General features: G+C 44.6%; 4 protein-coding genes and 2 pseudogenes across 5 annotated transcripts in view; 1 reads left to right on the forward strand and 5 right to left on the reverse strand.

The window, feature by feature from the left end:
• LOC146619612 (transmembrane 4 L6 family member 1) overlaps positions 1 to 11,339 on the reverse strand; it is a 13,345-nt gene extending 2,006 nt beyond the window's left edge. Inside the window, exon 1 of the mRNA XM_085371447.1 lies at positions 11,163 to 11,339. Within this exon, the coding sequence (XP_085227573.1) occupies positions 11,163 to 11,339 (177 nt within the window). The remainder of the gene's footprint in view (positions 1 to 11,162) is intronic.
• Positions 1,990 to 2,598, reverse strand: LOC146619613 (uncharacterized; annotated as a pseudogene).
• A 4,767-nt stretch (positions 11,340 to 16,106) lies between the features above and the next one.
• Positions 16,107 to 23,615, reverse strand: rnf168 (ring finger protein 168). Its single transcript, XM_085371440.1, has 8 exons — positions 23,351 to 23,615; positions 22,906 to 23,094; positions 22,215 to 22,413; positions 21,874 to 21,944; positions 20,460 to 20,615; positions 20,202 to 20,287; positions 17,541 to 17,610; positions 16,107 to 17,469 (listed from the first exon to the last, which is right to left on the reverse strand). The coding sequence occupies exons 2-8, from the start codon at positions 23,050 to 23,052 to the stop codon at positions 16,900 to 16,902; spliced, it is 1,299 nt and encodes a 432-aa protein (XP_085227566.1). The 5' UTR covers positions 23,053 to 23,094; positions 23,351 to 23,615; the 3' UTR covers positions 16,107 to 16,899.
• A 3,822-nt stretch (positions 23,616 to 27,437) lies between these two features.
• LOC146619615 (uncharacterized) lies at positions 27,438 to 32,406 on the reverse strand. Of its 2 annotated transcripts, none has more exons than XM_085371423.1 (6): positions 32,219 to 32,406; positions 30,972 to 31,158; positions 30,599 to 30,882; positions 30,442 to 30,511; positions 29,428 to 30,193; positions 27,438 to 28,769 (listed from the first exon to the last, which is right to left on the reverse strand). In XM_085371423.1, the coding sequence occupies exons 1-6, from the start codon at positions 32,264 to 32,266 to the stop codon at positions 27,974 to 27,976; spliced, it is 2,151 nt and encodes a 716-aa protein (XP_085227549.1). In that variant the 5' UTR covers positions 32,267 to 32,406; the 3' UTR covers positions 27,438 to 27,973. The 2 variants fall into 2 exon arrangements, with proteins under 2 accessions (XP_085227549.1, XP_085227548.1); XM_085371422.1 differs by having other exon boundaries at positions 32,156 to 32,406.
• Positions 32,407 to 38,298: 5,892 nt separating this feature from the next.
• nyap2a (neuronal tyrosine-phosphorylated phosphoinositide-3-kinase adaptor 2a) lies at positions 38,299 to 120,684 on the reverse strand. Its single transcript, XM_085371436.1, has 6 exons — positions 120,482 to 120,684; positions 119,779 to 120,089; positions 116,252 to 117,286; positions 68,862 to 68,975; positions 47,696 to 47,808; positions 38,299 to 38,520 (listed from the first exon to the last, which is right to left on the reverse strand). The coding sequence occupies exons 1-6, from the start codon at positions 120,682 to 120,684 to the stop codon at positions 38,299 to 38,301; spliced, it is 1,998 nt and encodes a 665-aa protein (XP_085227562.1).
• Positions 89,289 to 90,534, forward strand: LOC146619617 (histone H1-like; annotated as a pseudogene).
• Positions 120,685 to 122,266: the final 1,582 nt, after the last annotated feature.

A 122,266-nucleotide genomic window follows, 5' to 3' on the forward strand; every position in this document is an offset into this window, starting at 1 on the left:
TTGCCTTGATGTCAGTGGCTTCTATCTCCTCCTTTGGCCAGCTTATTATCCCAGCAGGGTACCTGATCACAGGTAGGGCGTAGGTGTTGATAGTCCTCAGGACTTGCCTGACGCTCTGCAGGTACTTGGTGGTTGCAGCTTTCCTAGCGGCCTCTTCATGGTTCCCATTTGCCTGTGGGATCCCCAGGTACTTGTAGCTGTCCTCGATGTCTGCAATGTTGCCTTCTGGTAGTTCGATCCCCTAAGTTTGACTACCTTCGTCTAAAACTGCTCCGTGTCCACACTATCATTTTCAAAGAGTTGTTCGTCCACATTGAAACAGCCAAAAACGCTTACGTTCCAGTACTGTACATGCACGTAAAGTAACACAATTCAACCTCCCTCATTTCTTTCTGCTGTTTTTTTACTTTGCGGCTCTTTGAAACATCGCGGCAAAATGTGAAGGAAAAGCACCAAATCTTTTAAATGGACTGACAATGAGGTGGAGTTGTTGCAGCGAGTAATATGAGAGTGCAAAGTTGCAAAAACGAGTGAGAATTAAAGAATTGGAAGAAAAGCTATCTGGAGCATGTACAGACTGATATTAACCTTTAATAGGTCTGTCAAAACTGACAGCAAACAAAATGCTGTCCACCACCTTAGTTGAATTGGTCACATGACTGCATCACATGACTAAAATGCATCATGGTTTTACAAAGCCTCCATTTTCACAGTCCACACCACAACGCAAAAGCTGCGTTTTTCAAACGTATCTGCTTTGGAGAGCATTTTCAAAAAGCTCAGTTTTCCTTGACCGAAAACGCCGTCTCAGTGTGGACGGGAGGCCAAAACAGAGAGAAAAAGATCAAAACGTATTAGTGTAGACATGGCCTTTTTGTCTGTGTGCGTGCGTGTGAGGATGTGTGGCTTGCGTTCAGCCTGAGGAAATGTCCTTTCACCCAATTAAGCGAAGATCAACAGTCTGCAGCCTACGCAGGTGGCCTGGAGGGAACTGGTGAGAGAGTTAGGGAGTCTCGTTGTTGCTATCAGGGGAGAATTTGTTGTTGTTCTCGTCGGCATTGGTCTTCAAGCGTCCAGCTGCCGCTGATAAGCTAGGGCCAAACCAGCTCAGATCAGCAAGAACCCCGTTGTCATGGTTCTGAATAGGTAGATGTCTTCAATGTCCTCGATAGACAGACCCGCCAGCCACACGACGCGCCACTTCTGCTACCCATCCATCGTGTATCCAGCAGGGAATGTCCCTCCACTGGGGCTCTCTCGAACCCAGGCTCCTCGTAGAGAAGAGAGTGTCAACTGCACTCAGGGACCAGTTGATCAAATCAACAGTTATAATTCTTCTTAACTTTTTAGAGAACAAGAACGAGACTGAAAGGATCTCTGAGGGTTAGAGTTAGACGAGACTAGACAAGGACATAGGAGCTAAGCAGGAAAGACAAGGGAGAGAGAGGCGTCCGCCTCCCCCAAGAGCTGAAGTATCAGTATCAGTATCATCAAGCTTTATTTGTCGCCACATGCAGGGCACATAAATGTCCACAGCACAACATTGTGAAAGACATGACAAGCCACAGGATTGGGTGGGGGGTGAGGAGTAATCCGAAGCGAACACAGCAGCCGCCCTGCACAGCGCTACCATTCCAGCGCGGCACACAGACCTGCCGTGTTCCCCCGCAGGAAACAAGCATTGAAGGCGTTTGGAAAGGGAGGGGGATGAGTGCGTGCTTATCAGTGTAAGTGTGTATGTGTGTGCGTGTCCATAGTTCAGCTGAGACAGTGTCCTTCGCCCTATCAGGCTAAGTAAACAGTTCTCCAGCCAATCCAGGTGGCCTTGCATGGGATGGGAAGAATAGCCGTAACACAGTCGTTATCAGGGAGTGATAGTTCAGCTCCAGCCTTGGGCCTGCAGCTGGTGCCGTGATGGGGGTTCGCAATTTCGATATTGATTTTGTAAATTTCCATGCGAGCAGCCCAGGAGAATTTTCAGGCTGCTCTTTAACACTCTGATGCTGGCCTCTCAATCTCCCGTTGGAGAGCCGCGAGCCTCCCCATGATGGTATCAAACTTCTGTTCCATGGTGTTGTCGTTCTTTTGATTCTGAGACTTCACAACTGCAGTGATCCGTTCCGCGATGTGTTCCAACTGTCGCTCAAGGGTGTCATTGTGAGCAGGCCTCTCTCTGATGTTTCCCCTCATACGCTCAATGGTGTTATTTTGAGCCTTCACAGCAGCTGCAAGCGTCTCCAAGGTGTTGACCATATTACGTTCGTTGTGAGAGGTCGCGCCTCATCCCATCGCTTCGATTCCAGCGGGCAGCCTTGGGGGGGTTTGAACAGCCGGTTCCGCTCTCTTATTTCTCCGATAAACCAGGGCTAAGCCAACTCCGATCAGCATGAACCCTGTTATCACGGTTCCGAATAGATAGATATCTTCAGCGTCCTCGATCGACAGTCCCGCCAGGCACACGACCCTCCAGTTCTGCCACCCGTCCATCGTGTATCCAGCAGGGAAAGTCCCTCCAGGGCACTCAGGCTCTCCCGAGCCCAGACTTCTCGTTGAGAAAAGGGTGTCAATAGCATTCAGAGACCAGTTGATCAAATCCATAATTCTCTTTAGGTTTTAGAGAACGACAGTGAGAGAGTGTTCCAGGGAAAGTAATGCACACAAGACAAGACAAGGACATAGAGGCTAAGCAGGGAAGATAAGGGTAAGGAGGAGAGGAGTGGAAAAACACATGGCCTCTATTGCTGTTCGCCACGTCCCCACTGAGTTCCTGATGAGGGCTCTTAGGATCCTGTTGATCTGTTGTAGACAGGTCTAGGCATTCCAGGATCCAGGTGTGGGGCATTGAGTCAGGTTTTCTTGTAATCCATCCAGGCAGTGCACAGGTTGGTCAGTCTGGTCTTGCAGTCTCGGCTGACTGTTCAGTCTACCAGTAGCTGGTGTTTTGCTCCTCTGGTATTCCTGCCAGTTCCTTTTTGTGTCCCGCTCATGTTGTGACCCATGTGCCTGTTCATCTTAGCCGCTATGATGCCTGACAGGAGCTGCCACGTGGTGCTGAGGCAGGTTATTGGCCGGTAGTTGGAGGGGATTGGTCCCTTCTGGGGGTCCTTGGGGATCAGGACTGTTCTGCCTTCAGTTAGCCATTCTGGGTGACTAGCTGCTGGTTCCCCAGCCCCAGGATGCAACAAAGACACCGGTAAGTTAATGGGCAGCGGGCTGTGTGCTTATGTACTCCAGGACCGGTGCCATAACAGCAGATTATGGAGCACCTTATGGCGCGTGTGCAATTTTCACTGTATATGTACAATGACAATAAAGGGCTATTCTATTCTACATGGAGGAAGAGAATATCTCCTGCTCAGAAAACAAACAGAAGCTGAACATCCTAAAACCAAAGAACTCATCATGGACTTCAGTAGGCACAGACAGGTCCACTCTCATTGTAAATGGAGAACAGGTGGAATTTGTCTCCACCTTCAGGTTTCTGGGCACTCACATCTCGGCTGATCTCACTCAGACCCACAACAGCATCGCCCAGAAGGCCCAGCAGTGGCTGCGCTTGTTCCGTGTCCTGAGGAAGAATAACCTGGACCAGGAGCTGCTAATGCTCTTCAGTGGAGAGCGTGCTCTCCTCCTGCCTGGTGTTTGGTACTCAGGGGCCACGACTGAGAGCAGGAAGGCTGCACAGAGGGTCATTAAAACACCAAAAACATCCCTGGCTGCCCTCTGACACCCCTGGAGGTCATCGCCTGATCCTCCTGTCTCAGGAAAACCAGGGCTATCACAGGTGACCCCCGGCACCCCGGCCACCACCTGTTTGACCCATTGCCCTCCGGTCGGCGCTTTTGGTCAGTCAGGTCCCACACACTCACTAACAGCTTCTTCCCCGGGGCCATTCGGACTGTTAACAAACACCATCTCAGCCATGGTCTGAGTGGCCCTGATCACTCAGCCACTCACACACAGACTCTACCCAGACCATGTCCTCTGCACTACTTCCAAGCGCTTGGAACTTGTTCTTCTAATGCAGCGGTTCCCAAACTTTATTTGCTGGGCCCCCCTTTGTTTTACAAGAAAAATGTCCCCCCCCCGCGCGGGCACAAGCACATCCTCCAACCACACACGCCCATATTTTGCTCCATTGCGGTTTATTTCACACCTCAAACATTTTGTAAACAATTAAGCAAATACAAGTAAACAGCAATAAATTACAGGCAGTAATAAAATAAACGACTAACTCTTTTAAGCTGTCCGCACCTACACGGGTGTTCTTGAACCCGCAGCTGTTTCGTTCACGTAAACAGCGTTTCAAATCACCGAAAACTGAGATTTTTTAAAACTCCTTTTTGCGTTTACGTCACGCAACGTCAAAGCTATGTGCCTTTATTCACGTCACGCTGTGCGCCACGTTATTGTTTACATGAGATGAATCACAGAATGGCAGATAGAGACGAAATACTGTTAATCTGACTGTCTGCAGGTTTTACACGCAGTTACTGTCCCTCAATTTACAAAGGCAGAGGCGTCACAGTGTGATTATTTTACGTGTAGTTGTTTTTTCCTGTGTAATAATGTTCAACATTGCTATCAATACATTTTTCAAAAATGCCTCTCTGCGCAAAATTGGTTTAAAAACATAAACAGCTGTGGGATCCTGTTAGTAGTGATGGGACGTTCTGTATCGAGGCTTCGAAGCGTGTGTCGAGTAATGGAGGGGGCGTTTCCGCGAAGCGCGTATCGAGGCTTGCTTCATTTATGGGAGGAGCTGAAAATGATGACGTCCGAAGCCTCGCTGCCCGGCTGTACCACGTGACTGGTTCAGAAAGCGGTTCGAACTTTGCCGCGAGCTATGACAGCGATATAAACCCCTCAGACCCCATTCAAAATGTGGGTGTTTGATGGAGAGTTGCGGTTAGTGAGAGTTAGAGACAGTTTAGAAAAAAAAGAAATCGCCTACGACCTGCCACAGTGGAGAAACTGTTGTTTTTAAATAAAAACCAATGATGTGTCCCCTAAACACTAATCACTGTCCTTGCCTCAATATTACAAAAGCACAACCACTGTCCACACCTCACCTCACAGTATATGATCATTTCCATTTTAGGTGTTTCCAAATAGTCATTTTCCATACTGCCAGTATAAATATACACAGTATACTGCCATCACTACAATATAGATGTTTTACACACTCCTGTTGTTGTTGACATTTACAGGCTGTGTGCAAAATGCCACACTCTTCAAATTCATGCCAACTAATATTTTTACGTCCAGTAGGTGTCCTGCTAGAGCAAATGAAGCTTCAAGAAGCTTCGCGTTGGGGTGAACCAATTGGATGAAAAGCTTCAGTGCTTCATGAGGCTTCATCTGCCCATCACTACCTGTTAGTCTGTGATTTGAACAGCCCAGCGCTGCTCCCGACAGGGAAAACCAACCCTGCAGGGAGACCTACCTCAGCACTTGTGCAGGTGAAGCCAAAGGGAAGATTTGCTTCACCATATTTTCTAGTCTTTGGCTTAGAATGAAGTTGGTTTGGAAACATATTCAGCGATGCTTCAGCTCCTGCTTTGCGTTTCTGTGGCCGCCCCGTGCTAGCAGTATCCAAGCGTTGTTTGTTTGTTTTCCCTTTTCATACCGCCCCCCTGCAATGGCTCTGCACCCCCCCCCCCCACACACACACACTTTGGGAAGGTCTGTTCTAATGTGTGCCTTTCTCTTGTTCTCTACATGTCTCTCATGTCTGATATTTGTCTCTGCTGTCTTACTATTTATATTTCATATCTGGACAGTTGATAGGGAGCACCCACAGTTTCATTGTATATGTACAATGTCAATGTGTTTATTCTATTCCTATAAGCGAATAGATTAGCTCTGCAGTTTTGGTTGGTTTATTCTAAATTCAAGCTCCATTGGATGGAGCAAAGCTGCTCTCTCCAAATGTTAATAAGTAAGTAAGTAAAATTTATTTATATAGCACATTTCACAGATAAAAATCACAAAGTGCTTTACAGTAAGATCAGACATACAAGTTAAAATTAATTCAATTAATTAAAAGCCCGTTTGTATAAAAATGTCTTCAGCTGCTTTTTAAAGGAGTCAGTAGAGTCTAGACAGCGTAAAGACAACGGCAGAGAGTTCCACAGCCTCGGTGCCTGAAAAGCCCGAACCCCACGTGTTTTAAATCTAGTACGTGGGACCACCAGTAGCCTCTGACCTGAAGACCTAAGTGCTCGGGATGAAACATGAGGTTTCAGTAGGTCAGAGATATACTGGGGAGCTTCACCGTGCAGAGCTCTAAAAGTTACAACTAAAATTTTAAAATGAACCCTAAAATTTACAGGCAACCAATGAAGAGAAGCCAAAACTGGAGTAATGTGTGACCTCTTGTTTGTACCAGTTAAAAGTCTTGCCGCTGCATTCTGTACAGACTGAAGGCGATCCAGAGCTGATTTGTTGAGACACCTAAAAAGATCGTTACAATAATCCAAACGAGAAGAGATAAAAGCATGAGTAATCATCTCAAGTTCTGCCTTTGACACCAGGGCCCTATTTCAGGAAGCCGGTTTAGAAAACTCAGAGTGAAAAACGATACTCAGGGTTGAGTAACCCCGAACTGTCCAACTCGTAATATTCGGTTTCAGAAAGGCTGATAACAAGTAGTTCAGTCAACGCGGAGTTGCTTTAACCCCAAATTAAGCGCGCACACGAGGATACATAAAGCCCTGATTAGTGGAGCACAGATTAAGCGAGTCACCATGGAGACGGAGGGAAAGAAGGCGCGGTCAATGTATCTTACAGCGCTTGAGGCTGAAATTCTGATGGCAGCATATGCCGATAACATGCAAATTTTGCGGAAAAAAAGTAACACAGCCTCAGCTGCAAAAGAAAGGGAGCATGCATGGCAAAACATAGCCGACAGAGTCAATGCGTGAGTGTTAATTTAAACATTGATCGAGGGATTTCCACCCATTTAACACGTTATTTTATTATATTATTTTATTTTTTATTTCATACATTTTATTTTGTGATGTGATGTGAGCGCAGGTGCAACCCAACAGGCCCCAAACGTTCCTGGCAGCAAGTAAAAATGAAATAGAAAAATATAGTCCAAACAGGTAAGGTGTAATTGTATTATGAGCCATAGTGCTTGGTCTGTTTGTCCCATGTAAATCAATTGCAGTTAGAGGCTACATTAATTTCCCCTCTGTAAGCACTTATTGAAATTATCTGAGCACATTACAAGTACATATTTGCTTACTCTGTATGCTCAAATGTGACCCGTTATAGCCAACAGAAAAAAAGCGGAGGCCCGAAAAACAGGTGGGGGTCCTCCACCACCACCACTCACAGAGGCTGAGCAGTTGGCTTCCACATTTGTGATAATGTTGGCAGCATCACATATGATCTTCACAGTGCAGAGAACACAAATTAGCATCCATTACTATAATGAAATAATTTGTTAGTTTGAAATGCTACAGGGAGCTATGTACCTGTACATTAATGCTGTGGAAAGACTTCCTGTTCACATAGTCTCCTTCATTTACTGAAGGAGCAATGATTGGAATGTGAGTGCCATCTATACAGCCAATCACGCCTGGGAACCGTGAGAATAAATGTAAAATTTAAGTAGTAGTTCAAGTATCACCACATCATGAATTAAGTTTCGTTCATCCTGATACCTGCAATTTTGTGGCATCCCTCTTTGATAAATCTTGTGGGTCTATGACCGGGGAACACCACACAGGAACATTACACCGTCATAGTAACTCGCTCAGAATTAATCTAAACTCGCTTTGTGAAACCGAAAACCCAGAGTTTCCGTTAACTCAGGGTATACTTACTCAGAGTTTGCTCTAAACCGGCTTCCTGAAATAGGGCCCAGTAGCCTGAGTTTAGAAATGTTTCTTAGATGATAAAAACAGTTCCGGACAAGTTGTTTAGAGTGTTTCTCAAGAGACATCGAACTGTCAAATATAACACCTAAGTTTCTGAGACTCGACTGAAATGAAGGGTCTAAAAAACTGATATGCTGCCTAATTTCTGAGAGCATGTGATCAGGTGCAATAATCAAAGTTTCTGTTTTATCTGCATTTATCTGAAGGAAACTGTCATTTAACCATTGTTTGATTTCTGACAGACAATTATTTAAATAAGACAATTTATACAACTCAGAAGCTTTGAAAGAACAGTACAACTGAATGTCATCAGCATAGAGATGATAAGAAATATTATTGTAACGTCTGATAATGTGGCCTAGAGGGAGGATATACAGCAAAAAGAGAATAGGACCTAAAACAGATCCTTGAGGTACCCCAGAAGACAGAACTGATGTTTCCGACAGCACATGATTTATACAGACAGTAAAGGATCTCTCAGATAGATACGACATAAACCATTTTAAAACAACGCCAGTAATCCCAAACAAGTCCTTCAGCCTATTTATCATGATGCTGTGATCAACAGTATCAAAAGCAGAGCTGAGATCCAACATAACCAGAACAGTGTACTCTCCAGAGTCTGCTGCCATCAGAATGTCACTAGACACTTTAAGCAAAGCGGTTTCAGTGGAGTGCAATTTGCGGAAACCAGACTGGAAAATGTCCAGAACATTGTTCTTTTCCAAAAAGTTGTTAAGTTGTTCTGCAACTGTTTTTTCCAAGATCTTTGACACCAATGGTAGTTTTGATATTGGCCTGTAACTGCTTGGAAGAGATGGATCCAAATTTGGTTTCTTTAACATTGGTTCAACAATAGCTTGTTTAAAATAGCTAGGAACTGAGCCAGTATAAAGAGAAGTATTAATTATTTCCAGAATACAGGGGCCAGTAGAATCAAACACACTAATGAAATGATGTTCCTTTACTTGTTTAACAGCAACATTTTCAAACACCTTTGAAACCACAGGTAATACAGGTAACAGGTCTGTACCCAAAGTTAATTCTGTTCATCTGGACTTTTCAGTGGGAGAAACGTTTCATCATCATCAGGTGACTTCTTCAGTCTCAGCTGACTGCAGGTTTCAACCTTATAAACAGGACATTTGTACAATGACTGAAGCCAGCCCACTGAGGAACAATGGGCTGGGAGGTCAGTTAATGATCATTAATATGCAAGTTTTCAATTCAATTAAATTCTATTTATACAGCACCAAATCACAACAACAGTCGCCTCAAGGTACTTTATACTGTAAGGTATAAAATACTATAAACAGAAAAACAACAAAAATCATAATGAGCAAGCGCTTTGGAAACACTGGGAAGGAAAACCTGCAGGGGGGGCTATCTGCCCCGAGCTGTGAATGAATCACTCAATGAAATATGGGAACGTATGGAACGCTGCACTGAGGTCTAGCAGGACAAGCACAGAGATGAGTCCACTGTCAGAGGCCATAAGAAGATCATTTGTAACCTTCACTAAAGCTGTTTCTGTGCTGTGATGAGCTCTGAAACCTGACTGAAACTCTTCAAATAAACCTCTGCAGATGATCTGTTAGCTGTTTGACAACTACTCTTTCAAGGATGTTTGATATGAAAGGAAGGTTGGAGATTGGCCTATAATTATTGAGCAGTCTTGTATAGGGATGGGTATCGAAACCCGGTTCTTGTTGAGAACCGGTTCCCACTGTTTCAGTTCCTTGGAATTGTTTGCCATTTTTGCAAACGATTCCCTTATCGAGTCCAGTCGCCCCGAATGACGTCACCACGTTGCGGAGCGTCATTTACCTGGCAGGAAACACGGCGCCTAAACGGCTCAAACGCTCAAAAGTTTGGTTATACTTTACGAGAACGGATGACAACAGGGCAACTTGCAATACTTGCAAAGTAGATGTTTAAGGGAGGAAACACTACGAATATGCAAAAGCATTTGCTCACAAACACGCGATGACCTTAAATGAATGTCGTGTTTTTAATTCCACTCCGGACTCGTGAATCTCAACCCAGCAGCAGCGGTAACGTTTGCACGTCCTCTCCCGTTAATGCGGCAGGTAAATAATCAACAACAGTGCATATTATGTTAGCGCGATCTGCCTTATTACAGACCTGCCATTACTGTGCATTTAGGTGACCATGATGAGAGACAGAGTCTGGCTCAGATGCTGGCAGTTCTCGCTGCAGTCTGCCGGTAGCGTCTCCTTTCAGGCCAGGATAGACGAACGTCACCGAGCAGAGACTCAGTTTGTGGTCAAAGGTTTGCACCCGTTTGCCACAGCAGATGATTTTCAGTAAGTGAATGTGTGTAATTGTAGGCAGGAACATTACTGTTGCGTAATTGCTACAGAATAATTTATGTTAAACTTTGTTATTGCTACAGAAGAATATTTATTTTATTATTTTACATTTACATTTTGTTTTCCTGGGGACCCTGTGACACCCCATTGAAGAGCCGCAGGCTGGATCTCTTAAGATCTCACTGTTGGGTTTGTAAGGCCATGTTACTCCTAAATTTCTATCTTGTTCAAAGAGAAGATATAAAACAAAGTTCTAAGCTAATCAACCTTAGTGTTCTCCTTTTTAAAAATAATCAATAAAGAATCGAATTGTTAAACAGAATCGAAACTGGAATTGGAATCGTGAAAATCAATACCCATCCCTAGTCTCGTAGGATTGAGGTGTAGTAGACACACTGATGTTTTGGAGAAAGTCATTACTTAAGTTAACTCAGGAAGAAAGATTGGAGAAAGAGTCTAAAGAAGAATAAGCAGTCTACAGACTTCTGTTACGGCAGCTCTGCGCAGTAGTTACTTTTGAGGGAATAATATTATATTCTGTATATTCCTCATGTTGTTTACTTTGTTCTTTTTAATCGTACTATGTGATTGTGACTATCACATCATATTTTGCATCTAAATATCATGTCACACTTGACCTCTGATCTCACTTTTACATTTCACATCTGCCTTTGTTTCAGGTTGACCCCAATCGTTTCCTAGATGTGAAGGCACCAGAGTTTGAAGCTTAGTTTCAAAGACAACAGACATTTTATAAAAGCTGACCTTATTTAACTTTGAGGAAGAGATGAAAGGTCCAAAGTAAGGCGATATGTAGAATCCCTACTTTGGCCTACTGATCTGAAGGTCACATACACAAACACACATGGATGGCATGTTAAAGTAGTACATGTATATATATTAAGTATAAGAACCAGTCCATGTATGCACACACACTCACCAGGAAGCCAGAGCCCCACAGTCCTGTGGCCCAGGTAGCCTCTCTAGTCACATGACCGTCCAACAGGAACTGGATCTTCAGCTCAGGAACCAGTAGCAGGATGTTGCACAGTATGCAGACAATCGCCATGGGAACTAGAGACACGCCCACACATCGCAGACACCTTGATACGCACATCTAGATTTTTATAGAAACTGCACATGAAAACAGTCATGAGATTAACCGGCGAGTCTCTGAAGGTAAAAACACATCCTTCATAGTATTATCATTTCTTCTAAACTAAATATCTAACATCCGACTCCTGTAATTTTAATCGCATTATCTGACTCTTCTAATATGACTCTGTAATCTTGGTAGTGTGGTTACTCTAATCCAGACCTTCCCAAAGTATGGGGCTGCCCCCTAGGGGGGGTGCAGAGCCATTGCAGGGGGGGCGCGGTATGAAAAGGGGTGGGAAAAAAAACAACGCTTGGACACTGCTAGCACGGGGCGGCCACAGAAACGCAAAGCAGGAGCTGAAGCATCGCTGAATATGTTTCCAAACCAACTTCATTCTAAGCCAAAGACTAGAAAATATGGTGAAGCAAATCTTCCCTTTGGCTTCACCTGCACAAGTGCTGAGGTAGGTCTCCCTGCAGGGTTGGTTTTCCCTGGGTTCTCCAAATCACGGACAAACAGGATCCCACATTCTTGATTTTTAGTTCACAAACACTTGTTGTAATGACTAACTACTCCTGACATGTTGGAGATGTTTGCTCTTTATACAGTAAAGTTACAGCAGGATGCAAATAACATCAGGCTGATCCTGCCACGATTTGTTCCCTCTGTCACAGACTAACAGGATCCCACAGCTGTTTATGTTTTTAAACCCATTTTGCACAGAGAGGCATTTTTGAAAAATGTATTGATGCAATGTTGAACATTATTACACAGGAAAAAACCAACTGCACGTAAAATAATCACACTGTGACGCCTCTGCCTTTGTAGATGGAGGGACAGTAACTGCGTGTAAAACCTGCAGACAGTCAGATTAACAGTATTTCGTCTCTATCTGCCATTCTGTGATTAATCTCCTGTAAACAATAACGTGGCCACAGCGTGACGTGAAAAAGGCACATAGCTTTGACGCTGCCTGACGAACTCTGTATTCTTCGTCCACACGTAAACGTAAAAACTGAGTTTTAAAAAATCTCAGTTTTCGGTGATTCGAAATGCCGTTTAGGTGGACGAAACAGCTGCGTGTTCAAAACCACCCGTGTAGGTGCGGACGCAGCGTAAAAGAGTTTATTTTATTACTGCCTGTAATTTATTGCTGTTTACTTGTATTTGCTTAATTGTTTACAAAATGTTTGAGGTGTGAAATAAACCGCAATGGAGCAAAATGTGTGCGTGTGTGGTTGGAGGATGTGTGTGTGTGCTTGTGCGCACGCGGGAGGGGGGGGGAGCGCGAACATTTTCCTTGTAAAACAAAGGGGGGCCCAGCAAACAAAGTTTGGGAACCGCTGCTCTAATCTGACTCCTGTAATCTGTTTTTTGTAATCTTGCTCCTATACTCTGACTCTAGTCTGACCCTGTATTCCAGCGCCTGTAATTTGCCGTAATATGCCTCCTGTGATTTGACCCATATAATCTGGTTCTATAATGTCTTTCAATATGACTCCTGTAATTTGACTTTGTGATCGGGTTCCTGTAAAATGAGTCCTCGTTTCAGATTCCTGTTATTGGATTCCTCTAATTATGCTGTGATGTGACTCGTTTAATCTGGTTCTTTAAAAACTTATTTATAAACTTACAAAATCATCCTTGAAATGTCATTGAAATAATCACATTCATATTTCTGTCAATATCAGTAAAGTCATAGTCTGAGTCGAGTCTGAATTCATTGAATAATCATTATTAATAATACAAACCTGTTTAAATAAAAACATTGATTCAATCATACAGATTAATAATCACTCATTCTTCAATCCTCGAGTGTTTAAATCACTAAATAATAATATAATTACAAAACTGTGTGATCATGTATCATTCAGGTCAAATCTCATCAAAGTAAAAGCATGAATAAAGGCTCCTTCTATTTGCACTTATATGTTGAAATTATTAAACTCATTTACAAATATAATTTCTCAGTTTTTAGTTTATTTAGTAAGATGATTTTTTAAATCTGTGACAGTACACAGACTTTGAGCAACAGTAATATGTTTCTATTAATAATAGCAGAAGTCGACTCACCAGGAAGGCTGACTGACGATCCACTTCAGACTCTGAGGAACAACCACAAATATCTATCAGCACATGCACCAGGACACGCCTCCCGCTATTACGCATGCAGGAAGTACAAAAGATGGAAACTTACCCTCAACAGGACCGGCTTGGTATCAAACTGGAAAAACAGAAATAAACAGGATGAAATCAGACCTACAAACACACACATGATGCGACGCAGCAGCTGGTGATTCTGCTTCTGTAGCTCAACACGAGGAGGGAGGTTTTTCAGGGTGGATTCCTATTAGTCGATTCTGTCACCACTGATCGTGACTGGTCAGCCGGACGGCATAAAGGTAGAACATGACTGGTCCCGATTACATCGAGGCCTTGAAAGACATGATATATTAGAAGGTAATTATTTGGAGGTTTTGGTGCATTTGTAGACAGAACTAAGTTCACAGCTCCAGAGGCTGGACTGAGAAAGACCTCCTAACAGTCAGGAGGTCAGAGGTCACAGGCCACTCAAAGATCAAATCAGTGTCTGTTCAGCTCAGATGTTTCTGCTGCTTTTCTCTGTAATCAAATCAAAGAGTTTTATTGTCACAGCACATGTGAGTGAAATTCTTGTGTGCCAGCTTCACAAGCAACAGAGCTGCAAAATGCAAGAAACAACCAAATATAAGAGCAGGAATGTGAGAATGATGAGACGTATGCAGGTTACTAGATACGTATACTCATTCATCCCATGTGTGTGGGTACAGACAGCAGCTGATCGGTTCTCAGCCCACAGTGGACAGGCGAGCTCACACTACATACTTCAGAGCGAGCGCCCGAGCTTATGTGAGTGAAAAAGAAAAATCTCAGTGAGACATCAGTTTCTGTGCCGCCTGTACGTCAAAGAGGCCACGCCCCTAATGCTACAAACTTTAAAGCTTAAACAGGTAAGATAGAAAAACATCCTCTTCTGATGAACTGGAGTAAACTTTGGTCCACAGCAGCGTCTCCTCTGGAGTTTTTGAGTCACAGTCCGAGGAACCTAAATGGCGAGCCGAGGCGCCCGCGTTGAAGCATCCTCATCAATCAGGCCTGATGTGGTCGACTTCCTCACATTTTCTCGTGGAGCTCATTAGGTCACACAGCGGAAACCATGACTCCTTGGGGATGTTGACATCAGTTACCAAGGTCACATGACCGCAGGGAACGCAGAAAGCCGTGTGGCGATGTAACTTCCTGTTAGACCATACGCAGTGACCTGGTTTCTGACCCCGAGTCTCTGACCTGCTGATGCTTTCTGTTCCTCAGTCTGAGGTCATGTCAAGTCAAAGTTTATTTATATAGCACATTTAAAAGACCAGTGTACATCAAAGTGCTTCACGATAAAACTGCAATGCGGGCAGAACAAATAGTACAATTATACTTAAAATTGCATTTACATGGTGTAGTGCAGGCCGAATGAAAGTCACACTAATTGTTTTCAAAAGCTAAGTTGAACAAGTGTGTTTTCAAATGGGATTTGAACGACTGAATTGATTCCGATGTACAGATTTCCACTGGGAGATTATTCCAGAGTCCAGGGGCAGCGATGGCAAAAGCACGGTCACCTCTGGTTTTTAAACGAGACCTTGATTGCATTAGGAGCAGTTGGCTGGAGGATCTTAGTGCTCTCTTTGGGTTGTACAGATCAAGCAGATCAGTTAGGTAGCTAGGGGCCAGGTTATTTAGAATTTTAAAAGTGAGCAGCAGTTTGAAATCAATGCGATATTTGATGGGAAGCCAGTGTAGTTTAGCGAGGACAGGGGTGATCTGCTCATGCATTCTGGTGCTGGTTAAATGGTAAATGGCCTGTATTTGTATAGCGCTTTGCTAGTCCCTAAGGACCCCAAAGCGCTTTACACATCCAGTCATCCACACATTGGCGATGGCAGCTACATTGTAGCCACAGCCACCCTGGGGCGCACTGACAGAGGCGAGGCTGCCGGACACTGGCGCCACCAGCCCCTCTGACCACCACCAGTAGGCAACGGGTGAAGTGTCTTGCCCAAGGACACGACAGACTGTCGGAGCCAGGGCTCGAACCGGCCTAATTGATAAAAGCTTTTTTTTTTGCACAGTGGATGCTTGCTTCTTTAATTTAAAAGAACTATCCATGAGCACGCCGAGGTTACTGGCAGAATGAGAAAGAACCCATTGTATCAGTTAGCTGGCCCAGGGAAACGCAGCTATCAAAACAATAATTTCTGTTTTGCTTTCATTTAAGATAAGAGAATTCTGGGATAGCCAGTCTTTTAACCGCCTGCAGACATTCAAACAAAGGCAAGAATGTGGACGGGGCATCCAAATTTAGAGGAAGGTACATTTGGATATCATCTGCATAGCAAAACCATCTAAAGGGTTCAAAAGTTTTAAAAAGCTGAAGTGTGATCTGTGTTTCTCTGCTTTTCCAGCCAATCAGGACACAGTACCTGAGTCACTTTGTAATGTCTAACGTTTACCCGGATTCTTTATTCTTCTACCTGTCTCTCACCTGTGGGAGCAGCCAGCAGACCCACAGTCCTCGCTCTGACTGCTGGATCGTTTCACACGGTTTTCGTTTATTCATGTATTTAATGTCAGTGTTTAATATGTCTCACACACACACGTACACACAAACACAGCTGTATGTGCAGATCTACATAGAATTAACTCTACTGTGAGACACACGTGATGTCATAGAGAGGCTCCACTGATGCTCCTTTGGGCAAAATAGTGAATGGGGAGTTGCTCGTTCGTTAGTGTCAGAAAACAGGAAACGATGATGGTGATGGTTTATTTCTCAGAAAAACAAATGACAAACAGGTTGACACGGCAGCCTCTTTAACCCCTCCCACTGTATGGCGCGGCCATGTGCCGCTTAAACAGGTGAGTGCTGCATTCAGGTGACCCTGGGACAAATAGAAACTCCCACTTTCAACATTCAAACCATAAAAATAAATCAGATGTAGCGTCACATGACCCACTGCAGTCAGCATGCAGCGTATCCCACAATTCCTCACATTCTATCATGTGACACCAGTGACATCAGCAACAACACTAAGGAGACACATTCACACACCACCTGACCAATCATCAACACGTTAACCAGACGTGGACGGGCTCTGGGCGGAGTCACAGAAGCTGGGGCTGGAAATATAATGGTGAGTCGGTGTCATCTGGCAAATGGGTAAAAATAACCTGACGGCACTGAGTCCTCGCCAGCGCTTCCACCAGTGAGAAAGAAGCATTCCAGCTAAATGACGTGCAGAGGCATGAAGTCATCCTCCAGCAGAACTTTTCAAAGTAAAACACATGAACTCTGTTCACGATTCCCCAGTGGACGGTCGCCGTGTGCTCACCATGACGACTCACAGGTAAGAGGCAGCGGCATGTCCACAAACTTCTGGTCTTCTGTGTTTTAAAGTAACAACAGCGCTCAGGTTGACAGCTCAATTTATTCATGCTCCTGCAGGAAGGGGAGGAGGAGCAGGCGGAGGAGGAGCAGGCAGAGGACACCTCAGCTGCTGAAGAACATCTCAGTCAAAAGACTCTGTTTGCTCCCCTTCCCTGAGCAGGAGGAGGAGGCAGAGGGCTTGGCGGTACAGTTCTTTGGCGTTCTCCTGCAGGGTCTTCCTGGCATGATGGAAGCGCAGCCCTCCTCTTCCTCGGCTCGTCGGTGTGGGCGGAGCTGGTAGGCGTCTGTGGAACCTTTGCTTCTGTCAGTGGCACGCCGTTTCTCCTCCTGGTCGAGCTGCTTCTGTAGGATGAAAGCGAGCCGTCTGTCCTCCTCCTCCTGCCTCCTCCTCTCCTGTAGCTCCTGTTCAGCCGCCTCCAGCAAGGAGAAGGAAGAGGAGCCAAGGAAATGGGCAGAGACTCGCTTGGTGTCTGCTGTCACCTCCTCTGTGGCCTCCAGCTCCGAGCTCTTCCTCTTCACTGATGAACATCCTCCGTCTCTGATTGACTGACTCCCTGGTTGATGCTTGGCCACCTCCTCGGGTGGGCGGAGCTCAGTCTCAGGCCCATAATAATCCAGCTGAGGTGGTCTTTGTTCTGCCGGTAGCGCTGCCTCTGAAACAAGGATGTTCTCCTGAAACAGAAAGGCTGTTGTAATTTGGTGTTATATAAATAACACTGAATTGAACAGAAGTTCAAACTCACCTTGTTGGACACAAGGCTGGAAGCAGAGCTACAGGTGGAGCTGGGCGGAGCCACTCGGGGGCACAGGAACCTGAAACAACAAATAGAGATGTGTGAGGTCATACAGATGGCGTTCCCGACACAGTGAGTCGTTTGTCCACGTTTGAGGAGGCACTTCCTGCTCAGCGATTTTAATTTCAGTTTGACGTCACATACTTTCAAGATGGCGCTGAAGCGACGGCGGCCTTTTGTCTATTCCAAGTCAAAGCCGCTGGCACTAAATACAAAGGCACAGACCGGCATGTGGCACAGCATACCGGCCAAGCTACAGAGGCCACAAGACGGGAGCGAAGCTGAAAGTGAGGAAAGCAGATCACCGGAGGCGATTCGAACCATCAATCCCGACAGAGACAGTGGGCGACTTGAACTCGCTACAGAACAAGATTGACAAACTCTCTGCTCAGAACAACCATCCGATCTACCGTGACTGCAGCTGCCTATGAGGAAATACACACAGCAAGACTGCAGACACAACACCCCGAAGCCTTCATTATTATATGTGGAGACCCTAACCATGTCACACTGGACTGTTTGTGGTCCCACACGGAGAAACAGGACAACTGGCCTACTGTATGCTAATGTGAGACATGCATACAAAGCCACCCTCTCCCCCCACTAGGGAAGCCAGACCAGTGAGAACAAGCTGTCGCTGAATGTGGACAAAACCAAGGAGACTTCAGGAAGACTCGCTCCACCCACACACCACTCAGCATCCACGGTTCCACAGTAGAGACTGTTAACAGCACCAAGTTCCTGGGAGTACACATCCCAGATGACCTCACCTGCACCCCTAACACCAAGTTAAAGTTCAAGGTTCTTTATTTGTCACATGCATAGTTATACAAGTATAACACACAGTGAAATGTAGCCTGACACGCTCCTCGACATGTGCAAAGAAATTGGGGGGGGGGGGGGTGTAGAGGAAGAACATATATATATATATATATATATACATATATATATATATATATATATATACATATATATACATACATATACATATATATATATACATATACATATATATATATACACACACACACACATATATATACACACACACACACACACATATATATACACACACACACACACACATATATATACACACACACACACATATATATATATACACACACACACACATATATATATATACACACACACACACACATATATATACACACACACACACACACATATATATACACACACACACACACACATATATATACACACACACACACACACATATATATACACACACACACACACACATATATATATATATATATATATATATATATACACACACACACACACACACACACACACACATATATATATATATATATATATACACACACACATATATATATACACACACACATATACACACACATATATATACACACACATATACACACACATATATATAAACACACATATATAGGGACCGGTCCCCTCCAACTACCGACCAATAACCTGCCTCAGTACTACATGGAAGCTCCTGTCAGGCATCATATCGGCTAAGATGAACAGGCACATGGGTCAATACATGAGCGGGACACAGAAAGGAATTGGCAAGAATACCAGAGGCGCAAAACACCAGCTACTGGTAGACAGAACAATCAGCCGAGACTGCAAGACCAGACTGACCAACCTGTGCACTGCCTGGATTGATTACAAGAAGGCCTATGACTCAATGCCCCACAGCTGGATACTGGAATGCCTAGAATTGTACAAGATCAAAGATGCCCCAGAGACAATCCAGCACATAACAGCAGGGTGCAAGATGCTAGCAGGCAAGGCATACATGGAACGCCATAACCAAGTGGCCGGCATAGTGTACAGGAACATCTGTGCCGAGTATAACCTGGAAGTCCCGAGGTCAAAATGGGAGATGCCCCCAAGGGTGGTGAAGAATGACCGAGCTAAGATCCTGTGGGACTTCCAGATACAGACGGACAAAATGGTGGTGGCTAACCAACCGGACATAGTGGTGGTAGACAAACAGAAGAAGACGGCCGTAGTGATCGATGTAGCGGTTCCGAATGACAGCAATATCAGGAAGAAGGAACACGAGAAGCTGGAGAAATACCAAGGGCTCAGAGAAGAGCTCGAGAGGATGTGGAGGGTGAAGGTAACGGTGGTCCCCGTGGTAATCGGAGCACTAGGTGCGGTGACTCCCAAGCTAGGCGAGTGGCTCCAGCAGATCCTGGGAACAACATCGGAGATCTCTGTCCAGAAGAGCGCAGTCCTGGGAACAGCTAAGATACTGCGCAGGACCCTCAAGCTCCCAGGCCTCTGGTAGAGGACCCGAGCTTGAAGGATAAACCGCCCGCAGGGGCGTGCTGGGTGTTTTTTTATTTTTTTATTTATATTTATTTATTTTTATATATATATATATATATATATATATATATATATATATATATATATATATATATATACACACACATATGGGGGGGGGGGGGAATAGGATCTCTGCTATATACTGTATCTCTGCTATATACTGTACTGTATATAGCAGAGATGACAAAGTTTACTTTGACACACTCCAGGTCATGTGACTCTAACCAGTCTTTCTCAATGACCTTGATCTTTAAAACGGTCGCTTACTTCTCGATGTGTCCCACAGAGGCCGCCGCCTTCTTCTTCAGTGGTGTCACAGCAACATGACCCCTGTCCTCGAGAGGAGGAGGGTTCTGCCGAGGAGGGAAAGAGAGGGTGATAAATTTCCTCAGAGAAAGAATCTACCAACTGATCACTGGTTAACAAGCCGAGACGCTTCAGTTTCTGATTTTTAATCAAATATTGGGGATTTTCTGTGAGGCATCTGTATCTATAAGCCTCTCCCAGTGTGGACCAACCACTGACCAGCTGATCACTGAGCAGTCTGGCCAGCCGCTCGTCTTCGTCCCTCCTCTTCCTCTCATCCCGCAGCAGCTGCTCTTCCTCAGCCAGCAGCCTCTGGATGTACTCCTCACTGGCCTTCCTCTCCTCCTCCTGCAGCTCCCGCTTCTCCTCGGTCAGCTGGGAGAGGACAGACACACCTGAGATTTACCTGAATGACCAAAGTCTGTTCATCAGGAGGTCCGATGCGGACTGACCCTTACACCCATCAGTATCTAATCGGCATCCTCTTTGGGTCAGATGACACACAAACCACAGGCCATCATCACAACAGATGTCGTGCACATTATAAGGAAATTCCAGGACCTTTTCAGACCTTTAGGCCGAGACATCAGAGTGAGAGCACAGACATGTGAAAGTCAGTGACGCACACACAGGAGAATGTGGATTCTTATTACACAAATGTGTTTAACCCACTGGAGGGTGCTACTGCAGGCTGAGAGCTTCAGTCACAGGTGAGAATAACTACAAATGTGTTATGGCCACGCCCACCAATGGCTGAGCGGTCAGCTTTCACTCAACAACAGCATTTATGGTGAACGATCGTTTCTTAAGTTGCTAAATTTAATTTTGTTTTTCCTCATTTGAACCAAGATTTGAAGTATTTAAGTTTTATTAGTTTTATCAGTGATTTAGATCATTTATTAGAGATTGTAAAGTAAAAGTACACATTAGCATAAACTCATAAACAAAGGTACACAATGACACATCTTAATAACTTATATTATTACCAAGGATGAACATTATGAGCAGCCTGTGAATAAGACGTCTGACCACATAAGCTGACACCGCAAAAACACAACAGCAGCAGCGATGATGCTGGCAGGGTTTAACGTGGAGGCGGAGTCTGTTTATACCACCAAGCGTAAAGAGGCAGAGCCTTACTGAGACTGAAGGCAGATATCCTATCACATGTGGAAGCAAACAGGGGTGAATCTAAAGGGGGGCATGGGGTGTATTGCAGCTGCAGCCCTACTCACAGCTGCTACGAAACACATTTAAAAAAAATAATTGTAAAAGTAGAACAGTCACAGGGTTTTATCTCCTCGCCATCAAACCTGTAGCCCCTCATCAGCGTCCCCTGCTGCCCTGCACAGCAGCAACGCGCCCACTTCGCCAGCTCTGACCCGGCTCATCAGCAGTAATTATTCGTCTCTTCACTTCCTACAGTTCCCTAAATATTTACTGATCAGCTTTGGCCCACATTAGAGCAGCCTTGACGTCACAATGCCTGTAAACAGCCAGGTGTGCCGTATTAGTGGTTTTACATTCATTTCTATGGGGTCCAAATTAAGTCCCTGGGGTTCTTGTGTAACACTGAGGCTTCTGCACATCCTCACACATCCAGAGCAAAAGACTGTGTGTGTCTTGAACTCACTTTGGTGATCTGGTCCTCATACTCTTGCCTCAGCTCTCCAGGTTCACTAACTCTGCGGAAACACACCAATGCTGCCCATGCGCGCGCGCGCACACACACACACACACACACACACACACACACACACACACACACACACACACACACACACACAGTGGGTTCAACATCACATTGACCTATAAGAAAGCAGCTCTGCATAGTTCACATTTCAGAGTAATCCTTTTTCTGAGCTTCCGTCAAACATGCTGTTTGCCCCTCACCCTTTACAAAAGCAGTACCTTTTCTGATTGGCTGCCCCTCACAAACTGCAGTTTTGAGCCAAAGATTTGTGTCCGCGTTACCTGAGTGGGGGTCCTCGGCCTCACCCTGCCCGCTGAGGTGATGCTCGCACTGTCGGGGGAAGCAGGTTTGGATCCGCCTCCACAGTGTCTCGTTCACTAGCGTGTTGTTCCTGCTGTGTAACCTAGCCCAGGTGGAAACCCTCTTCCTGCACATGGGACAGCACAGCGTGGCTTTATCCACCGACTCCAGGAAGCACACCTGCACAGGTACACACACAGTCAGGCCCAGTTCTGCCGGAGCGCCCTGAGGAGAAGTCATATGACTGTAATGTGTGAGGTCAGGCTGAAGGTGCTGGCATCCAGCAGACCTTTGACCTCTGACATGAAGATCAGCTCAGGAGGCTAAACGCCATCAGTCCAGTCACTGATTGGCCATTTAATTGGCTGCTGTTGGCCTGTTCAGGTTAGAATGCAGGTGTGTGACTGGTGGAACTGAAGCAGAAGGAGCTGAAGCTCTCATCGGGTCAGTTATAATTCACTTTATTTAAAACCACGTCTTCAGTCACAGGAAATGAATAAGCCTGATGATGTCATTCAAGGACAAAACGGAAACACACACACAAAAAAGGTCCTGACTACTGCGACACACGCACGCACGCACACCCCCTAACCTGTCTGTGCACACACCTGCTGGTCGTGCAGGTAACTTAACACACCTGAGCTACACGCACTCATTGTGTGTGCGTGTTACCTTGCAGAAGGTGTGTGTGCAGGGCAGTGTGACGGGCTCCATGAAGACCTCGAGGCAGACGGGACACAGACAGTCTTCTTTGGACAGCGTAGTCTCCTGGCCCCGCCCCCCTACGTCCGAGCCCTCAACCTCTGACGCCGGAGACATCTTCCTCCTCCTCTTAGACGTTACAGCTCAGCAAGGAAGGACCTAAACAAAGAGGAACTCAGTGAGACAGGTAGTGCTGTACTTCCTCTCTCCAGGATTGAGCTGTCAAAGGAAACGTACTCTATTACTGCTCAATACTCCCCCCCTGTGGCAGCTAGAGCCCGCTGCTGACCTCTGACCCCAAGGTCCGCGAGCCAGTAAACAATCCATTCCTACAACAGCACCTAACGGGGTCAAAGTTAAGCTAGCTCAGGTGTCTGTGTTTCGGAAGTATGCCGTCACGATTACTTGGACTCACCTGAGCAGCCGGGCCGTTTAAAGCTTCCGTTGACGCTGACGTTAGCTTCGTGTTATGTCCGAACTAGCAGCGGTTCGTTGGCGGATTAAACCGCGGAAAAAACAGTGCCAAACTTATTTTTTCACCCCGGAAACAAACGGGGCTCATGGGAAACTGCCACGCTTTACCTGAAACCAACGGCTGCACGAAGACTGTCTGAGTTTGCCGGAGTTTAACCGACTTTACTGCAGCTAACCAGCTAGCACTGAACACCCGCGTGAACAGGCTGTTGGCACAATGCGCATGCGCTTTGGACCAAACAATTTTCCCTCCCTCTCTCGTCGCTTTAGTCTTCTTCTTCTTCGTGGATTAACCCAATTCTCACGGAGCGCCCCCTGCTGTTCACAGCTCTACAAGCTCAGCGGTTTACTGTAAATAACGTACACAAACCAGAGATACCGCAGCGAATCCATAATAGAATAGCCTTTTTTGTCATTGTACATGTATTTCAAGTGTGGGTGCTCCACACCGACTGTGCATGGAATAAAAATATAATAAGTAAGACATCAGTAATTAATTACAGACAAGAGGAGTGTTTGTTTACAGTTTGAATGGCCCAGGTGAATAAGCTGTTTGTGAGTCTGCAGGTGTGGGACCAGACTGACCTGAGTGCCGTCAGGTGGTGAGCAGGGTGCGAGGGGTCAGCTGTGATGGACCTGGCGATGGTCCCAAGGGGTATCAGAGGGCAGCCATTAATTGTTTTGGGCAGTCTTTAGTACTAAAACCACACAAGTATTGCAGTTAATGTATGATACTTAAGATGTTAAGTAGTAAATCTACTCCCACCACTGCTGTAAAGACGAGTTGCTGAAATGCAGGAGCCAGTCAGGCTTTCTGTCTGGGTCTATGGCTGGTTAATGAGCTCGGAGTGGAAGATTGCTGCCGCTCCTCCTCAGCCTGTGTTTCGAGGATTCTGACAGTTAGAATGACTCAGTGGTGTTGATTAAATGACACAAACATGACCATCCTGCCCTCTGTAAGGTAGAATATTCTTTAATAATAATAATAATAATGGATTGGATTTATATAGCGCTTTTCAAGGCACCCAAAGCGCTTTACACTATTCATTCACTCTCACATTCATACACTGGTGGAGGCAGCTACAGTTGTAGCCACAGCTGCCCTGGGGCAGACTGACAGAAGCGAGGCTGCCATATCGCGCCATCGGCCCCTCTGGCCAACACCTTTTTACTCCATCATCATTGAATCTGTCCTTACTTTCTCTGTTACCACCTGGTAGTGATGGCTCGCTTGAAGCTGACGCTCCGGTGCGTGTGTCACTGTGTCGAAGCTTGATTCGTTTGCCCAGAGTCACGTGATCGGTGACGTCCGAAGCTTCATTTAGAGCGTGACTGCTTCGGTGTCTGATTCAATGGTTCATAAGGAAGCGAATCATTCGCGGGATTTGTGGAGTGTTTGATGGTGACAGATAGCGAACCACTGATATTTCTACTGAGAGATTTGGAGCCAGCGAGGAATAGAGGAGGTTCTGTTGTGTGGGAGTATTTTGAGTTGATTTTGGTCGATCGGGTGGGTTTTCCAGCTTTGTGTTCTGGCTGTTTGCTTTTGTTTTGTGCGTGTTTATTATATCTGACAACGGGAAAAACTCAAAATGTCAAAAATCCGTTTTTCATAATATAAATATCATCAAATAACTTTAGAAAAACTTCCATTTGACTCGTTACATTTAATATTAAAAAATATATATTTTTTATTGTTTAATTAATCTTAAAATGTTAGTCTGCCAAATGTGCAGCAATTTAATTTATTTATTCTCTTTAGCTGATAGTTTGTGTGGTAGACTGTATAACTGCATCTCTACCAGTTTCTCTGTACTCCAGCCTCCTCTGTGCCATGTGAAGGGATTTTCCTTAATGCAGAAGAAATTATCTCCACGAAAAGGAGATCGGCCATCGCACAGTGGAACTAATTTTCTTCTTAAATAAAAATGAAAAAGGGCTACCTTTTAAATGCATCATGTTTTTAATTCGCAAGTTCATAAGCATTTTCCATTTCACAATCAGTTCTACCCCCAGGTCAGAAATATGTCTGGGAAAATTTCCCTAATATAATATTATTGATAAATACACCCATCTTGCGATTAATTTCATAAGTGCATGGAGGCAGGACCTCACAGCAGAAGCATACTCCATAATGTGTTGTACATTATTACATGTATATTATATGTAACGTGGTATTTTTCAATTATCGTATTTACCAACATCAAGAAGTGAAAAGCAAAGAAAGACCACGCCATGGTGCATGTTCAAGGTTCAAGGTTCTTTATTTGTCACATGCATAGTTATACAAGTATAACACACAGTGAAATGTAGCCTGACACGCTCCTCGACATGTGCAAAGAAATTGGGGGGGGGGTGTAGAGGAAAAACATTATATATATATACACACATATAGTATATACATTGGGTGAATGTGCAGTAGTAGCAGCAAGCAGGTGAATTCTGTACATTAATATGAATAGACATCTGACTATTTTACAGGATAGACAATATAAACTTAAAATTAAAGGAATTGAAATGTACATTGTTCCTTGGTTTAGTGTCTGGAAGAGTCCTGACTCAGTCAATTATAGATGATGTGAGAGGGCGGGTGTGTGTGTTTAAACAAGGAGAGTTTACTGGTCATAATTATTTATTAAACAAATAAACCACATTTTTTAACCCCCCAAAATAGACGTTCAAAGCAACACAGCGGCGGCCCAATATCAGACAGAACTCCACTCTGTCGAGTGAGCAATCATAATGAAGCAGTTGGTTTTATTTTGTGGATTCAAGCTGCTCTTCATATTTTTGGCCACCAGATGTCACCAGAGAGGACTGTGTTGAAAAGCTTCGAGTAATGAACCGTTTTTCAATACAAGCTTCAGAAAGCTTCATTTGGCTATCACTACCACCTGGTAAGCTGCTGTCTCTGCCAAGGACCAAAGCAGAGTGAAGCCGCTCCTCCGAGAAGACGATTGGCTGCAATCCCTACAACACCTGAACAGGAAACTGAGGCTACAGTTCCCAGACTCACCAAAATTGGACCACAAAATGAAAAAATGTTTTCCGATCTGATCATGATTTCTGCAGCAAAATTTAAATGTTTGGTGTAAAGATGAAAGCATGGATCCACCCTGCCTGCGCCAGTGCTCAGACTGCTGCTGATGTGATGGTATAGGGCAGATTTCCAGTACCAGCTGAACATCATTGAACTCCACAGCCTACCTGAGTGTTATTGCTGACCACGTCTGTGGGTTTATGACCACAGTATATCATTTTCTGATGCTGCTTTCAGCACGATCACACAGCTCATCTCAAACTGGTTTTTTGAATATGACAGTGAGGTCAGTGCACTCAGCCTCCACAGCCACAGTCCTGTGATTGTTCAGCACTCTAACAGGTTCTAAATGCAGTCTCCATAGCACGTTCTTCTATTTCATCTTCAGATATGTTGAAATGTAGGTACTAACTGCTGCAGACATGTCCACACTGTCTCCCCTTTATTTATTTTCAGCGTCTGCATCCTGTCAGCTGATCATTACCTATAAACATTAAATCAAAAGGTCAAATCTGAGCTTCATCATTTGTCTCACACTACTGAGCTTCATCTGAAAATGAAAGCTAGATAAATGTCTGATTAAAGCTGGTCTCTCTTCTGATGTTTGTAGATCAACATCACGTTCATGGATTTAAATGGGAGCTCCGCTCTTTACTTACCTGTTGCTATAGAGAATCGTTGCATAAGAGCTGCACTGATATTAATCACGTATGTGCTTAATATCAGTGCAGCTGTCTGATTTGAACCTACTTCCTGGATGAAGACTCTGCTCGTACACTCAATGTGACTTCAACTAATCACATGTAATTTTTAGCTTTAGCTACATAAGTCTGCACGTTGAATTTAATGGACAAAATGTATTTGATTGGTAGACATTACCTTTGACACATTGCAGCTGCCTTTTAATCTGAATTATTACTTCACGTTCATCGAGGGCAGAAAAATCATTTTGAAGCTGGAGCAGCACATCCAATAAAAGCTCGTCAGTCAAAGGAGTTTTATTCTACACACTGAAACACAGCAAAGTCATTTTTTCACAGATGAAACAGAAACTAAATGTTTATTAGAGCTGCTTTCATCTGATTCCTCTTCTGTCACTGACTGAGGTCAAGGTCTGTTTGATTTTGGCAGCTGAACTTAAATCACCACGACCAGGTGAGACGCCAGGTGAGAGTCAAAGTCCATTTAGAAGAGTTGTCATTTTACCTCCTAAGGCTGGAGATGCTGTCAGGGCCCAGCTACTCTTTACCTTTGTTTTAGATTTCAACCCGAGACATGCGGGGGCATCAGGGGAGTGTGCGAGGTGGTTTTGCAGCAGAGATCAAACATTTTCTGTGTCGCTGACTTTAACAGGGGATAAAAAAAACAGAAACGCCAAAGGAACAAACCAGCCAATCAATGCCGGCTTCAAGAGGTGGATGGACACACTCCCTAAACACAATTTGATGTTGATGTGCCGGACACAGTCGCGGGGGGTGGACTCAGCGGGAATTGTCTGGGTTTTCCCGCTGGCCTGTTTCTGTGTCACTGTGCCGTGAATTCGTGCGTCCATGGGAACGCGTCCGTCTGCTTCCTGTGCTTGCTGGCAGAATCGCGCGAGTCGTGCTCGCTGTCTCCACAGCGGTGTTTCTTGAGCTGGCGTGAGTCGGAGAAGCCCCGCCCACAGCGTTCGCACGAGTACAGCTTGACACCGGTGTGGATCTGCATGTGAGACTTCAGCTGGTTGGACTGGCGGAACTTCCGGCCACACACAGCGCACTCGTACGGCTTCTCGCCGGTGTGCACCAGCAGGTGGCGGTGGTAGTTCTGAGGCGTCCTGAACTCTTTGCCGCAGTGCTCGCAGTGGTGAGGTTTGACACCTGTGTGCAGAAGCTCGTGCTGCTTCAGCTGCGATGCCAGCAGGAAGCCTTTGTGACAGACAGCGCAGACGTGTGGCCGGTCGCCGCTGTGCTGCCTCAGGTGGTACAGGTACAGGTGACGCAGGTGGAAGGCTTTCCCACATGTGTCGCAGGTGAACTCTTTGTTTTGGGCGTGGCTCTTCTCGTGCGTGCGCAGCGAGCTGCTGCTGCTGAAGCTCTTTGGACAGACTTTACAGCTGAACGGTTTGACTCCGGTGGACCGCCGCCTGCCCGCCTCCCCGCCGGACTTTCCCCGATCGCCACCGCTGCCGTGAACCAGCTGCTGGTGCTTCTGCAGCTGGCAGTTGTAGAAGAACGTCTTTCCGCACAGGTCGCACATGAACGGCTTTGCCACGCCGTGAACAAGCATGTGAGTCTTCAGAGCCCAGGTCCCCGTGAAGCCTTCGCCACACTGATCACACCTGAGGAAGGAAGGACAGGTGAGGAAGGGTCAGAGGTTAAAGAAGACGCAACTCACAGAAATCAACACGATCTTGATGTTTTGAGTGATCAGCACACAACACAAAGCAGTGTTCACCGAGTGCTCAGGGCCGTCTGTAGTGCTGTAGGGCTTTTACTGTGCAGTGTTAATCACTGCGAAGTTGGCCCATATAAATAAACCTGAACTGAACCGAATGAACAGGAAAGCTGACGCTGGTATTTCTCGTGTCTGCCTGCAGCGCCGTGCCGCGCTCTGTTGGCGGTTCACTGGTGGATGTCAGCAAACAACCCCCCTCTGCTTCATGTTTGACGTTACATTGAAGCACTCATAAAATCCACGATCACCTTATTTAATCAGTTCACCTGCAGTCGCATAAGTCTAGTCTTCCTGCTAAGGACCGCGCTGATGCTGTTCACCTGTACACCTCACTCAGGTGCGTTAAGAGACACAGGCGAGCGTTTCGCCCGAGGGTCAGAGTGCGCCCTGGAGCAGCGCGTGTATGTGACCCTGGATCGTTCAGGTGTGTTTTTTTGTCAGATGTTGTGTGTTGAGCCAATAAAAAGCAGAGATTTCTGTCAAATACCGAAACAGACTCGCTGAGACCCAGAAAATATACGTTATCGTTCGGGGCCTCGTACCTGAAGGGCTTCTCCCCGCTGTGTAGCCTCAGGTGTCTCTGGAAGTTGTATTTGAGGCCGAAGCTCAGGCCACAGGTGGGACAAGTAAAGGGTTTCTCTCCCGAGTGGACCACACGGTGCTGCAGCAGCCCCATCCGGCACTTGAATGCCTTGTCGCACTTGTCGCACTTGTACGGGCGTTCCTCGGAGTGCGACCTTTTGTGCACGCGCAGGTTGCTGGCGGTGGAGAAGCTCTTGGCGCAGGTCTGGCAGGAGTACGGCCGTGCCCCGGTGTGCACGGTCTGGTGCTCCCGCAGGCTCTTCTTGCGCGTAAAGCTCTTTCCGCAGACGTCGCACATGAAGGGCTTGACTTTGGCGTGCGACACCTCGTGGTATCGCAGTGCCCCACTGGAGGTAAAGGTGCGGTCACATGCGTAGCACTTGAGTGGCGTTTTCTCAAGCCGGTGACAGGCCTGGTGCGCTCGAAGCTGACGTGGCAGCCTGAACTTCCTGTCGCATTGGTCACAGCGCAACAGCTTGTCTGGGTCGCTCTCCTGCGCCTCGCGGAGACGGTGGGCGAGCAGGTGGCGCTGCAGCGTCTGCGCTTTGTAGAAACCTTTGTCGCAGGAGCTGCAGGGGAACGGCTTCAGGTGGCACGCGGCGTGCTTCAGCAGCTGGTGCTTCTGATGGAAGCCTTTGTCACACAGCTCGCAGAAAAACCTCTTCTCCTTGTACAGCTCCCTCCTCCGCCTCCTCTCCTGCTCCTTCTGCTGCTCCTCGCTCACACCTGAACAGTAAGACAGACAGGAAGTCAGAGACGCTGCAGGTTTGACAAACAGAAGCGACTGATTAATGGACCATCAGCTGTTCTGAAGGACGACATCATCAAGATCCTCACGTACTAGGTCTTGAATAATCAGGCCCCATCTCATCTTAATGTAGCGTATCACGCCATTAGAGCACATCGCTCTCACACCACAGGCTCACCTGTGGTTCGCACAGTATTTAAAAGTAGATGGGAGGCAGAGCTCTCACCTGTCGGACCCCCGGGCACCTGCTGATCATCATGTTTCTGTTCTGCAGGTTCAGACTTCGTCTCTGCTGCCTGGAAAACGCAATGGTATTATTGGTCACCACATACAGAACCATCAACCAGTCAATCAACCAGTTTGAAGCAGCTGTCATCACTCACAGCGTCACACTGCTCTTCGTGGGTTTCATCACCTGGAAGCTCAGCGGCCGGCTGATCCTCACAGTCAGGAAGTGATGTCACATCTGCAGGCTGGATCATATCACGTGACACCTGAGGATCTGCAGAGAAGTGCGTCATGTCCAAAACACTCACAGCACCATTCTGCAGTGCGGTCAGATTGTTTTGGCCTGTGACTGGTGCGTGCACCGGCGGGCTGAGGATGACCACAGCCACAGCAGCAGTGGCAGCAGCTGATTGGACATCCAGAGACAGGGTGGGTGCATCTGCAGGAGAAACCAAATGAGTTTCCTATGAGACTTTAACCCGGGCTTTTGAGCTGAATGACTGTTCGACCTTTGACCCTGGGTCTCACCTGCCGGGCTGAACTTCACCGCCGATTTGGCCATCCTCGAAGCGCCGGGTGTGTTTTCGAGGCAACTCAGTTCTGCCCTGAGAGCTTCATTTTCCACCTCTACGCTTGCATACAGCTCCCTGAAGACTCTGCAGATTTTACGGACTGCCTCTCTGGCCACGCCCCCCAGCACGATGGACAGGTGAGCCTGCAGCACAGACGCATGGGTGACATGATAGATGCACAGGTGGAACAGGTAAAACATCTGATCTGAGGACCCGAGCGTAACTGATTTCTGATTACGCAACCTGTAGACAGGCCCCGCCCACATCCACCTGAGGAGTTCACCCTCAAGTCACAACATGCTGACTCTCTTGGAGACTGACTGATGCTCACAGCGAGTTTTCTCCATGACATGCAGCATGTTTTCAGTGCGAATGCCTGACTGACTGTTGGCCTGTGGCACGAACACCGACAGTGCTGAGACAAACACCGAAACCATCCAGCCTGACTTGGAACCGCTTCACCGAGGACGCCGTTTCCACAGCTCTTCACAATCACCTGCACGCTCAGTCATGTGACGATGTCATTCACAGATTTTCTCTGCTTTTATTTATCTTTTTATTCCGTGGACAGTTGGTGCATGCACAATGACAACAAAAGGCATTTCCAGGCCTTCCTAAACACAGGTTCCCCCCAAAGCTGTGCGCTGAGCCCAGTGACTGCAGCCCCAGCTGTTTACAGATGGCACCGTGATGCTTGGCCTCATTTCTAATGAGGGTGGTTAGCGAGGCTGCACCTTTAAGGTTTAGGTGCTGCTGTTTTCTCCTCTGTTGATGCTGGTTAACCTTAAGCTTCTGTTTAGGTTAAGTAGAGGATGATGACGTCATACCACCTGCGGCAGGTGAAGATGAGGCTGCGAACAGATCTGTTTACGTAAACTTTGGTCATGTGAGCAGTTACAGCTAAACCATGCGCGCGCACCACACTTCTGGACAAACCTGAAGGCATGCGCACTTCAGAGCTGCATATACCTGGGTCAAAGATCAAACACCTGCCTCCAGGCGTCTCCTGCGTGTCAGTGGGCGGGGCCAAAACGTGTTGTTTTTTTTTTACCTTTCATCCCTTCTGTAGCATGTTTTTAACGCGAAACCGGAAGTGACGGCGGATTTTGCTCTCACATAATCTTCACCTGAGCTCCTCACCTGGCCGTGCTCCGCTCGCGCGCCCTCCCTCCCCAACTCGTGCACAGCGCTCCCCACGGCTACCTCCATGATCAGCTCCACCTGCGAAGAGAACGTGCTCAGGGCTGCCATGTTGTCTTTGTCCCATGCCGGTCCGCGCGCACACGTTTTCGGAGGACGAACCGACCGAGGAGGGTTCGGGTCAGCCGGCCCGGGTCAGAGGTCAGACGAATACGCTCTCCGCGGGATGATTCCTCGCTCTCTTTGCTACCAACATGGCGGTCTGACGCGATGGTTACTTCCGGGTCAGAAGGCGAATCTCTCTTCTTCTCCTTCGTGGTAGGACCGCCACCTGCTGGAGGAAAGGTGAAGCGCTCAACAAATTAACTGAGCGTGCGCACCCAGAGCGTCTGCGGAGACGTCACCAGAAAAATGAGAAAATGAAAAAAAAAATCATTTCCAATTCATCCTGACATAAAAGACGTACATTTTAAAACGTCAGGTGGAATTTATCCAAAAAACGATGTTATCATACTGAATGTATTTATGAACATCAGTCCAACAATGATTAAAGAAACATGTCCACAAGGTTGAGCCTGAAAGATTATAAAAAAGAAAAAACTGTTACAGTGTAACAAAGGTCAACACAAAGTGCGAAGAGAAAAAGTCCTTTACTGTATGTCAAAAGAAGAAAAGTAGAAAGAGCAGTCGGGAGTTTTTCATTCAGCCATCTTTTCATACACAGTTAAGCTTCACAGCATCTACATTTATGGATAAAAAGATATCCCTCATAACAGCACTGTCCTGAAAACAGAATGCAGATTTTATTGTCAATAACTATCCCGACGATTGAGTCGCCCTGGACTGCATGCAGCGCCACGTGCCGTTCCAAAAAGCTTGAACCCATTCACAGTGAAAAAACACGTGATGCAGGCTTTCAGTGTCGTTTTCACAGAATACACATGTATTCAGATTAAATTTCAATCTTATAAAAATCGTATTTATTATTTTGATGTTTACTTTTTTTACTTTAGGTGAAAGGGGAAGAGAAATATATTTTCTTTGTATAACCCTAATCTTCTCGTTCTTAAATTCTTTAAGAATATAACAGGGTTAGGACAAAATAGCTCTGATCGCCTTGTTTGTGTCACAAAAGTCAATTCCTGCTCTGCGGAGCTGTGTCAGTCCAGAGGAGACCTTAGAGAGCACAATATCTTCTTTATCTTTGATCTCAAAGGGACACTTTTATAGTTCCGTCAGCGTATCTGATGTTGAACTTCTTACAGGTAACAAGTCACATCCTCCTCATCTGTAAAATGGATCTCCATTCATCCACAGACTATTTACCCAGTCGATGTACCTGTTGTTGTACTGTGAGGAGTAAAGTTATGTTTGTATATTCATTTCCATTAAAGAGGCACCTGCTTATGGAAATCTGAGAGTTTAACTGGTAATGAGCTGCAGTCTAAATCACAGTGAAGCGAAATGAGTGAATGTGGCAAATGCTGAAAAACAAAACCTGTCTCCCCATTGGTCAGTCCAAAATGTGACATCCTGATGTGTCGCTCAACCCTGAATGTTTAATGAGCCGAACAACATTTTTAAGTTTAACATAGGAGTTAAGTACCGAAAAACCTAGGACTAGCTCAGTGACAGGTGACGTTTAATAGAGCTCTATTGGCCCAGTAATAATTTTTTTGAACAAAATTGTTCATCTGTCATCACCTCAGATCGTCTCCAACCGTTTCCCAGCTCGCCTCGCTTGTTCAGTGTGAGGCCACAGCCTCCTCCCAGTCCTCCCACAGCAGCACGTCTGCAAAGTGGAACCTACCGCTCTTACCGACAGCTGAGTCGACGCTAAATCTCTTCTTTCACATGTCTCCAGAATAATGATATGTTTCTGTGCAACACATCCATAGCTTCCTCCATCTTTGCCCCCATATCAGGTAAATGGTAAATGGCCTGCATTTGTATAGCGCTTTTCTAGTCCCTAAGGACCCCAAAGCGCTTCACACTACATTCAGTCATTCACCCATTCACACACACACATTGGCGATGGCAGCTACATTGTAGCCACAGCTGCCCTGGGGCGCACTGACAGAGGCGAGGCTGCCGGACACTGGCGCCACCGGGCCCTCTGACCACCACCAGTAGGCAAACATGGGGTTGGTATCTTGCCCAAGGATACTTGGCATGCAGCCAGGAGGTAGCCTGGGATCGAACCACCGACCTTCTGATTTGTGGCTGACCTGCTCTGCCACCTGAGCTACAGCCACCCCAGTGCGATTTTGGAAAGTATTCAAAGGAAGAGGTTATCAAATGAAAAATGAGAAAGGGAGATTAAGAAAGTAGGCAGGAGTACTAAGAGGCTAGGTGTGCAGATAAGAGAGATTTCAAAGGAGAACTAAAAGGCTTAAAGTGAGCTGTATGTGAGGCTGGACACCAACGAGATGAGAACTTGTATCGATTGGCAGAGACAGAGCTGACAGGATGTGGAGAATGGATGAGTTCAGGCAGAAGGGAGGAAGAAGACCTCAGAGAGGGTTCATGGATGTAGTGAAAGAGAACATGCAGAGGGTTGGTGAGAAAGATGAGGATGATCCATTGTGGCAACCTGTAAAGGGAGCAGCTGAGAGAAAAAGAGGAAGCACTTTAATTCCTGGACATGATTTAATAATCACCTTTTTATTGCTGATGCTGTATTTTTTCTTATTTGCATTTAAGGTGAGCTGGTGTTGTGGTGCTGGAACCAGGCGACCTCCCCAACAGAGTAATAAAATTCTGCTGGATTCCAGAGGGAGATATATTTCTGTCTGTAACACGCTGGACGTATTCTTGCTAAGTTTATTTAAAATCAGAATCACAGTTTAAGTGAAAACTTATGTCTGAAAACAGACAGTCACTAACGTTTTACTCAGCATTCTTTGCTTTGACCCAGTAAAACCATGAATCTGAATCCACAGTACTAAACTATTTGACTCCAGTTTAATGATAAAAATGGCAAAAGTGTGTTCATTAAAAATCTGATTTATTTTCATCACAGTGTCACAACAGTCAATAAAAATAAACACAGACTCTGAACTCGTTCACCTGGACCCTGATCCAGGAAGCGGCTTCAGCAAACCCTGAACTTCCTGTTCCAGAAGATTCGAGCTGGTCCAATCAGCTCTGAGTATGTTCAGCCTGACAGACCAGGGCAAAGAGTCAACAAAGAGCACTCTGTCATCGTCACAGACTGAATAAAGTTTGATTTAGATCAGCTGAATCCTGATGTGACCTTTGACCTTAAATCCAACAATCGGAGCAAGTTTGCCCACAGCATCTGTTATAGAGCTGTCTGCATGCCGCTCAGACACGGTTCAAACATTTCAGGAGGAGACGTTTAAATCGGGAACACAGTTCCAAAACAGAGCCGAACCTCGGTCTGATCCGCTCTGAATCTGTGCTCCTGATCCAATTTGGATCCATCCTGCAGAGTCAGTGCTGTGGACTCCCTGCTGTCTGGCATACCCACTGAGAATGTGTTAAGGTCAGAGGTTACAGTGAAAAATAAGTGTTTGTACGAACTTCACTCTGATCTCTGACAGCTATTCTACGAAATGGAAGGTCAGTTAAATGGTTGGGCTGCAGGACTCAGGGCGGAGTCAGAGAGAACACCTGCCAGTGAAAAGGTGAAGTTCACAGAGTCTGTTGCCACAGTAACGGACTCAGAGTTTAACTGAAGCTGCTTTCTGGAGCAGGACCCTGATTCAGTGCCAGCACTCCGCTCAGTCACAGGGACACCTGCCCACAGGTGAAGTACACGAATGAGAGTGAAACAGCGCCATCATGTGGACAAAATGACCTGATTTTTATGTGACTGACCTTTACATCATCATCCCGAGCCTTAAGCCAGGTGTCGTTTGAAGAATAAAATATTTTAGTTTTTCGTGTTGCATGGAGGAGTCATGTGACACTCTCAGGTCATGTGACTGTTCCCTCAGTGCAGTGGTCAACATGACATTACATGTATGTAATTACCTTACATACAGTACCGTCATCTTTCAGTGATACAGTAATGATGTACTGATTACATGTTGGTCCCTCTCTCTGACCGGCCTGTGCTACGGCTGCTCACGCTCTGGCACAGAGGAAAGGAGGAAGACAAACTGAGCAAGCTCAGGAAGTCTTTGTGGGAATGGACATCATCATCATCATCATCATCATCACGTTGTTACCTGGCTGCACAGCTGCGTTCAGCATCATGGGATCGCAGTAGAATCTGTCCTGCACTCTGCTGTGGTTCTGCTGTGTAACGTTCAGTGACACCGAGCGCGGTGGGAACAATGATTTAAACATTTCTCTGACAGTCTGAGGGAACGATCAGTCTTATGTTTCACAGACACTGATCCTGTTCATTGATTAATCTTAAAATTTCTCAGGACAAGTTAATAAAGTTTTATTTTAATATCGACTTTTACAAACTGAAGTGCACTTGGTTGATTACAGGAACAAAAAGCATCAAATCGTTAACAAGGACGCTATAGATGACATGATCACACTCTGTGTTGATCACAGCGAGTGTGAGAGTTTGTGTGCATATCCAAATATGAAATCTCCCCATGGCTTCGAGAACATCTGTGGACAAGATGGTCAACGTCTGTGGCAGACAGGAAGTCACGTGACCTCAGAATTGGAAGACACGTGCGGTCGTTTACACGTGGCCGAGTAGGCGGGGCGTGCACGATGAGGAGGAACAGGCCTCATAATTCCTGTCAAACTTTGATGTTTGTAGAATCAGCTGAGGTGGAGACGTCACATGACTCCATTATAACCCCGGCTGCGATGCTCCTCTGTTACACAAGAGCGAGGTTGCTGTGACTTCAAATGCCGGGTGCTGCTGATGTCACATGATTTCCTGTCCTCCATCTTGTCTGTAGTCAGATGCCACGTGGCTTGAGGCTGATTTACATTTATCTGATATCCCATAATGCTTTGCTTCAGTGCTTTGATTTGACATCATGATAATCAATCAGCTCATTCACCAATGATCAATAAACTGCATTCATCAAGTGAAAGCTTTCTGCAGACCGTCATCATCATCTACTGCCCCCAAAGGAGTGACCTTTGACCCTGACAAAGCTGTCTCTCCCTGTTGTTGATGACAGTCGGGGCAGCTGATGAGAGCAGACGAACAAACAACCTGTCAAAATATTCTCTTTTCAAAATAGCTTTTCTCATCTGAATAAAAGTGTTTTCCATATAAAACACGGTCACGTCATTCTTTCACACACAGATGAGCAAGCCTTTAATTTTTTAAATATAAAAACACGATTAAGCAACATTTTCAGCCTTTTTGTTACTTTATAAATGACTTTTTTCTGCTACACAACTGTCAGACTTAAAAAAAACCATCAGTCTTTTACAGATAGAAAAATAACGAGTAGAAAGACGACAGAAAGCTCTGCTACACCCGAATGACCACGCCCTTCTAGACTCTGATTGGATGGCAGGAGAACACCCGCATGAGTGTGTGTGTGAGAGTTTGTGTGTGTGTGTGGGGGGGGAGCTGCTTATCAGGTAACCTCAGGGGCAACTTCCTGCTTAACCCATGCAAGGAAACAGATTGGCTAATCAATATCTAGATCACTGGGAAACCACACCCCTTTTCTCTGTGAAGACGCTGATTTGGACAGTGCCTTTTCCTGGAGGTGAAACTTCCTTCCTAGAGGGCTCTGTGTGAACATTACTGCCCTCTGCACAGATTGACCGATTTCTCTGATTATTCTTCTGATGGTGAACGGACCTGCACACATCAGGACATCTGCAGCTTTACTGTGGTATGTTCTTTCTTTAAATGACAAACATACCACACGGAGGAGCAGGTGTTAGACTGTTAGTTTTTGTATGTAACTGAAGAACGTTTGCTCTTTCATGACTATTAGATTCAGTATAACTTGAATTCATGTAAAAAAGTAAGATGCTCAGAAGGGAAGAAAGAAGTTTAGTCAGATGACTTTCAGCAGTGGCTCTGCTCTTGCTCTCGTGAAACAAGGAAGGAAAAGCATCTTTCATCACATTCAAGCATTCAGTGCACGGTGGAACCTCATCATGATCATCATTGCTGTGTTTCTCCGTTTTACACAACACTGTTCTGGGTGTTTCATGGCGCGAGTATTTGTCTTTCAGATGGCGGTGTCCCAGAACACGGTGGCAGCATGGCCAGCGGCAGTGGGCGAGGCCGAGTATGGCGGTGGCTGCTTCCTCTTCCAGCTGGGCAAGATGGGCATACTGTCCTGTTTGCACAGATTCTTATCTGGCCGCTGACGAGCTTTGATCTCTCGACATAAAACTCTCTTTTTCTCAATCATCTCCATCATGGTGGCGTCGCCACATAGCCATGGCATCTGGACACAAAGAACAGCTCGACATCAACAGACCCATACCTCCCTTCTCACTGCAAACTACACTGAGACACACAACGTTACTGTGATGTTTCACACAACTGCTGGCTGTGGACGCCCTGCAGGTTCACCGTCACATTCCTATTCCTAACCTGCTTTCTTTGACCTAGATAAAAATGTCACTGAGGTCAAGGAAAAGAGATGATGCTGAGGACAGGAATGACCTCACGTTTGTTTTTCCTCCATGATGTGACATTGGATGTCTGAAGTGCTCACACTACAGTTTGCAGAAGATGGACTACAAAACCTCCGTCTAACTTCCCTACAACATTGTTTTCTGGAGGTAATTTATACCAGAAAAGTCAGTGAAATATAAGGTTTAATTTCAACCTTATATTTCACTGACTTTTCTGTGAAATATAATATAACATCCAGGGTTAGATTTACTAATGTCTGTAGCAGCACAAGGCCGTCTTTTGATGTTATAAATGTGCTGGTCAGTTTTAAAGTCTTAAATAATCAGGCCCCATCTGATCTCAATGACCTTGTAGTACCATATCACCCTATTAGAGCACTTCGCTCTCGCTCTGCAGGCCTACTTGTTGTTCCTAGAGTATTTAAAAGTAGAATGGGAGGCAGAGCCTTCAGTTTTCAGGCCCCTCTTCTGTGGAACCAGCTTCCAGTTTGGATTCAGGAGACAGACACTATCTCTACTTTCAAGATTAGGCTTCAAACTTTCCTTGTGTTAGGGCTGGACCAGGTCTATTTATTTGTTTGATTATTTATTTAAAATTTTATACTTTGTAAAAGTGTAGTACTTTTTTTTGAACAGTAAGATACATTTAAAATGAGTCAGCAAAACACACACACACACACACACACACACACACACACACACACACACACACACACAGTATTATGTATAAGCTTGTAACTTATCGTGTTGTAAACAATAATGATATGATTTTCTGTCCAGCCTGTTTGTGGAGTGACCTGATGAGTCTTGTTTGCCTGTGACCGTCGTGAATTGACATTGCTTTGAACAAAGGGTTAGATGCTTCATCAGTTTCCTAATGTGTTTACAATGAGCTCTGTAGTATTTCATATGGTTTTTAAATGTAAGAATAGAATCTTTTTTTTTTTTTTTTTTTTTTTTGGCCTGTCCCGTTTGGCTCTTTTGCATCAGAATTATTGTCTAAAGGCAAAGAAAGATGCCCAACGGATTTACTTTACCAAACTGACCATCCCAGCCTTGCCGTAATGGTCCATTTGATTCACCTTTTATTGTTTATTTTATTTTCACTTACTGAATACGGGACAGACTTGACTGGGGGAAAGAAGGGGAGAAAGAAAGAGGGAAAGAGAAACAGCTGAGAAGAGGGATGGGGGAGAAGGGCAAAAACCAAAAACCAACAGAATGAGCAGAAAAAAAGAAAAAAAAGAAATAAAAAATGCATTTATCAATCACCTGGATCACCTGCTGAGAAAGAAAAAAGAAAACAAGCAGAAGAGAACAAGAGTAATAGAATAACCAGCATCACAATGATATATGGGAATATGACAGTAAATACTAAATATTAAACATTATTGTGCAGCACATAAGATCAACAGAACACAGTGTGCTTTGAGGTAGGAGCCAAAAAGGGTGTAGTTTGTGGGTGTGATCACCCGTGTGTACACCTGTGAGCATGGACGCGCTTGTTTTTTAAAAGGTTCCTTCATGTAATGATCTGCTAGAGGGTGTGGGGGGCCACAGCCCCGTCCTCCAGGGCATGAAGCAGGTAAGAATAGAATCTAAAAGCACTTTTCTGATTAGTGCCTACTTGGGTCAGCTCGGCGCAGATTGACTCAGTTTTCAGGGTTTTCCATTATGTACTAGTACCTTACGTACACCTTATGTCCCATTACGTACTGGTACTTTTTTAGCACCTACTCAGCGAGAGTTCTGGGCAATCCGAGGTGATCTGAAAACATGGCGTTAGCCTAAGCAGCCCCTTTAAGCCCTGATTTTAGTAATTTTTTTCATGGCTGTATCTGTTTCCCTCATTACTGGTGTAAATTGTGATTTAACTGAGCCCAGTCTGGTTTTCTGTTATCCTTCTGAGACACACTAAGTGCCTCTGAAGGATTAGGAAATTTGGATATAAGTGTCTTAATTTCCTACTGGATAACTGAGAACCTACATGGACTGATCCCTACAGGCCTGTTCACTGTTTTATATTTCATTATATGTTCCAGTTGTGCCTTATTTCATTATCAAAATGCTGTGTTTCCCTTTTTGGCATTAATGAAATGCACTTCTCTTTTAATGCGGGGGGATTCCCATCACATCTTATGAAGACTCTAGAGTGGCTCTTCCTCAACTTCCTCCGACCACAGGTACAACATGCCCAGGACCCACTACAGTTTGCATACAAGGCGGGTGTCGGAGTGGAGGATGCCATCCTGTACCTCCTACACAGAGCCCACTCACACCTGGATGGGGGAAAAGGCACGGTCAGGATACTGTTTCTTGACTTTTCCAGTGCCTTTAATACCATCCGGCCCTGTATGCTTCAGGAAAAACTGAACAGGATGGAGGTGGACCCCTGCCTGGTGGCTTGGATCTCCGACTACCTCACCGACAGACCACAGTACGTCAGGCTGAAGGACATCACGTCTGACACTGTGGTCAGCAGCACAGGAGCACCACAGGGAACTGTGCTGTCCCCTCTTCTCTTCACCCTGTACACCTCTGACTTCTGCTACAACTCTGAATTATGCCATATTCAGAAGTTTGCAGATGACACGGCCATCATGGGGTGTATCTGGGATGATCAGGAAGAGGAGTACAGAAGTCTGGTGAGGAACTTTGTCGCATGGAGTCACACAAACCACCTGCAACTCAACACCTCAAAGACTAAGGAACTGGTTGTGGACTTCGGGAGGTCCAGAGAAGGTCCACTGCCGGTTCAGATAGAGGGGGAGGAGGTGGAGGTGGTCAACAAGTACAAGTACCTCGGGCTGTGGGTGGACAATAAACTGGACTGGTCATGCAACACAGAGCACCTGTATAAAAAAGCCCAAAGCCGACTGTACTTCCTCAGGAGGCTGACGTCTTTTAACATCTGCAGGAAGCTCCTGAGGATGTTTTACCAGTCGGTGGTTGCTGGAGTACTTTTCTATGCTGTGGTGTGCTGGGGGAGCAGCACAGCAAAGAGGGACTCATCCAGGCTGGAGAAACTGATCAGGAGGGCTAGCTCTGTGGTCGGCATGAAGCTGGACACTCTGGTGACAGTGGCAGAGAAAAGGACACTAAAGAAACTGATGGACATTATGGACAATGCCAGGCATCCTCTGCACACGGCCATTAACAACCAGAAGAGTCTGTTCAGTGACAGGTTGCTTCTCCCCAAGACAAGAACTAACAGACTTAAAAACTCCTTTGTCCCACACGCCATCAAACTGTTTAACTCCTCTCTGGAGGGGAGAGGGAGGGGAAACAGGAGGACAAAGGAGGGGGGAACAACTAAGCTGTAGTGCCTCTTCACCTCACTGTACAATACCTTGTGCAATACTTTTTGTAAATAGTCAACAGTGCAATAGACTCAATACTTGAAATGTGCAATTCACTTGTATTTTTATTTTTTATTCCTATTTATTCTATTTATCCCCTTTGTATATTTTATTTATATTTGTCTCTGTATTTATATATGTGTGTGTGTGTGTGTGTGTGTGTGTGTGTGTGTGTGTGTGTATATATATATATATATATAACAATTCTGTAACTGTAACTTCGGTCGTTGCTGTGCTTTTTGGAAGTCGAATTTCCCAGAGGAACCCACCCGAGGGATTAATAAAGTTCTATCTTATCTTATCTTATCTTATGATGCCTGGGTGTTTCTTCTTCACTCACTGTGTGTTTATGCACCTCTGCATTTAATGATGAGTTATTGTCATGTCTGACTGTGGCAGATGATGGACACAAACACAGAAACAACATTTGTATCTTTCGTGTCAGACCGAGGGCCGTGTCAGCACTGCATCATCAAATTCCTGTGTAATCTGTACTTTATTGATCCCCGTGGGGAAATCCCTCTTGGCATTTAACCCATTCTGTCACGGTTCGTAGGATGAGCCGTGTGGAATTATTAAAGGACCCAAAACGCAGGCAAAGGATGGATGATATGAGTGAGTGTTTATTTTCAAAGTGGCAAAATGACACCAACAGGCAGCGGGCGTATGAGAAGCAACTGAGGAACCCTAAACTGGGAAGACTCCTGTCTCCCATCAAGGGATGGGAGACAGGAGAGGAACACACCTGGGAGAAGTCACAGCTGACGGGACAGGGGAAACGTAAACTGAACACACTCACATAAGACAGAGACCTTCAGAATAAAACAGGAAACTCATAGACACAGAGGACCAGTCAAGACACTGACCTTAACAGACAGACTCACGAACAGACACAGTGACACCATAGACAGACACAGACTCAGGACCATGACACATTCACTCAGTGAAGCAGTGGGCAGCCATTGGGCGCCCAGGGAGCAGTGTGTAGGGACGGTACCTTGCTCAGGGGTACCTCAGGATAGCCGTTCAGTGGATTTGGACCCCTGACCTTCCGATCATGGGGCCACCACTCTACCTACTGAGCTATCCCTGCCCCTGTATATGATGTATGTATGTATGATCTGTATATGTGGTTTCGACAATAAAGATGACTTTGACTTGACAAAGGGAGTCAATACTGAACATGAAATTACAAACAAACCAAGAGGAGATAACACTCAGCTAACATGGGACAACATGACAACAAGCAAAGGAAGACAGAGGACCTGAATCCACATACAGGATGATGAGAGGATAGGCTACAGGTAGAAGCACGCTGGACCTAATACTGAACACAATGCACACAGGACAAGGGACTATCAAAATAAGACAGGAAACACACAGACAGAGCCTCAGCCTGACACAGTGACTGTGGAGAACAACTAAACAGGGAACAGAAGAGTCATGACAGCAAGTGTAAACAGAGGGATCACAACAACCAAAGCTGGGAACACAATCCTTACCTCACAGTACTACACAAAAGACACATAAATGCTGGCTCCACAGACCCAGGACCATGACTAGGGATGGGTATCGTATAGGTTTTATCCAATACCAGTACCAAACTGGTACTTTTGAAACGGTGCCGGTGCTTAAAGAATGGAGAACACACACTTTGTCCAAAAACCTCTCATGTTTAACTGATTTTTAACTGTTTTTTTGTAAAAGATAACAATGTTAGCCGTTTCTGCAGCTATGGGGCATATATGGCATCACTCTTGGCTGGAAGCAGTGCTTAAACAATGGAAAAAACACAAACTTTGTCCAAAAACCTCTCATGTTTAACTGTTTTCCACTTTTTCTTTGGTCATTTTAGCCTTTTTGGCCAGGGTGAAGGGAGTATCTGCCATCAAACAAGAAGACAGCCGCATGTAACTACGACGGTGTTTGCTAGTTCACCTTACATGCATTAATGTAATAACGTGGTTAGCCTACTCAGCGTAGATTACACACGAACAACATTAAGCTACTCACGCAGAGAAGAACGGCTGCTGCTGCATCATCATCCTCATCATTTCTGCTACACTGGCAGGGCTAGGGGCCAGGACTCTCCTCTTCGTGTTCTTGGGGGATGTTGCTAACTCCGGGTTAGCAACATCTGGGCTAACTCCATTAGATTACAATAAAAACTGCCTTGACATGACTACTGTTGTGATATATATATAAATTAAACAGTAATCATATTCTATGTCGTTTTGTTTTGGTTTGTGGTCTCCTGTTGCTGTTTTTTGGGGATTTTTTGGGTCCCTTTTCGTCCCATTCCTCTTTGTGTTATTTTTGTTGTAATTTTGAGTCTTTGTGGGTTTTTTGGTCTCTTTGTAGTACCAAACAGTTGTTTCTGTTTATCTGGACATAGCGTATTGAGCATATTTGTCACAGCTGCGACGGCAGACGTGTGGAGGTGAGGTAAGGACTCAAACACAGGCGCTGACTTTGATGGGATGAGTGAGCTTTTATTTATAAGTGAGCAGGATACAGCAGGAGCGGAGGATGGAATGCTCAGAAACAAAGGGGAACCTAAACCTAAATCCACAGACGACACAGAGGAAGGGTCACACAGGGAGACCATGCAGACAAACCAGCAACACGCAGGATAAAACACAGGGCTTATATACACAGTGGAGTAACCAGGGAACAGGAGGGAAACACAGCTGGGAGAAATCAGGGCTAATGAGACTAGGGAAGAAAAACTAGACACAAGACATGGACCTTCAAAGTAAGACAGGAAATACAACGGGTATGCACAGACTCAAACTTAACACTAAGATGTCAGACATGGCAACAGGGAGGAAACATGGAGACGTGGGACGAAGGCAGGCACAGTCACACAGAACAGAAGGAGCTCAAAATACAAAACCTGAGAACAGGAATGACTAGAACAGTTCTGGGGGTTTTCTTGGATAGCAAACTTATATTCGAGAAACAAATTAATTCCGGTGCTTCATTGGCTTCCAGTGCGTTTTAGAATTAAATTCAAAATCTTACTTTTGACTTATAAAGTGCTAATTGGCCAGGCACCGGACTATTTGTCTGACATATTGCAGTTTTATACGCCCTCTAGAGCCCTTCGATCAAGCGATCACCTGCTCCTTACCTTACATAAGTCTAGGATGGTTCATAGAGGAGATCGGGTGTTTGCGGTTGTGGCACCGAAACAGTGGAATGATCTACCTCTCCACATTAGAAAGGCCCCAACTGTTACTCTTTTTAAATATTTTAAAATATTTTTTTACTCTGGCTTTCGAAACTGTATGAGAGTTACCAATTCTTTTATCCTAATTTTCTTTTAATTTTCTTACCTGTCGTTGTTGTCAATGTCATTGTTTAACTGTTACTCTGTACAGCACTTTGGTCAGCTCCCTGTTGTTATTAAATGTGCTTTATAAATAAATAAATAAATAAAATAAATAGAACAGAACCAAAACTATTAACAGTGACAACCCTAAATAACAAATAGTCAAGAAACACAAATGAACAGCTGCGAAATGGTATAATATTTGCCCATGGATTAAAAATAATATAAATAAGAGCCTGAAAAAAGCATGGGAAAGGGATCTAGGGCGTACAATGGATGAAGATACATGGGATTCTACATTGTCGAACAATGGATTACACATTAGGGAAGCCAGGGGGAAATTTATTCAATACAAAATTCTTAACAGATACTATTATATTCCTTCAAGGCTGTATAGAATGGGGATTGGTAGAGATGACTTGTGTTGGAAATGCCAACAAGCCAAAGGTACTCTGATACATGCCCTCTGGGAATGCCCGCTGGTTTTTCCAGTTTGGAACACTGTACTGAATTATTTGCAGGGGTGGACACTTTGTAACCTACCCAGATCACCTAAATTATGTTTACTAGGAGACAAAGGAGAGGTGCCGCAATTAAATAAACACCAGTTTAGAGTGTTAAGTACTGCATTGGTAACATGTGCCCGTGTCATTTTGGAACACTGGAAGGACTCTCATATTCCAACGCTTAAAATGTGGAAAGACAGAATGATTGGGAATGTTGCATGCGAAAAGATGCTGGGAAAAATACACCATGTGACGGAAGCTGCGCTGGAACAGTGGGACAATTTTTGCACCTACATGTCTACCTGACTTGGACATTTGAGCTTAATACAACATATGTTAAAACCTCACTTGTTTTGTTTTGTTTCGTTGTGTTTTATTTTGTTTGTTTGTTTGCTTCTTGCTTTTGGTTGTTGCATCTCTGTATTTGCTGTTATAGAATGCAAAATCTAATAAATACTTGAATTATAAAAAAAAAGAAACACAAATGAAAAAGCTACAAAATATTGGGTCACTGACCCAGGACCATGACAGTGTTGTCCCACTCCCACAGAGTGCACTATGTCCAGATGAACAGAATCAACTCTCTGGGATTTCCTTACCTGAATGATTGAGCATTTGTCAAGATGCCTCTTTGTAGAGTTTTGTGGTGTTTTTGCGTTGTTTTTTTTTTTTTTTGTCTCGTTGTTTTTTTCATCTATTGGTGCCATTTTTGGTTTTATTTTTAGTCTTTATTGTGTTTTGTGCCTCTTGGTGTTGTTTTTGTCCCCCTTTTTATTCATGAGCATATGAAATCTGAGTTTCTTGTTGTGTATTGATTCATTTAGCAACAGTAGGCATTATCAGTCTGGCATGTGATTGGCTGTTACTCTGTGATGTGGCATCCTGATGAATCTGTCTTTGTGTCAATATTAATAGTTACAGTCAATACTTTAAGCTTTATTGTCTTTTTTTTCTTTTATTGTCTTTTTTGAGTTAGATAAGCGAATGGACACACACACACACACACACACACACACACACACACACACACACACACACACAGAAAGACAGACAGAGAAGACAATAACATGTTTTTAATTAGATGACTTTAGCTCACGGTTGTGTGTACGTGTGAAATGATCACAGCAGCTTTCGTGTATGAGGATAACTTTGACATCCATACATTTTGATTATATTATAAACAAATATAATAAGATTATAATTATAGAAACAACCATATTGTACAACATAATCATTGTTAATAAATGATTGAATTTAAGTTTTGCTTACATGTTAAAGAAGTGGGATAGATATTAGTGGGTGGAGTTATTATTGGTGGAAGTAGGTGTGGTTGCATCCACATGTTCAGGTAAAAAGTTTACTGACACTTTTAATTCGATCTTTTATGATTTAAAAGGTTTTAATTTCAGAGTGAATTTGAACAGTGTTGTTGTTAGTTTAGTGTAATGTTAATATAATGTTAGTATTAGCATTTAACTTTGTATCACTATAGAAACTACAGTATAAGTACTGGAGCATTTAACCGCATGCTGTTAGTTTCAAAATGAAAGATAAATCCAAAAGATTGAAATATTTGACATGAATGATACAAAAGTCCAAATTAGTAAAAACGTGCGCACATCTTGTCAGACTTCAGCTGATGGACCAAAGCTTCTTTTACTCTCAAGTTGTTTTATTTTCTCTTGTTCAGTTAAAACCTGTGTAAAAATATTTCAGGTCATTATCATCTCAACATGTAACACAGACAATAAACAGGTAAACAGGTGCTTTACACATGCTGTACCTGGCTTAGGGCAAGGTGATGCGGCTCATGCAGGTGACGATGTGGCATGCCGCCTGGTGAAGGAACTCCTGAAGTCGAAGCTGAGCGGCCGAGCTTACCCGCAGACTTTGGTTCTGCAGATACAGATCAGTGATCGTCAGTAAACTCAAAGAGACATCACCTCGGTGCACATATGTTTGTGTAGATTTTTAGTCCTCCAGGGGTTCTGTTATGAAATAAATATATATTCTTAATGCTTATTTTCTATTTATATTGTTTTATAGAGCCCAGTGTAGGAAAACACCCTTGTGAGTTAGAATGTAGGCCAAAAGTCACAGAATAGACTGTACGTCCTGTGCAGAAAACAGGAAGTATAGTGCAGAGGAATTTAATAGTTCTTACTAGAGATGGCACGATACCACTTTTTTATGTCCGATACCGATACCGATATCATAAATTTGGATATCTGCCGATACCGATATGAATCTGATATAGTGTTTTTTAAATCAACAAAACTGTTTTTTAAATATCTTGCTGCATTTTGTATAAGTTCATACTCAAGTTTAAAACAACAACTACACTAAAGCTATTCTGTTATACCTGTATGCAAAAAAAAATATTTCATAGTTCAGCAATACTGATCAATCTAATAAACTTAAACCTACACCATCCTCCCTATTCTGGTATTTTAAAGAGTACTTAGCGTAAATATTAAGCAACCTAACTAATAGGGTTCCAACTCCCAGCAACAACAAAAATAAATAAATAAAACATAGGGAACCACCCCTCACGCTCCACCTCATGATGCTTAATCGACATAATCAACCTTAATTTGATGCAGTGTGAAAAAAAATGCACAGAAATCAATTATTTTTTTCAATATATTAAAATATTAAATAGATTCAACATCTTTCTTCAACAAAATTGCAGACTGCACAGATGGTACCTTCCCAAAGGAAAAAGTACTATAGCTTACTAGGGTATATATATTAGACTTAATAGTCACTATATACAGTAATTGACTTCTATTCATTTTACATCAAATTAAAACTTTGGGTGTCAGATAATTATTTATTAAAAGCTAGACATTTTAAATGAGAATAAGAAAGAAAAGTATGTCTTTGTGCCCCTTTTCCCTGTTCATGCCCTATCGGCCCCCCTGGCTAAACTTTGCTAGATCCGCCCCTGCCCAGCGTCAGCTACGTAGAAAAAGATCCTGGTGTAGAAAGTAATATTAAATACATTCTAACAACAGCTGATCAAGCTTAAACGTGCTGCTGTTGTTCAACCGCTGGTTTGCTCTTTCTGGTGCAAAGTGGGCCAAAAACAAACAAGAGAGACGGACTCGCGACAGAAAAGCCGATCAGCTGATCATTAAGCAGTTTCATGATTGAAGTAGCAGCAAGAGGAGGAAGTCGCTCCATATATCGCTTGTTAAGCTTAACGCAGGAATGCTTTACAAACATTCAGAGATGGACTTACACACTTGCTTTACTTCTCTCGGGATAACTTTGTCGGAGATGAAATGCCGGGTTGCTAGCGAAGCTCCACATGCTATCCAGACCACCGACAGGTCCTGCACGCCACAGCCGCTCTATCACGTGATGCATACTGCTCCGACGTGCTAACGTTCTGAGGTGAGTTATGGCGTGTTGCAAGTTTTGTGAGGTGCTTTCGTGATATTTAATGGATCGGATTACATTTTTTATTTTTCTCCGATATCCGATCCAGTAATTTAGGTCAGTATCGGACCGATACCGATACGTAATATCGGATCGGTCCATCTCTAGTTCTTACCCTTTTTTTTTTGTACCTCGGGGCCCAACCTTTCCACTACACAGTGGCCCGAGGTTAGGGCTATTACTGACACTGAATAAATTGGCGTTGCTTTTGGTTTGATTTATACTTAATAACTACATCCAATCTACTTCATTTTAACGACTAAAACCTTATCAAATAAACATGATGAAGACATGATGCAATGTAATAATCACAAAGACATTTATTTATTATGTGTATGTGAACCTGCACAAAGAACAAAATGCCAAACAGGTTAACTTTCATGGGAATCAAACTGACACAAAAATAATTCACAATTCAATTTTACTACAGCAAAAGAGAAGAAAAAACTGGATAAATAATGTGATGATAAAATAAATACATTCAAAATAATTTTCTGACTAAATGAATAACTAAATAAATAAACTGTTATAGAATGTAAACAAAGCGCAAATGAAAATATAGCCCTATAAAGTCATGGTCCCGGGTCGGTGACCCAGCGTTTTGAGTTTATTGTTATTACTTTTTAGTTTCTTCTGATTTGGTGTGAATTCTTATTTTGTATTAGTTCTTAGGAGTTGGTCCTTGTGTTTAGTGTTTTAGTGTTCTCCCTTCTGCGCTCTGTTCGTGTCCCTAAGTTAGTGTTCTAGAACAGCTTGTGAGTTTCCGGTTTTACTTTGTAAGTCAGTGTCTGGTGATGTCAGTTAGGAACAGCTGTGTCTCCATCCTGTTCGGGCCATTCCTTATTCCCTTCTGTGTGCATTGATAGTGTGTATCTACCTGTGCTCACCGTCGGTTCATCTGTGTTATTCAGTCTTTCTCCGTGTCTCCCCTGCTTTCTCCATGTCATCTCCGTGTATCATCCCGTGTCCTTATATTTTCAGGTTTGTTTATTAGTTTTGCCCAGTCTAGGTTTTAGTAGCTCCCTGTTCCTTATTTCCTGTTTCCTGTCACTGTAAATAAACACTCACTCGCACCCCAGCCAGTACCTGCATTTTGGGTCCTTCTCTCGTAACACCACATGACTGTTGCCCCAGCCGTGACATATAATCTGTGAGTGAATCTGAAAGTTTCAGCAGTAAACCGTTTTTCATTGGCAGAACCAGAAGTTACTCTTTATATTTAAGACAAATGTGCAAACAGTCACAACAGGTAACTCCCCTTTACCTGAGACACCTGAGCCTGCCTCTGAGACACGATCAAATCCGGTCTGGGTAGGGTTGGGGAAAGGATCACTCTCTGAGTCTGTTTCGGGCTTTGGTCTTGGTTGTGACCACAATGGAAAATCCTGATTCACACAGATATGTAGTTGTGAATGGGAGAAGGAGTTTCACAGCTCTTAGTGCCAGACATGGGTCCTCCTTTGAGACAGCACTCCAGAAGGAGCCCACATCAAGTTTGCTCCACTGCAACTTTAAAGTGCTGTTGGTGGAAACTTCCAGAAGCTGTGAGAACTGGGTCCATTTAGCTGCTGGTGCACGATCAAGAACATGATGTTGTGATGCCTGCAAGTCATTGAAGCTGCACCATCACTGCATACCCCAACACTGTCCTGCCAGTCCAGGTCGTTCTCAGTGAAGTAGTTGTCTTTTCTTTCAAAAGTCATTTTATTACACAAAGGTTTCAGAGCAACGTGTAATACAAAGTAGAGATGGCACGATACCACTTTTTTATGTCCGATACCGATACCGATATCATAAATTTGGATATCTGCTGATACCGATATGAATCCGATATAGTGTTTTTTAATCAACAAAACTGTTTTTTAAATATCTTGCTGCATTTTGTATAAGTTCATACTCAAGTTTAAAACAACAACTACACTAAAACCAAATAACCAAACAAATAGACAGGAACAAGAAAAAAAACGGGGAAGAGGGAGAATCCGTGGGTTACTCAGAAACAATGGACATTATATCTTTTACAGATTGCACATGCGAGGGGGGAAAAGAGTCTTTCCACTTTAGTGAAGTAGCTGTCTGACCAGCAGTAATGAAAGGTTTAGTGCTCTGAGTCTAGAGTTGGGCAGCTTCAGGTCTGCACCAAACATAGCACAGAGTGGCTCTGGTTTAATTTGAGGACTTCAGACATTGTTTGGAAAACAGAGGTCCAAAGGTTGGTCAACAAAGGTTGGTCAACAAAGGACAGGACCAGTACATATGAAGTAATGTACCACCCCCACACCTTCTACTGATTGGATCCACCTCTGGGTATATACACACCATCTTAGCGCTGGATCAGTGCCCCCGATGAACTATCTTAAATTGAATGAGAGTGTGTTGAGCACACATCGATGTATTGTGAACTTGGCCGAGGACAGAGTCCCACAGTTCATCTGTGATATGAAAGTTAAGGTCTTGTTCCCATTTACATTTGATGGCAGCTACTGAAGAACATTGTAAGTGGGAGATTAGATTGTACGAGGCTGATATTGGAGGTTGGACTGACCATTACAACATAATCTACCGGATTGTCTGGAGGTTTTTAGGGGAATTGTGCTGTCATAGTCTGCATGTAGTGTCTGACATGTAAAAAATGAAAAAAACTGAGATGTAGCAATGGCAAATTTAGTGGATATTTGAGAAAAACTTGCAAATTGTCCTTCTAAATCCAAGTCAGCAAAAGATTTTAGACCCTTTCTGTGCCAGATGTGAAAAGCGTTATCTGTCATTGAAGGAACAAATAGGTGGTTTGCTGCAATTGGGCGTTGAAGTGAGAAAGCCTGGTAGGGCTGGGCCATATTATACTGTTCACGGTAATATCTGTACAATGTTAGGCCATGATAAGAAAATGAAATATCGCGATAGAATATGGGTAAAACGTGCATGCGCAGTGCCTTTGTTTTCATACGCACATGGCCGAAAAAGCATGGCGGCAATGGAGAATGAGAAGGGAGAAAGCGGATCATTGAGTGAAACGGATGAACCAGAATTGGTTTGTAAAAATGCTGCAACTTCAGTGATGTGGAACTGGTTTGGTGTTTGTCTGTCAGATACCCACCAAAGCACAATTTTTTTTGTAGAACATGCAAGTGGGCCGTCGTATTGCCATATTTGTCGGACTAAGGTGCTCGTAAATCTGGGAGTAATCTGGGTCCTAAAGTAAGTAAGTAAGTAAGTAAGTAAGTGAAATTTATTTATATAGCACATTTCACAGATAAAAATCACAAAGTGCTTTACAATAAGATCAGACATACAAGTTAAAATTAATTAAAAGCCCGTTTGTATAAAAATGTCTTCAGCTGCTTTTTAAAGGAGTCAGTAGAGTCTAGACAGCGTAAAGACAACGGCAGACAGTTCCACAGCCTCGGTGCCTGAAAAGCCTGATCCCCACGTGTTTTAAACCTAGTACGTGGGACCACCAGTAGTCTCTGACTTGAAGACCTAAGTGCTCGGGATGAAACATGAGGTTTCAGCAGGTCAGAGATATACTGGGGAGCTTCACCGTGCAGAGCTCTAAAAGTTACAACTAAAATTTTAAAATGAACCCTAAAATTTACAGGCAACCAATGAAGAGAAGCCAAAACTGGAGTAATGTGTGACCTCTTGTTTGTACCAGTTAAAAGTCTTGCCGCTGCATTCTGTACAGACTGAAGGCGATCCAGAGCTGATTTGTTGAGACACCTAAAAAGATCGTTACAATAATCCAAACGAGAAGAGATAAAAGCATGAGTAATCATCTCAAGTTCTGCCTTTGACACCAGTAGCCTGAGTTTAGAAATGTTTCTTAGATGATAAAAACAGTTCCGGACAAGTTGTTTAGAGTGTTTCTCAAGAGACATCGAACTGTCAAATATAACACCTAAGTTTCTGAGACTCGACTGAAATGAAGGGTCTAAAAAACTGATATGCTGCCTAATTTCTGAGAGCATGTGATCAGGTGCAATAATCAAAGTTTCTGTTTTATCTGCATTTATTTAAAACATCAGTGATTGTTCCGATCCCTAAGAACACCCGCCCAGCCAGCCTAAATGATTATCGCCCAGTGGCCCTAACATCTGTAGTGATGAAATGTTTTGAGAGGCTCATGAAACCCTTTATTAGTTCTTTCCTCCCTCCCGACTTGGACTCATTGCAGTTTGCATACCGGACAAATAGATCCACTGGAGATGCTGTAGCACAGGTCCTGCACACCACACTGAGCCATCTAGATGAGGGACGTGGGAACTATGTGAGAATGCTGTTTATAGACTACAGCTCAGCGTTCAACACCATAGTGCCCCACATCCTTACGGATAAGCTCCGGGATCTGGGATTCAGCACATCCTTGTGCAGGTGGATTCACAGCTTTTTGACTGCGAGACCACAGTCGGTGAGAATAGGGGATGTGTACTCTCATACCCTTTCACTGAACATAGGGGCCCCCCAGGGATGTGTGCTTAGCCCTCTTCTTTATTCCCTCTACACCGCGGACTGCACGGCCAGATACCCCACTAACTCCATTGTGAAGTTCGCTGACGACACAGTGGTGGTAGGACTCATCTCCGGGAATGACGAGAGGGCCTACCGAAGCGAGGTGGACGGATTAGCAAAGTGGTGTGTGGCAAACCACCTCTCCATGAATATCAGCAAAACAAAGGAGATGGTGATTGATTTTAGGAGACAGAGAGGCGAGAAAACTCACACCCCAATTCAGATCAATGGAAACCCTGTGGAGAAAGTCTCTAATTTTAAATACCTCGGTGTTTATATCAACGAGGACCTTAATTGGAACACACATACGGACTTCCTCATCAGCAAAGGCAGACAGCGCCTCTATCATCTGAGGCGTTTAAAGAGGTTTAAGATCTCCAAGAACATCCAGAGGAGATTCTACACCGGGGTCATTGAGAGCATCCTGTGTAATAACATCACGGTGTGGTACGGGAACTGCACAGTACAGCAACAGAAAGCCCTGCAGAGGGTCGTGCGCACAGCCGAACGCACTATGGGAACATCTTTACCAACACTGCAGGACATCTACGCTGAAAGGTGCAGATCCCGGGCCATCAGGATCACTAACGACTCCAGCCATCCCGCTTACAAACTGTTCAGGCCACTGAGGTCAGGGAAACGCCTCTGTAGCCTGAAAACAAGAACTGAAAGGTTCAGGAGGAGTTTTTACCCACAAACAGTGAGACTCCTCAATCAAAACACAAATCGGACAACATGATGGACAATTCCATACACAGTATATAATTTTCCTTTGAGTTTTATCCTTATTTTTATTTGTATTTTATCATTTACATCTGTATTTATGTAAATACGTACACTATAGCTCTTAACTATTACAGCGTAATATTTTGCACGATGTTATACATTTTTATACTTTTATATAGATATTTTTTTATTATAAGTTTAGTAAGATGCACAGTCGGGGGGGGGGGGGAGTACTTTTTAGCCGGAAAAAACATTTCACTGTGTGTTGTACTAGTTATAACTACATGTGACAAATAAGTAAAGAATTGAATTGAATTTATCTGAAGGAAACTGTCATTTAACCATTGTTTGATTTCTGACAGACAATTATTTAAATAAGACAATTTATACAACTCAGAAGCTTTGAAAGAACAGTACAACTGAATGTCATCAGCATAGAGATGATAAGAAATATTATTGTAACGTCTGATAATGTGGCCTAGAGGGAGTATATACAGCAAAAAGAGAATAGGACCTAAAACAGATCCTTGAGGTACCCCAGAAGACAGAACTGATGTTTCCGACAGCACATGATTTATACAGACAGTAAAGGATCTCTCAGATAGATATGACATAAACCATTTTAAAACAACGCCAGTAATCCCAAACAAGTCCTTCAGCCTATTTATCATGATGCTGTGATCAACAGTATCTGTCATGGTCCTGTGGCCATGACTCAGTGACTTTGTGTTTATGTTCTTTATTGTTATTACTTTCATTATTATTCTTGGGCTGTTTTGGGATGGTTTGTGTTTGGGATTTTAGATACTGGGTTCTGGGTTTGTGCTCCCTCTATTGGTCCCTGGTGTTAGTGTTCCCCTGTCTCGTCAGGTTAATCAGGTCCAGCTGTTTCCCCCACCTGTGTGTGATTTCCCAGTGTCTCTCTGTGTACTTATAGTGTGTGTTTTCCTCTGCTCCTTGTCGCGTCGTCTGTGTTTATACCCTGTGAAATCCCCTGCGTGCTCTCCCTGCTGTTCTCCCTTCATGTTCAGGTTTGCCACTCCTTTGTGTAGTTTATCCCAGTTTAGTTCGTCCTTAGTTCAGTTTTGCCATCTCCACTTTATGTTGGTATTATCAATAAATCACCCTCACATCTGAATAAGTGCTGCATTTTGAGTCCTCCTTCCACTCTTCACACGGCCGCTGCCCCGAACCGTGACAGTACGACGCGACCACAACATGGACCCAGCAGCGCTTAATCCGTCCAGGGAGCTACGTGAGACTCTCATCGATGCCACACAGGAGCTCATCGACCTGTGGCTGGAAAACCCGGGTGGCACGTCTCAGCGCGCTATAGAGAGGCGGCTACAGCGTCTGGTGACCGGTCTCCCATGGCTTCTGGGCTCGCTTTGTTCGTGGGAGCGGGAGTTTCTTCTTTTGGACCTCGGGCTTCACCCCCCGTCTGCTTTTACTTTCGAGCAGCCCAAGGCGGTGAGCGAGCGAGATGCTCCGGCTTCCCCAGTTTCCGGGACTCTGTTTTCTGGGGCTATTCAGAGCGGGATGGGAGACTGTACGGGTCGCTTACCCACCTTCGTGGTAACAGATCCTTTGCAAGTGGGCGTGTACAAACCCTCTGTAAAACCGAGAGACTGTTTCTCTGCCGCCCCTTCTGAGCCAGGACTTTATCGCCATTCTCCGGCTCAGTTCTGTGTCCAGCCACAAGCCTCCCAGTCTGTAGCTCAACCGCTAGCCTCCCCAAGGACACAATTACCTGTTCTGCCGCCGCTCCAGTTAGCCACTCAGCCACCACCACCGCTTGCATCACCGCAACCCGTAGTTCAGTTAATGGCTGAGTCACAATTTTCACACTGCTTTTCCACCGCTGTTTCTGAGCAGGGAGACAAACTGTTTCACTACGGACCTGTTCCTCAAAAGCTGGCAACATTAGAGACTGTTGCTCACTCCGGGGCTTCCTCAGAGGCTGGGTTACTGCCCTCAGCTTACTCTGGACCCCTGGAGGCCAAGATGCCAGCTGTGAACTGCACCGGGCTGTCACTGCCTGAGCAGGGTCAGTGCTCTGCGCAGCTGCAGCCCTCTGTATGTGTGCCAGAGGCCCACGTGCCTGCTGGTTTTGTTTCGTGTGTGCCAGAGGCCCACGTGCCCGCTGGTTCTGTGGCTGTTTTTGCTGGGGGGCCCGAGGAGCCCGTCCAGCCTCCTGTTTCGCCTGCTGGGGGGCCCGAGGAGCCCGTCCGGCCTCATGCCACACCGGCTGCCACGTCGGCTGGGGGGCCCGAGGAGCCCGTCCGGCCTCCTGTGGCTGCTTCTCCACCTGTGGCTGCTTCTCCACCTGCGGCTGCAGCGCCGCCTCCTGCAGTACCACCACCGGCAGTGCTACCGCCTGCTACGGCCACACCTCAGCCTGAGGACGCATCCTCACCTGGCCCGGCTTCATCCTCGCCTGGTCCAGCTTCAGTTTCATCCTCACCTGGCCCGGCTTCATCCTCGCCTGGTCCAGCTTCAGTTTCATCCTCGCCTGGCCCGGCTTCATCCACGCCTGGCCCGGCTTCAGCTTCATCCACGCCTGGCCTGGCTTCAGCTTCATCCTCGCCTGGCCCGGCTTCAGCTTCATCCTCGCCCGGCCCGGCTTCAGCTTCATCCTCGCCCGGTCCAGCTTCAACCTCGCCCGGTCCAGCTTCATCCTCGCCTGGTCCAGCTTCAGCTTCTGCTTCAGCCTCGCCCGGCCCGGCTTCGGCTACAGCTTCGTCCTCGCCCGGCCCAGCTTCACCCTCGTCTGGTCCAGCCTTCGTGTCTGCATGCTCGTCTGGTCCAGCCTTCGTGTCTGCATCCTCGTCTGGTCCAGCCTTCGTGTCTGCATCTTCGTCTGGTCCAGCCTTCGTGTCTGCATCCTCGTCTGGTCCAGCCTTCGTGTCTGCATCCTCGTCTGGTCCAGCCTTCGTGTCTGCATCTTCGTCTGGTCCAGCCTTCGTGTCTGCATCTTCGCCTGCAGCAGCGTCTTCAGCATCCGCATCGTCGCCTGCAGCAGCGCCTTCAGCATCCGCATCGTCGCCTGCAGCAGCGTCTTCAGCATCTTCGCCTGCTGCGGCCCCGGCTTCCGTACCTTCAGCCTCGCCTGGCCCAGCCTCGTTTGGGTCTGGAGCTAAACGGCCGTTTTCTAGACCGCTGGCTAGGCTACTGGCCGGGCGCCGTCGCCTGACTGGCCGCCGTTGCCTTCCGCACGGCCGGCCCCCGGACCACCATCACCTGAGCGGCCGCCGTTGCCTTCCGCACGGCCGGCCCCCGGACCGCCATCGCCTGAGCGGCCGCCGTTGCCTTCCGCACGGCCGGCCCCCGGACCCTCTTCGCCTGAGCGGCCGCCGTTGCCTTCCACACGGCCGGCCCCCGGACCCTCTTCGCCTGAGCGGCCGCCGTTGCCTTCCGCACGGCCGGCCCCCGGACCCTCTTCGCCTGAGTGGCTGCCGTTGCCTTCCGCACGGCCGGCCTCCTGAACCTTTTGTGCGCCTCTGCGGCCTTCTTCGTGGCCGGCCGCCTGAACTGTGCTTCGGACTCTGCTCCCCTGTGAGTTTTGTGAACGTTTGTTTGGGACTCTGGGGCCTTCGTTTTGGTCATGGCCCGGTCCCTCTGTCCTGGGCCCCCTGCCACCCGCCCGGGTCTGGTGGTGTGTTTCTGTGGCTGTCAGGGGCCAGCCCTTGAGGGGGGGGTACTGTCATGGTCCTGCGGCCATGACTCAGTGACTTTGTGTTTATGTTCTTTATTGTTATTACTTTCATTATTATTCTTGGGCTGTTTTGGGATGGTTTGTGTTTGGGATTTTAGGCACTGGGTTCTGGGTTTGTGCTCCCTCTATTGGTCCCTGGTGTTAGTGTTCCCCTGTCACGTCAGGTTAATCAGGTCCAGCTGTTTCCCCCACCTGTGTGTGATTTCCCAGTGTCTCTTTGTGTACTTATAGTGTGTGTTTTCCTCTGCTCCTCGTTGCGTCGTCTGTATTCATACCTTGTGAAATCCCCTGCGTGCTCTCCCTGCTGTTCTCCCTTCATGTTCAGGTTTGCCACTCCTTTGTGTAGTTTATCCCAGTTTAGTTCGTCCTTAGTTCATATAGATATTTTTTTATTATAAGTTTAGTAAGATGCACAGTCGGGGGGGGGGGGGGGGGGGGAGTACTTTTTAGCCGGAAAAAACATTTCACTGTGTGTTGTACTAGTTATAACTACATGTGACAAATAAGTAAAGAATTGAATTGAATTTATCTGAAGGAAACTGTCATTTAACCATTGTTTGATTTCTGACAGACAATTATTTAAATAAGACAATTTATACAACTCAGAAGCTTTGAAAGAACAGTACAACTGAATGTCATCAGCATAGAGATGATAAGAAATATTATTGTAACGTCTGATAATGTGGCCTAGAGGGAGTATATACAGCAAAAAGAGAATAGGACCTAAAACAGATCCTTGAGGTACCCCAGAAGACAGAACTGATATTTCCGACAGCACATGATTTATACAGACAGTAAAGGATCTCTCAGATAGATATGACATAAACCATTTTAAAACAACGCCAGTAATCCCAAACAAGTCCTTCAGCCTATTTATCATGATGCTGTGATCAACAGTATCTGTCATGGTCCTGTGGCCATGACTCAGTGACTTTGTGTTTATGTTCTTTATTGTTATTACTTTCATTATTATTCTTGGGCTGTTTTGGGATGGTTTGTGTTTGGGATTTTAGATACTGGGTTCTGGGTTTGTGCTCCCTCTATTGGTCCCTGGTGTTAGTGTTCCCCTGTCTCGTCAGGTTAATCAGGTCCAGCTGTTTCCCCCACCTGTGTGTGATTTCCCAGTGTCTCTCTGTGTACTTATAGTGTGTGTTTTCCTCTGCTCCTCGTCGCGTCGTCTGTGTTTATACCCTGTGAAATCCCCTGCGTGCTCTCCCTGCTGTTCTCCCTTCATGTTCAGGTTTGCCACTCCTTTGTGTAGTTTATCCCAGTTTAGTTCGTCCTTAGTTCAGTTTTGCCATCTCCACTTTATGTTGGTATTATCAATAAATCACCCTCACATCTGAATAAGTGCTGCATTTTGAGTCCTCCTTCCACTCTTCACACGGCCGCTGCCCCGAACCGTGACAGTATCAAAAGCAGAGCTGAGATCCAACATAACCAGAACAGTGTACTCTCCAGAGTCTGCTGCCATCAGAATGTCACTAGACACTTTAAGCAAAGCGGTTTCAGTGGAGTGCAATTTGCGGAAACCAGACTGGAAAATGTCCAGAACATTGTTCTTTTCCAAAAAGTTGTTAAGTTGTTCTGCAACTGTTTTTTCCAAGATCTTTGACACCAATGGTAGTTTTGATATTGGCCTGTAACTGCTTGGAAGAGATGGATCCAAATTTGGTTTCTTTAACATTGGTTCAACAATAGCTTGTTTAAAATAGCTAGGAACTGAGCCAGTATAAAGAGAAGTATTAATTATTTCCAGAATACAGGGGCAAATAGAATCAAACACACTAATGAAAAATGGAGGAAGTACATCAAGGTGGCTTGAAGTCAGTTTCATTCGACCAAGCAGAGCACTGATGTCCTGTAAGGTAACAGGAGTAAAAGAGGACCAGGTATCAGAGGTAAGCAACGTGTCAGTGTGATACTGAGAGGATGATGGAGAAATATTAGACCTGACAGCAGCGACCTTATTAACAAAATAGTTTAAAAAGTCATTACAATCAGATTTAGTATAGACTGGTACATGAGGAATATCAGGAGAGACAATGTTTTTAATTGTATCAAACAATACTCTGGGATTTTTCTTTTTTGAAGCTATTAGATTAGCAAAATATTCCGTTCTGGCATCCGCCCGCTTCTGGTCCCAAAGTCAAACGAACACTGCAGCATCACTGAGAGTTAAAAACTGTCTAAATTCTTTCATCTTTAATAAAACGATCAGCATTGCTGCTTTACCAGGTGTAACTATGAAGTTTAACATCCAGGCATCCATGAAAACAGAATTTATTACATTTAACGGAGTTATAAGTTAGCGGAAGTTAGCGGAAGTTAGCGGAAGTTAGCTCGCTAGTTTCCACCTAAACATGATATAGCATGTTCTGACTGAGAGATTTCAGAAAAAATTCAAACGTACAGCTCTGCTATCACTTCCAACATAAATGAAGCCAGAAAACTAAACAGCAGTGACGTTTGTAGGGTTACTGAAGTTGGGCTAGCTGGTATATAATGATGTGCTATGTGATCGCTAGCTACACAGCTATGTTAGCATAACATAAACAGTGAAGCTGGAGGATGAATGCTAACACTTTTCCACTCGCTAAAAGTTAACGTGAAGGTTCCTGATGGTTAGAGACAAATGCAATCGCATGGCAGGATGCTGTAAACGGACCAAACTTCAGTCAGGAGAACAACTGAGATAATCCATCCACAATACAAGGTTAGTCATTCATATACTGCAACAACACAGGAATAGAGCAACTTTGATAGAATACAGCATTAATGAATGAATGGTACAGAAGTGGAAGAAGCAAGAAGAATGAGTTGAATAAGGTTTGATAAGGTTATCTGACTACTTTGTTTCGCTTAATGTTTCTTATAATCCTGTGCACCGAAAAATACGTATTTGACTTTTTTGGCCAGAGGGGCCGATGGCGCAATATGGCAGCTTCGCCTCTGTCAGTCTGCCCCAGGGCAGCTGTGGCTACAACTGTAGCTTGCCTTCACCAGTGTATGAATGTGAGAGCGAATGAATAGTGGTATTGTAAAGCGCTTTGAGGGGTCCCGAAAAGCGCTATATAAATGCAATCCATTATTGTTATTATTATTATTATTTTTATTTGGCACACTGCAGTTTAATGTTGCAAAGCACCTCTTTTTAACTTCAGTGGATATTATACATGGTTATGCTCAGCAAGGAATTTGCATTTGCACAGTTAAATTTTTATATAACTTTAATGCACATAAAAAACAGCTGCTTGTTTAAGTGAAAATAAATGGGTTTTTTGCACTAGTAAAGTTGTGGAGTTGTATTTTGTCTCACATCAATTATATTGTCAGTTATATCGTTATCGCAAATTTTCAAATATATATATCGTGATAAATATTTTTGGCCATATTGCCCTGCTCTAAAGCTCGGAGGCCAAGACTCTACCTAAACTGAGTCCAGATTCTAAGACTGCTGGACTACTCTATGATTGCTAGGCTAGAGTAAAGGCAGGGCCAGAGGGAGCGATGAGCCCAAAGTTGTGGGTAGAGAAATTTTCCTGCTCGAATAAGACTCCATGGTGACCCAAAGTGGTGATGATAGGTCAAGGTGGTACTCTCTCACATACAGCATACACCAAAATAGTCAGAGTAGCGACAGTTAGTTACCCCTTATGCCGTGGGACTAGCGTAAAGCAGTTTAATCCAGGAGCCCATTCCAAACCTTTCTAAAGTAAAAAACAAATACTACCACTCCACCCTATCAAATGCTTTTTCTGCATCCATAGCAATAAAGCATTCAGCCACAACATGGTTGGGGGTATAGATAATATTAAAAAGTTGCTGTATGTTAAAGAAGGAATGTTGATTTTTAATAAGGCCAGTTTGGTCGGGAGAAATTGTAGCAATTTCTTCCAGCCTGTGTGCCAGTAGCTTAGACAGAATTTTAACATCTGTGTTTAACAGAGATATAGGTCTATAAGAAGCACAGTCAGTTGGGTCCTTGTCCTTGTAACACTGTTATACAGGCCTGGTAACATGATGAAGGAAGTGCCCCAAAGTCAAGCAATTCTGCGAAAACTTGGCAAAGGAAGGGAGCCAAATTGTCTGAGAATTTTTTTTATTATTAAAGTGTGTAGAAAATCCATCAGAGCCTGGAGATTTCCTGGATTGCATGGATGCTATTGCCACCTGAATTTCCTGTTTTTTTAATGGGGGCTTCCAGAAAAATGGGGGCTTCTGGAGGAAGCGAAGGCATATCGATGGAGTCAAAGAAGTCATGCAAATCTTTTACATCTACTGTAGATTCTGACGTAAATAATTTAGAGTAAAATGAAGAGAAAATGTCATTAATCGCCTTCTGATCTGTAGTCATCACTCCATTGTCCGCCCTCACTCCTGTTATGATTTGTTTAGCTCTCATGCCGCACAGTCGATTAGCCAAAAGCTTACAAGTCTTTCCACCATGTTCGTAAAATTCACTCTTGTTCCTTCTTCTTTGGCTCTCAGCGAAGGCGGTCGCACTTTTCTCCTCTTCTCTCCCTTATCTTCCCTGCTTAGCTCCTCATGTCCTTGTCTTGTCTCATGTTTTTTATTACTTTCCCTGGAACAGTCTCTCACAGTCTGTTCTTTAAAACCTAAAAGAGAATTATGGATTTGATCAACTGGTCTCTGAATGCTATTGACACCCTTTAACGAGAAGTCTGGGCTCGGGAGAGCCCGAGTGCCCTGGAGGGACTTTCCCTGCCGGATACACGATGGACGGGTGGCAGAGGGTCGTGTGCCTGGCGGGACTGTTGATCGAGGACGCTGAAGATATGTACCTATTCGGAACCATGATAACAGGGTTCTTGCTGATCGGAGCTGGCTTGGCCCTGGCTTATCGGACAATTAAGACAGCGGAACCGGCTGTTCAAATCCCCACAAGGCTGCCCGCTGGGATTGGAACGACAGGTGCGACTTCTCAGAAAGGGCTCACTGAAGGCAGCATGGTTAAGAGCTTGGAGGCGCTTACGACTGCAGTGAATGCTCAGAATAACACCTTTGAGCGTATGTATGTTGGATTACATCAGGAAAGAATCAACTCAGAACAACATCTCTGGGTGGAGCTGGATTACATCTTGGATCAGTTGGCTGCGGTCCTGAGGTCTCAGAATCTGCTATGTGAGCAAAAAGAGTGACAAGACCACAGAATCAACGGCTAATAACATCACGGAGAAACTCGCAGCTATTAACGGGAGATTGAGAGACCAGTGTCAGAGTGTTAAAAACAGCTTGAAATTCTCACGAGTTGTTTGCAAAAGAAAAATTACCATCATAATGCGGCTACCCCTTCGGCGCCAGCTGTGGGCTCAAGGCTGGAGCTGAACAAAACTCCCTGATAACGACTGTGTTGAGTCTGTTCCTTCCCATTCCATGCAAGGCCACCTGGGTTGGCTGGAAGACTGTTTACTTAGCCTGGCAGGGCGAAGGACACAGTCTTGTTACACCCCAGCCCAGGGAAAACTGGCGTGCAACATAAGGAAAATAAAAATAAGGAAAAATGCCCCCCCACTCCCTGCTCTTAAGGAGGACGAACCAACAAAAAACAGCTACCACGGATTTCACAACAGCCAGTCAGTTTATTGAGTCCCAAAAGGTAGCAAGCATCAGGGTGAGCATGGCCAAAACAACAAACAAAAACTCTAGAAATGAAATGCAGCTGGCTTACCTTCACAGAAAACCCCAAACGAAAATTATAGGTGTCTTACCTGCCTCCCTAACCAAAAACAGGAGAAAAGGTTCCCAAAGAAAAATGGCTTCTCACCCCTACAGCTACCGAGTAAAAACAGTATCGACAACTATTTACATCTATATACAACAAACTATTTACAACACAGGGGGAGATCACGACCCATGACAAACTGAAACACAGGGCTTAAATACATAGAGGGAACAATCAGGGAATGGACAACAGGAGGGAAACACAGCTGGGGCAAATCAGAACTAACGAGACAAGGAAGCGTAACCTGAACACACTGAGATAAGACAGACCTTCAAAGTAAAACAGGAAACACATAACAGTCACGCCTAAAACAAAACACTGACAACATTGAATTGTAACAGTCTCAGCTGAACTATGGACACGCACACACATACACTTACACTGATAAGCACGCACTCATCCCCCTCCCTTTCCAAACGCCTTCGATGCTTGTTTCCTGTGGGGGAACACGGCGGGTCTGTGTGCCACGCTGGAATGGTAGCGCTGTGCAGGGCGGCTGCTGTGTTCGCTTCGGATTACTCCTCACCCCCCACCCAATCCTGTGGCTTGTCATGTCTTTCACAATGTTGTGCTGTGGACATTTATGTGCCCTGCATGTGGCGAATAAAGCTTTGATTGATTGATTGATTGATAATCAGACATCCTTCCACTTGCTGAGTTGAAAGTAGGGTGAGTTTGGTTTGTAAGCTCAGGCGTTCTTTGTACAGCGCCGGTCATGGTGATTGACCGTACTGCCTGTTGATGCTCATAATCTGGTCTGAAATAAGCCTCTGCTCCCATTGTGCACACTGTCTTTGAGATGCTGCCAATTAACCTTGTGTCATACTGGGCCCTTTTTGGGTCCCTTTGTTTGTTCGCATGAAAGCCATTTTCACTGTGTTGGGTGTAATATAGCCAAACTTGCCAAACGGCTTCGTTTTTGTAAAATATTTAAAATTCCAGTCTGATTTTCTTAAATCAGCCTAACACGGCTGAGCAGCAAAAATACTCACACTGATCACCCTAGGGACCGTTTTGGGCCCATTGACTTCCATTATAAACGCTATTTTTCACGCCAGAAAATTTACGGTCAAAGGGATCGTCAGGTCTCCAGCTTAGGTTTCGTTTTGGACTACAGGCCTTAGAGTTGTAATTTTTTTATTTGTCCACCGGGTGGCGCCCTTGCTTCACATTTGACCTCTGCTGGAAAACAGCGGGCTGCTTGGACAGACCTGCCGGAAATGACGCCTCTTTTCCGGCGTGCAGCAGCGGCTTCGCCCGCTGATCGGGCGGACCATTTTTCGGTCCCTAGGACCATGAGAGGGTGCATTTTTTTTTTAGTCAACAGGAAATGACGTATTTGTTGTCACGTGGTACCGGAAGTGTGCGCTGGAAAAAGGAGTCCGACGCAACATGCCCCGATCATCGTCACGAGTTAACCCGGGAGAATGCACTCATTTCGGCCTCGACGAGCAGCATTTGCCGCCTGGAGACCATTTTCTGGTTCTGGAAAAAAAAATAAAAGGCGATCGAAATGACTCTTGGTGCCAATCTTTAGTCCATCTAAAGGCCTAATTATAATAACAATCAAATATTACTTCAAATGTTTTTTTGGGAAAATATTTAGTTTTTTAGTTTTTTTTTTAGTTTTTTTGTAATTTAAAGGGTTAAAACAACGAAAATATAATTAAAACTTTATATGAATATTTCAGGGAGAAGTAGTTTTAAAAGACTGACCAATTTAAAGTGAAAAAAAAAATTAATATTTAATATTTTTATTGCACTTTTTGGGCGTGGTCGATAGTGTGCATTTTATGAAATGCGCTCCTGGAAAAAAAATAAAAGGCGATCGAAATGACTCTTGGTGCCAATCTTTAGTCCATCTAAAGGCCTAATTATAATAACAATCAAATATTACTTCAAATGTTTTTTTTTGAAAATATTTAGTTTTTTTGTTTTTTGGGGCTAAAAAAACAGGGCGTTCATGTAATAAAACTGGGATTTAAAGGGTTAAAACAACGAAAATATAATTAAAACTTTATGTGAATATTTCAGGCAGAAGTAGTCTTAAAAGACTGACTCATTTAAAGTGGTAAAAAATATTAGTATATAACATTTTTATTGCACTTTTTGGGGCGGGACCTTTTTTGGTCCCCAGGGTGATCAACGTAAGTTTTTTAAAGGATGACACAAGGGTTAAATTATTTCTCCTCTCAGGAACGCCTTTAAAGCCTCCCATACCGTCCTGTTTGGCATACCAGGTGTTCCATTCTCACTAAGTAACGTTTTAATTTTACAAGAAATATTAAAGACAAATTGTTCATCTGTGAGCAACAATGGATCCAACCTGCAGATCTTTCTCACAAACTTACAGCCCAAAAACAACAACAACAAAAAAACATGAAAACCAACCCCACCCGAGAAATAAAATACAATAACATGCCACAACGTAAAGGGAACTAAAACAATACCAACCACCAATATTACCTCAGCAGGTTGCATTGAACAGCAACTGCCTAAGCCCCTGCTCGCTTCCCATACTAGCTAAGTACTCCCCCATACCACTACCACGTACGCCTTGTACCTGCACCATTAAACGTTAACCCCTAAACTTAAAGCAGGGCCCATATTTAAAGGTGATGAAGAAGAGAAACAAAACACAACAAGACCAAAGCAACCACACAACAAACAAGTTTTCCTTAAAATGAACAGCAAAGAACACAATACTATACTAACGGCACGGCTGTACAGTATCAGTCAGATCGAGGGTGCTGCGCAGACCAGTCTGACCTATTATACTGGTGATTTAAGGTGAGTGCACTGACCGGCTACAATAGCCACCTCAGGATGGAGAGCGTTGGTCTTCCTCAAAGGATTAAATAAAGTGGGTAGCCTCATCAACTGACTCCGGTTGACGGTTATTTCCATCTGGAAGAGTAATCCGAAGTATGGCGGGGAAGAATAGGGAAGGTTGGAGGCCTCTCCTATACAACTCGGCCATAACATCCTTATACTGGGCTCGCTGATTTTCGAAGTCTGCGTTGTAGTCCATTTAGAACTGGAGCTTGTGTCCACAGTACTCAGTTTGCTGTGGACCCAGATCCACTGATTCCGGCAAACCCACCAGACGAATGTTTGGCCCTCTGCTTCTGCTCTCCAAGTCAGAAAGTTTAGTTTTGAAAAGTTTGTTCTCCCCCTCTCTCCCCCTTCACATTTAGTCCATCTTGTCCAGCTTACCATTAATTACATCAAGATGTAGGCTTAACATCTGCAGCTATGGCTGTTCTGTGCTGTTCAAGCAAGGCGACAAGCGCCGGGTTCAGGGCAGCACTAGCGCCACTCTCAGCAGCAGTTTTCTTCTCAGTTTGTCTTCTTACCTTGGACATCTTTTAAGTGTCATACTTATTAAAGGCCCCCAAACATACATGTCTAACAGCAAAGTGGGGATCAGGAAGTAAAATAATAAGAGTTAAGCAGGTGCTAGTAGCTGACACACCTTACCCCACTGCCAGAAAAATGAAATCCCCATAAGTAGTTGTCAATGCAGTGGAAACTCTCCTGAGTCATGGCTCGTGTTGGTAGCTCTCCACAAAACAGCATGTCTTCATGTAAACTGCTGTCCCAGCAATAATGTACAAAAGCCAGAAACAATGCACCATTCGTGACCAGTGTTGTTCAAATTACTAAAAAAAAATGTAATTAGTCACTTATTACTTCTCCAAAAAACCAATCCTGTTACATTACTGATTACTTATTTTCAAATGTAATTAGTAACTTATTACTCAGTTACTTTTTAAAAACATGATACACAACCTGAATATGTAATGTAAAGCAACAGACCTTTCAGCCCAATTCTATTTTTTTCTCCATAATCCATCATATCAAACTGAATCTAATGAAAAAGTCTCTTCATAAACTTGTTTCATTAGTTTTAATCTTTTAACTTTATGCATCAAGCAAAATGAAATTATATGCAACAGTCTTTGACTTGAAGAAATTCTTTAACATTTAAACTTATTTTTTGCATATTCCAGCATATAAAATAAAATGTTTTGTGTTTACACTCTTTCAAATAGATGCAAGTAAAACACAGTCGAAAATAAATTAAATCAAAGATTCAGCAGCACTTCTATAGTCACCTGTTTAGCAGGAGTGGGGCGGGTGGAGGTTTGCCCACAGCAGTCATGTCAGTGGGGGCATCTGGGGGTTTCTCTGTGAGTGTCACATTCCCGTGGCAGCCCGCTCGCTGCACGCTCAGATTTGAAATTTAATTTTTCGCTGTAGAAAGAAGTTTTCTTCCCATGCAGAGTGCACTGCAGACGCTAATGTTTCTGTCACTTTTTACAGAATCAAACTCAAAGTAATGTGAGTACTTCCAAGCTTTAATCGCTGCATGGTTGTACTCTCTCCATCGCTCTATATTTTCCAATGTCACTTTTATCTTCATTTTTGTGTTTTGAGAACTTCTCCATATCTTTTAATAACTCCAAATGACAGGCAGAGTGTCTTCTTCTGCTTGCTTATTGAGGCTGATTAAACAACTCCCACCAAGTGGGCTTCATCCACTACTTTCAGGAACAAGCTGCACATACAAAATCTATCACACTGAAAACATGCTGCACATAAAAATATCAGCGCAAACACGGTCCTTCAGCTGATTTTACCTGTCTTGAAGTTTCTGTAAATGGCAGCATGAAGTTGGAGTGCTACAACTGTAAAAAACATCTCTCTCTCTCAAGACACACTGACACAATGTTCAGCAGACCTTTCTCTTCTCTTCATAGTTAAACTCCTTAAACATGAAGTCAGTGATGTTGCTTTCTGACTCACCTCCTCCTCCTGTCAGCATCATGGTGGGACTGACAGATGACCTCCCCATCCTGCTGGAAACCGGACTCGACTGTCCATCTCTGTCTTTACTGTCATGTCTGGACTTGCCATCTCCTACAGAGGCACAACAACATCAACTCAGTAAGTCCTGAAGAGTCAGTCAAAGTAAACTTTATCGTCATCTCTGCCATATACAGTACAGTATACAGGGAGTGCAGAATTATTAGGCAAGTTGTATTTTTGAGGAATAATTTTATTATTGAACAACAACCATGTTCTCAATGAACCCAAAAAACTCATTAATATCAAAGCTGAATGTTTTTGGAAGTAGTTTTTAGTTTGTTTTTAGTTTGAGCTATTTTAGGGGGATATCTCTGTGTGCAGGTGACTATTACTGTGCATAATTATTAGGCAACTTAACAAAAAACAAATATATACCCATTTCAATGATTTATTTTTACCAGTGAAACCAATATAACATCTCCACATTCACAAATATACATTTCTGACATTCAAAAACAAAACAAAAACAAATCAGCGACCAATATAGCCACCTTTCTTTGCAAGGACACTCAAAAGCCTGCCATCCATGGATTCTGTCAGTGCTTTGATCTGTTCACCATCAACATTGCGTGCAGCAGCAACCACAGCCTCCCAGACACTGTTCAGAGAGGTGTACTGTTTTCCCTCCTTGTAAATCTCACATTTGATGATGGACCACAGGTTCTCAATGGGGTTCAGATCAGGTGAACAAGGAGGCCATGTCATTAGTTTTTCTTCTTTTATACCCTTTCTTGCCAGCCACGCTGTGGAGTACTTGGACGCGTGTGATGGAGCATTGTCCTGCATGAAAATCATGTTTTTCTTGAAGGATGCAGACTTCTTCCTGTACCACTGCTTGAAGAAGGTGTCTTCCAGAAACTGGCAGTAGGACTGGGAGTTGAGCTTGACTCCATCCTCAACCCGAAAAGGCCCCACAAGCTCATCTTTGATGATACCAGCCCAAACCAGTACTCCACCTCCACCTTGCTGGCGTCTGAGTGGGACTGGAGCTCTCTGCCCTTTACCAATCCAGCCACGGGCCCATCCATCTGGCCCATCAAGACTCACTCTCATGTCATCAGTCCATAAAACCTTAGAAAAACCAGTCTTGAGATATTTCTTGGCCCAGTCTTGACATTTCAGCTTGTGTGTCTTGTTCAGTGGTGGTCGTCTTTCAGCCTTTCTTACCTTGGCCATGTCTCTGAGTATTGCACACCTTGTGCTTTTGGCCACTCCAGTGATGTTGCAGCTCTGAAATATGGCCAAACTGGTGGCAAGTGGCATCTTGGCAGCTGCACGCTTGACTTTTCTCAGTTCATGGGCAGTTATTTTGCGCCTTGGTTTTTCCACACGCTTCTTGCGACCCTGTTGACTATTTTGAATGAAACGCTTGATTGTTCGATGATCACGCTTCAGAAGCTTTGCAATTTTGAGACTGCTGCATCCCTCTGCCAGATATCTCACTATTTTTGACTTTTCTGAGCCTGTCAAGTCCTTCTTTTGACCCATTTTGCCAAAGGAAAGGACGTTGCCTAATAATTATGCACACCTGATATAGGGTGTTGATGTCATTAGACCACACCCCTTCTCATTACAGAGATGCACATCACCTAATATGCTTAATTGGTAGTAGGCTTTCGAGCCTATACAGCTTGGAGTAAGACAACATGCATGAAGAGGATGATGTGGACAAAATACTCATTTGTTTAATAATTCTGCACTCCCTGTATAGAGAGACGAGATGATGAGGCTCCAGTTCATTCAGTGCAAAATAACAACAATAAATATAGGAAGAGTAAGACATAAATATGCACTTCAAGACTAAGGTAAGGGGAGATATACACTTTGCAGTTGTATGTTGTTTGTTGGTATTTGTCTACAGCAGCAAAAGAAGCTGCAGAGGAAGTAAAGAAACACTCAGTTCCTGTGACATCAGACCTTGACCCATTAAACCTATTATCAAACCAAACCATGCAGCTTATCAATTTGCAGTCCACTTCTTCTTATACACAATATACTATGCAATATATTCCACCCCTGCCTAAAGACAGTCATATTTATTCTGCCAATGAACATTCAGATAGTTGCTGTGAAAGATGAGTGCATCTGACCTGCTCTTTCGTTTATGGCATGTAGTCTGTTTTATCTCAAGAAATAACTCTGTGATCTTTTTGTTGTCCATGTTAAGACGTACTTTCACCATAGCAGACCCACGTCCATCTTTACAAAGGAGTTGAGTGTCAGAGCACTTGGAATCTCTGAGCACCACATTTCAAATGTCCCAGAGGTGTAAGTTAAAGGGGGACGGAGCGACTGCAGGTGCAGTGTCTGTGGTGCTTCAGCATCTGGATAGCGGTATAGAAGAGGAGCAAGCATAAAGGGAGTAACTTTTTTTTAAGTGTCAGGTAATTTCAAATGCTATGTTTTTATGAGTTTAACAAATATCTGCAAACACACAAACTGTTTGTGTGCAGTCTTTGCAGTGAGTTGCTAGCTAAAGATATAGCTGCTGCATTTCCAGGAAGAGAAAAAAATGAGAGCTAACTCAGAAATGATAGTAAAGCTAAGAGCTTTTCAGGGGCATTAGATGAACTGTAATTTAAAAATTAAATGTAATTGTCTTGATGCTCAATTATCCAAGTGAGGAACTCCCACAGAGTTGATTCTGTTCATCTGGACGTTTCAGTAGGAGAAACGGTTCATCAGGATCAGGTGACTGCAGGTTCAAACCTTATAAACAGGACATTTGTACAATGACTGGAACTAGCACCACTTACTGAACAATGGGCTTGGAGGTCTGTTCTGCCTTGAGTTTAGTGCCCCCTACTGGGCCTTGTAAATTGTTGTTAATGTGCATGCACTTTGACCAAGAACAAGAAGTCAGCCATGTTAGTTGGGGTAAATGGCCTGTAGTTATATAGCGCTTTACTAGTCCCTAAGGACCCCAAAGCACTTTACATATCCAGTCATCCACCCATTCACACACACATTCACACACTGGTGATGGCAAGCTACATTGTAGCCACAGCCACCCTGGGGCGCACTGACAGAGGCGAGGCTGCCGGACACTGGCGCCACCGGGCCCTCTGACCACCACCAGTAGGCAACGGGTGAAGTGTCTTGCCCAAGGACACAACGACCGAGACTGTCCGAGCCGGGGCTCGAACCGGCAACCTTCCGATTACAAGGCGAACTCCCAACTCTTGAGCCACGATCGCCCCGATAGACTCCATGCGACGATGTGTTGCACTGCATGAGGCAAATGGTGGTCACACCAGATACTGACCGGTTCTGGGTTCCCAGACCCCCAATAGCGCAAAAAACTGCACATTCCAGGGTGGCCTTTTGTTGTGGGCAGTCTGAGGTACACCTGTGCACTACTCATGATGTCAGATCAGCATCCTGATGTGGCACACCTGTGAGGTGGGATGGATTATCTCAATATAGCAGATGTGCCCACTACCACACATTTGGACTGATTTGTGACCACTGTTTGGGAGGGATGGTTATATTGTGTATCTGGAATGAATTTTAGGTCTCTACGTCCATCCCATGGGGAATGGGAGCAAAAACAAAAGTGTTGCGTTTATATTTTTGTTCAGTGTAAGTTGAAGGGTTCCTGTAATTGTCTGCTGCAATCCTCTTTCTTGTTTATGCCTTCAAAAGCATTGTCTTTTCACTGTGATGCAATGGTGTATGGTAGTGCAATGTAAAATAAGTCACCTGGAGCTTGGATGCTATATCCTGACTCCCGTATCCTTTTGAATGGAGTTTGGCTGGCTGCTGAATTGTGTACATACGCACATATGCACACACACAAGGAGAGCAGTACAGTGAAAAGACGAATACCCAGATGGCTAAACTATACTATTGCAGCAGAGTGCAGAGAACATGGACAAAAAATGTAGGAGAAGCCCTTCTGTCACGGCAGGGTGCGCCGGATTGGTTTGACTTCAGGACCCAGATGCAGATGCAGAGAGAAAGGCGTTGCAGGAGACGTGACGTGTTTTTAACCAAAAGCGAGCTTTATTTAGCTGGCTGCAGACAAAACATGAAACTAAGAAAACAAAGAGGAATGTGAACACTGTGTAACTAAAAGACTATGAAACTCAGTGAAAAAACTATGAAGAAACCATGAACACTGAGTAACTATCAAACACAGTGAAGACAAAAACCTATGACACTCTATGACTGAGAGATGACAGACAACACGACGCTGAACACAGGAATATGAAATGCCGTAAGGGACATTATTGCTGAAACGCTCTCACACACACTACTGAAATTTTAGCTCTCACACACACTACTGAAATGCTCTCACACACACAACTGAAACGCTCTCACACACACAACTGAAACGCTCTCTCACACACTACTGAAACGCTCTCACACACACAACTGAAAAGCTCTCACACACACAACTGAAACGCTCTCACACACACAACTGAAACGCTCTCACACACACAACTGAAACGCTCTCACACACACAACTGAAACGCTCTCACACACACAACTGAAAAGCTCTCACACACACTACTGAAACGCTCTCTCACACACACAACTGAAACGCTCTCACACACACTACTGAAAAGCTCTCACACACACTACTGAAACGCTCTCACACACACACAACTGAAACGCTCTCACACACACTACTGAAACACTCTCACACACACTACTGAAAAGCTCTCACACACACTACTGAAACGCTCTCACACACACACAACTGAAACTCTCTCACACACACTACTGAAAAGCTCTCACACACACTACTGAAACGCTCTCACACACACTACTGAAACGCTCTCACACACACAACTGAAACGCTCTCACACACACTACTGAAAAGCTCTCACACACACTACTGAAACGCTCTCACACACACAACTGAAACGCTCTCACACACACTACTGAAAAGCTCTCACACACACAACTGAAACGCTCTCACACACACACTACTGAAACGCTCTCACACACACTACTGAAATGCTCTCACACACACACAACTGAAACGCTCTCACACACACTACTGAAATGCTCTCACACACACAACTGAAACGCTCTCACACACACTACTGAAACGCTCTCACACACACACTACTGAAACGCTCTCACACACACACTACTGAAACGCTCTCACACACACACAACTGAAACGCTCTCACACACACAACTGAAATGCTCTCACACACACTACTGAAATGCTCTCACACACACAACTGAAATGCTCTCACACACACAACTGAAACGCTCTCACACACTCTACTGAAATGCTCTCACACACACAACTGAAATGCTCTCACACACACAACTGAAATGCTCTCACACACACTACTGAAATGCTCTCACACACAACTGAAACGCTCTCACACACTACTGAAATGCTCTCACACACACTACTGAAATGCTCTCACACACACAACTGAAACGCTCTCACACACTCTACTGAAATGCTCTCACACACACAACTGAAATGCTCTCACACACACTACTGAAACGCTCTCACACACACAACTGAAACGCTCTCACACACACTACTGAAATGCTCTCATACACACTACTGAAATGCTCTCACACACACAACTGAAACTCTCTCACACACACAACTGAAACGCTCTCACACACTCTACTGAAATGCTCTCACACACACAACTGAAATGCTCTCACACACACTACTGAAATGCTCTCACACACTCTACTGAAACGCTCTCACACACACTACTGAAATGCTCTCACACACACTACTGAAACGCTCTCACACACACAACTGAAACGCTCTCACACACTCTACTGAAATGCTCTCACACACACAACTGAAATGCTCTCACACACACTACTGAAACGCTCTCACACACACAACTGAAACGCTCTCACACACACTACTGAAATGCTCTCATACACACTACTGAAATGCTCTCACACACACAACTGAAACTCTCACACACACAACTGAAACGCTCTCACACACACAACTGAAACGCTCTCACACACACTACTGAAATGCTCTCACACACACAACTGAAACTCTCACACACACAACTGAAACGCTCTCACACACACTACTGAAACGCTCTCACACACACAACTGAAACGCTCTCACACACTACTGAAATGCTCTCATACACACTACTGAAATGCTCTCACACACACACAACTGAAACTCTCTCACACACAACTGAAACGCTCTCACACACACTACTGAAACGCTCTCACACACACAACTGAAACGCTCTCACACACACTACTGAAACGCTCTCACACACACACTACTGAAACGCTCTCACACACACACTACTGAAATGCTCTCATACACACTACTGAAACGCTCTCACACACACTACTGAAACGCTCTCACACACACACTACTGAAATGCTCTCACACACACTACTGAAACGCTCTCACACACACTACTGAAACGCTCTCACACACACACTACTGAAAAGCTCTCACACACACAACTGAAACGCTCTCACACACACACTACTGAAACGCTCTCACACACACTACTGAAACGCTCTCACACACACACTACTGAAATGCTCTCACACACACTACTGAAACGCTCTCACACACACACTACTGAAATGCTCTCACACACACTACTGAAACGCTCTCACACACACTACTGAAACGCTCTCACACACACACTACTGAAAAGCTCTCACACACACTACTGAAACGCTCTCACACACACACAACTGAAACGCTCTCACACACACACTACTGAAATGCTCTCATACACACTACTGAAACGCTCTCACACACACTACTGAAACGCTCTCACACACACACTACTGAAACACTCTCACACACACACTACTGAAATGCTCTCATACACACTACTGAAACGCTCTCACACACACTACTGAAACGCTCTCACACACACACTACTGAAATGCTCTCACACACACTACTGAAACGCTCTCACACACACACTACTGAAATGCTCTCACACACACTACTGAAACGCTCTCACACACACACTACTGAAACGCTCTCACACACACAACTGAAACGCTCTCACACACACAACTGAAACGCTCTCACACACACTACTGAAAAGCTCTCACACACACAACTGAAATGCTCTCACACACACAACTGAAACTCTCTCACACACACTACTGAAACGCTCTCACACACACAACTGAAAAGCTCTCACACACACAATTGAAATGCTCTCACACACACAACTGAAACTCTCTCACACACACTACTGAAACGCTCTCAGACACACAACTGAAAAACCAAGGCGTTTCAGTTGAACAGGAAGTTAATTCTTGACAAGGAAACTGAAGGAAAAAGTGGTAGATTTCAAACAAACCACTACACAGATGTCTACTCAGCAACCTGCTAGTTAGGGGTGGGTTTTTATAATCGATTTATTGATTAAAATCGATTCTGGCTTGGATAACGTGAAATCGATTCATTAAAATCATGAATTGATTTTTTAATATAAATTTATTTTGCCCGAAATGCCAGAATCTCAGTTGAAACCTCACAAAATTTCAACAACCACCAAACAGCTAAGACAGTAAATGAGAGCAGGAACACGGCTTCTGCACAAAGACGTAAACACAAAGCGCGGACCCGCGGATCAGAATCAGTGAGATGTCGTCTTTCTCACCCGACGGCACAGACACGGTCAAGGCTGAAAGCCGACAGCTCACTGATTCTGATCTGTCGGTGGATCCGCGCTTTGTTTTCATGCTGGTTTTGCACAGATTCTAAAGCTGTTAGTTTTATCTCTCTCCTAACAATATTGACTGAACCAGCAGCAAAAGAAGATCCAAACTGCGCTTCACTGATCCACCTCAAAGCCAAATCTCTTTTTTTAGAAATTCTGCCACAGGATTAATTTTGTTTAAAGTGTGTTTCTTTAACTTTAGGTAGAATAGGTTATTTCATAAATTTTTAGTATGCTTTATCCAGTGTATATGAAATAACTAAATTAGAACCATGCCATGTCACCATTCTGTTGTAACTATGAAATATTTTGTCTTTGAAGAAACTACTAACAAATTTCTTATTGCATTTTTATCAAACAGCTGACATTGCCCTGGCAATAAATTTGGGAGCACTGATGAGAAATTATTGTATATCATAAAAATTTTAATCAAATGAAGCAGAGGCAGTGGGACCAGTTCACAAAATTTGTTATATTCTCTTTGAGAACAGTTTAGACAATATTTTTCTGAAAGGTCTGTGTAACTTAGAATGACACCGTTATCATCCAACAAATCTGTTATGAATATAATCTTTTTGTTCAAACCAGTCACTCTTGAAAATTGATTTTTGATTAAGTGTTATTACCCTATTATTCCATAAGGTTGAATTATGGGGAGACGTTGTGGGTAAATCTCATTTTCCCAAAAATGCAAAGTCTGTTTTGGAAAGTTTGATATCTTTATGGGGATTATATTTACCGCAAAATCACATTTCAAAATAAATTCTAATCCTGTATACTATTTTATTAAACAAGGATCATGGGATGTGGAGCTAAGTAGAGTCTGGCTGTGACAGACAAGATTTTAACCATTTAATTCTAAGGGTGCCAACCATAAATTCTAATTCTGGAGTTTTGATACCACCTTTATTGTATTCCTTCACAGGCTGATATCTTTCTATGTAATGGGTTTTATTCCTCCACAAAAATTTGAAAATAACTGTGTTAGCCTTATTAATGCTTTTAGAGGAGATATATAGAGAGTGACAAGGATAAATCAATTTGGAGATGCCTTCAGCTTTAGATAGAATGTTTCTGCCAAAAATAGCGAGGTCTCTGATTAGCCAGTGGCTAAGTGATTTCTTCATCTCCATGATACAGTTAGAAATATTGGTGTCTTTTCTGCTAATTTTTTTTTTTTATTTTTTTTTTAGATATTATTAGCCCTATATATTTAACTTTAGATTCAACTCTAACCAAAGCTATTGAGGAGTCAGAGCTTGTATGAATCGGGAGAAGTTCACATTTTTTGATACTGAGAGATAAACGAAAAGCTTTAGTTTTCTCTACCATGTATTTATCTTTTAAAAAAAATAGATGTATCATCTGTGAATTGACTTATTTTGAAGTCTTTATTAAAAATTGATATTCCTTGTATGTCGTTAGAATTTTTGATTAATAGTGTTAACAACTGAGTTGCCAATATAAAAAGCTTAGGGGAAACAAGACATACTTGCCGAATTCCCTGTTGCACCTTGAATCCATTCCTTGATTCAAGGAAGCTAAAAATATTGTTAAGTAATGCGGCTGCTTCACTTAGGCTACAAGCACAGCCGTCCCCAACCCCCAGGTCCTGGACCAGTACCGGTCTGTGAGTCGTTTGGTACCGGGTCGCAAGAGTTGAGGCTTGAGTTTGAAATTTATGGTTTTCATGGTATTATCGTTTATTTTTATTTTTATATCGTTTATGTGGCGCAAAAAAGGTTGGGGACTGCTGTACTAGCAAGGTTGCTGAGTAGACATCCTTATAGTGTTTTGAAATATACCACTTTTTCCATCAGTTTCCTTGTCAGGAAACAACTTCCTGTTCAGCGGAAATGCCACTGGTTTCAGTGGAGTGCGTGAGTGTATTTCAGTAGTGTGTGTGAGAGCATTTCAGTAATAATGTCCCTTATGGCACCTCATACAGGAAGACTGAGGACTTAAATACACACATGAGGTGATCAGGGGAAGTGGAGACACATGAGGACACAGCTGACTAGAATCAAACATAGTGACAACACAGGGGAGAGAAAAACTAACCACATGAACCCAGAACATGCAATCTACTTCAAAATAAAACAAGAAACTAGACATGACAACACTTAGCTCACAGATCTAAAACACATGATAAATTAGACAAGAATCCAAACATTGAAACCAAGGAAACAATAAATAATGACTGCCTTTAACCTAAACTAAATAGGACTAACACGTGATCACAAAGCTAACATGAGAAGATACAAAAATAAACTCAGAGCGCTGGGTCAGAGGCCCAGGTTGTGACACATTCACTGAAGGAATCGCTGAGCATTAAAGATGAAGCAGTTAAAGATTAAACTTCCCGGTGTTCTAGTTCTACACGCTCATCAAAATCATCTGCGGGTGTTGAGGCAGCACGAGCAAGACCGTTAGTAGAAGCTGCAAAAGCACGTGCAACATTTACAGAAAGGGAAATTGCTATCAAAGTCGACAAAGCAAGATTGGAGGCTAATTTAGATGCCCTGCATCTGGAAAAGAGGCCCCAGCTGCCATTGCCCAGACAGAGATATTGGAGGCATCAGCAGAACATCTGGGTGAGGAGCGTTGCAGTAAGAAAAGCCACTCAGCAAAACTTTGAATGAACGTGTAAGTGAATATGGTAGGGACCAGGCCACACGTCTTAGTCAACAATCTGAAACGACGTTGCACTTGGCACATGACCAGAACCCAGAGCACCCCACCTGCTTTACGACGCAATGTTCTCAAAACACCTGGAAGGAGGAGGACAATGAAAGTATTAAACAGCATTCCTACTCTCCGCAACTGGATGCCGAAGAACAACTTACCTGTCCAACTACAAGACAAACGTCTCCCCATATTAAAAAACAGGCAACCCTGCAGGAACCATATAGTGACAAATGTCAGGAAAGGGCAAGGTCTGTCACTCCGCGATATGCAGCTAGTCCACCGACGAAGAGTGTGCATCCAGAGTCTGCAGGTATGATGGACATGGCATTGACAAGTATTTAGCACAGAAAGAGCTTGTGAGTACTGGTTTGTAAAAATTTGATGACTGTCCAGAAACCCACAGAGCATGGAGGTCATCTTTCCTTAACACAATAAAGGATTTAGACCTTACAGCCATTGAAGAGTTGAACTTGCTGTTGAAATGGCTTGGGAAAGAGTCGTCAGAGTATGTGAGGCATATGAGGGCAGTTCAGGTAGGCAACCCAGCCTTAAAGCAACCTTAAACATGACTTGGGACAGGTTGGATGAATGTTACGGTGCCCCTGAGGTCATAGGAAGTTCTTTGTTTGAGAAACTGGACAGCTTTCCTAAAATCTCAAAGAAGGACAATCGTAAGTTAAGAGAACTTGGTGATCTTGGTCTAATGGAGCTACTATCAGCTAAGGAGGATGGCTATCTTTACCTGGACACCGCTCATGGCATTGGCCCCAATGTAGAAAAGCTGCCATCACATTCACACACTGTGTGTGTGAATGTGTGTGTGAATGGTTGGATGACTGGATGTGTAAAGCACTTTGGGGTCCTTAGGGACTAGTAAAAGCACTATACAAATACAGGCCATTTACCATTTACAACGTGCAGGACAAATGGGTTTCTCAAGGATCCAAGTATAAGGAAGAGTATCATACATCCTATCCTCCCTTCTCTTTACTCAGTTTATCTGCCACCAAGCTAAAACAGGGAACGATCCCAGCTTTGCACTTCCAAGCAACTATTCTCCCAAGCTAGAGAGGCCTTCTTAAAGCTTGCAACATTCAGGAAACCAGTTTTAGTGCAAAAGACTACTGTCTCTTCAGCTGCAGATCCGAAGGTAACGGCTAAAGATGAACCAGATAAATATTGTCCCATCCATAACCCACATAGCAAAACTGGTATGGCCCAGATCTGGCCCATACAATGTGCTTAAACATGGCCCACATACCGTAAAGAATGACGGCCCTTTGGTGGCCCAGATCTGGTTTGCCAGAGGTGGCCCACACATGGGCCAATGCAAGGCCAGTTTCAGACACATTGCTGGCCTTGTGCTGGCCCAGAACAGTTTCAACTCTGGCCCCAGATGTCAGCCTAATGTATACCTTAATCAAGCCATGTAATAACAACATGTGCTGGAACATAATAGTGCAAAAGCAACGTGACAAAACTCTGTTCAGACAGTGAATGGACTGATTCTTATATAGCACTTTCCTACTCTCCTGGATTATTCAAAGTGCTCTATACAACATGCCACATTCACCCAATCACACAATTGCTCTAAATTGAGTGCTTCCTAACTACATTGACATGCAGACTGGAAGAGCCAGTAACTTTTGCACTGTCCACTCCTGCTGTGACAAAACAAATTTCCCACGTGTGGGACTAATAAAGGTTATCTTATCTTATCTTATCTTATCTTATCTTATCTTAAACATGAGTAAACCCTCACTAGGTTTTGGATAAAGTGTACACTCACAGACCTGTCAAACCTGCATTTGAAACGTTGGCTACCATAGAAGTATAGTATTGCAACATGGCATTTGGGTCTTCTAACAACAATAGGAAGATATAAACCTAAATAGTGCCATCATTGCCAGACTTGGCCCACATCTGGTTGACACACACCCTGCCATGACACCAGTCAGTCAGAAGTGCCAGCTTGATGCCAGACCCGCCCCCAGACCTGTTTTCTATGAGCCTGGGCCACATACACCAAATCATAATCGGACCAGATATGGCATGCCATCACAAAAACAGTCCCATCTATGCCAGGCCTGGCCCATATCTGGATGACATACCACTTACCATGCCAGAAGTCAGCCAGCAGTGCCAGCTTGACACCAGATCTGGCCCAAACCTGTCTGCTATGTAGGAACAAGCCTCACCCACCGAGGAAATGCTGTGGCTTTAGATTCAAAACTATTGAGTAACAAAGCCTACTTAAAAGAGCAAGGGATTTGTTTCAGATGCTGGTCATCATCCACACATCTTGCCCTCACCTGCAAAGCTACATTAAAATGTGATGAGTGCAACAGTGACAGCCACAATAAAGCATTATATCCTGGTCCACCACTATGGATAAACAAGTCCTTAGACACTCCAGCAGAGGACAGCGGGGAGGAAGGAAAGCAGGATGCCTTATCATCGCCTGCTGTGAGCTTCCTGTGCACCTGGATACTTCTCCCTGTCAATCTTTACTTGACTGTCTCAGTGACGTTAAACTGTGGATGGCAAATAACTTTTTTAATTTTAATGACCATAAAACGGAAGCAATTTTATGTGGCCCGCATCGCTGTATTGTTTCTCCAGATGCTGATTTCGGTGTTTTGGCCTCTCATCTGAAATGTTCAATTGTAAATCTTGGTGTGAATTTTGATTCCGAACTTACCTTTGATGGTCATGTAAACAGGGTGGTAAAATTGGCTTTTAATCAGATGCCTATCAAAGGTCAAGCCTTTTTTTTAGGATTTAAATATATATTCTTAGTGCTTATTTGCTGATTATTTTGTTTTATGTATTTTAATAAGAGAGGGCCAACTTTGAGTATAAACTAGGTCGCAGGCTGACAGGAAACTGCATGCTTTTGCAGAGCACAGGAGGTGCAGACAGAAATTTGTCACGGTTGTGGGTCAGTTTGACCCAGTATTTTGAGTTGTCATGTTTTTGCAGGTTTATTTTTGTTCCAAAGACATGCAGCTTGTGGGGATAGGTTAATTGGATAATACAAATTGCCACTAGGTGTGAATGTGAGTGCGAATGTGAGTGTGAATGGTTGTCTGTCCTTGTGTGTTGGCCCTGCGACAGACTGGCGACCTGTCCAGGGTGTACCCTGCCTCTCGCCCTATGACAGCTGGGATGGGCTCCAGCGCCCCCCGCGACCCTGAAAAGGATAAGCGGAAGCGAATGGATGGATGGATGGATGGATAGTTTAGTTCCATGTGTCATTTTCTGTCTCTCTCTCTGTCGAGTCTGCGTCTTAGTGGGATGGTTTCTTGTTCCTGTTTTATTGTGAAGGTCTGCGTCTCATGTGAGTGTGTTCAGTTTTACCTCTGTCTCGTCTTGTTGATTATTCCCAGCTGTGTCCACCACCTGTGTGTAATTCCCCTGTGTTTCTCTGTGTATTTAAGTCGTGTCCTCTGTCATTGTAGTTGCTGGTCCATCTGTGTATCCACCATGTCTCACCCGTGTGTTCTCCCTGCTGTCCATCTCCTCTGCTCGTTCTCATTCTTGTCCAGGTTTGTGCTCTGTAGTTTAGTTGTTTCCAGTCTAGTTTAGTTCGTGCTCCATTTGCTGTTTGTCCATATTTATTTCGTGTTCAATAAACCACCTTCACTTCTCCACTACTGCCTGCGATTGGATCCTCATTTATTATTTTCACACGGCTCTCCTCACCCGCCATGACAGTACGGACCAGCCAGATATGGATCCAGCGGCAGTCACCCCACCTAGGGAGCTTCAGGAGGCCGTTATCGACTCTGCTTCTAAATTGATTTACCAGCTGTTAGAGCATGAGGGAGAAGCGTCTCTTTACACTGTGGAAGCCAACCTACAACACCTTATTTCCAGTTACCCCTGGTTATTGGACTCACTGCATCCGCTCGTACAGAATTTTGTTCCTCACGAGCTTCACCTACACCCCCCCGCCGCTACCGCTCGCCTGCTCGCTTCAACAGAGGACGTGCCGTCTGAACCGCCGGACGAGGGATTACCCGGCCTGTCGAGCGGTCTCCAAGAAAGAAGCGACGTTTGCACTGTCGGCGTGGCACCCCACAGCCGGATGTCGGGACATGTAAACAACCGGCAGTGGTGAGTGAGAGGGAAACTGTTTCTGCTTTGTCGGATACAAGGACTATTTATTCTGGGACTATTTTTTGCGTTTCCACCGAAGATAATAGTGTTTTTTCTGCTTCATCTATGGCTATTGCTTCTAAGACTGTCTTTCCTGTGCCCACGTCCTGTGTTAATGACTGATTCCGCTTTGCTGCTGCCAAGCCTGGAATTACTGAGCCTGGCATTATGAATTCAGAGAATGAAAACGTTTGGGACTATTTTTCATCTGCACTGGTCTATTCAGGGGAAGCTGTAAACCTCACTGAAACAGTCCTTCCTGACCATGTTCTCCCATCCACACCTTCACCACAAGTTAATGTGGGGCCTGTAACACAGTTAGCAGCCCAGCTGCCCTCAGTTCAGCCAGCCACTCCACCACCTGTTACAACTTCGCTACCTGTAGCTCAGTTGCCACCAGTTCAGCAGCCTACCCACTCACTCATTCAGCCACCATCCTCACTGTCTCATTCTAAGCAGGGAACACACTTCATCACAACATCTGCTGGTTCTCTTAAGCTGGCCATGTCAGAGACAGTTGCTCCCTCTAGGGCCTCCCCAGAGGCTGGGTGTCAGTCACCAGCCAACTCTGGACCCCTAGAGGTCAAGACGCCAGCGCCAGCAGCCTCACTGGAGAGCTCACCAGAACAGTCTCAGCTCTCAGCACCCCCTGAGAGTTCAAGTGAGTTCATCCATCCGCCTCCGTCCTCTGCTGAGTGTATTGGGGAACACTTTAAGCCCTCTGAGGACTGCATCCCACTGTTGCTGCCTGAGTCTAGCCACTGTGCTGCTCAGTCCCAGCCAGTGTCCACACTGGCAGAGGTCTCCGTACCTGCTACTTCAGCGTCTGCTCTAGCTGGAGGGCCCGAGGAGCCCGTCCAGCCTACAGTTTCGTCAGCTGGAGGGCCCGAGGAGCCCATCCAGCCTACCGTTTCGTCAGCTGGAGGGCCCGAGGAGCCCGTCCAGCCTCAAGTTTCGTCTGCTGGGGGTTCGGGAGAACCCAGCCAGCCTCAAGTTTTGTCTGCTGGGGGTTTGGGAGAACCCAGCCAGCCTCAAGTTTCGTCTGCTGGGGGTTTGGGAGAACCCAGCCAGCTTCAAGTTTCGTCTGCTGGGGGTTTGGGAGAACCCAGCCAGCCTCAAGTTTCGTCTGCTGGGGGTTTGGGAGAACCCAGCCAGCCTCAAGTTTCGTCTGCTGGGGGTTTGGGAGAACCCAGCCAGCGTCCTGCCTCGTCAGCTGGAGGGCCCGAGTCGCCCGTCCAGCCTCATGCCACGTCTGCCGGAGGGCCCGAGGATCCCATCCAGCCTCAAGACAAGCCAGCTGGTGGGTCCGAGGAGCCCGTCCAGCTTCAAGCCAAGTCAGCTGGTGGGTCCGTGGAGCCCACCCAGCACCACGCCTCGTCTGCTGGGGGTCCTGGAGGACCCAGCAAGCACATCCTCATGTCTGCTGACGGTCCAGGGAGGTTTGTTCAGCCACCACCTGTTGAATCATCCCCTGTGACTTCTACACCGTTGCCTGCATCCACATCACCTCCTGCAGCATCACCACTGTCAGGTTCCGCAGCCGTCCCGCTGCCGTCAGGTTCCGTGTCTTCATCCACGCCTGGTCCAGCCTCCGTGTCTTCGTCTTCACCTGGTCCAGCTTCAGCTCCGGCTTCGTCCTCGTCTGGTCCAGCTTCAGCTCCGCCTTCGTCCTCGTCTGTTCCTGCCTCGTCTGTTCCTGCCTCGTCTGGTCCTGCCTCGTCTGGTCCTGCCCCGTCTGGTCCTGCGGTTGCCACACCGCCGTCAGAGCCAGCTTGACCCGTTCCGCCTCGCCTCTGCCGGCCGTTTTCCGGGCCTCTAAGTTGGCATCATGGACTTCGGGGACGGCCTCCGGAAAGAGTTTGTCGCCGCCGCTGGCATCGCGGCTGACCTCCGGACCTGCTCAGTGGCCGCCACTGCCTTCCAAGTGGTCGGTCTCCAGAACTGTTTGCCCGTCGCCGCCGTTGCCGTGTGCATGGTCGGCCTCCAGAACTGTTTGCCCGTTGCCGCCGTTGCTGTGTGCACGGCCGGCCTCCAGAACTGTCTTGGTCCTTGTGTTGTCGACCCCCGGGTCGACCCCCTGAACTTTTCTTGGACTCTTGTTGAGCAGGGATAGCTCAGTAGGTAGAGTGGTTGCCCCATGATCGGAAGGTCGGGGGTTCGATTCCCCTTAACAGCTACCCTGAGGTACCCCTGAGCAAGGTACCGTCCCTACACACTGCTCCCCGGGCGCCCAATGGCTGCCCACTGCTTCACTGAGTGAATGGGTTAAATGCAGAGAGCAATTTCCCCACGGGGCTCAATAAAGTACAATAAAGTACACACTTTCTTCTTCTTCTCTGATTTGGTTGTGTTTTGATCTGTTTTCCTGTGTTCTTGGACTGTTTTCTTGTGTTTGGACTCTTGTGCTCCTTGTTTTTTGTTTCGGACCCTCCTTCCTGGACCCCCTCCGCTTGCCCTGGTCTGGTGCTCTGTTTTTTTTATTTTGGGCTGTCGGGAGCCAGCCCTTGGAGGGGGGGTACTGTCATGGTTGTGGGTCAGTTTGACCCAGTATTTTGAGTTGTCATGTTTTTGCAGGTTTAGTTTAGTTCCATGTGTCATTTTCTGTCTCTCTCTCTGTCGAGTCTGCGTCTTAGTGTGATGGTTTCTTGTGTTCCTGTTTTATTGTGAAGGTCTGCGTCTCATGTGAGTGTGTTCAGTTTTACCTCTGTCTCGTCTTGTTGATTATTCCCAGCTGTGTCCACCACCTGTGTGTAATTCCCCTGTGTTTCTCTGTGTATTTAAGTCGTGTCCTCTGTCATTGTAGTTGCTGGTCCATCTGTGTATCCACCATGTCTCACCCGTGTGTTCTCCCTGCTGTCCATCTCCTCTGCTCGTTCTCATTCTTGTCCAGGTTTGTGCTCTGTAGTTTAGTTGTTTCCAGTCTAGTTTAGTTCGTGCTCCATTTGCTGTTTGTCCATATTTATTTCGTGTTCAATAAACCACCTTCACTTCTCCACTACTGCCTGCGATTGGATCCTCATTTATTATTTTCACACGGCTCTCCTCACCCGCCGTGACAAAAGTGAAACTAAGCAGAGTGCACTCCAGAGTTGTTTTTATCGAAACTTAGCGTGTGTAGCCGAACTATATATACACCTTGTGATTTTGTCAGAGCTGTGGATGCGTGCTCGTCTCCGCAGTTCTTCATTTCCGGAAATGTAAAATAAAGATCATTTTTTGAGTTTTGACCACTCTGGGTCTAGTCTTTCTTTGCTGCCAAAAGAATTCAAAAGAACGTAATTTCCAAACACAATTTGGAGACTGTTATTCATGCCTTTATTACCTCATGCTTTGCCTATTACGATTCCCTTTTAATTGGGGTTGGGTTGTGATCCGTGTGGTCGCTGAACAACGGTTCACCCCTGAGGAAAAAGGTACCTTTGTCCTACCAGCTGTTGAAGAAAAGGAAATGGAGGAGTCACGGAGCCGTGGGTTTCAGCCACCACTGAGACCATCGATGTTAGATTTGTATTGTTGATTGTCATTTATGCTTAGAAATATTTACTTATATATGCTTAGAGTTTTGTAATTAGTTGTAGATTGGTAGAGGTTTTGATCCTTGATAGTCTGCAAACTTTGTGTGTATTAGACAGCACTTTGGGAGCATGAGAGGTCATACCGTGTCTTATTGTTTTATGGTAGGATTAACGTAGTTGCGTCTGTTCTAGTCTAAGTGCTCTTTGTTTAGATGAACTGCAGGACTTCCTCACCGTGTTATCTAGGATGAACCATCTAGGGTGAGGGGGAGGCTACCCTCTTCCTGACCAAGGATGTTTGACCCTTTGATCAGCAGTCCACACACACACACACACACACACACACACACACACACACACACACACACACACACACACACACACACACACAGGCAAGGTACTCTTTGTTTGTATGTAGACGTCGTATGTTAATGAACCTATGCATATTCATGTAACCTCAATAAAAGGATAGTGTATGGGAGGACGGACGAGACCAACTGGAGTCAAGCGGTTGTCCGGTTCTCTCCCGTGCACGAGTAACATGAAGAACTTTGCCTATTTGTGTCTTGCTTAGCAGCGTAATTATATTGTCTTAACGTTCCAGCGAATAGGTTTATGCTACAAACCTAACATTAATTGGTCCTTCGATGCCGGAGCCCTGGAATCGCATTCACCGAGAGGAGGAGAGGCACGCTGAAAGCCTGACGTCAGCCAGGAAGTTCCTGTGGATTCGCGGTCTGTCTTTTCTCCTCGATGAATGACGGTCGGCGGGATTCGGGCTGATATTACACTCTAAGCAACGCCAAGTAAGTTTAAAGAGGCCGACTCTATAACCGTGTCGTTGTGCAGTCTCCGCCACTGTGTGAGGCGTTGAGAAGAGGCCGACTCTATAACCGTGTCGTTGTGCAGTCTCCGCCACTGTGTGAGGCGTTGAGAAGAGGCCGACTCTATAACCGTGTCGTTGTGCAGTCTCCGCCACTGTGTGAGGCGTTGAGAAGTTCGCTACTTTGTGTGGCGATACCCGGGTTCCTTGCTACTTTGTGGAGCAAGAGGTTCCTCGCTACTTTGTGTGGCTAGAGGTGAGTTCTCCGCCGCTTTGTGGGGCGTTGAGAAGTTCCGCGGGGTCCAGATTGTGCTGGACGATAGGCCTATTTTGTGTTGTTTTTGTTGTCGTCGTCGTTGTTGTTGTTGTTGTGTGAGTGTGTGCGGAGCAGAACATGTGGTCTGTGACACCGACTGTTGTTGTTATCATGGGTTTCTAAGCAACCAAGAGTGAGTCGGAGGGAGACAGACGTTTGTGCTGGACTTTGCTCTTGGCAGCACAAAGTATTTATGTAAAAAAGAGAGGGAGCGACGGCTCCACAGCTGCGCGGGTTCACGCGAGCGCGGTCACGCGGGTTTCACGCGGACCTGAGCCGTGCGGTTAATCGCAGGCTTAAAAATGGAAGAGATTAAAATGTTAGAAGTTTTCAGAAAACACACCAGCCTTGAAGAGCGTGTGGAGAAGGCCAGCCCACATCAGCAGCTATGCTCTGGTGGGTGGCTGTCCCCCCACCCCTTGCTGACACAAAACGTTAACTCTTCAGCCTGTGTGCCAGACCATAGACGTAATTGAGGTGGATAGTTGTTAAAAGTCATCTACATTACGCTTGTGATTGCTTAAATTCAGTACGATGACATGTGAGGTGAAGTGATATAGGTAAATATTTAAACTAATGAAGTGCATAGAGGCACTTGACCTGTGTGGAAGACTTTCGTCTTATTATGAGCCATTGTTGAGATATAGAGCACATCTGTGAAAACAACTAATATGCTCAACCCTGTATGAAACATCTAAAAGTACATGATGGAGAAGCTGAGTTGAATATGAAAGTGTAAGACTTTGCCGCTGTGGGCAGAGCAACTACTGTGTGATGTTGCGTTGCAGTTTTTTTTTCTTCTTCTGAGCTGATGAGCAGGCTACACATTATCAGATCGAGAGCTGTCTGAGAACTACTCTAAGAGAGGGAAACAGCGCTATGATAACTGTGATAACTGGAGTGTGCAACGTTTCCATGAGCAGTTTTCCTGCATCTTGACTTGTGTGTAGAGTGTTCATAACATCAGCATCATGTTTTTGATTATTTGTTTGTTGGGTTGAAAAATAGTTAAATAAACTGGTGATCATATTTACGGATCACCATGGCACATATCATCAGCCATGTGATTTATTTTTGCAGATGACAAAGTGAGTGTGAATGTGTCTGACATCACAGTGTTTTTGTGCACTGTGCAAGAGTAATTGCCTTTGATTGTGAGTGACAGCGGTGATTTTGCAGGTCACCAGCTATTGTAAATAAAAAATAAAAAAAAAAGAGTGAAAAAGAAAAATCATAGGAAAAAGGTTTTGTGTTGATCAGCCAAAAACAACTATAATTTCATTTTCTGCTTTTAAGAAAGGACTGTTCACAAAAACACAGAGCGAGAGAGAGAGAGAGATATGTGTTGATTAAGCAGTGATGATAATAATGAAATGTCTTAGTTTGTCACTTTCAGGTGAAAAGCAGACCTGAATCAATTTTCCACATGCAGCGGTCGGAAGAAAGTTATAGTTTAACATCATTGGAAACATGCAGGCCAAGTTTCTGGCTGACTTATTTACAGTGCCATGTGTTTCTCAACCTCACAAGCGAGCTCACTCCTCCCTGAAGATAAGGAATGCAGCTCCAAAGCAATAACATGATAAAGAGACAGCAGCAAGTCCTGAGCACAAAAAGTCCCAGCAAAGCAGCAGCAATGTGGATAAACAGCAGCAGAAGAAGAAAGCAAACCCATCTTCCTGTCTGATTGGTTGAATTTCACGGAGGGGCGAGCAAGATGGCAGCGGGAAGAGGAGTTTTTGTTTGAGTTCTCAGCACGAGACACTTATTTGACGTCTTTCTGGCCTTCGGGACTTTTTTTGGAGATCAGCGCGCTAAACTTGCTGGATCTGAGGCCAGGGTCTGCGGCGGCAGCATGTTGAAATGCTCAAAAAGGACTGAGTGACTCGGGCAAGCCACATGCGGCTAGCGACATGAAAGAAATGGACCCTTCATGATGCGTTCAACGTGCCAGCGCTGTGGTGGGAAAGGCTCCATCATAAACACGCCCTGCGCCCTGCGCCGAGGTTCAGGCCAAGAAGAAGAAGACGATGACTTCCAAGCCCAAGAAGGTCGGCCTCAGCGTGGGCGAGCTGATTGTGAAAGCCGTGGCCGCTTCCAAGGAGCGCAACGGCCTGTCTGTGGCCGCTCTCAAGAAGGCTCTGGCTGCCGGAGGCTACGATGTGGACAAGAACAAGGCCCGTGTCAAGACCGCCATCAACAGCCTGGTGGCGAAGGGCACTCTGGTGCAGACCAAGGGCACCAGGACCTCCGGATCCCTCAAGATGAACAAGGCTACTGAGAGCAAAGCCAAGAAGCCCGCCGCGGCCAAAGCCAAGAAACCGGCAGCAGCTGCTAAGAAGTCGCCCAAGAAGGCAGCAGCAGCACTTCAGCTACTAGACAGGACAAAGCTGAAGCAGAACTGCCGGGACTGTTGAAGTGGGAGAGGACAAAAGAGTGAGAGGACAAAAGAGTGAGAGGACAAAAGAGTGAGAGGACAACAGAGTGAGAAGACTAGGTGAGAACACATAGGAATTATTTAATGTGGGAAATCAAAATTTGGGTTAGCAAACCTGGGGAAAAGAAAACTGACTGCTTAAGTTGGAAAATTGAGAAGGAGTCTAGATATATGCAAATATAAAAAACATATACATCATATACAAAATCACACACACAAGCAGAACATGCATTAACCCTACTAACACAAACACAAGAGAGCTCGTGAAGATTAGACAACATCTTCAGCATGTGAGTCTGTTTATCATCTTGTCCAAGTCACTTAGTGTGATGCAAAGACCAGTGGACTCATAGCACATTAGTTAAGAAATGATTAAATAATAGCAGAGAAATGTGTAGGAAAGGCAGCTTTAAGAACATGCTCTGCTGGAGATGCAGCTCCACAGACATGCATTAGACCTGCCTAATAACACAAACACATGTAATGAAAATTAGCTTGTTATCTTTCATCAGTGTTACAATAGTGTCAATTTAGCAGACACTTGTTATCAAATGCTGAATTTATCCTAAAGAAAAAAAATTGACTCTCCAAGTTGCAGGACAACAATTTAACTTTTGTGGGAAAAAAAAAATCCTGGTTTGACCAACCAGTGATCAGACAATAAATTTAGTGTTAAAATGGTAAATTGGGAGAAGCTTCCTGCTTGATTGAGGCAGCACATGTAATTTACTGTATGAGGGAAATTGTCTTTTGTGATACTATTTTGAACATGCTTTTCTGTCGTCCTGTCAACTTAGTGGGTTAGTAGTTGATATGCAAATTAGTGATCGGTTTTAGATTAATGAAAGGTGACTGAATTCTAGCACGAGTGAATGAGATGTGTTGGAGTTGTTGTGTGTTGAGTGGAGACTCTAAAACACTGAGTTTCCTGTTTTGATGTGCGAGTGAATCCTGTATTTAGATACACAACTCTGAATACGTCAGAACAGACTGTTTTGTGAAGTGCATGACAGCATGTCACATGTTTTATGATGAAGGGAAAGGGAAAATTGAATAAAATAGATCTGTGGCCTAAATGAGTGAAGAGCACAGACCTGGTAATTAAACTCATAGCTAATAAGACATTAGGATTATGTTGTGTGTTGTGCAGCTGATGGTTGATTTGGAATGAATCTAGCTGATGATTTTTCTTTTGCTGTGAAGTTGAGCCTGCCGATTAGTATGATGGTATGATGAACCATGCTAATGGTATGATTTACCTGAGATGAGGAGTTTGTGTCATGACTTAACAAGGCCTTTTTATTTTGATACTTTCACAGTGCACTGAAAGTTTTGTTCGATAATCTCTGTTCTTTGAGCAGATCTGCGAGTCGGGAATTAAAAGCGTTACACGTCGTCAAGAAAATTGTTGCAAGTGAGTTTCTCCACATTTAAAATGGGTTCAGGAGAAAGCCACTTATTTGGGACAATTAGGAAATGAGAGTCCCCCCCCCCCAAAAAGGATTCAACGAGGAAATCCAGTCTAAATTATTTTTCTTTTTGAAATGACGTCATTTTGCTGAGAGTGGAAACTAAATGCGACGATAGGTTCCACTATCAGCAAAGAAAGAAAGAATGAATGCATGAATGAGTGAGTGAAAGGAAAACAAACTGACTGACTGGTAAAAGCTGACAAAAGCTGACAAGACTTTACTGATGTAACACGACTGTGTGAAGTTGACCCCCGCCTGGCAGGGGTGCAGATGAGTCTGTGTGTGCTTCCCTTTACAGGAGCAGAAAGATGACAGCAACACTCGAGGTTGCATGATGATTTAACCTTTTACATGCCATTTTCTGTGTCTGTGCATTTATCAGGTGTGTTATTCATAGGCTTGAGTTGCTCACAGAGATATCTGTGACAAAGTATGCATACGCCTGCGCAAGCGTTAATATTTGCATTTTCTTTTCTTACAGCATGCCAGTTCTTCATGTGAATTGATGATGCGATTTATACCAGGACAACTGGTTGATGTTTTTTCCTACTACAGGATTTCTGGGTTTATGTGTGAGGAAAACTGTGTTTACAGGTTATGAGTGGTGATGCTGTTGCATTGTGTTGATGGGAAAATGTGAAGGTTACTTTGATAATGTGAATAACATGTGTGAAATTTCCTGTGTTGAGAACTGGTGTTACTTCTTTCCACAGCTAGGGTTGACTTTATGGTGTTTTTATGGCACCTCTGGAACCTGTTGACCTGTGTCTGACCTCTGTCTGACTACAGTCAATGTGTATTGCTAATGTTTGTTTCTTTGAGAATGCTGTAGTAGATTCAGCTGAAGCGGACAAGTGACATGGGTGAAACAAATAAGAGATTACGGTATTTATGGAATAGTTTATTATGGGCTCATTTGCTGGCCACTTTTGAACCCATAATAATAATATATGAGTGGAGTGACTTTGCTTAAGAGAAGTCACTGATTACATTAATGTTAACAGAGTACATGGGATAATCCATGTCTGAGGTGAATTAGGGTAATAGTTGTAGTTACTGGTTTGAGAAAACCTGCACATGACACTTGTCTTGCTGATGTTGAATGCTTATTACTCTTATGATACAATTGTTTACAGGTATGAAGTTTGATTTCACTTCCAGATTTTGCTTTCCAGGCCGTGAAGGTGTGTATGCAGGCTCCTGGGAGAGCCAGGTGTTAAGCAAACTTAATATGCAACACACGCTAACATCTTTTATTGCAGGGTTACGGAGCTACTCCAGAGGAGATGCCCTGATGTTGCCTGGGACATGATCTAGCTAATCTTTTTCTTTAAGACAGGGATCCAGGTTTGCTGAGTTGACGCATGGGAATGTCCATGCGTCAAGAGGTGGAGTGCAAGGATTAACATTAAACAATGTTTTTTATTATTGTTGCAGTGATTTGTGTGATTAGCCGTTTTATTTACAAATATTAAACCTATGCAAGTGGTGCACCCATGTTCAGATGAGGCTTTGATGGCCTATAAGTGAAGTTCACTGAACTAAAGAATGTGGTTTGATGATTGTTGACATACTCTCCAAATAGTTTGTCTTCCTAGCAAGGAAATACAGGTGCAGCAGTAATCTCCTGAGAAATCTTCAGAGGCCCAGTGAGAAGCGCATAGCTGATAGGACCAGGCAGTGGTTGAGGTCAAAGATCAAGCTGGTTGGGGCCCATCATGAAATCAGACCTTGGAGCCACAGCAAGGACCATGAAACTGCCTGCAAAATAGAGGAGAGGATCGTCCACAAGATGGGAGAGAGGCTTCAGGAGGATCAGAGATCATCTTCAGCACAGCAGACATCACACAGAGAGCTGTGCTACTAAGCTTCCAGGAAATCAAGAGGAGACTTCCCACAGCAAGATTTTAAATAAAATGAAAGATTCAATATTGACGCTGAGGAAGACAACTAAGGTGTACGACGTGCTCTGCCTTAAACCTTCAGCAGCGTTGGAACATGAAAACTCGTGGGATGAGGGGAGCGTGCCAAGCTCCATCGACAGCGCAGAAAGAGTTCGAGGATGACATCATGATTCTGTGAAAGCACAGGAACCAGAAGCTATGGTGGTGATGACAGCAGTTTCCTATGAACATCACCTAATGCTGTGCCACTATACTGTGCATACGATGACACTCTGAAGGCTGCTGGGATCATAACAGCAGTAAGACAAGAGAACCCTGCACCCTTTCCACAGAGGTGTTTCTCTGCAGAGCGTGGACAATGAAGGAGTCATAAATATCCCCCTCGCAGGATGAAGGCCTGAAGTGAGGTAATGGGAGGCCATAAAACTAGAGTGCTGAGAGGTCTGCAGCTCTGGAAATAGCTGAGAACCATGTTGACGAACAACAAAACCAACTGGTATGTTTGAATGTTTATTCTACATACATTTGGACTCTGGTCCTATGGACAGTGATGGAAACAACTGGAAGAGACATTCATGACGCCCTGCAGAGCTTAAACCACTCTGCAGAGAGACATGTGATGTGCACACCCGGAGGAAGCACCACCAAGCTGAGATGTTTTTGAAAATGTTACTTTTTTAGTTTCACTATTAAATTAACAATTTCTTTGGTTGCTCGTAAGATGCAGTTTGCCATAAGATGAGCTCAATGAATGGGGTAACTGCTAATACATTTATTAAACTGTGTACCTTTTCAGTAATTTAGGGTGATTTGACATATGCTGAGTATAAAAAGGTTTGCATTGAAACTGTCAGACATGAGGTATTCATACCTGGGAACTTTTCAGGCATAAAGGTCAAAAAGGGGGGAAATGTTAGATTTGTATTGTTGATTGTCATTTATGCTTAGAAATATTTACTTATATATGCTTAGAGTTTTGTAATTAGTTGTAGATTGGTAGAGGTTTTGATCCTTGATAGTCTGCAAACTTTGTGTGTATTAGACAGCACTTTGGGAGCATGAGAGGTCATACCGTGTCTTATTGTTTTATGGTAGGATTAACGTAGTTGCGTCTGTTCTAGTCTAAGTGCTCTTTGTTTAGATGAACTGCAGGACTTCCTCACCGTGTTATCTAGGATGAACCATCTAGGGTGAGGGGGAGGCTACCCTCTTCCTGACCAAGGATGTTTGACCCTTTGATCAGCAGTCCACACACACACACACACACACACACACACACACACACACACACACACACACACACACACACACACACACACAGGCAAGGTACTCTTTGTTTGTATGTAGACGTCGTATGTTAATGAACCTATGCATATTCATGTAACCTCAATAAAAGGATAGTGTATGGGAGGACGGACGAGACCAACTGGAGTCAAGCGGTTGTCCGGTTCTCTCCCGTGCACGAGTAACATGAAGAACTTTGCCTATTTGTGTCTTGCTTAGCAGCGTAATTATATTGTCTTAACGTTCCAGCGAATAGGTTTATGCTACAAACCTAACAATCGACTTTGAGGGGACTCCTGCAGATGGGTGAGTTGTAGCTAACTTGTATACAGTCATGGAGAGTGTTTGTCTGGCCGAGGGGGGGAACGCTGGCCGACTCCGGAGTTCGAGTCTCCGGAGGGAAAATCCTGGTGGTTTGAGACCCCAGGCCTGTGTTCGGGTTTTTGTCCAGCACAGGGACGGTAATTAAAATCCACCGTCGGGAAAAATCCTGGTGGTTTGAGACCCCAGGCTTGTGTTCGGGTTTTTGTCCAGCACAGGGACGGTAATTAAAATCCACCGTCGGGAAAAATCCTGGTGGTTTGAGACCCCAGGCCTGTGTTCAGGTTTTTGTCCAGCACAGGGACGGTAATTAAAATCCACCGTCGGGAAAAATCCTGGTGGTTTGAGACCCCAGGCTTGTGTTCGGGTTTTTGTCCAGCACAGGGACGGTAATTAAAATCCACCGTCGGGAAAAATCCTGGTGGTTTGAGACCCCAGGCTTGTGTTGGGAACGGCTCATCACAAGGACAGTGGCTCGAGCACGCAGTTGGGGAGAAGCCGGCCCAGGCCTGTGTTCGGTCCACAGGGACGGCGGTTCGAGTACACTGTTGGGAAATCATTCCTACGTGCAGTGACGGTATTTTAGCACTTTTCTGCCGGTAAGGGAAGAAGGCCATTGCAGAGGACGCTCTGAATGTAAAGGGAAACTGGATCCAGTAAAGCGGCAGGCTTCCACCAGGCGGCCAGGCACAAAACTCAATGCGTGACTGTATGGTAAGAACTGAGTAAAGATTAGATTAGATTAGATTAGATAGAACTTTATTAATCCCTCGGGTGGGTTCCTCTGGGAAATTCGATTTCCAAAAAAGCACAGCACCGACAGAAGTTACAGAGTTACAGAATATTATATATATATATATATATATATATATATAATACACACACACACACACACACACACACACACACACACACACACACACATATATATATATATATATATATATATATATATATATATATATATATATATATATATATATATATAAATACAGAGACAATATAAATAAAATATACGAAGGGGATAAATAGAATAAATAGGAATAAAAATAAAAATACAAGTGAATTGCACATTTCAAGTATTGAGTCTATTGCACCGTTGACTATTTACAAAAGTATTGCACAAGGTATTGCACAGTGAGGTGAAGAGGCACTACAGCTTAGTTGTTCCCCCCTCCTTTGTCCTCCTGTTTCCCCTCCCTCTCCCCTCCAGGGAGGAGTTAAACAGTCTGATGGCGTGTGGGACAAAGGAGTTTTTAAGTCTGTTAGTTCTTGTCTTTGGGAGAAGCAACCTGTCACTGAACAGACTCTTCTGGTTGTTAATGGCCGTGTGCAGAGGATGCCCAGCATTGTTCATAATGTCCAGCAGTTTCTTTAATGTCCTTTTCTCTGCCACTGTCACCAGAGTGTCCAGCTTCATGCCGACCACAGAGCTAGCCCTCCTGATCAGTTTCTCCAGCCTGGATGAGTCCTTCTTTGCTGTGCTGCTCCCCCAGCACACCACAGCATAGAAAAGTACTCCAGCAACCACTGACTGGTAAAACATCCTCAGGAGCTTCCTGCAGATGTTAAAAGACCTCAGCCTCCTGAGGAAGTACAGTCGGCTTTGGGCTTTTTTATACAGGTGCTCTGTGTTGCATGACCAGTCCAGTTTATTGTCCACCCACAGCCCGAGGTACTTGTACTTGTTGACCACCTCCACCTCCTCCCCCTCTATCTGAACCGGCAGTGGACCTTCTCTGGACCTCCCGAAGTCCACAACCAGTTCCTTAGTCTTTGAGGTGTTGAGTTGCAGGTGGTTTGTGTGACTCCATGCGACAAAGTTCCTCACCAGACTTCTGTACTCCTCTTCCTGATCATCCCAGATACACCCCATGATGGCTGTGTCGTCTGCAAACTTCTGAATATGGCATAATTCAGAGTTGTAGCAGAAATCAGAGGTGTACAGGGTGAAGAGAAGAGGGGACAGCACAGTTCCCTGTGGTGCTCCTGTGCTGCTGACCACTGTGTCAGACGTGATGTCCTTCAGCCTGACGTACTGTGGTCTGTCGGTGAGGTAGTCGGAGAGCCAAGCCACCAGGCAGGGGTCCACCTCCATCCTGTTCAGTTTTTCTTGAAGCATACAGGGCCGGATGGTATTAAAGGCACTGGAAAAGTCAAGAAACAGGATCCTGACCGTGCCTTTTCCCCCATCCAGGTGTGAGTGGGCTCTGTGTAGGAGGTACAGGATGGCATCCTCCACTCCGACACCCGCCTTGTATGCAAACTGTAGTGGGTCCTGGGCATGTTGTACCTGTGGTCGGAGGAGGTTGAGGAAGAGCCGCTCTAGAGTCTTCATAAGATGTGACGTCAGTGCCACCGGTCGGAAGTCATTCAGCTCATTGGGCCGGTTCTTTTTGGGGACCGGGACGATGCAGGATGTCTTCCATAGGGCGGGCACTCTCCCCAGTCGCAGACTGAGGTTGAAGACTCGTTGTAGCGGCTCCCCAAGTTCAGCAGCACACGCCTTAAGCATCCTAGGACACACCTTGTCTGGGCCTGCTGCCTTTCTGGGGCGAAGCTTCCTCAGTTGTCTCCTGACCTGATCCACTGTGACACTGGGAGATGTTTGGGAGGAGGGGAGGGGGGGAGATGTCTTGCTGCTGAGAGAGGGATTGGAGGAGGGGGGTGTCATGGTGTCAGGAAGGGGGGGAAGCGAGGGAGGTAGGAGAGTGGGGATTGGACTCTGTAGTGAAGGTGAGGGTGGGGGGGTTGTGGGCTGGTCAAACCTGTTGAAGAAGTTGTTGAGTTCGTTTGCCTTCTCCACAGTCCCCCCCACTGTGCTTTTCTTGGTGTTGTGGCCTGTGATGGTTTTCACACCATTCCAGACCTCCCTCATATTGTTCCTCTCCAACTTCTGCTCCACCTTCCTCCTGTAGGTGTCCTTTGCTTCCCTCAGGCAGCGTTTCACCTCCCGCTGTGCTGCCTTCATCTCCTCCTTCACTTTGCTCCTGAAAGCCTTCTTCTTCATGTTGAGGACAGATTTGACTTCCTGTGTTACCTACGGTTTGTTATTAGGATAACACCGTACCGTCTTAGCAGGGGCGACCGTGTCCACACAAAAGTTGAGGTAGTCTGTAAGACAGTGTGTCGCCCCCTCTATGTCCTCACCATGTGGGCTCAGGAGCACATCCCAGTCTGTGGTGTCATAACAGTCCCTCAGAGCATCCTCCTTTTCTGGGGTCCATCTCCGGATGGAGCGCGTTGTGACCGGCTGCCTTTGGACGAGGGGTGTGTATTGTGGCTGTAGGTAAACCAGGTTGTGGTCTGACTTCCCTAGTGGGGGGAGGGGGGTGGCTCTGTATGCATCTCTCACATTAGCATACAGTAGGTCAATTGTCCTGTTGCTCCTTGTGGGACAATTCACAAACTGGTGAAAAGCAGCCAGAGTAGAGTCCAGTGTGGCATGGTTAAAGTCTCCAGATATAATAATGAAAGCCTCGGGGTTTTGTGTCTGAAGTCTTGCTGTGACTGTGTGTATTTTCTCACAGGCAGCTGTTGCGTCGGCCCTCGGAGGGATGTAAACACACACACAGATCACATGACTGAACTCCCGAGGTAGATAATATGGCCGCAAGCTAACAGCTAGCAGCTCCAGGTCCGGACGGCATACCGAAACTTTAACGGAGACGTGTCCAGGGTTACAGTATCTGTTGTTAACGTAGACAATGAGTCCCCCACCTCTGCTTTTTCCGCTGGCCTGCGTGTCCCTATCGGCTCTCACGGATGTGAAACCGCATAGGTCTACGTTAGCCTGCGGCGTTAGCTCGGTTAGCCACGTCTCCGTGAAGATAAACAAGCTGCACTCACGGTATAGTCTGTGGTTGTTCAGAGCGCACAGTTCATCAATCTTATTCTGTAACGAGTTCACGTTGCCCATGATCACTGTCGGGATTGATGGTTTGAATCGCCTCCGGTGATCCGCTCTCCTCGCTCCAGCTTTGCAGCCTCTGTAGCTCCTCTTTAGCTCGGCCGGGATGTTGTGTCGCATGCCGGTCTGTCCCTTTGTTTTTAGTGCCAGCAGCTCCGCTCTCGAATAGATGAAGGAACTGGTTCCAGAAGTTTTAAAAAGTGCATTATCCATCTTGTATCGCTATATCTAAGAGGTATAAGTAGAGGAAGGTGAAAAAAAGTTTGAAAAGCCTAGTCTAAAAAAGTTAAAGTTAATAAAAAAGGTGCGGTGTTGCAGAGCTACTTGGAAAGGCTGCCGTCACTCCAGCGCCATCTTAAATTCTAAATGTGTGGTGTGTAAGATTGCAGAGAATGATTGTGTGGGAAAAGTTGATGTGTGTGTAAAAACAGTGAGAAATGGGGTTAAAAAATGTTGGAAAAAAAAAAGAGAGGAGTATAGAAATGTGTATAACAGTTGTTTCCAACTAGAGGGAGAGGGTGGTACTGCAGGCCACCTGCTCCCCTGGGGTGGACACACAAACATTTATTTTTTTAGCAGACGAAAATAGGAAGAGGGTTTGGTGTTTTTCAACGTAGAACAACTACAATCTCTCTGGGTTTTTAAGAAAAGGGAGTTCAGAACCAGAGAGAGGGGTGTTGTTTTAAGCAGTGATAAGAATGATCAAAATGTCTCAGTGTGTCACTTGCAGGTGAAGAGCAGACCCGGATCAATTTTCCACGTGCAGCAGTCGGAAGAAAATTGTAGGTTTACACCATTAGAAACACTCAAGCCAAGTTTTGGCTGAATTGTTTTACAGCTTAACTTCCATGTGTTTTTCACCCTGAGAACACAAGCTCCAAGAATCTCTCCCTGAAGACAAGAAATGCAGTTCCAGAACAACGAGATGGATCTCAAGAGCTCACAGCAGCATCCTGAGCAGTGAAGAAAAGGTCCAGCAGCAGCAGCTGTGCAAGACAGCGGCAGCGAGGAGAAAAATGGCACCATCATGACTGGATGGATGGATGTGCATTTCCAACGAGCTGCAACTTCACTGTCTGTGAATGGACCTTTGAAAAGACTGCCTGAGTTGGACATTTGCCACTTTTGGAGCAAAATGGCAAAATGAGACAGTGGAAAAGACAGGACAAAGCTGAAAGACAATAGATTCTCACTGGACTGCTGCAAAGAGGGGAGATGGGATGAGACCACAGTGGAAGGAGCAGGGAGGACATGGAGGAAGCTGTTTTAGTGTGGGGAATGAAATTTGGGTTTAGGAAACTGGGAAGAAAGAACGACTGCCTTACGTGGAGAATTGAAAAGTGTCTGGAGCACCGCAAAGAGGAGAGGTACACAAAATTACACAAACAGAAAAATGCATTAATCCTACTAACACACACACACATGCAATGAAACTCATGAAGCTCAAACAGTATTTTAAGCGTTTCTGTTACCATCATCTTGTCCGGTTCACTTAGTGGGTTAAGAAGTGATACAAGTATTATTTTTGGGGAAGGATGATTGAACCATAGCAGGGGTGAACAGAATGCTGCAGGGGCGTCAGATGAGTGGGGACTAATAGATTATTGAGTTTCTTGTTTCTGATGTGTGGGGGAGGTCTTATCATGACACACATCTGGGTACATTGGAAAACAAAACTCATCATCCATCCATCCATCCATTCGCTTCCGCTTATCCTTTTCAGGGTCGCGGGGGGCGCTGGAGCCTATCCCAGCTGTCATAGGGCGAAAGGCGGGGTACACCCTGGACAGGTCGCCAGTCTGTCGCAGGGCTAACACACAGGGACAGACAACCATTCACACTCACATTCACTCCTAGTGACAATTTGGATTAATCAATTAACCTATCCCCACAAAACTCATCATCTAATAGAATATTGTTGTTGTGTGAGGTGTGACTGGTGGATGAAAGTTTTGGAGATTTACTGATGCATTTTCCTTTGGTACCACTTTGAACCTGCCAGTTTTGATCTATCATTCTAAGAGAGTACGCTTAGACAACTTCTAAAAAGAGGCCTTCATATTTTTATTTTAACAGTGCAGAATTTTGTTTTGGCAATTTTCTCTTTTTCAAGCAGGCCTGCAAGATCGGAATCGAAAGCGCTACACAACATGTTGATCAATCGCAAGTGAGCTTCTCCAAAATTAAAATGGGCTCAGGAGAAAGCCACTTATTTGGGACAATCAGAAAACAAGTCCCTGTCAAAAAAGGATTCAGCGAGGTGATCCAGTCTAAATTCTTATTTCTTTTTTGAAATGGCGTCATTGCTGGCAGTAGAAACTTATTGCGTCACGAGAGGTTCTACTGTCAGCAAATAAAAAATGGGGACTGACTGGACTGACAAAAGCTTGACTGACTTGACACCAGTATGCAAGATTGCACCTGCACCCAGAGTGACAAAAGGGTGGATGTATGTATGTTTCTTTTTACAGGAGCAGAAATGTGGCAGCAACAGGTTGCATGGGCTTTTGGGTCGTGCTGACTTAACCTTTTAAATGCCACTTTCTGTGTCTTTGTGAATTTACTAGCAGTGTGTTATTCAAGACCTTGTATTGTTTACAGTGCAGAGGTCACTGTGAGAAAGTGTGCATACAGATGCGCTGCGCTAACATCTACATCACTTTTTCCACAGCCGAGGGTTAATCGTGGGATCTAATCAATTCAATTCAATTCAATTCAATTTTATTTATATAGCGCCAAATCACAACATAAGTCGCCTCAAGGCGCTTCATAGATACAGAGAAAAACCCAACAATCATATGACCCCCTATGAGCAAGCACTTTGGCAACAGTGGGAAGGAAAAACTCCCTTTTAACAGGAAGAAACCTCCGGCAGAACCAGGCTCAGGGAGGGGTGGCCATCTGCTGCGACCGGTTGGGGTGAGAGAAGGAAGACAGGATAAAAGACATGCTGTGGAAGAGAGACAGAGGTTAATAACAGATATGATTCAATGCAGAGAGGTCTGTTAATACATAGTGAGTGAGAAAGGTGACTGGGAAGGAAAAACTCAATGCATCATGGGAATCCCCTGGCAGCCTATGTCTATTGCAGCATAACTAAGGGAGGGTTCAGGGTCACCTGGTCCAGCCCTAACTATATGCTTTAGCAAAAAGGAAAGTTTGAAGCCTAATCTTGAAAGTAGAGATAGTGTCTGTCTCCTGAATCCAAACTGGAAGCTGGTTCCACAGAAGAGGGGCCTGAAAACTGAAGGCTCTGCCTCCCATTCTACTTTTAAATACTCTAGGAACAACAAGTAGGCCTGCAGAGCGAGAGCGAAGCGCTCTAATAGGGTGATATGGTACTACAAGGTCATTAAGATAAGATGGGGCCTGATTATTTAAGACCTTGTATGTGAGGAGCAGGATTTTGAATTCAATTCTGGACTTAACAGGAAGCCAATGAAGGGAAGCCAAAACAGGAGAAATCTGCTCTCTCTTTCTAGTCCCTGTCAGGACTCTTGCTGCAGCATTTTGGATTAGCTGAAGGCTTTTCAGTGAGTTTTTTGGACATCCTGATAATAATGAATTACAGTAGTCCAGCCTGGAAGTAATAAATGCATGAACTAGTTTTTCAGCGTCACTCTGAGACAGGATATTTCTAATTTTAGAGATGTTGCGCAAATGGAAGAACGCAGTCTTACATATTTGTTTAATATGTGCGTTGAAAGACATGTCCTGGTCAAAAATGACTCCAAGGTTCCTCACAGCGTTACTGGAGGCCAAGGTAATGCCATCCAGAGTAAGAATCTGCTTAGATACCATATTTCTAGGCTTTTCAGGGCCGAGTACAATAACCTCAGTTTTTTCTGAATTAAGAAGCAGAAAGTTAGCGGCCATCCAGGTCTTTATGTCTTTAAGACATTCCTGCAGTTTAACTCATTGGTGTAATTTATCTGGCTTCATGGACAGATAGAGCTGGGTGTCATCTGCATAGCAGTGAAAATGTATGCTATGTCTTCTAATGATGCTGCCTAAGGGAAGCATGTATAATGTAAACAGAATTGGTCCTAGCACTGAACCCTGTGGAACTCCATAATTAACCTCAGTGTGTGAAGAGGACTCTCCATTTACATGCACAAACTGGAGTCTATTAGATAGATATGATACAAACCACTGCAGTGCAGTACCTGTAATACCTACAGCATGTTCTAATCGCTCTAATAGGATATTATGGTCGACAGTATCAAATGCTGCACTAAGGTCTAGCAGGACAAGCACAGAGATGAGTCCACTGTCAGAGGCCATAAGAAGATCTGTTGCAAAAGCTGTTTCTGTGCTGTGATGAGCTCTGAAACCTGACTGAAACTCTTCAAATAAACCATTCCTCTGCAGATGATCTGTTAGCTGTTTGACAACTACTCTTTCAAGGAGTTTTGATATGAAAGGAAGGTTGGAGATTGGCCTATAATTAGCTAAGACTGCTGGGTCTAGAGATGCTTTTTGAGTAAAGGTTTAACTACAGCCAGCTTGAAGGCCTGTGGTACATAGCCGATCATTAGAGATAGGTTGATCATATTTAAGATCGAAGAATTAATTAATGGCAGGACTTCTTTGAGCAGTTTTGTAGGAATGGGGTCTAAAAGACACGTTGATGGCTTGGAGGAAGTAATTATTGAAGTTAACTCAGAAAGATCAATTAGAGAAAAAGAGTCTAACTTAACATCAATGGTACTAAGAGTAGCTGTAGATAATATTACATCTGTGGGATGATTACTGGTAATTTTTTCTCTAATGATAAAAATTTTATTTGTGAAGAAGTTCATGAAGTCATTAATAGTTAACGTTAAAGGGATTGTTGGCTCACAAGAGCTCTGACTTTTTGTCAGTGCTGAAGAGAAACCTGGGGTTGGTCTTATTTTCTTCAATCAGTGATGAATAGTAAGATGTTCTGGCTTTGCGGAGGGCTTTCTTATAAAGCAGCAAACTATTTCTCCAGGCTAAATGATGATCCTCTAAATTTGTGACACGCCATTTCCTCTCCAGATTACGAGTCATCTGCTTTAGGGTACGTGTTTGAGAATTTTACCACGGAGTCAGGTACTTCTGATTAGAGACCTTAGTTTTCACAGGAGCTACAGTATCCAGAGTCGTACGTAGTGAGGAGGTAAAATTATTAACAAGATGATCGACTTCTGTTGGGGTAGCGTTCAGATAGCTGCTCTGCTCTGTGTTGGTACAGGGCATTGAAGATGATAACAGTGGGTGGATTATGTTCTTAACCTGGGCAGGGGTAGCTCAGTAGGTAGAGTGGTGGCCCCATGATCGGAAGGTCGGGGGTTCGATTCCCCTGAACAGCTACCCTGAGGTACCCCTGAGCAAGGTACCGTCCCTACACACTGCTCCCTGGGCGCCCAGTGGCTGCCCACTGCTTCACTGAGTGAATGGGTTAAATGCAGAGAGGGATTTTCCCCACGGGGACCAATAAAGTACACTTTCTTCTTAAACTTAGTTACAGTGCTTTCAGAAAGACATCTACTTTGATAAAGTCTACTCTCCACCGCTGTGTAATCAATTATTGTAAATGTAAATGTTATCAGGAAATGATCAGACAGGAGAGGGTTTTCAGGAAACACTGTTAAATGTTCAGTTTCTATGCCATATGTTAAAACAAGATCTAGAGTGTGATTAAAGTGGTGGGTGGGTTCTTTTACATTTTGAGAGAAACCAATTGAGTCTAATAACAGATTAAATGCCATGTTGAGGCTGTCATTTTTAGCATCTACATGGATGTTAAAATCACCCACAATAATTATTTTATCTGAGCTCAGAACTAAATTAGATATAAAGTCTGAGAAATCAGACAGAAACTCTGTGTAAGGCCCAGGTGGACGATAGATGATAACAAGTAAGACTGGTTTCTGAGTTTCACAGCTGGGGTGGATGAGGCTAAGCATCAGGCTTTCAAATGAATTAAAAGTCTGTCTTGGTCTTTCATTAATTAATAGGCTGGTGTGAAAAATTGCTGCCACACCTCCCCCTCGGCCTGTGCTTCGAGATTTCTGGTAGTTAGAATGACTCGGGGGTGTTGATTCATTTAAACTAACATAATCATCCTGCTGCAACCAGGTTTCTGTAAGGCAGAGTAAATCAATTTGTTGATCAATTATTAAGTCATGTACTAACAGAGACTTGGAGGAGAGAGACCTAATATTTAATAATCCACATTTCACTGTTTTACTCTTTGGTTCAGATGTGGATACTGTATTGTTCTTTCTTTGTAATTGTTTATGTTTAAGTTGTTTGTTGCTGGTTTTTAGTTTGTTTTTTGTCTGTTTGGGAGCTGACACAGTCTCTATGGAGATGGGTTTTTGGGGGGGTAGCAGGAGGAGAGAAGCTGCAGAGAGACGTGTAAGACTGCAACTCTGCTTCCTGGTCCCAACTCTGGATAGTCATATTTTGGGGGGTTTAATAAATTTGTCCATATTTCTAGAAATGAGAGCTGCTCCATCCAAAGTGGGATGGATGCCGTCTCTCCTAACAAGACCAGGTTTCCTCCAGAAGGTTTGCCAATTATCTATGAAGCCCACATCGTTTCTGGGACACCACTCAGACAGCCAGCAATTTAAGGAGAACATGCAGCTAAACATGTCACTCCTGGTCTGATTGGGGAGGGGACCAGAGAAAACTACAGAGTCTGACATTAGTAAGGATGTTGGGGGAAACAGGAACTCCACAGGAAGAGTCTTTTGTCTCTTCGAGGACTCTGGGAGGCAGCAAGGGAGTGTGAACCTCAAGGTGTGAAACAGCTGTGTACTGCCTTTTGTTCCTGGAGAAGGTATTTAACTGAGAGCCATGCTGGGCTCAGGGAGACTCTGCTGACCTGCCCCGCGGTCATGTAGGCTCTCCACAAGCTTGGTTTTCTGTTCTTTGTGTGTTTGGATTAAAGAATGTTAGCTACCGCTCACCGCTCGTCTGCAGGCCTTATTTAATGGAAAACTTCCAGGTTGGGCACCCTGTCATGCTTGCAATTAGTGCAAAATGCAGCGGCACATTTTTTTTAACTGGTAGAAGGAAATTTGACCGCATCCCTCTGGTTCTGGCTTCACTCCATTGGCTTCCTATTGTTTTTAGGATCAGTTTTAAAGTCCTTTTATTGGTTTTTAAATCTTTAAACGGTCTGGCCCCTGTATATTTATCCGATTTGTTGAAGCCTCATACTTCTACTCGCTCGCTCCATTCAGCTGATCAATTGCTGTTGTCAGTCCCTAAGTCGCGGCTGAAACTCGGAGGAGATCGAGCTTTCTCAATTGCGGCTCCGATGCTTTGGAACAACCTTCCCTTTCATATTAGACAAGTGTCTTCAGTGCAGGTCTTTAAGTCGAGATTGAAAACCTATTTTAATTTCCTGACTTTAAACTATGCGGGAAACTGACATCCCTACTATGTTTTGCTTTTCTTTGTTTTTGTGTTGTTCAGCACTTTGGTCTGCCTGCTGTGTTTTTAAAGTGCTATATAAACGATGATCAGTAGCAGTTTTTGATACGGGCAACACGGGCGGTTGCCCGGGGTGGCATCACGGGCATCGGCAAAAAAAAATAAAAATAAAAAATTGCTCGTACTCCTGCTGCCCCGACATCAGCCAGCGCATATTGGGAATGGCATAGGCACCGATCGGTTTTCTCTCGCCCATTTGCTGGGAGTAAGGGCGCCCTCCATTTGCGAGGTGCGCCTGCTGCTTGCAGCACAGGGAGGAGAGGGCGGGGCGGCGGGGGATTCTCTGGCTGGCTGGAGCAGCGTCTAATAATCAACTTGCAAAATAAAAACAAAACGACAAACACGAAAACACCAGACATCATGATAGAGACTTATAATTTGCACCGATGTTTTTTTGAAACTCTATATGAGAAAAGTGAGCGCGAGAGCGCGAGAGCCCTCGGTGCACCTGCGCGCTGCTGAAGTCAAAGTAAACTTTATTGTCATCTCCGCTACTTACAGTCCAGTATATAGAGAGACGAGACGACGAGGCTCCAGTTACAGCAGTGCAAGTAAACAAACAATAAATATAAGAAGAGTAAGAAAATAAATATACACTTTACGACTCGGGGTAAAGGGATCAACAAAGATTTACAGTTTATAATTTACAGTTTGATGATTTAAAGTCTCACGCAACCCGTCGAAAGGGGAGGGAGACCTGCTGCTTCCAAATAGAGCACATTTCATTCATAATGTTGTAAATCCAAGCCCATCATGGATTCATGATTTGAATCCTGGGTTGTGTGAAATCCCAGAAATAAACCTTAGACAAAGTGAATCAGTGAACTAAGGTGTAGGTCTGTTAAGTTATGTTGTGGTGATCCTCGAGTCCTCCATTATTTGTGTTCATACTGGAGTGCAACATTAAAACCAGTGGAAGATGGACAAGAAAAGCTCAAAGCCATCAGGTGCTCAGTTTAGAAAAAAGGGAAAAGACGAGGAGGAGAAACGAGCAACAGATGCAGGTAAGAAGATGTGTGATTGGATAATGGCAGGTCATCCTGAACCAATCAGAATCAGAACACTTTATTAATCCCTAAGGAAATGATGTGGGTTACAGTTGCTCCAAAAAGAAATGGTAAACATAGTAACAGTAACAGACTAAACTCCAAACAATACATTATGTTACAGATTTTAATATTAATTAGTCAGTGTCAGTTGTTGATTTGTCCTGCTCTCATTGTATGACGAATTATGACGGCTGTTTGGTAGCCATTTGGATACAATGCATACTCTCTCTCTCTCTTCATATGTGTGTTTCTCTGGCAAAATTCAGTATGGTTCTGACAACAGTTTTATGTTAATGTATAATCCTTAATATGTTTTATGTGTGTGTGTGTGTGTGTGTGTGTGTGTGTGGGGGGGGAGGGGGGGGGGCGGCGCCAGAGGGAGTGTTCACCCGGGGCGCCAAACAGGCTAGGACCACTGACGATGATGATAATGATATGCTCGACAACCAGAGTAACAGATCATTAGCAAGGACAGGATTTTTTGACCTGTTCAAAATTCAAGGTGATGCATTCCCCTACACCTTGAAGACATGTGCTGGCATTAGAGAGATCTGGAAGAAGAGCGAATGGCTATCAGGTTGAGGCACATAATGGTGGTATCAGCCTCACACTGCCAACACTGCTTGAAAGCAATGACATTTCAGACAATCGTGAGGAACTAAACGGGCTGGCCTCGTTTCGCGCCGACAGAAATGCAGCTCTGTGCGGTAAGACTCGCGGTGGCGGCTTGTGTGTTTACATCAACGAGAAATGGTGCAGGAACTCTGTGCTAGTTTCTAGTTATTGCTCATCGCTGGTGGAGTTTGTGACTGTTAGATGCAGACCTTTTTATTTACCACAGGAATTCACCACTGTTTTCATTATCGGAGTGTACATTCCACCTAGCGCTAATGCTAAGGAAGCGCTATGGGAACTGTATACAAAGATCAGTGAACTGCAAAATACACACCCGGATGGACTGTTTATTGTTGCTGGAGATTTCAACCATGCAAATCTCAAGTCAGTGCTTCCTAGATTCCATCAGTATGTGGACTTTGCAACGAGAGGGGAAAACACGCTGGATCTTGTTTACACAAACATCCCGGCGCATATCGGGCAGAGCCCCGCCCCCACCTCGGCTACTCAGACCACATCTCTGTTATGCTAATTCCAGCATACAGACCACTCGTCAGGCGATCAAAACCGGTTCTGAAGCAGGTGAAAACCTGGCCAGCAGGAGCCATCTCTGCTCTTCAGGACTGTTTCGAGAGCACTGACTGGAACATGTTTAGGGAGGCTGCAACTTACGGTGACTTCACTGACTTGGAGGAGTACACATCATCAGTGTCCAGCTACATCAACAAGTGCACCGATGACATCACTGTCTTCAAGACCATCATCTCACGACCCAACCAGAAACCGTGGATTACTGTGGAAGTGCGTGCACTTCTAAGGACCCGAGACTCTGCCTTCAAAGAGGGAGATAAGGTGGCACTTAGAAGAGCTAGGGCCGAACTTTCTTAGGCCATCAGAGAGGCGAAGCGCGCACACGCCCAGAGAATCCACAACCACTTCAAGGACAGCGGCGACACACAGCGCATGTGGCAGGGCTTACAAGCCATTACTAACTACAGGATGACATCACCTGCCTGTGACAGTGACGGCTCCCTCCCAGATGCGCTGAACAACTTCTACGCTCGGTTCGACAGGCAGAACGACGTGGCGGCGAGGAAGACCACCCCTCCTCCGAACGACCAGGTCCTGTGTCTCACTACAGCTGAGGTGAGGAAAACTCTACGCAGAGTCAACCCACGTAAAGCTGCTGGACCAGACAACATCCCAGGCAGAGTACTCAGAGAATGTGCTGATCAGCTGGCAGATGTTCTCACCGACATCTTCAACATCTCTCTGAGCAGTGCCGTCGTTCCCACGTGCCTCAAGGCCACCACCATCGTCCCTGTGCCCAAGAAGTTTTCTGTGTCCTGTCTCAACGACTACCGTCCTGTTCCACTTACACCCACCATCATGAAGTGCTTCGAGCGGCTCGTCATGAGACACATCAAGAATCTGCTGCCCCCCTCACTGGACCCACTGCAATTTGCATACCGCCATAACGAAGGTTGACAAGACAAAAGAGATGGTTGTTAACTTTAGGAGGACACGAGGCGACCACTCACCGCTGAGCATCAACGGCTCCTCTGTGAAGATCGTCGACAGCACCAAATTCCTGGGGAAGGACCTCGGCTGGTCCCTCAACACCAGCTCCCTGCACAAGAAAGCCCAACAGCGTCTTTTCTTTCTGAGAAGACTGAGAAAGGCTCGGCTTCCACCACCGATCCTGACCACCTTCTATAGAGGAACTATCGAGAACATCCTGAGCGGCTGCATCACTGTCTGGTTTGGAAACTGTGCCATATCAGACCGCAAGACCCTACAGCGGATAGTGGGAACAGCAGAGAAGATCATCGGGGTCTCTCTCCCCTCTATTGAGGACATCTACACCACACGATGCATTCGCAAAGCCACCAGCATTGTGGCTGATCGGACACACCCCTCTCACACACTCTTCACACTCCTGCCATCTGGAAAAAGGTACCGAAGCATTTGGGCACACACATCCAGACTGTGCAACAGCTTTTTTCCACAAGCCATCCGTCTCCTCAGCAAAAATTAATCCCAGCCGTGTCTCCCTTCTGTCTCCCATTCCCTGATTTCCCTGTGTGTATTTAAGCCCTGTGTTTTCTCGTGTGCGTTGCTGGTTCACCTGTGTTCTTTCCCTGCCTCATTCTGTTATCTCCCTGCGTCTCCCCCATCCCCGTTTCAGGTCGGTGTTTTCTTAGTTTTTCCCAGTATAGGTTCCTTAGCTTCTGTTTCTTGCCTGCTACGTTTTTGTTTGTTTTACTTAGAAGTGCATCTTGTTAGCACTGCTTGGGCAGAGTCAGTGCCCTGCGCAGCTTCAGTCACCTTCGTGTCTGTCACAGGACCTCGTGCCTGCTGCTTTTGTGCCTGTCTCTGCTGGAGGGTCCGAAGGGCCCATCCAGCCTTCGTCAGCCTCCGCTGGAGGGTCCGAGGGGCCCGTCCAGCATGCAGCGCCACCACCTGCGGCCCTCATGCTGTTGCCTGCAGCGCCACCACCTGCAGCTCCCACGCTAGCTCCCATGCTGTCGCCTGCAGCGCCACCACCTGCGGCTTTTCGCACGGTCGGCCTCCTGAATTTAACTGTTTGGGATTCCTGCGCTGTTGGCCTCTGGGTCAGCCCCCTGAACTGTTTGTTGGCTCGGTTTTCTTGTGTTCCTGCGTTTTTGATTTTGTGGTCTGTTTTGGTTTGTTTCTGGACTTCTCCCAGTATAGGTTCCTTAGCTTCTGTTTCTTGCCTGCTACGTTTTTGTTTGTTTTACTTACCGGTTTAATAAAGTTCACCTGTATCTGACACTTCCTGCATCTTGGGTCCTACTTTCAACCTCCACTCGTCTGCCACTGCAGACATGACAGGCGATATGTGCCCACAGAACATAATCCAGCAGATCATGCGTCAAGATCAATCCAAGCCTCTCAGCTTACTAATACGAACCAGCTGTCTGGACCAGCAATCTTGTATGAACAATACAAAAGCAAGACATCTTCAGTGTTGTTGAACCAGACTCAGATAAAGCGATCTGGCCACGAGTCACTTGCTGTGCCAGTAAGAAAGAGGAAAAGAAACTCGCTCCAGAAAGGTTTGAGAAATTTTTTTCATGGAACTCTTTGCAATGACCAGTTGCCACACTTATTCATATTGCTCAGTCCATGACCCAAATTGCTAAGGAATGCAAAGGATGGCATCAGTGTTCAAAGCCACAGTTGTCCAAGGCAAGGAGTGTTATTATTCGCTCTGTGCAGACAGCTAGTTTCTCTGAGGGTGCGATTCGAGCGGCTGGAATATGGCTGATAGGTGGCAAAAGATGCATAGGCAGTGTTATTCATGGATGTGTCATTTGTCGGAAGCTGCGAGGCAGAACTGAGAGCTAGAAGATGTCGCAATTGCCAGAGGAACAACTTAGTAGTTCTTCCCCCTTTACTTACAGAGGCCTGGATGTCTTTGGGCCTTGGAATGTAGTTGGAAGGCGCACAAAAGGAGGACTAGCCTACAATAAGCGCTGGGCAGTGCTATTTACTTGTCTAAGTACTCGTGCTGTTCACATAGAAGTGATTGAGTCCATGGATGTTTTCATTAACTGTCTATTCTTCTTCTTTGCTATCTGGAGCCGGTGAATACAACTGCACTCTGGTGGCGCATGGGAATGCACGATTGGAGTTGCAAGGAGGATCCTGGACTCTATGCTAATGCGCACAGATTGTTCCCATCTCACACACGAAGTACTGCGCACTTTAATGGCAGAAGTAACAACTATTATTAACTCCAGGCCTGTAGTTCCTGTCTCTTCAGATGCAGACTCACTTGAAATACTAGCCCGGCTATGCTCCTTACACAAAAGGCAAGCGCACCACCTCCACCGGGGAAGTTTACAGAGAAGGATCTCTACAAGCAGCAATGGCAGCAAGTCCAGCACCTAGCAGACCACTTCTGGAGACACTGGAAAACAGAGTATCTACACACACTCCACGCACGGGGCACACGGGGCGCTAATGCGCTAACTCGCTAACAGAGTGTTGCCACGTTAATGCGGTTATGGAGTTAGCGTCATTTTAATGAGATTAACGCTGACATCACTAGTATTTTCATATTATGAAACTATTAATTTTGTGTTATTCAAATGTTGCATGAAAATGCATAGTAAACCACTGTGTTGGACTACTGCGCAGTGGCTGTACTGCTCACGGTCAGTGTTATATCAAGTGTTCAATATTCCAAGTGAGAACCGTCCATGTCACAAGGTGAATTTTTTGACAGTAACTGCTGTTTTTTCCACTGTTAGCTGTCATTAGGCATTAAAACTTTCTTTGAAGTGGAGCTCCAACACTTTGTAAATAAACTCTCATGAGGTGCGAGAATTTAATTAAACTGTTTATCAGAGAAAAAGTGTGATTTTTCAGACACTCTAACCAGACATTAGAAGGTACAATGTTAACTTATACTCAGTAGTTGTTGTTGTTGTCAGCTCTGGACTGCTGACCACAACAAACGGCAACAAGCCACAATAAACAGATCCAAAGTGAATCCTGGCCAGATGAGCTGATACAAGAACTGATTTGCTCCAGATCTATGATCCTGATCTGGTTCTGATCCAAATTCATGGGCTGCTTCCTCCTGAGGCCGCATTTGTAGGCCAATTTCATCACAGCAACGCGCCGAAGGCTGTCCAAATTCGTAGACTCCTCCGAGTGCAGCCGTCCTCCTTTTCCCCGAATTTGAAGGATGGGTCAGATGTGTCCTTCGTGGCCCACCATATCCCAGAATTCATAGCGCGGCCCAGCCAAACTCCAGTTTCCAACAATGGCGGCCGCTACTAAGTTTTAAAATTACTGTTATTAATCTTTCTGGGTCACAAAATAAACTTTTAACATATTTTCAGGCGAAAAATGTAGCTGTGTAAACTTCAAATATCTGCTCGGTTTATCAAGATATCACTTATTTGCAAAAGTGCTTCGACGTTTTTGGAGACGTCTGTTACCCACCAGCTCGATAGCTAGCCGGGAGCTCGAGGGTCACTGAAGCCGCCGAGAACGGCACAACTCCCGGCACATCATTTTCAGATCACCGCGGACTTTCGCTACTCAGGTTAAACGTAATATATAAGTCACTTAGACAACCTAAATTTTTATTATTTGGCTTTTTTCAGTGTTTTATTTGTTCGTGAGTAAATCGGTTTGGCTGAGATTAAAGTAAGATGAAATAAAACTTTATTAATCCCTTGAGTGGTTTTCACACAGCTGAATAAACGTCAAACAGAAAACTGATTAAACAGAAGTATGAGACAGTCGAGAGTTCACTCCAGTGTCCTGTTATACTTTAGATAGCAAGGAGCAGACGGCCGAGTTTATTAAACTCCACCGAGACAGCGGTGACGCTAATTAGAAAGATAGACCGTCCAATTCCACAGCCGTTTACTTCCAGCCTACCCGACCTTCTGAGGACCCGGGTCCTCAGGAGGATGCAGCCCATGAACAAAACGGCGAGGAAGCTAAACTGAAACACAGGACACAAGAATTTCAAAGTAAAACAGGAAATATAAGACATGGAAACACCAACTATACAAGGAGACACGGCAGACAGAGAAGACAGGGAGAACATGGAGCACAGAGACAAGAGTAACTAGATGTGGAACACGGGGAAGGCAAAGTAACAGAAAACTAAGGACTATAAACTAAGACTATAACATAAACAGAAAACATTAATGAGAATCAAAACCATTAAATCCAACAAATCCAAGAATATAACTTCCACTAGAGGGCAGTGCAAGTACCTCCCCAAATAAATTGGTTGCCAACTGCCCGTAAAACAGAAGAGGACGAAGAAGAAATTACATAATACTCATGCTGTGAGTAAAACAATGCAGTGCCTAATAGCAAAGATAAATATTTAAAAAAATAAAGAAAAAGTAATCTGTCTGACCTGGGTCTTGGAGAAAACCCCAACCCAGATGAAGGCCCTAGCATGAGCTGTGGTCAGAAGAAAGCAAAGAAGGTAAACTGTGGACAAACCAAGCCAGTTCCACAATGCCTGGTGTGTGGGGGAAATTATCAATATGTCTTTTGTGACATTTTGTTTGCTGGTGTGCTGTGTGATTTTTCTAATGTGAAATATGTGATGCCCTAGCTGCACCATGGAGATATCGCAGTACAGAAGACTGAGATGTACTTCTTAAAGGGAAGCTGTTAAAAAATAAAACTCTATGCTATCAGTACACCCAGATAAAACTAACTAAATGCCTAATGCATTGGTAGGTTGTCTACCAGTACATTAGAAGATTTAGGTGCTGTAAATTTGTAAAAAATTAAGATACTGTTAGCAGAAAATAACTATAGTCACTGTCTGTTGTTCATATATTCTGTTAATTTAATGCCATCATACCCAATACAATAGAATTAGACAATTAAAGTTTTAGCAGTGTTTTTCCAGTGCAGTTGAAGGTAAAATTGGCTAAATACATTCACTATTTCAGCAGATCTGGGTAACAGTAGCTGTACTCACATATTTTACTGTGAAAATGTATACACATTGGTTAAACCACATACACAACTGTATATGGTGTTTAAATATTGTAAATCAATGATATAGACATATCTATCTATAGTTAATCTGAGAAACTGGAAAAAAAAACATCTTGTGGACTTAAACTGAAGGTTCAATTTTGATTCTAATTGAGCTGAAGTAAACTGACTGTTGTCACCATGGCAACACAGTCTCCCTGGAGAGTCTCTCTGGAGACCGAATGCAGTAATGACAACTTTTTGAGTATTCTCTCATATTTGACTACAAATGAGTGATTTTTTTTATTCTTAGTCAATTTATCAGATTCAGCTGTCCTTATATTTATTTATTATACTTATTATATTTCTCAGCAGCTGACCCAAAGACCATTAGAGACTGAGGAGGCATTCAGGAAAGCTGGCGGGTGTTAGTGTAAATAAATGGTAAATGGCCTGTATTTTATATAGCGCTTTACTAGTCCCTAAGGACCCCAAAGCGCTTTACATATCCAGTCTATCTAGTGTAAATAAAGACGCACAAGCTAAACACTAAGCTAAACACTGTTTTTCTATCGTCTTTTACAGTTTTAGAGTGGGAGATAAACTGGACACTTCAACGTGCTGAACTTAATTTGTATAATGAACATAGTTTGACTGGGTTTTGCTTTGTATTTGAGATAACAAACCGCAGTGTGTAATCAGTGTTACACAACAGCTTGTAAAACTGTTTAATATACTTTTCGTTCAGACGTGTGGATGAGCACCATTGGGTAATAGCAACCAGTCATCAACCTCTGGGACTAAAATTAAGCCAAGGCTCAAATCCTTAAACTTACAGTTCCTCATACATCCAGCGGGGGCTCCAGCAGTGAGTCAGTCCCCATAGATTTCCATGTTAAAATTTCACAGCAGAAACAAACATGTTTACAGCCAGACACACAAGCTGGTTTGGTCTCTGTGGATAATACCCCCCTACATAACAACTGCATGGTGGAGGGTTATTTGTCTCACCTGCTGAAATTGTATTAAGGTTTAAAGTTTGCATTGTTAAAGGATTGGGCCATTATTGTGAATGTGACCTCAGGTTTACTTGCTCTGACTTGTAGTCCCCCAGCACCCCCAAAAACCAAACCTTGTCCTTGATGTGCATCAGGTAGTATAATATGGTGTTGATGCAATACTCTGCAACTCTCTTACCTTCACCCTCCCTGCTCTTCCTCCCTCCTGATCCCCTCTTCATCACCTGTCTACCTGATGCAAACAGGTTGTTGAGTTCGTCTAGTGGACTTGTTGGAGTCTGTGACCTCACGGACATGTTCTGCATGGACCCATGTGTGGAGGAGGAGTTACTGAGTTTAGCCCCTCCTTCACCTGCCCTGTGTGAAGACGATGAAGATGAAGATGAAGAGCGAGGCATACTTCCTCCTGCCATCAGGGTGTCATACGGTGGTGGCCTCTTCAGGCTCAGAGGTGTTAGCGAGCGTCCCATGCTGACAGGAGATGGGCATGCTGATTGGCTGCGGGGGTAACCGTGACCACCGTGTGTGGTGCTGGATGACTTGTAAAGGCTGGAGGGGAGAGGTGGAGCTGAGGAGCGACCAGAAGATGTGATGGTATGAGTGGAGGGCATGTCCCGGTCTCGTTCTTTGCGGTAGTGAGTGGAGCTCTGCGGCTGTTCAACACTGCCCGACTTGCTGTAGGAGACGTTTTCTAACATGGGGAGGCGTGTGACGTCCAAAGGGGTGAGGGGGGACTCATCTGAGTTTGGGGAGCACTGAGCGGGGGCAGGTGGGAAGATGAGCAGTGGTGGGCGGTGAGTCAGGAGATTTGGGAAAGGTGGAGGAATGTCACAGAGTGAGCCGCGGGATGACCAAGCTTCAGGGTCAATGATGGCAGCATTTGTGTCCTGCAGAAAGTCTTCCAGCATTGGGTACTTCATCTCCTCGTACACCGATTCATTCTGGTCGTCCTCCTCTGCTTCCTGACCTTTCAGCCCTCGCAGGATGTTTCCCACCATCTCAATGTAAACTGGCTCCTCTTCGTCTGTGTCCCTGGATGCTGGACTCTGACTTTGGGATGAAGATTTGTCCCACTGCAAGGAAGACTTCTTGTTGCCATGGTTACGGATGTAGCACTCATCAAAGGAGGTGCTGAGCTGAGTATTGGGATTCCTTTTGGGTTTAGGTGGAGGCATCTTCTTGGAGGCATCTTCAGAGTGCAGGAAACATTGAGCTGCAGACAGAGAGCGAACAACTGTCACAACACTTCTTCCATACCTTCTGAAAGCTATAAATTCCTTAGAGAACTATTTAAACTTCAAATTCAAGGGCAGTCATTTTTTCAGTCATCTTACTGACAGAAGAACTAGAATTACTTCAGACGGATACAATAAAAATATCTTCTGCTTTTCAATATAGTCTTAGGGATGGGAATTGATAAGAATTTAGCGAATCGGATTCTATTATCGATATTACTTCTTGGTTTTCATTGACTCCATTATGAAAGTCACCACCATCTCTAAGCAGCATATCAAAGACATTACATTCATGCACATGAATGACATACTGTGCATGTTGGAGGTATTTCTGCTCTTTGTTGCGATCCATGTCGGGGTCATTACTGAAAAAAGTAATTCTTAAAATGAATGCAGTACATAACTTAATTACTCCCAGGAGTAAGTAATTCTTTACAATACTGGTTACATTACTACTACTAATAATAATAATACATTTCATGTAAAAGCTGTCATGACTGTGTGCAGGCAGGAAGAGAGGACCCAAAATACAGGACTCACGGAGGCAAACGTAACTCAAAATATTCAGCTTTATTGCTGGAAAGCAACTGAACAAAAAACTAACTAAACTGAGAATAAAGAACAAACTAATCAGGCAGGCAGGCTGGCAAACAGAACACACAGTGAAAGTGAGGGTGCAACGCAACAACGAGCAGGGCAGGAGGCAGACACTAAATACAAGAGGTAAACAGAGCTAAGAAGAAACAGCTGGGAGAGACGGCTGACGCTGAATAAACTGACGAGACACAGAACTTAACAGACACAGACTCATGAGCACACATAATAACATCATGGACATCAAGGAAAACAGAAAAGTGGGACTAGGGCAGGCACAGAACAGAAACCTAACGAAACCTGGCAAATCCTAATGGAAAACACAATCAGAATAAACAAGATCATAATAAAGAAACACAAAACACTGAGTCACCAGACTCAGGACCATAACAAAAGCGCCTTTCAAAACACCCAAGGACACTGTACAGAACAAATAAGACAAGCATAAAAACAGGAAATGAACACAATAATAACACAAAGTTTAAGAGCATGGGGAAGTTATACAGAGTAAGCTATCTTGAATAGGTGGACTTAAAAAGGGGGCAAGAAGTGATGTTTCTGAGGTCAGGGGGCAAGGAATTCTACTATTACTAATACTATTGCATTTCTCAGTAAAATGATCATGATCATGTCTTGATGCATGCTCAATCATCTAGGTAAGTAAATCTCCAAAAGTTGATTCTGTTCATCTGGATGTAGCGTTTTGTTTTAAATCCCAAAACACGCTGTGCCAAAAATTGGTCCACCCCAAGGATCAGGTCCCCCGACACAAACAGAGTAACATAGTGTACGTCGTTAAGTGCCAGGAGGATTGGCAGGATTTATACATCGGGGAAACCAAACCTCTGGCTAAGAGAATGGCACAACACAGAAGAGCTACCTTGTCAGGCCAGGACTCTGATTTTTGGAGTCTCATGATCACCATTTAGCAATATTAACCTATAGCTACAGCTACACACCAACAGAGATCTCTAACCTAAAGAGGACACACATATGATCGTTCTCTTAGTATTTAGGTAAGAACACAAAGCTGACAGCACAAAACAAAGATAAAAACCCTTATTGTCTATTATTACTATTATTGTCTTTACCTTACAATATAAAGCACATTGAGGCAACTGTTGTTGGGATTTGGCGCAATATAACTATATTAAAAAACAAAACAAATAACAGGTAAAAACGAAGGCTGCAGCCTGACTGCTCATCCGTTTGTTACCTGATGAAGTTCACTGGCAGCTGGCTTCACCGCAGCCCCAAAATAACGGCTCACTTGGCTGCAGTGTTGTTCTGTCTGTGCAGGTGTTTGCAAAGAGCTGAGATTGTGTTAGCAACACAGTGTAGCTGTTTCTGTCCTGGATGCAGTTTGCACTTTACCATCATGTTCATGTCCTTTAATGCAATAAAAATAAAAGTTCTGTTCATATGCATGCTGTAAACTGCCCTACTCTTTTCCTCCTCCTACAACTGAAATCACCTGATTGTAGCGCAAGTGCAAGAATTGATCGGTGGGATCAAGAGACAAGCAGCTGAACAATTCCAAAGAATTCAACTACTAGGAACTGGTTCTTCTAGAGAACTGGTTCTCGATTCTGATCCCTACAGTGTCTTCATTTAAAGGTCTAAGAAAAGGCTTCACACACTTCTTTAATAATAAAGTCAGGTGAAGTGAAACACATTGAACCTCTCCTTACGAATAATTTCCATCTGAGGCCACGGCAGCATCCTCAACAACGCCACATGGACCAATAGGAGGTCATGAACAATGTTTATAATGAGACCTTGTTGTGGCCATCACCTGAACATCAGTCCTGAACATGCAGATCTAATTTGGTGCCCAGATCTCCACCATGTGAGACATGTGGTTTTAATGACTCACCTTCAGCCTGTTCTAGCTTCTCTTTGGTGTCTTGGTGGTCTCTTCTTGTAACTCCACCCCCATCCACAGTTTCGGAGCTGCTGCTCAATTTGGTGTTGGGATCTCTCTTAGGTTTGGGTGGGGGTTGTTTGCGGCTGCTGCTGGAGTCATCTTCTCCTCCGCCCACTGAGTGGAGGGACTGCGATCTGACGGTGAAGCCCTGGTTGGCTGGGGGCAATCGGTCCTGTGGAGCTGGCATCGTCATGAAACCCATCCTGAAGTGTTTCCCAGAGTACGCCCCATCCGAGGCCGCGGCAACATCCTCACCAATCCTGGTTGCACCAAAGGGAGATCATGTTAGTGTGACTGTCCGATAACACAACAGCTTGTAAAACAAATACAAGACACTCATAATGTTTCTGAAGTGGTGATGTGTTAAACTCTTATTTACATTTAAAACACTAAAAAAATGTCCTAAATATCTCTCTCTCTCTCTCAGACCTAATTAAACTTCTTTTATAAAACTTAAAGAAGTCCAGTTGGTTTCAAGTTCCTTAGATTACCATCACCTGGATGACTGAGTACCTACACAGACATCCAGTTTACCAGAAGTATACCGTATCTAAGCCCATATGAGGTCTGTGTGCTTAAGAGTTTTCTATTGCGGTTTAGATGAGTTTACAGGAAACAACATGGTCTCATTTTAAGGTTTGATGCTTTCTACCTCTTGATGCTTTCTTCCTGCCGTCTTTTTTTCTGGTGTTTTTCATGCAGGTAGGTCCAATTGGTCTGGTTGCGAATGCGGTCGCTCTCTCTAGCAATGTCGGAGGCGTTTTGGATCACCAGACCATCGTATATTCGAAGTCCACTGTCCTCCACGTATTGGAAAAACCTCCTGAATGAAGATCCCTCCTCCTGTGATGTCATGACTCCCTAATGACCTGAGAGGAAGAGCAGAGAAAATCAGTTCACAGTGTTTGTTCCTGTTGGCAGTGCAGATCATGTTTGAATGGTGCAGGGCCACTCGTTAGATCAAAGGTCAATCATCATTCTGAGTGTAAGCCAAAGATTCTTAGTATAACTCATGAATTCCACCTTAAGACTGGTTAGAAGCTGGAAAGCAGCAACGCTGGCTCGTGTAACATCTGCTCACATCTTGTTCAGTTCAACCAGGAAGCCTCAGAGCAGAAGCAAGACAGTTCAGGTGATGTTAGCCTGCCCACAAAAAAACAACACATTTCTGGATTATTGTGACTGATTTCTGTTTTAGTCATCTCTCTTCTGCACAGCTAGGTCTTTGGATTCCCACCTGTGAATGTCCGGACACCGGGGAATGCTGATAATGTAGTCCTCTTTGAGGTGTCGTACACAAACAATAAAATAAACAGCTGTTTATTCGTAACGAAGAATTGTTTTTTGCTATTTTATTAATGTATACATTTTTCCTTGAACTTATTGCTTGTTGATCTCTGCCTTGACATGCAACAGTATTTGCGATTAGTGATTATATTAGTGACGTTGACCATGTGGGTAGGTTGTGTGGGTAAGCTGCATAAAGCTATCTGGATCTGAACAGCAGCAGTATCATTAGCAGTGACTTTTAGCTCTAATCGTTCAGATCAGACATCTTCGTTTTTTATTTTCAAATACAGAGTGAGAGTTCACTGTCGACAAACACGTGTTCTCGTCTCTGCTTCATCAAGTATTCCAGGATACATTTCATTTCAACCAGCCAAGGTTTTATATGATCTTTGAAATGTAATTATTTTGTTCTTCTACTTAAAACCTGTCTGTTTTTAGCAAGTTTGATTTGATATTCACTTTTATTCTTGTGTAATTAGTGCCATTGACCTGTTAGCATATTCAGTACTTTGTTATTGGTCTTATATTTGTCATGATCCTGGGTCATTTTGACCCAGCGTTTTGTGTTTCCTTTTGGCATCACCTTGTGTTTTGTGTTAATTCTGATTTTGTATTAGTTCTTAGGTTTGGTTTTTGTGTTTAGTGCTTCAGTGTTTATCAGCCCTACCTGTGTCTTCCCTCTGTGCTCTGTTCGTGTCCCTGAGTTTGTGTTGTAAAACAGTCTGTGCGTTTCCTGTTTTACTTTGAAGGTTTGTGTCTCGTTGTGTCTAATTAGGTTCAGCTGTGCCCCCCTCCTGTGTGTCATTCCCTCATTACCTTGTGTGTATTTATGGTGTGTCTCTGCCTGTGTTCCTCGTTGCGTTGTCTGCATTACTCTGTGTAACTCAGTGTTAATCAGCGTTAATCAGCGTTTCCCTGCCCTGCTTTCTCCGTGTCATTTCTGTGTGTCTTCCGGTGTCCTTAGGTCCCCAGCTGTAACAATATTATTCATGTTTTAACCTGCTGTTTTATTGTGAAGCACTTTGGTATACCGTTGGTTTTTAAATGAGCTATATAAATAAATTTGTATTGTATTGTATGAATTTATTAAAGTAATCATCTGAATATGAGGAACGTGGCTCACTTTTATTCATCTTTATCATGAAGG

The sequence above is a fragment of the Diplotaxodon limnothrissa genome, linkage group LG14 (genome assembly GCF_057381915.1).
Source record: "Diplotaxodon limnothrissa isolate DT_005_m linkage group LG14, D_limnothrissa_male_GT1.1, whole genome shotgun sequence".
Classification (NCBI taxonomy): domain Eukaryota; kingdom Metazoa; phylum Chordata; class Actinopteri; order Cichliformes; family Cichlidae; genus Diplotaxodon; species Diplotaxodon limnothrissa.

Bases quoted from the DNA above. Each gene is read 5' to 3' on its own strand.
- rnf168 (XM_085371440.1), bottom strand. From the start codon at position 23,052: ATGTCTCCGGCGTCAGAGGTTGAGGGCTCGGACGTAGGGGGGCGGGGC. The intron at 20,616-21,873 runs GTGAGTTCAAGA...GTCCTCTCCCAG, and splicing joins ATGAGGACCAGATCACCAAA to CTGACCGAGGAGAAGCGGGA. The intron at 17,470-17,540 runs GTGAGTTTGAAC...TTTCTGTTTCAG, and splicing joins CCAGCCTTGTGTCCAACAAG to GAGAACATCCTTGTTTCAGA.
- nyap2a (XM_085371436.1), bottom strand. From the start codon at position 120,684: ATGACATCACAGGAGGAGGGATCTTCATTCAGGAGGTTTTTCCAATAC. The intron at 117,287-119,778 runs GTGAGTCATTAA...CTCTGTCTGCAG, and splicing joins GAAGCTAGAACAGGCTGAAG to CTCAATGTTTCCTGCACTCT. The intron at 47,809-68,861 runs GTGAGTCAGAAA...CTGTATCTGCAG, and splicing joins GATGCTGACAGGAGGAGGAG to AACCAAAGTCTGCGGGTAAG.
- LOC146619615 (XM_085371422.1), bottom strand. From the start codon at position 32,266: ATGGCAGCCCTGAGCACGTTCTCTTCGCAGGTGGAGCTGATCATGGAG. The intron at 31,159-32,155 runs GTGAGGAGCTCA...TCTGTGCTGCAG, and splicing joins CGCGAGCGGAGCACGGCCAG to GCTCACCTGTCCATCGTGCT. The intron at 30,194-30,441 runs GTGAGAGCTCTG...CTTACTGTTCAG, and splicing joins GGTGCCCGGGGGTCCGACAG to GTGTGAGCGAGGAGCAGCAG.